This window comes from Triturus cristatus, chromosome 11 (genome assembly GCF_964204655.1).
Source record: "Triturus cristatus chromosome 11, aTriCri1.1, whole genome shotgun sequence".
In the NCBI taxonomy this organism is placed as follows: Eukaryota; Metazoa; Chordata; class Amphibia; order Caudata; family Salamandridae; genus Triturus; species Triturus cristatus.
The window spans coordinates 68,062,390-68,206,568 of NC_140594.1; the positions used below are offsets into that span (position 1 = coordinate 68,062,390).

At 47.8% G+C, this 144,179-nt stretch overlaps 1 protein-coding gene across 1 annotated transcript; it reads left to right on the plus strand.

Moving 5' to 3' along the window:
• The first annotated feature begins 17,442 nt into the window (after positions 1–17,442).
• LOC146783249 (uncharacterized) lies at positions 17,443–116,635 on the plus strand. Its single transcript, XM_085634218.1, has 5 exons — positions 17,443–17,999; positions 110,455–110,537; positions 110,642–110,712; positions 111,211–111,629; positions 115,483–116,635. The coding sequence occupies exons 1-5, from the start codon at positions 17,846–17,848 to the stop codon at positions 116,421–116,423; spliced, it is 1,668 nt and encodes a 555-aa protein (XP_085490344.1). The 5' UTR covers positions 17,443–17,845; the 3' UTR covers positions 116,424–116,635.
• Positions 116,636–144,179: the final 27,544 nt, after the last annotated feature.

The window sequence follows — 144,179 nt, forward strand, 5'->3', positions numbered from 1 at the left end:
GCATAGAGCATCCCCTGCCCTCCCAATTTTGCGTATCAATGTCCTGGTGTAATACGTCCAATAGACGAGTTTCAATTGAATCAGCCGGCAGCTGGCTTTAATGGCCACCGCTGCCTGGAAACTTAATGCTTCCTGCAAGTCCTCATCCTCCATCTCCCCAGTGTCCTGTTCCCAGTGGCCCTTGAGCTGTATCAGTGTCCCCTGCGTATTTCGCATTAATGTGACCTAAGTGAAGTATATCCATTTTATGTGGACTCGCCCATCCAGCAGTTTCCTTTGCGATGGGGGGTCCTCCTGGGTCTCTTTTTCCCTGTCCATACTCCTTTTGAGTGCATGTCTTAGCTGTCCACATTTGAATCATTGGGTGGTCGGCATTTGGTATTCCTTTTTTAGGTAATCAAAGGGGACCACTCTGTTAGCGTTCCATACTTCTGCAAGATTAGTGATGCCTATAGTGAGCCTCTTGTCCAATTGCATCTCTCGTAGCAGACTTATCCACATTGCCAGGACCATGCCTGTCACCAGACATGCCCGGTTACTCACTCTGCCCCCACATAATGCATGTAAATAGCTCTGGTCGCCCATGTCCCATCAGTCCGGCAGAAATGCCGGACACTCCCAGTCTGCATATGCCCAGTCATTCACTACACTGACCTGCGCTACCTCATAATATCTTTTGAAATTTGGGATCACTATACCTCCTTATAATTTGGAGCATCGCAAGGACTGCATCGCTATTCGTGGTTGACCTCCTGCCCCTAGGAGTGTCTTCACCAGGGCATCCAGCTGGGCAAATAACGTCATCGGTATTCTATATGAGAGCAAGCGAGGGAGTGCGATCATTTTAAATATGACCGCCTTGCCCAGTAAGGACAGTGGCGGCATGCACCAATGTTTTACATCCCTCTCCAGTCCCTGGAGCATGGGGGTCGTGGGGGAGGGTTCCTCGTGGCATCTCTGGTGATCCAAACGTACAAATATTTAAACTTGTGAGGCTCCACTCCTGGAGGCAGCCGAAAATCTTCTGTCTGTTCCATTCCCCCATCGGGAACAACAGGGATTTTTCCCAGTTGATCCCCAATCCTGAAAACTCACCAAACACCTGAAATATTTCATGAATGCTGGCCAGCGTTTGTTCCGTCTTAGTCAGGTATGGGAATATGTCATCCGCATATAGCGATACACTTTCTTCCCAACCTGAGTCTCCTATCCAAAACCCCAGATTTGGGCGTCTATTCTCATCAGCTCCTCTAGGGGTTCCACCGCCAATGCAAACAGCATTGGCAAGAGAGGACAGCCCTGCCTTGTTCCTCTCCTGATAGGAAACCTCTGGAGAGGCAGTCATTTATTTTTATTCTAGCATGTTGCTTTTTGTATAGTAGTTTGATCCATTTGATATGGTGGGCCCAAAACCCATTCTTTAAAGGAATGTGAACAGAAAGGGCCATTCTGGTCGGAGCGTGGCTAAGCCGCGGAGCGAGATGGCCACGACGTAGAGGAGCTCCGCCACAACCTGAGCTCTCCCTCGATATCCGTTACATCTATCTGTCACCCGAGGAGTGGGTGAAACACCTGAGCGTCTGGAGGGGCGGTGGCTGAGTGAAGACTCCGGCTCCCTTGGCCCCGCGGACCTACAGAGATCGCTGCAGCGCCATTGGGCCTGCCCAAAGCCCGTGGCCGGTGTTATGTGCTGGGGGGGGCCCAGCGAGTACAAGAAGTGCGGTAGGCGGGCAGCAAACTCTCCGGACTCGGGGAAGGAAAAACACACACCTACACCGTAGTTGTACTTCGGTGCACTGACCCGGATCATCCGGTCCAGCCCCCATTTATTTACTTGACCTCTTCCGGGTCACAGCCTAGACCACCCTCTCCGTGAGCAGGGGGGTGTTCCCCTTGAACATAACATTCCTCCTTTATTATGGCAAACAAAAACAAACACCAACACCGGGTGGAGAAAAACCTTCCAGTATAGAAGATGAGAGATAGAGAGAGAGAGAGAGAGAGAGAGAGAGAGAGAGAGAGAGAGAGAGAGAAGAAAAATGAGAAGAAGAAAAACACTGCATTTCTTTTCCTCAGTCCATCACAAAACCTTTCAGTCGAGACGACACCGCCGGATTGGCTCGTAGATGATATCTGTGTCCACCTCGACCTTCGCTCCCATCTCTACTGCCTTCAGCTCCAACTGCCCCTGGCGAATGTTCCACAGCTGCCTCGGGCATTGGGGGGGCTAACCCAGGTGAGACATTCTCCTCGTTGACAACGTCACCCATTGGTTCACCATCCTCAGACTCTGGCACCACCTCACTTGGTTGTGCCGGGCACTGGTACTTTTTGAACTGGGAGACGTTCCTGGTAACTGTCTCGCGACCCCTCTGGGCAGTGACCATCGTGCCCTTTACTGTCTGGATCACCCAGGGTTCGGGTTCAAAAGGAAGGGAGAACTTCCCTCGGGGATGTCGATTCTTCACCAACACCAAATCACCGGCCACCAACGCTCTGCTTCTGGCATGGCGCCTCTGGGACATTCGGTCATTCTTAGCCCGCCTCTGTCGGAGGCGTTTGGATACTTGACGATATGCAGGCGAGGATGGTGTCACCTGAGGAAACACATCATTCAGCACCCGTTGATTACACAAAGACCCAGGGCTGGCCATGGTGGTCGAGTGAGGTGTTAGTCTGTATTCTTTCACGAAATTGTACAGGGCACATTCCATGTTCTGTTCTCGAGATATTGCTATCCGGAGTACTTTGTTTAGGGTGCGCATGAAACGCTCCGCCTCACCATTAGCCTGTGGCCACCGGGGTGTGATTTTCACATGTCGGACACCTCTTGACCGGAGGTATTCAGAGAATTCGTGGCTGGCGAATGGCGGACCATTGTCTGTGCGTAGCTCCTTGATTAGCCCATGGCTGGCCATGATTTTCTCGAACCGAGGTATGGCGTTGCTCGCAGTAATGGAGTCCAGTATCTCAACCTCGTGGTATTTTGAAAAGTCATCAATGACGACAAGCATGTGTCGGCCATCCGGTAGGCTCCCAAAATCAGCACTCACCCGGTGCCACGGGTGAGGAGGTATGTCTTCCGTCAGGATTGGGGCCGGCGGATCAGCGGGGCCCACCGCTTGGCAGAGCGCACAGGACCGGACAGTCCTCTCCACCACACTGTCCAAATCCGGGAACCACACCTTGCTCCTCAGGCGTGATTTTGTCTTAACCACCCCTTGGTGCGCGATGTGAGCTAAATCCACCACTCGCTGCTGTAGTGACCTGGGGATAACCAGGCGCGTACCTCTCATCAGACATCCCTCGGGGGACACAGCCAATTTGGACCGGACGTTGTGAAGAGCTTTCAACGCCACTTGTGCATCAACTGTACGGTGTGTCAGGTTCTCCAGCAGGGAATGCCACCTTCCTGATCCAATCGCTGATATCACCATCTCCCAGCAGTCATCTCGTTTGGTCGCCTCCAGGATGTCTTCTAGCCTGATGGGCAGAGGCCGAGAGCGTTCCACCACCAGCCTGACGTACTCCTCCGTCTCCTGAGCTTCAGACTCCTCTTCTCGGGTAACCGGCCGGGCATGTCTGGATAGGAAGTCTGCCGGGTTTTGTGTCCCGGGGCGGTAGATTACGTTGAATTGATACTCTTGCAGCTGCAGGATCCACTTTTCAATTCTTGGAGGTGGTTTCGACGACACGCCCATGAAGAGAGGAATCAGCGGTTTGTGGTCAGTGTGAACCGTGAACGGCTGTCCATATAGATAGAGGTGGAAGTGGCGACACCCCCAATGTATCGCAATCGCCTCTTTTTCGATGTGTGAGTACCTTTGCTCTGTTTCCGTCAGAGCCCGGCTCGCGTAGGCTACCGGGGCCCACTCACCGTCCAGTTGCTTCTGGGACAATACGGCACCCAAACCAATGGGGCTGGCATCCACCGATAGTTCAGACTCCCGGGCGGGGTCAAAATACGCCAAGGTTGTTTCGGCGGACAAAGCGTGTTTGGTGGCCTGAAAAGCATTCTCTTGAGCGGGACCCCATTCCCAGGTGGCGGCGTTCTTCGTGAGGTCCCGTAGGGGTGCCGTTAGGTTCGTGAGGTTCCGGATGAACCGACCACAGTAGGTGACCATGCCCAGGAAGCTTCTCACTCCGGTAACTGTGGTCGGGGCAGGTGCCGTCTGGATGTCACGGACTTTCGCGGGGTCGGGCGACACTCCTTGTTGTGAGAAGTGATATCCAAAGAACGCTATTTCTTTTTTTAGGAATTCGCACTTTTCACGATGTAACGTAAGGCCACTGTCCTGGAGTCTCCGGAATACGCATCGTAGACGGTTCATGTGTTCCTCCAGAGTCGGTGCATGTACCAGGATGTCATCGCTGACGTTTATGACCCCACTGAGGCCAGCCAATACACTTCTGATGGTGTCCTGAAACACTTCCGCCGCGCTGGACACCCCGAAGCTGAGGCGCTTGTAGCGGCGCAGTCCCACATGGGTGGAGAAAGTGGTTATGGCCCTTGACTCGGGATCCAGCAGGAGTTGATGGTAACCTGCCCGGAGGTCCATCTTCGAGAACCAGTGTGATCCGCTGACCTCCGCAACGATGTCGTCGACCGTGGGTGTCAGATGGCGTTCCCGCTTGATGGCATGATTCGGCAAACGCATGTCCACGCATATTCTGACTTCACCAGGTTGCTTCGGTTTTCGGGCTATCACAATGGGGGAGACCCATGGTGTCGGTCCTTCCACTCTCTCAATGATGTCAGCGGCCTCCAACTTTCTTAGTTCTTCCTCGACCTTCGGCCGCAGATGAAACGCTACTCTCCGATGCTTGAGAGCAACAGGTTGTACTGATTGGTCTATGTGCAGCCGTACCAGGTGGTTCTTTAAACATCCGATTCCGTCAAACAGGTTTCGAAACTCGTCCACCAGTGACTCAACATCCTCCAGGTGCACAGCGAAGGCAAACACCACCAGTTGCAAATGTTCCGCCGTACGACAGCCCAGCAGCATTCCCGCACCTTCCTTGGTGACGTACACTTTTGTGCGAACGGAGTGAGCCTCATGGGCGATGTCGGTGGTGAAGACGCCTAGCACCGTGAGTGGTGTGCCGGAGCCATAGGCAAACACCTGTATGGACGTGGGCTTTAGGACAGGCTGTATCGGGAAGGATCTCAGCATGGACTGGGCCATTATGTTTATGGACGCACCTGTGTCAATCAGCACCGGCGTCAGATGTCCTGCAATCTTGACGTTACACTTTGGGGCCCTCCTTCTCGGGCATCCATCAGGTTGCAGGGCGTGAATTACATGGACCGTGCCTTCGTCCTCATCGTCGTCCATATCATCTTCCTCAGCCTCCTGTTGAGGGGCCTCCACCGCATTGATCTGCCGACTTTGTTGCCGTTGACGTCCCGCCGAGCGGCACACTTTGGCTAGATGGTTCAGACGACGACACGCCGAACACCTTTTCCCCTGTGCAGGGCACGGACCTTGGTGTGGGTACGGTCCTCCACACATGTAGCAGGAACGAGACGAGGGTGGTGGTTTGCTTTGCTCCGATTTCTTTGAAGTTGCTTTCTTCGAGGTCGTCGCCACCACCGCGTTCACTGGCTCCGTCTTCACTTGACGTTGAAGTGCGGTCTCCATATGTGCGGCGCGCACTTTGGACAACTCCTTAGACCGGCCCATGGTGAGAATGTCGGCCATGGAGATTCCAGGCGTTTCGAGGACCCTTTCTCTCAGCTTGACGGACGAACAGCCCTGGATAAACTGCGCCCGCAGCTCGTCATCTGTGTCCGGGAGGGTACAGGTACTTGCCAGCTCCTTCAACCGAGCATAGAAGGTGTCAACGGATTCCTCCGGTTGTTGCCTAGCTTGACGTAGGAGAAAACGTTCGTAATCTGGATTTGCTAGGGGTTCAAAATGCGCGGTCAGAGCTGCCTTGAGCGTGGCATAGGTGTGGGGAGGGCCGGCTTCCACCACGGATTTGGCCAGCCGGTGAATGGCAGAACCACCCAGATGCAGTAGCATGGGCCGATGTCGTTCAGGCTTGAGGCCGACTGCGGCATAATAGTTCTCCAGGCGCTCCAGCCACTCTTTCCACTTAGCCACCTGGGCGGATGGCGGGCCGTCCACTATGAACGCTTCAATCGGGGGCACCGTCGTCATCCTCACACCGGCTAGGCGGGAGGTCCGATACAGCAGGCGCAGGCGGACCTGGGCGTGACAGAGCACGTGCTACAGGGGTGGACGCAGTCAAGAAGAAACCAAACCCCTCACCTCCGGCACCGGCAGTGGTGAAATTGCGGCCTACAGGCACTCAACAACCAGGCCTCAGGGTCCGGGCGGTCAGCGTAGGAAGGCACGCCCCACGTGGCAATCAGAGGCCGCAGGATAGGCCCCCTGGGCGAGACGCAGCAGTCAGGAACACCCCGCCGACTCCCAGCAGCCCATAAGGTACACCAATGCCTCCACCACAGCCAGCAGGTCACTGCACAGGGCACACACACAGGAACTGACCAGGAAAAACAGGCTGCAGGTGGCGTCCTTCTTTCGTCCAAACAGCACCACTGGGACTCGATCTCCTGCGAGGAGGCAGCCAGGCAGCAGGCCGGTCGAAGATAGCGCTCCCACACGCGCTGTATGCGCGGCGCCAGGCACGTGCGCGTGCGTCGTCACCGCGACGACATCGGCCCCAATGCGGGCCTAGGATGAGGAGCAGAAACAGGGAGGCGGCAGGCACAGGCCGCGGAGGCGCACGCACGTGCGAAGATCAGCGCTCCGGGAGGCAGCCGCCACCAGAGCGGGTCAGGCAGCGCTCCGGCGCTCGGGAACACACCCGAGCCCCGGGGAAGCAGGCAGCGAGGATTCAGCCCGCGTGGATCGGGAGGTCATCAACATCCCACTCTCGTCGCCAGTTGTTATGTGCTGGGGGGGGCCCAGCGAGTACAAGAAGTGCGGTAGGCGGGCAGCAAACTCTCCGGACTCGGGGAAGGAAAAACACACACCTACACCGTAGTTGTACTTCGGTGCACTGACCCGGATCATCCGGTCCAGCCCCCATTTATTTACTTGACCTCTTCCGGGTCACAGCCTAGACCACCCTCTCCGTGAGCAGGGGGGTGTTCCCCTTGAACATAACAGCCGGGAACTGACGTGCTGAGAGTGTGGGCGTGACGCAGCACTAGATCTGGTCTCTGTCTGACTTAAGGCCGTGGCTTGGGCCTGCATCGGTGCCGGGGGGGTCGGAGATGCTGCGGTGACTGAGGCGGCCGACGCTGGCAGTGTGGTGGCTCGGCAGCTGCTGAAAAGGATCCTGGAAGCCCTGTGGTGCTGCTGTTAACATAGACCCTTGGTGGCCCAGGTGGTTTTGCCTCGGCTATTGGAGCACCCGTGTTGGCACCCCCAGCGGATGCAGAGTTGCCTCTACGATAATCCCCACCAATGTCCAGAAGTGGTGCTCAACGTGCAGACCCCCCCCCCCGACCTTGGGGTGAGCTTAACGGCTGCAGCGGCTGGGGAGTCGGTGACTGCCACTACAGGAGTGGTGGGGTGCCGCTGTGAACAGGTCATGGCCGAGGGGCTGGATGCCGCAGGCCCGTTGCTCTGGCTGGCGCGGTGCCGCTTGCTCCCACAATTGGTCCTGTGGCGGGGAGTCCTGAGGCTGTCCCTCACTGGCGGAGTGCTGGAGACACTGAACTGGCCACAAGCAAAGGTAACTTCCGGAATTAGAGGCGAGTGATGGAGAGTGGGCAGGCTCTGAGACTGCAAAGGACTCATACATATCAGACGGTGCTCGCCAGTGGTGAATCCAAGGGCCTGTAGGTGAGAAGGGGGCCTACTCTGGGCACCAGGTGCGAGATGGCATTAGAGGCGGCCCCTACACTGTGCACCTCTGACCTGGTACAGCTAGAAACCACGTGCGCCACGAGTAACCTGGCGCCTATCGGTGCACTGGTCCGATTCTGTGCCCTGTCCCACTCTAGGAACCTGTGTGCGGCTGCCGCCTGTTGTGTTGCTGAGGTGGATTACATGGGACACGCATCTGTTGTCGCGAGGGTCAGGCTGTATCCTGAGACCTCACTCAAGATGCCCTCCAGTCAACAGCAGTGGTACACTACCTTGGGAACATTCTAGGAGTGGTCCTAACGGTGGGAGTGATGTCGGGGCCAAAAGGTGCAAAGGTTGCTCAGCAAACGAAGCTTGATAAATTCACATTGCCAAAAACGATGGACTCTGAGCATTACTCCAAGGGTAAAATGGCAACAGGGCCAGAGAGCCAGCACTCTGAACTTACCCTTAAAGACATGATGGAGGCTTTTTCTGTGGTCTGGCCGTCATTAGAACATAGAATGGACACTATCAGGATGGAGGTCACCCTTATCAGGGCAGACATAACGAAGATCAGTGATAAAGTGAAGCAAATGTAGGTCGTTACCTCTAGTCTCCTGGGCGACACGTCGCAGCTGCAACAAGAAGTCAAGGAACTCCAGGACTTCTGTAAATTCGCAGAAGAGAAGCTTGACGATTATGACGGTCGCGCCAGGAGGAACAATATCTGAATCATTAGGGTGCCCGAAAAGGCGGAGGGGCCAGCAGCAGACCTATTTGTTGAAGACCTTCTCCTTAATCACCTGCAGCCAGAGGGAACTCTCCAAGGGGCATATCAACAACAACCGGCGATAATTATCTCTAAGCGCACTTAGCGCTAGGATAATTATCGCCGGCTAGCGTGAATTTTTATCACTGAGATAGCGTGCTATTAGCAACGCTTATCTCAATAGCGATAAAAATCCTCACGCTAACAGGCTAACATGAGATTATCGCTGGAAACCCAGCGATAATCTCACGTTACCTTGTTGATAGGGACAGGCAAACTTAGCCATGATATCCTCCTTCCATAGGATATCATGGCTAAGTCAGAAAAATACCAGACGTAAAAAAGCAGCGTTAACCGCGGTTAGCGCTGCTTTTTTTGTCTCTAACAGGGTTAGCGTCATTCTTGATAATAGGAGAAATGTCGCTTAGCGACATTTCTCCTATTATTTTACTCTGGAACGCCCCCTTTGCATCTCATTAGAGATGCCGGGGGAAGCGTAGAGTAAAAGGGTGCTAACATGCAAATTTGCATGTTAGCACCCTGTTGTTGATAGGGCGCTAGTTTTATATCACCTTTTTTGGCTTTTAAAGCCAAAAAAGCAGAGATAAAGCCCTTGTTGATATGCCCCCAAGTTCTTCGTGGTAGAAAAGGCACACAGAGTCCCCGGTGGGAGATTAAGACCCGGTGTGCCTCCGTGCCCCATACTGGCAAGATGTAGGAGAGTAGGGTCTGCTATCCTATGGTCACCCCAAATTTTTGCTTTTTGCTTCACTGGTTTTTGACATATTGAGGCTGTGGGCCTGCTAATCAGACCCCCAGCCTGCTGTTCTTTCTACTAAATTGACACTATGCACTATAGGTGCATAACCAATTGGAATTGGATCACCCTGTGAGCCCCTGTACCAGTGTACACTAGGTACCCAGGGCATTAGTGTATCTAAAGCCTACCAGGGGCTGAAGCATGTATTATGCCACCCCTGGCCTGGCCTAGTAATTTGACACAACTGGCTGATCACTCAGCTGGAGTAAGTTGGTGTAACCACCTCTTGTTTAGGTGTAGTATACCTATACCTAACCTTAAATGGGACACATGTTAACCTATAAGTCACTCCTATGGCAGGCCTTGACAATCCTGAAGGCAGAGTGCTTGGTTCCATGTGAGATGGTGCTCTGGCATGAGCTGAGCCTGTCTGCAGTGGTCGGAACAACTTCCTTCCACCGTTTCCAGATATTGTCATACCATATACTCTTAAGTGCATTATGAACCTTGCGGTTAAATGCTATCTTTGGTTTGGCTTTATCAAAACATGTCGAGTAAGGTGTCATACGAATTGGAATACTAACCCCTCGCCAATTCTGGCGACGGGGTTAGCATTCCACCCTTCTAGAGGGACACGACATGTGCAGTACCTGAAACCCGGGTAGAATCAGACATAGCCTCAGCTCCACAAAATGGACGCTGCCACCACCGACACAAGTCTGCCCTCCTGCTGCTGGGAGTCCTTCCAGGTTGGGAGACGTGGACAAAGGGTTTCCTGCCAGGGGGGGTGCGAGCACCACCCCAGACAGGATTTTGTGTATTGGTCAGGTAGGGCTTGAATGGAATCAGACATGCCTGAGGCTCACAAGGAGCCTCGGTGCATATGCCAGTTCAAACCGGTATTGGGGCACACCAGCCCCAGACCTGGGGCGAGCTGGACAAAGGATTGGGGGTGTAACCACCCCCCTTCCTGGTCCCACCCTTAGGGAGGGACCTAGCAGGTAGTCCGGCCCCTAGAATCCGCTTAAAGGTAGGAGCTGCGTCCTAAGACTTTAGACATCCTGGAATCAACTTACTACAAAGAAGAAGACGAGAACTTCGATGCTCTGCTGCACAGAGGACAGAAGGAAATCTCCCCTATGGTCAGGGAGTGACCATCTTGCTAACGCAAGCACCAACCAGCTACTCGACGTCTGCTTTGCCGCCGCCTCCTGCCGGAGCCCGAGCCCAGAGCCCAACAAGACCTGGACCTCCAGACCTCTCACAGCTCGATCCACAGTCCCTGCAAAGAAGGAACCCGTGGAGGCACCGAGACACGTGGAGCCAGCCATCTTGAAAGACCGACGACAAGCTGCAAGCGCGACAACAGAGGCTCCCTCCAAGTTGTGCTTTGGGTCCTGAGAAGCCCAATACCCGAGCAGCATCTGCACCAAAGGTGAGCCCTCCAGCGTCTCCACGATCTGCGTGGGGCCCCTCTGCACTTTGCATCTCGACGCGCCTGCCCGGTCCCTGGCCCGTTGGCTAGTGGCCATTTTGGCGACGAACCTTGAAAACTACGACACTGGTCTGGTTGCTCCAGACTGGCCCCTGCTGCCCTCCAAAGGAGCAGCCCCTCTGACCTTGCTGGTCAGAACCATCAGCTTTCTTCATTCTTCACAACTCCTGCTTTTGCCAAGGCTTGTTTGCTTCCTTCGAGTCGCCGACACCGCCGACAGCGAGAGCCTGCGTGGTACAGCTCGTGAACCGACTCCTGGACATCGTCGACCTTCAGCGACCACGTGGCTGCGGAGACAAGCTACCCCTCATCATGTTTGCACCCGACATCGCCTGGTACCTACCTGGTGCCACGCCGGTCACTGGCTAGTGACTGTGAACACTGTCCCTCTGCTTTCAGGTCTTCTACAACTCCGATCCACCCTTGGATCCACCGCATCTCTTCTGGACCGGCCGCCTGCAGCATCTTTGTCATCAGGCTCCATTGAACAGATAGACGAAACCCGACGCACTTCAAGACCTATGCACCCGCTTCCTGTGGGTGAGGTAAAGCTGGCACTCCGGTGCCCAAGTGTAGAGAAACATCTCTAGTGTCTGTGTTTTAAGTCTTAAGTTCGTAGTCCATCCAGAATACCCTTCTAGCAGTAACTTTTGAACTTTTACGCACCCATTGAAAACCTATGGGAGCCCGCGTGTAACTTTCCTCACTGCACACGCGACCCGTGGACCTCCTGGTCACTAACTAAAGTTAGCTCCTTGTAGGCCCAGCGATTCTAGAGGCCCTAGGCCTTTTCCCTTTCCTGTTCGTGGTACTTATACCACTATTTTAGTATATGGTTTGATCGGCCACCAGGGCCTATCCATATAAAGTGCAACTTCTGTATATTGTAATACTTTCTTGTTTAACGATTTGTGCTCCTGTGCTCATAAAGAGTCTAGGGGATACTTTGAGTAATAAATACATATATATTTTGAATATATATCTGTGTGGTGTCCTTTCATTGGTATAAAGGGGGGTTACATATGGTAAAACAGCTTGCTTAACACGCTTTAACGAGTTTAGCCTCAAAGACTGCTTAGCCTACGCTACCACTAGGGCAGCTAGTCCAAAAAGGTTGACTTACAACCACACCATAAGGGTTGCTTGGCATGGTACAAGGTGGTCACTTTAACTAGTGAACAGCATATACCAGGCCAACTTCCCACACAAGACTATGGAACTTCAGAGATAGGGACGTGATACTACAGAATGCCAAGGTGGCCCCCCTCTTCACTACCACAATGCAGAGATCTCCTTTTTCCTGGACTTCACCCTGAAGGTGCAAAAGCTGCGGAGATCCTTCCTGGAGGTGAAGAAAAAAATGCGTGACAAAGGCATGAAGTACGCCGTGCTGTTCCCTTCCTGGTTGAGGGTGGAGGCGGAGGGCAAAGCATGGTTCTTTGAGCACCCTGAAAAGTCTGCTGATTGGCTGAAGGGTTGGAGGGGGGCGAGTTGGCACAACGCCAGATGAGGGGACCCTGCCACCGGACTACACCATAATGTTTGCATTGTTGGTAACGTTTTTTTATTTCTATTTTGAAGTTTTTATAGAGCGTAAACCTGACCCATTAGGGTATCAGAGTGCTTTACAGGAATCAGTAATAATATACAACATACTTGAGGGGAGGCTGGGTACACAAGGGATAAAGGACAAACAATTAAATTTACATCTGCATTTTACGAGAAAATGTAGGTCCCTGGGTCCATGGAGGGATGCCCGGAAGTTCCGGGTGGATAGTGTCCGGGTACTCCAGGGGAATTCATTAGATAGAAGTAGGGCAAGGTCTCTGAATAAATAGGAGGCAAAGTTTAGGTGAGGAATTTGCCCATTAGGATGGTTTTGGCATCCTTTTTGAAGCGAGCCAGAGAAGGGATTCTTCTAATGGCGGGCGGGAGTTCCATATTCTCGGTGCGGCCCCAGAGAAGGCCCGATTGTAAGTTTTCTTTTTTCCGAAAACGTGCAGGTTGAAGCAAGAGGTCTCTGGTGGATCGGGTGTTTCTGGTTCCTCTGGATAACACGAGTTTCTGGGCAAGATATGCAGGGGAGTTTGAGTATAATGCCTTGTGCGTGTTACATGCCAACTTGAGTTGGATTCTGGCCTGTAGAGGAAGCCAATTCAGAGCTTTCAGATGTGGAGAAATATGGTCGAATTTCCTTGATCCAGTTAGTAGTCTGGTGGCCGCTTTGAGACAGGCTTTTAAAGGTGCCAGGGAGATCTTGGGTAGACCCCAGAGGGTAGAGCAGCCATATTCGAGTCTACAGATGACTAGAGACTGGACTTCCATTTTAAGGTCAGGAGTATCAAGGAAGGGTTTCAGTTTCCTTAGGTAGCTCAGGTGGAATCTGGCTGATTTGGCCATCAAATTGATGTGGTCCCGCATGCTCAAGTTGCAGTCCAGGGTAATTCCAAGCGATATGGCCAAGTCCACGATAGTCAGGGGGCAGTTTAAGACTGTGATGACCTGAGTCTCAGGGATTATATTGGGTGGGGAAATTAGAAGAAATTCTGTCTTCTTTGCGTTGAGTTTGAGTTGATTGGAGGAGAGCCATTGGACAGTCAGTTTCAAGGCTTCATTCAGGGAAAAAATCTCCTCGAGGGAGAAGATTTTGATGTAGATCTGGGTGTCATCAGCGTACATATGGTAGGAGATATTTGCGGTGTGCAATACTTTGGCAAGCAGTTCGAGGTAAAGGTTGAAGAGGGTGGGGGACAGGGTTGATCCTTGGGGGACTCCAACTGTGACCGGAGAAGGAGCAGACAGGTTACCATTAATTAGGAATCTCTGAGATCGGTTCTGGAGGAAGGACCTTAACCAATCCAGAACAGAGCCATCCATTCCCATCCTGAGTTTGAGGCGTTTGAGTAGTTTTTCATGGTTGACCATGTCGAAGACCGAGGATAGATCTAGGAGGATTAGGAGACAGGTTTTGCCTTGGTCAAGGGCTTGAAGGCCATCATCCACGATGTGGAGAATGGTGGTTTCCGTGCTGTGCCCAGGCTGAAACTGGATTGGAAGTCATCTAGAAGTGGGAAGTTAGTGATGTGTTGGCTCAGCTGCTGTTCACACACTTCTCCAGAACTTTGGCTAAGAGTGGGATGTTAGAAATAGATCTAAAATTTGTCAGGGGAGGAAGGGTCAAGCGCTGTTTTTTTTTTAAGATGGGTTGGAATTTTAGAGAGTCGGGTATCGATCCTTGAAGCAGGGAGGCGTTAATTATTGCAGTCCAGCTAGGGATGCTGGAATGGGTGGTGGCAGCTAGGCAGTTGGAGGGGAGTGGGTCATTAAAGTGGTTGTTCGGGTTTAAGGTGGATAGGATTTTCGCAATGGCGTGTTCGTCATAGATTTTGAAGTCGGTCCAGTGCGCTTGGTTTTTGGGGGAGGCCTGAGGAGGCAGCTCGGAGGGAGGAGGCAGATCTGGAAGGGGTTGAGAGTAGTTGGCGGATCTAAGCTCATTGCCTAAGGCTGTGATTTTATCAGAGAAAAAGGAGGAGAATTCCTCAGATGATATTAGTGACTTGGGGGTTTCTTTCGATGCTTTGGCCAGTTTGTTGGATTGGCATTTGACCAGTTCGAAGAGTTTGTGGGGTCTGTTCTTGGCGTTCCCCAGCTCAGACCTGAAGAATTATTTTTCTGAGTTGAGGATGTTCCTGTTGTAGGCATTTCTGGCCTGGTGGAGAAGTTTTAAATGCGCGGCTGAGGGGTGCTGTCTCCAGATTCTTACTGACTGCCGGAGGAACTTCCTCTCGCTGTTGAGGGACCCATTGAAACAGGGGTTTCTGTCTTTGATTTGGGTTCTTTTTAGTTTTAGCGGGGCAAGGTCATCAAGAATGTTAGTTATAGTCGCAGAGTAATGATCATTGAGGTCACTGACCGTTGTGATATAGGGGGGGGGGGGGGGGGGAGGGCAGACTTGCAACGAGCTGCCAGTTCCATGGGATCAAGGTTCTTGGTGTCTCTAAACCAGCATTTAGGGATCGCCTGTTGCGGTGCCCTAGTCTTGTGGGCGCCAGGTAATAAGAAAGAGATAGCGTGGTGGTCCGACCAGTCACAAGGGTCTGTAGCGATAAGCTTGACTTTTGATTCCTTAGCAATGATCTAGTCTAGAGTGGCACCTTTCGAGTGTGTAGGGAGTGAGCAGACTTGGGTTAGGGCTTGGTCGGCCAGGAAGTCTTTGATGGCGTTGACATGAGGATCCTTGGGGTCATTCCAATGCAGGTTAAAGTCACCAAGGAAAATGTCTTTAGAGTTGGAGGAAACCTTGGCTGTGAAGATTTCCATGAGGTGGTCGGTGAAGGCGTCATTCGTGCCTGGGGGTGGTAAAAGATGTGCAGATTACACAGTTGGGTAGGTGTTGCTGCATATGGAAATTGCGAGGTATTCACAGGAGTCAGTGGTATCTGCCAGGAGTTCCATGACGAGGAGCTTAGAGCGGAAAATGCAGGCAATGCCTCCCCCTTTTTTGCTAGATTGCCTGTCCAGCCTTGCAATGTTGTAGTTGGGAGGGACTAGGAGGTCCAGGCATGGAGATGAGGATTCGTTGAGCCACGATTCAGTCAGGATTGCTAAGTCAAAGTTTTGGCTCAGTATGAGATCTGCGATATCGGCTGCGTGCTTAGCTGCTGAGCGGCAGTTGATTAGGAGGCCAGACAGAGTGGGCGGACAGGGGTTCTGGCACTAGGTTGCTGTCAACCACATTTCTGTTGCGGAGGGTAGCTGATCTGTTGGGGTTGAATGCGACTGTGCAGATGGCATGTTCGACATTCACTTCTAGTAGACTGGGGGTTACTGGGGCGGAGTTGTAGGAAGGGAGGATGGCTAGAATTTCCTCTTCGGTAAGGTCTAGCGGATTAGGGGTGACAAGGGTAGAGTTGTAGGAGAGGAGGAGAGTTAGAATTTCCTCCTCCGAGAAGTGGCATGGTTGCTTGCGAGGGCAAATGTGTCTCAAGGGTAGCGGTAATGGGTGATTGGGGGGCTCTGTGATAAGGAGGGGGCGTGAACTTGGAGAAGGAAAGTTCAGTGAGGTGAAGGAGGTTCTTTAGATCCAGAATGGAATTATGGATGCTCTGCGTTAATGTGACTGCTCTGTAGTGCAGAGATTCAATATCAATATAAGAGGGAGGCGCTTGAGGGCAGGGAGACAGTGGTTTGGTAGCATTTCTATATGCATGCAGTGGGGGTAGGGTAGAGAGGCTGGGGCGACTTGTGTCATAGGCCAATGGAAGAAGGAGGAGCTGGTAGGGAGGAGACAAAAGGTCTGGGAGCGGTTCTGTTGGTAGGCGTAGGTGGCGTGATTGAGGGGTTAGGTTGAACTGGGTTATGAGCCCTTAGGGGGGTGGTATGAGGGTGCCTGGGCACGCTAGTTGGGGGGTCGTCGGTGATAGAGGGGTTAGGTTGAACTGAGTTGTGAGCTCTTAGGGGGTAGTATGAGGGTGCCTGGGCACGCTATTTGGGGGGGTCGTCGGGGTGGGTGTTTGTTACCCTGCAGGTGTCATGCACATGGTTTTTGAGGCAGGTAAAGAGTTCTGCAAATTTGTTTCGGTTTTTGGTTGTAGCTTGTATCAAGACGATGCCGTTTTTGTAGAGGGTGCTAGTGAGGTCAGCTCGCAAGATTGCGGAGGACACTATTGTGAGCTTGGCCCCATACGGTATGTTCCTGGTTCCGTGAACATTGAGGAGATGTGCAATGGTTTTGTGCCATGTGGATGTTCTTCTGGAGTAGAAAATAAGGTTGTTAATGACTGTGCTCTTGTCAGCGCTGTGACATAGATCAGGGACTCCGGGTGGGTTTTCAGGGTGGAATGCTTGAAAGATTTTGCAGCAGTTTTAGAGAGGTTGGGAGGATACAGAAGAGTATAATAGTTTTAACCAGTGGCGGTCAGGCCAGGTCCTGCCATGCTGGCTCGGGTAGGGCAGTGTAGGAAAGAGAATCAGTCACTAAACAGCCAGGCGGGTAATTCTCCCCCACACAGATGATGGGGAGCTATGGGATCGGAGTTGGTCAAATAGAGCTGAAAGGGTGAGTCTTCATCACGCGGAACTTTGTCGAATACAAGTACTGCAGCGGAGTCCGAAAGGCTGGGCCAGCCTCAACTCTTCAGGCCCAGGGCAGCACCAGGACAGGCCAGGATCCAGGTAGGAGGTGGCATGCACTGGACAACATAGGGGTGCCGTGGTCCCTATCAGGGCAGCACGGCAATGCACCAGGGGATCCCTCAGGAGTACATCTCCTCAGTCGTCGGGGTGGAACAGCATCTTGTTCGTTCGCTGATAGGATTCATAAGTTTCTGATAAGTGTAGCATTGGCTTAGATTGTTTTTTTGATAACCCCTCTTGTTTGTAGATACATTTATGTTTAGTGAATGAGGAAAAGAGGGGGTTGTCAGAGTTCATGGGAGCCAATCCACTTAGAAAGCATCAGTTCAAAATGGCCGCTCTGTTTACTCCATAGACCTGCCACTAAGATGAAGTCCTCTTTCGCTTTCCTTTGATTGGTCTTCAAGGGGTGTAGTCCTATTGCTCTGTTTAGTGCAACAGTGTGATAAGGTCTCCGATGAGTACTAGAGTATACTGTTTATGATAATCATCAACAGGCGAGCGTTTTGGGGAAGGGCAATGATACCATGTCCCGGCTGGAACAATGATCAAAAGCATTTACAGAAAGGTTTACGGCACCCAGACGCTCCTATCTGCTGCACACTGAGGGCCAACAGATGACATCTGCAGCGGCTACCACAGGAGAAATCTGTTGGTCACCTTCAGCGCACATACGTGCCTGTACACCACCACCTAACTGGGCATTTGGTGGCAGAGGGCAGCATCAGTCCCGATCTCTCCGGCGATACAAAGCGCAGAACAGAGTGCAGGGTGCAAATCCCCCAACCGGGCAGCACTGTCCTCAGCATCGCGACCTGCAGCATCGGAACCTTGCAGCGGATGTGCAGTAGCACTCACCCATGGGGTCGTCCTGCGATGTGTCCCTTGCTGCCGCACCCGGTCTCAGAGTGCACACCACAGCACCACAGCCAACGGAGGCGAAGGGGTTGCAGAAAGCAAAGTCGAGATCTCGCAGCTCCCGATCCCAGCGTGGTGCAGGAAATCCTCATGTAGGTAGGTGGAAAGTAGGAAGTACAAGAGGGAAAAGGGCAGATGGTGGGGCTAACCAGAGATATGCACCGAAACAGTTATCTCCAACCCAGGAGCTCCAACAGGGAACTCCTTCTCCTCGGTGGCCATTTTCTGAAAGTACTCTTGAACGGTCTTGCCCGATCCACTTGTATATGCTTTCTTGGTTGGAGAAGGATGGTGGAGTTGGTTGCCTGATGATTGTCCTGGACGCCGGCGCTGATTGCCCTTCGGCAGCCTATTGGTGGTGTGGGGCCCATCTCGGAGAGGGTTTATTGTAATGCATATGGGAGGGTCGGGGTGGCGGAGCTGTTCACCCCCACAGTTTACTTCTACCAGTTAAAAGTTGGGTGACAGGCACTCTGCATAGTTGTTGGATGGGCAGTTTTACGCCCAGAGTGCAGGGGAGCAGGGAGGGGGGAAGTTGGGTTGGGGGGGATTGTTCATTGTAAGTTCAGAGATGAAGGTACTATCTCTCCGTAGACAAAGGGAGGAATCAACGGTTCACATGTGCGTTGATGACTATGCAGTAGGATAAGAGCATATGACTCCTAAGCTTGAATGTCAATGTTTTGGGGGACAAAGTTAAGCGATGCATAGTACTGCAGCTCGTCAAGCGACACTCCCCTGACATAGTGTTCCTTCAGGAGTCCCATCTAGTTGGTAACTCGTGTCAGGCACTGAATAGATAGGGTTACAGACTGGTGGCGCACTCGGGTTTCACTGCGTGACCCAGGGGGTTAGGCATTATGCTAAAGAAGTCATTCCCGCTTTCAATACAACGCACTTGGATTGACAACATGCGTCGGTATTCAGCAATTACAGGGCAGTGGGAGGGGACAACACTGACATTGATGTCCGTATATGTTCCGCCGGGCCTGCAGGGCCATTCGTTTAAGGATCTTGGGGCTGTCATGCTTTCGTTTCCAGAGGGATATTTCATAGCGGGCGGAGACTTTAATGCAGTGGTATCGGGAACGCTAGACCGTCATCCCCCACGAAACAGCGGCCCTTCACAACAGTGGCTTCCCGAATCTGTGGAAGTAATGGGCCTGGTAGATGTATGGAGAGCACTACACCCACAGAGTCTCTAATACACTTTTCACTCAGGGGCACATAACAGTCTTTCCCGCATAGATTACCTTCTTATGCCGGCATCCCAGGTGAGCAGTGTACGCGATGTAAGACACTTAGCGAGGGGTATATCAGACCACTCTCCTATCTGGGTGGAGGCAGTCCTACATGAAAAAAGGGTAGGGAAGGTCGCGCCGATCAACCCCTGGTATCTTTGGAACCCAGTGGTAAAAAAGGCCCTGCTTCAGGCCATAGATTACTACTTTGCGGACAATTGAGGATCCGTGACCTCGCATCAAATCATACGGGAAGCGTCCAAGACAGTGCTGAGGGGGCAGCCGCTCTCACTCATTGCAGGGGTGCGAAAAGAGATGGTGAAAGACCTGCTCTGTCTGGAAACAGACATCCTCCGATTGGAGGACGAGAGTCAGGGACCAGCCACGGAAGAGATAACGCAGGAGCTCAAACTCAAGAGGGAAGAGTACAAGTTACTGGCTACTGATATGGCCAAAATGTTAGGCAGGGAAAAGGAGGGCAGGATATATGACTTGAGCGATAAGGCCGGGAAGCTCCTACCATGGCTGGACAAGAAGGAATTGGCTATTCGATTAGTGCCAGAACTCACGGATGCTAGCGGCGAGAAAATAACAGATCCACAGGTGATCGCCAACGAGTTTGCCGAGCATTACTGGCAGGTATACCGGGCGAGTTCCTCCTTGTCTGAGGAAGACTCACGATCAATGCTTTCAGACATCTGACTCCCAACCCTGTCACCGAAGGAAAAGCAGTCCCTAGATAGCACTTTTACTAATGATGAGATCGTGCAGGCAATCAGAAATCTCCAACCTGAGAAGGCGCTGGGTCCTAGCGGCATGCCGAGTGAATTGTACAAGCTCAAACTATACGCCATGGTGCCACATATGCGGGCGAGTGGGTTTGCTTCTTCGGGACCAAAGGGTAGCAATTCTAGTTACAATATACAAAGACGGCAAACCCAGAGATAGGTGTTTATCCTACAGACCCATTTCCCGACTGAACGCAGAGCCCAAGATCCAGGCCAAACTATTGGTGAGACGATTGACCCAGGTCATTAGTAAGCTGGTACACCCTGAGCAATCAGGCTTTATGCCCAATCAGAACAACGCATTGAACCTGAGGAGATTGCATGGGGTGTTGGGGAGACTCAGGACGATCCATGAGGATACAGTGGTGGTCTTGTTAGACGCCACCATGGCATTGGACACTATCGAGTGGTCATAGCTGTTCGCAGTCCTGGCCAAGATGGGTTTCGGGCTCAGGTTCATAGGTTGGGCGTGGCTATTGTATGCCGAACCCTTGGCGTAAATAGTGGTCAACAATAAGAAATCTGAGGTGTTTGCACTGAGTTAAGAAATTAATTAACAATACGCCCGATCCCCTTGTACTGATTAGGGAACGGTGGGTGAAGGATGGACTAGAGCTGGACGACGAAGAATGGCAGGAAGTCATCTCCTCCCCACGAGAGGTTGCGATTTCCTCTAGGCTGCATCTGGTACAGCTAAAGATTCTGCATAGAGTGTATGTGTCTGGGTCTCGGCTTGTCAACATGGGAAGGGTAAATGATGGGAGGTGCAGGAGGCAGTATGGGCAGGAGGGCACATTCATTCACTTCTTATGGGAATGTGGGTACATACAGAGTTACTGGCGGGGAATACATGAGTGCATGAAAGAGGTTTTTGGGGTAAGCATTCGACCTGAACCAAAGCGTTGTCTCTTAAATGTGTGGGAACCCACGGACTTAAATAGCAAGGACAAAACATGGGTCACGTTGGGCCTGATGCTGGCTAAGAGGAATATAGCCCAGCTCTGGGGGGCTGTGGTGCCGCCTCAACTCACTAAATGGAGGGTAGGCATGGACTGGTGCATGTTTAGAGAGAAGACAGTATACACAGCGCGTGGGTGCCCCAAAATGTTTTCTGCAATTTGGAATAAATTGAATGCATACCTGGGTGAAATTGGTGCTCCACCTGTGATCCCCTCCCTAGAGGAACCTGTAACGCCTTGAGTCCTGAATCAGTCGCCACCACCGGTATGATTCAATGTTCAGACGTTATTACACTGTAAAGATGCTTTATTCATCCTATTTCTATGCATGGTATCGATTCTCTTTGTTTAATAAAAAGAGTTTATAAAAAAAGAAAGGGCCATTCCATGGAATCAAATGACTTTACACAATGGCCCATGGCCCCCCATCCTCTCCCATCTGTGTTATGCTGTTGTGGAGGCACCTCAAATTCAGCCTGGTTGAGCAGTATGGCATAACTCCAGTCCGGTCTGAGTGGACTAGACCTGACACCACTGTGCGTAATCTATTTGCAAGCACTTTTGCAAGGATTTCCATGTTGGTTCATCGAATGTAGCCATATGTGCTGCGAATTCCTCTGCTATCTGTCTGCTACCTCGTACAGTCTTGCCCGTCTCCATCCTGAGTTCCCGAATATGCATGCCCTCCCGTTCCCTGCTACCTATCCATGCCAGCAGTTTTTTGGTTTGTTCCCCGCTTCGTAAATGTGCTTCTGTTTGGTGCGAAAGGATGTTATCACAACATGGCGTGCCACCTCTCGGTACTCTGTACGATTGAGCTCTAGGTTACAATTAAAGGGTGTTGTAGGGCAGGCACTATGGGGCATATGTACAAGCCCATATCGCCACCACTATCACTTTTATCGATGTTGTGCTGACGATAGGGGCTTAGCCTTATTTACAAGGCAGCGTTAAGCCACTTAATGTGGCTAAACGCTGCCTTGTAAATAAGGCCCCCTTCCAGGCTATGGTTAGCGTGAAAGGAGTGGACAGAGGGTGTTGCATGGACGTTCCACTGCAACACCCATTTATTTTGAGGCTGCTCCCTATGTACAAGGGCAGCGTACATGGGAGGCAGCGCCAAAATTAAGACCAGGGAAAAACTGGTCTTTAGTTGGCGAAACAAGGAGAAGTTCATTATTTCTCCTCGTTTTTGCTTTTTCCATGTGTGCTGTCTTGTGCAGCACACATGGAAAAAGCAAAATGCCATGCATTGTTTATGTACAGGAAGGTCCCCCTTCCTGTACATAAACAATCTTTTTAAAAAATGCCATTTTTGTGACTTTCATGTGTGCTGCATTAAGTAGCACACATGAAAGTGACAAGATGGCATTTTAGGATTGTTTATGTGCAGGGAGGGACACCTTCCTACACATAAACGATCCTCCCCTGCACGTAAACACCCTTGGGCTATGATGCAAGGGTGCCTGCGTTGGTGCTACACTGCTAAGTCTGTTGTATCGTTGTAAATATGGTGCAGCCTTGCATTTCATAAGTGGCGGAGTGAAGTGTTAGGCGATGACGGCTAACGCTTCCCTCTGCCACTTCCTTGTACATATCCCCCTATGTCAGCAGCTCTAAGTCATGTTCTTGCATCGTCAGGCGCTTGATTCGTTCCCTCTTGTCGCCACTTCCCCCAATTTGAGAACTCCCAGGCTGCTCTTTACCTTGTTACCAAGTCTATTAACATTCCATGATAGCAGTGTGAAGTTCTGCATATGTGTCAAGGTAGTTGGGTACATGTATTTTTGACTGCCGCTTCCATACCGGGTGGGCATGGTCTATCTCTTCATGCCTGATTTGCTGTGTGTGTCTGTAACATTCCTTTGAATTATCCCCCACCCTACCTTACCTTGCTGTGATCTGGAACCTGATCACCCCCCAATTCATTGAATGTGTGTACCCATACCCATTAATACATTCCAACGTTATGCAGTGCGCATGCAAGAGCACACCTCTCCGACACTAGAGCAATATCAACTATTCAACTTCACACTCATATCGCCCCAGACATCCCGGAACATGTCTGCCTTTTCATGCAGGCACAGGGCACACACCAGAAGTCCAGCAGCTCCCCACCCCCGTGACCATTCAAAGCCCATCATGTACTTACAGTCCCTGGATGTGGGAGAGGCAAATAGACTAATATTATGTGGTCTGAGTGATCACCGGTGCCTGCTCCCCTTTGAAATCAGGGTCAGACCCTGTGGAGCCCATCTCATCCCCCCCCCCCCCCACCCCCCATGGCGCCAGCTCTCCCCATTTATTATTGTCATGAATGCCACTGAAGTTCTTGATTTCCTCCACCATCTTTTCCTGCTTGGCTCTCATATGTGCTTTTGTCTGTGAGGCTCTACGGTTGATGACGTTCTGCATTCTGGTTTTCCAGGTCTTCCACTCTGTTTCTCTCTCTGTTGGGCCGCTGGACCTGACCTGATGCTCCAGCCAGTTCCATGCTACATGCAAGGAGAGCGGAAGTGGGCCTCTTCCTTGTATACAATTCGTAGCTATGCCGGAAAGATGAGTGCGTATTTGAGGCCCAGTTGACGTAGTACTTTCTTCAGTGGCTAAAGGCCCCTCTTTGTTTCTGGACCAAGGTTGTGTGGTCTGGGTGTATATTAACTTCCTGTCCCTCAGCAGTCCATGGGCCATATTTGTGAGATATCTGGAGGATGTTATTACGGTCTCTATAGTTAATTAACTGAACTATGATTGGTCGGGAAGGCTGTCTCGGGAGTGGGGCATGCACTGGTATTCTGTACGCTCTCTCTACTGAGAGAAAACACGAGGGTCAGCCCTGCAGCAGCATTTTGTCTAGCCATTCCTCCAGGAAAATCTCGCCGTTTGGTCCGTCTGCCTTCTCTCGGACCCCTTTCATCCTCACATTGTGCCTCCTGGTCCTCCTGTAGCATCCTCCAATCAGTCAGTGAGAGCTGCTACCCCCTTCTCCTGGTGTGTGCATCTTTGTATGAGTTTCTGCACTGCCAGATGGGTTGTGTCCAGTTTGAGTTCTTCCTCTCGAACTTGTGAAACCAGCTTTTTGTGGTCGGCATGCAGTATGCCTACTTTGTTTACTGCTGCAGCAATTTGGGCCTCCACTGTCAGCTTGGTGTCCTTAATGGCTTCTGGTAGCATTGCAATGTCTTTCAGACCTCCTATTAAATATGTTGACGCGTTTCGGCCTGTGTAAGAAGCAAAGAACACAGCCATATCTGTTTAAAACAACTGGAAGACTGAAGAAGAAAAAATTCTAGCTGGCACATTTATTGTTTTCATTTGATATATGGTTTGTGTATGTGCAACTCAGTGTGATTATTATCCTCTTTATATGTTTTTGCATTTTTTTTATCCATGTATGTTTAATATGTTTTACATCTTCTCTACACCACAGGTACCTTCTCCAAGAATGAACAATTGTAGGTCCAGACATTAAAGCTAAAATAAATTTGTTTAGACTTTGAATATATCTCCAGTAACTAATTCATGTATTCACTGAAAAACCTATGATGTAATAATTTGTTCCCGCATTTATACCATTGTTTGTTTACATATGGCACACTGAGTGAGTCACTGATTGAGAGGTTTTCGAAAGCATACCATTACCCAGAGGGTGTCCTGGCTCTAAACAGACAAAGAAAATTCAAACAAGAGGTCTGTCAACAGTCCCAAATGGAACAGACGAATTTTCAACTTTTCACTAAATTTGTAAAAGATACTCTCATTGTGGAGCCTGGAAGAAAGGCCATTCTATAATTTTGGGCTTCTATAAAGAAACAGAGCGAATCGAGATGTACCTCAGACTGTATACCTTACAGGCTTTTCTAGACAGCATCATGCAAGACAATGTGCATGTTTTATGTTTTTTATGTCTACTTGTTTAGTTTGGTGAGTTTCTGTTTTGTTTTATATGACAAAATCTCAATAAAATCTGATTGAAATAAAAAAAATTAAAAAAAGGTACAACACCCAATTGGTTTCCCACCCTAGTCTTCGGGATCTTGGGAAGGGACAAGAGGTTATCAATCATCTGGACCAGAGCCATCACACCGAAGGTCAAGATAAATGAGAGAGAAAAGGCAATTGTAGGAAGGTGGAATCTGACTATATGGTTGCCCCCAACTTTTTTCCTGGTATTTGAATGGTTTTTGACTAATCTGGCTGGGATCCTGCTATCCAGGACCCCAGCCTATCTGCTTCCTCTCTAAACTGATGTGAGTACCCTAGGTACATATCAATTGAATACTGAGGACACCCTATCAGCCCCTTGTAGCTGGTACCCTAGGTACCCAGGGCATGGGTCCCTCAGAGGCCTACCAGGGGCTGCAGCACTTGTTGTGCCACCCCTGGGACAGCTATACAAACTGACACCACCAGACCACTACTGTAGTCTGGGTAAGGTGGTGCTTGCACCCCTTACAGGGATATAGGTACCCTGTATCCCACTTAATATAACACATATATCCTCATAGGTCACCCCTAAGGCAGGCCTTGCTAATCCTGCAAGGCAGGGTGCTGAGATATGTGTGAGGGGGAACCCCTACCTGTGTAGGGCCCCTCTGCAACCTTCATAAAACTATTGCTGGGTTGTTTGTAGTGCAGCCATACCATATACTCTTAACCGCATTATAAGTAATCGCGATAGCGTGATAATTTGAGATTGGATGTCGTGTTTGGTGTCAAACATGTAGGAATCGTACCCCCAATCCAACCATGGGAGTGAGGAAATGATTTCCCCCCTGCTAGAGGGGCGATATGTTAAAAGCGGCAGATTTTAGACACCAATTTAAAAGTGCACACGTAGTACAAAATGGATGCTACCTGCCACCCACACGACTCTGGCTGCCTGTTGCTGGGCAGAACTCCAGCCACGGTAGCTGGACAATAGGGATCTTGTTGCAGGGAGGTGTTCCCACCTCCCCAGACAGACTATGTGGATTGGAACTGGGTGGGTGCACCATAGGATGTCTTTCAGACCTGCACGTAGGCTTCTCCAGTGCCTACTTCTGCATACACTGCCTCAAACCGGTTCAGGGGCATCCTGTCCCCTGCCCAGGCGGGAAAACACACAAAGGGGAGAGGGTGTAGCCACCCTTTCCCGCCTGAACTCTCATTGGTGGGCTCTGATTCAAACACTCTCCTAATCCTTGGATAAAGGTGGGTTCAGGGTCCCCAGAGGCTCAGATTAATCTTGGACTTCACAGACTTGAACCTTCGACTTGCTGCCGCACAGCTGAATGAAGAAATCTCCCTTGGGGTAAAGGAGTTACCCCCCTGCTTGGCAGGCACCTGAAACACTGCAAGTGACCCGGGTAGAACTTTGCTGCTCCTATGGACAACGAAGACTTCTGCCTACCTTGAGGTGGGTTTCCAAGCATCCCAGGGGCCAGTGAGTGTGCACAGCAAACCTCAGCACCATGGACCCCGTGGGTGTTGAGATCCCCAATACCCCAGGACACCAGCCACCTCTTGCACAGCACACGACCCCGACCAGTGGGGAAATTGGACTTTGGCCCATTATTGAGCTAACCTCTCAGCATCCTCTCTGCCAAAGATCAATGCCCTAGCCCACTCCGGCGACCCATGGGCGCATCTTTACGCACGCCAATTGCTGCCTTCTGCGGTCCCTTGTCTCTCGACTGGTGGGCCCTAGCAGAGGTCAATCTTCACTTTAAAGGGCTCCCCGGGTTGCTCCAGGCCTGCTCTACAGTCTCCTCACTGGAAACCTTGCTCAGACCTCGTGGGTCTGCACCGTAGCTGTTTTGTGATCCTTGCGTGGGTTGCGGTAGCCAAGGCTTAGTGGATCCAATCTGGACACTAACAACGCAGCGACCTTCATCCTTTGTGGGACAGTCGCCCTCCAGAAGCTGGCCTCCCTTGAAGCCTCCTGGACCCCGTGGAAGTGGAAGTGAAAGCCACTTTGGTACTAAAGGTACATATAAATTTAGCTTAGAATACAATAAGTTCTACTGAACTTGGAGTTGTGTGTAGATGGCTTAGCACACCTTGACTACAACTCAAGAAAGGGTTCAATAGGCCACACCTAGTGTAAGTATATACAACAATCCACTACACTAGAAATGTCTTCAGGAGCCCATAAGGCCCTGGAAGGACCTTCAAAGGTCCCAGTCGACCGGTATGACAATCTCACTTTTGCTGAGCTTAGGGAGATGTGCACTGCTAGACATTTGAAGACAACCAAAGGTGCCAACACTCAACGTCTCAGAGAAATTCTGCTCATTGCAAACTTCCAGCAGACTTTAGTGTCTGATGGGGTAGACAGGTTGGGTGGGCATCCCACAGAAGAGGACACCCAGGTGGTGGACTCTGATGAGGACCAGTAAGAGGATAATGAACTTGACCTGGATGAACCAGACCACTCATAACATGGAGGTGATAGCCCATGAGGCACTCCCTCCATCCCTAATGGGAGAGTGGTGGATCCAAACAGAAGGGACAGATCCCCTTCAGAGGAAACTAACCCTTCTAAGAGATCCACAAGGACCTCTGCCTCTTCTCAGAGAAGAGAGTCCTCCCAAGAGAGGAAAAGCAGACTGATCCAGTTTGAGCAAGCTAAGCTTCAGCTCAGGAGAGAACAGCTAGCATTAGACAGGGAGTCCCTGGAGCTTCAGAAAGCTTCAAGAAAGTGGGGTCTAGAGACCCCTGGTGACAGTAATAATACCCCTAGAGTTAGAGAGAAAGCTCCTGACCATAGGAACCTGCATAAGATTGTGCCCCCCTATCAGACAGGGGATGACATCCATAAATGGATCACTGCACTTGAAAGGGCCTGTAAAGTTCAGAGGGTCCCAGTAGATCAGTGGGCAGCAATCTTATGGTTCTCCTTTGCTGACAAAGGAAGAGACAAGCGCCTCTCTGTTAGGGAAGAGGATGCAGATGATTATTATATCTTGAAAAATGCTTTGATAGATGGGTTTGGTCTAACCACTGATCAATACAGATTAAAGTTCAGAGATACCCAGAAAGCACAAAATCAAGATTGGGTAGACTTTGTAGATTGTGCTACCAAGGCTCTGGAAGGTTGGTTAAAGGGCAGTAAAGTAAATGATTATCAAGGATTGTACAATCTCATCATGAGGGAGCAGATTCTTAATAACTGTCAGAACCAACTCTTACACCAGTACCTGGTGGACTCTGATCTGACTTCTCCCCAGGAATTGGGTAAGAAGGTAGACAAATGGGTCAGAACCAGAGTTAGGCCCAAGAACCAAGGTGGTGACCAGAAGAAAGAGAAAGGTGGGGATAATAAAACAGAACAGTCCTCTGAAGGGCACCAAAATCAAGTTCTGGGGGTGGGTCCCAAAATCCTTCCTCTTCCAATAAGAAACCATATTGCCATGTGTGCAAGCAACCTGGCCACTGGAAAACTGACTCCAGTTGTCCAAAGAATGGCAATAAAGAAAATGTTCCTCCCATTGCAGCTCCAACACCTCCTGTTACTACTAGTAGTAATCCCCCAGGTGGTGGGAGTGCACCCAAAAACTTAGTTGGGCTTTCTTGGGGAACTCAGGTGGACTCTGGCCTAACCAGGTCCCCTACACAAGCAACTCTAGTCTGTGATGGTGGCATGGGGTTTGCCAACTTTACCATGAGTCCCAATATCTTGGGCAGGTACAGACAAGAGCCCATGATCAATGGTCAGAAGGCTGTGGCCTACAGGGACACAGGGGCTAGTGTCACCATGGTGACAAGGAGGCTAGTGTCCCTAGAACAGCTTTTACCTGAGTTTAGATACCAGGTGACCAATATTGATGGCATTAGGACAGACCATCCCATGGCAGTGGTAAATTTCAGCGGGGAGGGGTCACTGGCCCAAAGAGAGTGGCAGTGTCCCCAACCTTACCTGTAGATTGTCTACTGGGGAATGACCTGGAAATCTCAGCCTGGGCTGAGGTAGACCACAATGCCCATTTAAGAATGTTAGGCATCCCTGAGAAAGTGGATGGGACCCTGAGGGCCTCACCTCCACCCCAGGATAAATTAAAGGGAGTGAAACCTGAAACAATGGATCACTCCACCCAAACAGAGAGCATAGGGGGTGAGGAACAGTCCTCCCCCACCAGACTAAAGGTAAGGGCCGGCTTTCTAAGGGAACTGATCCTGGCCCTTGTGAAGTACCTGCCCCAGAAGTGGTCAGGCCTGTCCTGGTCACAGCTCTAATGGCAGGGGATCCTTCCAAGGTGGTACCCAGTCTGGAGCAGGTATCCTGCCCCTCTCTACCCTGCCTCAGTCAGCCCAGGGCTGCAGAGGTCAGGGAGGTCAGTGGACCCCTAGTGGACCCCTGTCCAGAGGAACCCCCTCATCAGCAGATTAGGGACACCCAGCAGAGTAGTTCTAGCCAGGTGACCATTCCTCCACAAACTGAGGGATCCCCCTTGCCCCTAGGTACAGGTACCCCCCAGACAGACTTTGTTGGGCACAGGGAAACCTGGGGCATAGTTGCCCCACACCTTCCAGTGACCTCCACTATTCCAACCAGAGGGACCCAACCCCCAGCTGTAGGCAGCCAGAGGTTGTCCCTTAGGGCCAGATATGACACAGTCATGGACAGAAAGGCTTCCATGGTGACTAGTGACCTGAGGAGGTTGAGACCACCCCAAATAGGGCCTCACTTCCAGACTCAGACACCTCACCAGCCTGCATCTGTACCAAAACCCAATACAGGTAATTCCCCTAGACTTTGGACAAACTCTAGAACCCCTTGGGGTAGGATTTCCCAAGTGGACCATGAGACAGGGAGCAACCATGCTAGTGCAGCTTCTTCCTTATATGGCCACTCAGGAAATAAAGGCTTATCTGGACAAGGTTAGCCTTATCTCCTTTTGTTTGGGGGGGGATTATGTAGGAAGGTGGAATCTGACTATACGGTTGCCCCCAACTTTTTTCCTGGTATTTGAATGGTTTTTGACTAGTCTGGCTGGGATCCTGCTATCCAGGACCCCAGCCTATCTGCTTCCTCTCTAAACTGATGTGAGTACCCTAGGTACATACCAATTGGATACTGAGGGCACCCTATCAGCCCCTTGTAGATGGTACCCTAGGTACCCAGGGCATGGGTCCCTCAGAGGCCTACCAGGGGCTGCAGCACTTGTTGTGCCACCCCTGGGTCAGCCATACAAACTGACACCACCAGACCACTACTGTAGTCTGGGTAAGGTGGTGCTTGCACCCCTTACAGGGATATAGGTACCCTGTATCCCACTTAATACAACACATATATTCTCATAGGTCACCCCTAAGGCAGGCCTTGCTAATCCTGCAAGGGAGGGTGCTGAGATATGTGTGAGGGGGAACCCCTACCTGAGTAGGGCCCCTCTGCAACCTTCGTAAAACTATTGCTGGGTTGTTTGTAGTGTAGCCATACCATCTACTCTTAACCGTATTATAAGTAATCGCGATAGCGTGATAACTTGAGAGTGGCTGCACAGAACCATGTCGTGTTTGGTGTCAAACATGTAGGAATCATACCCCCAATCCAACCATGGGAGTGAGGGCATGATTCCCCCCTGCTAGAGGGGCGATATGGTAAAAGCGGCAGATTTTAGTCACCAATTTAAAAGTGCACATGTAGTACAAAATGGATGCTACCCGCCACCCACACGACTCTGGCTGCCTGTTGCTGGGCAGAACTCCAGCCACGGCAGCTGGACAATAGGGATCTTGTTGCAGGGAGGTGTTCCCACCTCCCCAGACAGACTATGTGGATTGGAACTGGGTGGGTGCACCATAAGATGTCTTTCAGACCTGCACGTAGGCTTCTCCAGTGCCTACTTCTGCATACACCGCCTCAAACCGGTTCAGGGGCATCCTGTCCCCTGCCCAGGTGGGAAAACACACAAAGGGGAGAGGGTGTAGCCACCCTTTCCCGCCTGAACTCTCATTGATGGGCTCTGATTCAGACACTCTCCTAATCCTTGGATAAAGGTGGGTGCAGGGTCCCCAGAGCCTCAGATTAATCTTGGACTTCACAGACTTGAACCTTCCACTTGCTGCCGCACAGCTGAATGAAGAAATCTCCCTTGGGGTAAAGGAGTTACCCCCCTGCTTGGCAGGCACCTGAAACACTGCAAGTGACCCAGTTGGAACTCCGCTGCTCCTACGGACAACGAAGACTTCTGCCTACCTTGAGGTGGGTTTCCAAGCATCCCAGAGGCCAGTGAGTGTACACAGCAAAGCTCAGCACTGTGGACCCGTGAGTGCCGAGATCCCCAATACCCCAGGACACCAACCACCTCTTGCACAGCACACGACCCCGACCAGTGGGGAAGTTGTGCTTTGGCCCACTATTGAGCCAACCTCTCAGCATCATCTGTGCCAAAGATCGATGCCCTATCCCGCTCTGGTGACCCGTGGGCGCATCTTTACGCATGCCAAATTGCTGCCTCCCGCGGTCCCTTGTCTCTTGACTGGTGTGCCCTAGCAGAGGTCAATCTTTACTTTAAAGGGCTCCCTGGGTTGCTCGAGGCTTGCTCTACAGTCTCCTTGCTGGAGACCTTGCTCAGACCTCGTGGGTCTGCACCGTAGCTGTTTTGTGATCCTTGCGTGGGTTGCGGTTGCCAAGGCTTAGTGGATCCAATCCGGACACTAACACTGCAGCTGCCTTCATCCTTTGTGGGACAGTTGCCCCCCAGAAGATGGCCTTCCTTGAAGCCTCCTGGACCCCGTGGCTGACGATCCAAGCTACCCATCTTCCACCTGGAAGCGCCCGACATTGAAGGGCTCATTCTCCTGAGCCCCCTGGTCACTGTGCCGTGACCCAGACTCTGTCCCCTCTGCTTTCAGGTCCCAACCCTCAAGATCTACATCTTCAATCTGCACGACATTGACGACGCTTCACGCCAGCAGTAGTTCTTCACCTTTTCCCATTGAAAACGAGATCGCGACCCGACATCGAAAACGACCTATGCACCCTGCTTCCCTGGGGCAGGTAACAGTGGTACCTCGGTACTCTCGTGGGTGTGGGCCCTCCAAGAGCTTAACTCTAAGCTGCTAAACTTGAACTCCTGCTAGAAGTGTTTCAATTCTTGCAATTTCCAACTGCAACATTCTCCATAGGGTTTAATAGAGATTCCGACAGTAGTTTATACCACTGCACGCATCTCCCGTGGGCCCCCTTCCTCACTACCCTGGGTGGTTTCTTAAGGGTAATATAAATTAACAACAGGAGAGAGAGGGAGTTTTTTGGAGCCACTCTTAGTCCCCCAGGGCTAGTATAGATCAACAACAGAAGAGTGTGTCCATCAGATGTGAACAAGTGCAGAGCGATATAGAAAAGTGAATCACTATGTTTTTAAAAGAACCCTCACTCACCAACCTAGTTGGTGACATGCTTCATCATTGGGTTCCCACCGGAGAGACCGAATGTCTCCCCGGTGTGCTGCGACGCCTGAATTACAGCGGAGCTGGTTTTTTGTGTGTGGATGCAGTGCAAAGGGTGATAGTGTAAGTTTAAAATATGCCACAGTTTCAACCAATAAGGAATTTTAATAGTGGTAAACCGGACACAATTAAAATGGTGTGGCGGACGATAGGAACTGGAGATAATTAGACCAGCTACGTCCTAAATCAAGTGCAAAGTGATAAAAGTGGTCAACATGTTTCTGCTTCTTGCGTCAATGCACGAAGCATTCGTCAGGACCTAATGTGAGACCACCACGGCGGTATACGCGCACTAAGGCGTACCCTAACCTGTGGGGTCAGATACCGCTTAAGACTTACGGTCGAGTTTACCCTTCAGCAATTTCTGAGAGCTTCAGTTCTGTTGAGGTAAAATAGAAAAAGACAACACAGAACAAACAAACAGTGATTCACATAATACATATATAGTTTCACAGGAAAACAAGCTTGGGCTAATCACACAAGTGTCGTGAAGATATTTCATGCACACACATGGTGGGAATTTCCCATTGCTCTGAACCTACGGGAAAACATTTTTTGCTAGTATTAACCCGTGTTCAAATTGTAAAGGCATGTGGTGCTCTTTAGCGCTATAACTAATTGTGCCGGAAAAGTGCTACACCCTATTTTTGGGGGTGATACGGCAAAGCGGCATAAGTGTATCGCCTTCACACTGATGGTCAGCACTGCACTATGGCCGACTTCTAGGAGGCGATAGGAAAATAAAATGCTTGGTTTGTAATGGAGATTCAAGGGTTATAGTATCATATGGATTTGTGAACATCAAGAGAGCCGATCACAGTGCTTACGTGATGTTCAATTCAGTTTCACTACATGAGTCCGGGTGGGAGGCGGGACTTATAGTCACACTCTGGACGGGGAGCGAAAAGAATAAAAAAGAGTTAAAAACTTACACGGTTGGAGTAAAGGTATAGAAATCCGTACTGCAGCACCTTTACTTACTACTCCAAAGTCACCAGCCCTCTGCAACACCTATTTGGCCCTCCTGCGGACTCGGATGTTGATGTCCGGCGCAGCCGAGAGGAAAAAATAGTGAGCGTTTACCAATCGTAAGGCGTCACGTCATCACGTATATCACGTGAGACGTTGACGCGGGGGAAAAAACAGCTAGACTGCTGCCTGTCAGGGGACAAAGTAACCCTAGGTAGACTTCCGGGAAGGTAGCTCGTTGCCTAGAGGTACGGTGCCAAAAGAGGGGGTATCTCAAGGGAGGCTATTTACATTATCCTTGTTATGCGTACCGCCTGCTAAGCAGGTGTACGTGACTACTCTGTCCGCAGAAAAGATTTTTTGTGGAATTCAGGGTTTTTGATATTCATTTCGCGTGTTACAATATTTAAATATGTTAATACTCTCGAAACAAGGCAACGGCAGTAGTATCAAAATCGTTGCCTAATACGTGTTCAGTAGAGCAAAGGCTTTGTTTAAGACATGTCCCAGTGCTCAGTTCCTATTGCTCTAAGCCCGTGGTATTGAAACACATTTGAATAAAGGCAATAGCGAGAGTGTAAGGAATATTGTCTAATGAGTGTTCAGTGGAGCCCAGATTTGTTCATTTGAAGGGCATCTGCAGCAAAGAACACAGTCTCGTGGTGTCATAAAAAAGGGGTGGTGGAAAAACACAGAGTAACTGGTTAGGAGTTTTGCCTGCCAATAAATTGTTTCATTGGCATATTATCTTTATGACTTATTATCTTTTTAGCACTGTGCCCCATGGGATGTTGTCGTTGAAACCCGTGGTATGACTGGACAGGCGATAAATCCAACGTTGTTCCTTTTCGAACAGGATGTTGGTCGCTCTGATCCCTGGATTAATTTGTTCAATTATAGTCCAGGTTAGGTCGTCAGGGGTGTGTTTGAGGGCTGCGTAGGACGACAACATCCCATGGGGCACAGTGCTAAAAAGATAATAAGTCATAAAGATAATATGCCAATGAAACAATTTATTGGCAGGCAAAACTCCTAACCAGTTACTCTGTGTTTTTCCACCACCCCTTTTTTATGACACCACGAGACTGTGTTCTTTGCTGCAGATGCCCTTCAAATGAACAAATCTGGGCTCCACTGAACACTCATTAGACAATATTCCTTACACTCTCGCTATTGCCTTTATTCAAATGTGTTTCAATACCACGGGCTTAGAGCAATAGGAACTGAGCACTGGGACATGTCTTAAACAAAGCCTTTGCTCTACTGAACACGTATTAGGCAACGATTTTGATACTACTGCCGTTGCCTTGTTTCGAGAGTATTAACATATTTAAATATTGTAACACGCGAAATGAATATCAAAAACCCTGAATTCCACAAAAAATCTTTTCCGCGGACAGAGTGGTCACGTACACCTGCTTAGCAGGCGGTACGCATAACAAGGATAATGTAAATAGCCTCCCTTGAGATACCCCCTCTTTTGGCACCGTACCTCTAGGCAACGAGCTACCTTCCCGGAAGTCTACCTAGGGTTACTTTGTCCCCTGACAGGCAGCAGTCTAGCTGTTTTTTCCCCCGCGTCAACGTCTCACGTGATATACGTGATGACGTGACGCCTTCCGATTGGTAAACGCTCACTATTTTTTCCTCTCGGCTGCGCCGGACATCAACATCCGAGTCCGCAGGAGGGCCAAATAGGTGTTGCAGAGGGCTGGTGACTTTGGAGTAGTAAGTAAAGGTGCTGCAGTACGGATTTCTATACCTTTACTCCAACCGTGTAAGTTTTTAACTCTTTTTTATTCTTTTCGCTCCCCGTCCAGAGTGTGACTATAAGTCCCGCCTCCCACCCGGACTCATGTAGTGAAACTGAATTGAACATCACGTAAGCACTGTGATCGGCTCTCTTGATGTTCACAAATCCATATGATACTATAACCCTTGAATCTCCATTACAAACCAAGCATTTTATTTTCCTATCGCCTCCTAGAAGTCAGCCATAGTGCAGTGCTGACCATCAGTGTGAAGGCGATACACTTATGCCGCTTTGCCGTATCACCCCCAAAAATAGGGTGTAGCACTTTTCCGGCACAATTAGTTATAGCGCTAAAGAGCACCACATGCCTTTACAATTTGAACACGGGTTAATACTAGCAAAAAAAATTTTCCCGTAGGTTCAGAGCAATGGGAAATTCCCACCATGTGTGTGCATGAAATATCTTCACGACACTTGTGTGATTAGCCCAAGCTTGTTTTCCTGTGAAACTATATATGTATTATGTGAATCACTGTTTGTTTGTTCTGTGTTGTCTTTTTCTATTTTACCTCAACAGAACTGAAGCTCTCAGAAATTGCTGAAGGGTAAACTCGACGTAAGTCTTAAGCGGTATCTGACCCCACAGGTTAGGGTACGCCTTAGTGCGCGTATACCGCCGTGGTGGTCTCACATTAGGTCCTGACGAATGCTTCGTGCATTGACGCAAGAAGCAGAAACATGTTGACCACTTTTATCACTTTGCACTTGATTTAGGACGTAGCTGGTCTAATTATCTCCAGTTCCTATCGTCCGCCACACCATTTTAATTGTGTCCGGTTTACCACTATTAAAATTCCTTATTGGTTGAAACTGTGGCATATTTTAAACTTACACTATCACCCTTTGCACTGCATCCACACACAAAAAACCAGCTCCGCTGTAATTCAGGCGTCGCAGCACACCGGGGAGACATTCGGTCTCTCCGGTGGGAACCCAATGATGAAGCATGTCACCAACTAGGTTGGTGAGTGAGGGTTCTTTTAAAAACATAGTGATTCACTTTTCTATATCGCTCTGCACTTGTTCACATCTGATGGACACACTCTTCTGTTGTTGATCTATGGTTTCTTAAGGGGCCAGCGACCCTAAGTGCCCTAGGCACTGTCTGTAGAATTGTCGTGGTTCTTATGCCACTTTTTTAATATATGGTTTGGACCCCCCTGGGGCCCTATGATTCCAGTGCTATTTATTGTAACTATCAATGCTTGTTTGAATTGTATCTTTACCTTCAGTTTCATAAAGAGACTAGTGGGATTATTCTTAGAATAAATACATATATTTTATATATATACCTGTGTGGACTACTCATTCATTTGGTTATTCAAGAGGTTATCTATGGTAAAACAATAAGCTTAACACTCCTTCAAGACTTAGCCTGAAGGCTGCTCTCCACAGCTACCACTAGGATAGCTTTCTTTAAAGGTTGTCTTTTAACCTATCACCATAAGAGTCGAATTGGACTGGTGCAAGGTGTCCCCTATAACTAGTGGACAGCATATGCCAGGCCACCTTCTCACGGCCATGAAAAGGAAAAAGGAGCAAAACTAAAGTGCAAAGAGGCCTCAGTGTTCTGAACAACTTGGAGCTGTTTCACAAGTGGAGATGAAACCCCAAAATAAAACTGAAGGACTTATAGGGCAAGTGCCTAGGATACGGAGTACTGCAATCAGAGAAGGTAAATACATTAGAAACAACGTGATGCGACTGTTTGAATATGAACAGAGAAAGAGATGACAGAGTTGAAGGAAACACCCACATTCTACACAGTGGGTGCTAGTAGGACTAGGAGTTAGAATTAAAGGCCACCGAGCTGAAGAAGACACAGAGGACAGGCCGCCCACCACACATACCAGTGGACAGGCCGCCCACCACATATACTAGAGGACAGGCCACTCACCACACATACCAGTGGACAGGCCGCCCACCACATATACTAGAGGACAGGCCACTCACCACACATACCAGTGGACAGGCCGCCCCCACACACACCAGAGGACAGGCCGCCCACCACACATACCAGCGGACAGGCACCCCCCTAGAATTAAAGGCCACCGAGCTGAAGAAGACATGGAGGGCAGGCCGCCCCCTCACATGCCAGTGGACAGGCCACCCACCACACATACCAGCGGACAGGCCGCCCACCACATATACTAGAGGACAGGCCACTCACCACACATACCAGCGGACATACCGCCCACCACACATACCAGCGGACAGGCCGCCCACCACATATACTAGAGGACAGGCCGCTCACCACACATACCAGCGGACAGGCCGCCCCCACACATACCAGAGAACAGGCCGCCGACCACACATACCAGCAGACAGGCCACCCCCCCACACATACCAGAGGACAGGCCGCCCACCACACATACCTCTGTTTCACCTCAATTCAGTTTCAGCCACTCGGACTCAGCCACAGGGAGGTGGCTTCCATTGGTCTAGGAGGTGGCCAGGGCCGGCTTTAGGGCGGTGCGAGCGGTGCCACCGCACCGGGTGCTGGCTTCCTGGGGGCGCCGTATTTGAAAGTTTATTATGCTTTTGAAGCACCTGCTGCAGCGTTTTTTTCCCCCGGCAATTACCAGGCCTCACATAAATGCCAAGATAACTTGTGTGATTAATTATCTTCCTGGAGAGAGATCAGCATTTTGTATAGTTGGGGTTTTGACTTCGGTGAAGTTAGTGCAGAGGGTTAATATGCCTGCTGCAAAGAACGTGTACCAAGTAGATTACAGAGTTGGTATGATGTAAACAGGTCAGCAGGTTACTGCTTTCAAAAGAGACATCCTTTTGTTACTTGCAATTTATAACTTAAAGTCCTAATATACAACAGTGAGCTATTAACTTTCATCCTAGAACTGCATACACACTGCAAAGTATACATTATTAGGACATTGATTAATGTTGCAAAAAGGGTTAATGTGGCTAGAAATCGATTATTATTAAAGAAAACTCCCAACTATGCTGTTTCTTTTTCGACTCAGAGTTTGTGCTTCTCCACACCAAGCACTCTTAAACTATACTGCCTACCAGTATGGATGACATGTAACGCCTACACTTTTAGTCCTTTGGCTTATGTAACATTTCCTATACACTGATTTACACTCGTATGATTGATTGTCTCTGTGTAACGTGTGTGTGATGCAAAGTGCTCTGACACCCTACACTGGTATGAGTGGCGCTATATAACTAATTCAATGCATCTGAGAGGGTGTGGTTATGGAGACTTGGTCACTGTTAAAGGGTGCTAGTGAGAGAATCCGTGGTGGAGGTGTTCATGGGGGGGGCGCCAACAAACATTGTCGCACAGGGCGCCACCAGCACTAAAGCCAGTCCTGTCTGTAGCCCCACTGTCTAGATGTCCACAGAAGCGTGATTTTGCTGTATTTGCCAGCTCAAAGAGCGGTCCAAGGGCCCCTTCCTTCCTTGCACGAGGGCCCGTGACACACTGGGTATGTCACAGTGTGGCGCGAGGGGGCCATGGGCGCCATGACAGGGCGCCCTCATCGGAGCCACGGATGGGCCCGCGAGGCCCGAGCCCTGAACCGCGACGCTCCCTCTCTGCGCCCTGGCTTTTACGGTGCACTAAAATGTTTTATGACTTGGCTCGACTCGTTAGCGGCCTGATTTTAAGTATTAAGAGTATTAAAGCGATACTTAATTAGCTGGCTGCATGTTCTCCTTCGCTCGGTGTTGACAAATCTTAATTATAGCAGCTCGCGGGCGCTGATGGAGGCACGGGGAAGGATGCCAGCCTGGCCGGGCGTGCCAGGCATACCAAGCGCCGCCTGCTGTCTTTGGATGCCAGCGCTCCGCCGCCTGGACTCGTTTCTAGGCAGAGCCTGGGTGGCCGGGGGTGTGGGTGATGGAGAGCAGCAGGAGGACCGCCCAGGGGTCGGCGACGAGGGCAGCCTTTGCTCCTGCATGGACGGTCAGGGCACTTCCGAGTCCAGAAGGAGATTCGAGTGCTTCGAGGCCTCGTCGGGGGTGTGAAGGTCTGTGCATATGCTGCAATAGAAGACAGTGCACGGCCGTTTCTCTGCCTAAATCATCGAGGAAATCTTTGGTCAGTGCACCTATTAACATTAATATAGCGCCTTACGACAACTGACGAGGTGCAGGTGATTGGTGAAGGCGTGGACTGGCTAGGGGACGCTGGAGCTTGGGGAAAAAAAGCTCTTAGCGCAGGACTACAGCAGTCTTTCATCATTTATAGAGGGGGGGAGGGGTGGTAATAACATAGATCTGGTCCACCAGCCCCTGCATGCACCACACATTCAGTTTAGTTTTCAGCCCTTGTGAATTTCAAGGAAAGGGTCATGTCAGGCATCCACAGACGGTTGACTATAGAGAGGCACAGCGTCGTACTAGACATGTGCAGTGACAAGCATGCACCCCATGCTGGTTAGGGGTTACCCCCTGCGTGACAGGCGCACACCAGTGACAGCTGGTTATCCTCTCGCTCCCTAACATGCTGTCTAGGGAGCCCTTCAGAGGCATCAGACATCCGGGTCACCACCCAGGGTGTCCAAAGGCCGCTTCTTCTCCGAATCTTTCCCTGCACAGTGCGCCTCTGAGAAGGTAGGTGTGGATTCTGGTCATGGCGAAGGGGGTGTAAAGCACAGTGAGTGTGGGCGGGACGTGGGTGTCATGGCCGATGGTTATATAAGCCTTATAGTGCCACAAGCTTGGCATCACTAGAGCTGCGATAACGGCCCCCTGTCCAGAGCGGCATCTGGGCGGGAAATGGCAATATTCACTTTTTTTTCTCAGGAGCCGAAAATTCTCACATAACTCTTAGATCCAGTGGCAATGTTGCTGGCTGTGAAATCAGGTTATCAATGGTGTATCGTGGCTCCTACAGTTGACCACACTGTGTGATTTTGGCCAACATAATTTATCTTGCTGTCCATCTAATTGTTGCTTAATTCATCAATGGAGTTTATGGGCAACCTGAAGCCGCGGGTTATAAGAAGCCAACTTTATGTGAGGATGATCGTCCAGACCCAATATTTTACTTTCAAAGCCCGGTAACTTATGGGTCCTCAGTTGAAAGTGTGGCGAACAGTTCAGCATTCAGTTATTGTCTAAAGCGCAGGTGGTTCATTTCTGCCCACAGCTCTGGGTTCAAGTCATTTTAACTCAGAGGTCTTCAAGCTTTCTTCTTCCAAGTCCCCTCTTCAACTAAATGTTTCCATGTCGGGGGACCGTCAGAAATGTAGTGGTTGAGGAGGGAGTGAGGCCTAATAAATTGCAAAAAATGAAGCACTCCGCAAAAGCCAGTGTTTTTCATCTTTGAAAAATAAATGCAAAACAGAAACTTCTGACATAATTTTTTCTTGTATTTCAATGCCATCTAGCCCATCTGTAAATGACTAATGAAGCAAACGCATGCAGTACTAACTCCTAAAAAGTACAACTTTTAACTGGTCAGGGATGATGCAAACCTCTCAATCTTTTGAATCTCCCATAACGGTGAAAGTCAGGTATTCTTCAAGAAATCTCATTAAAATCAATGTAAATGAAGTATTCTTTTTAGTAGGGTGGGGATGGGTTATTTAGGGGTTTCCGGAACTCATGGAGTTTCACTTTGCAAAATTTTGGGGAGTTACATGAAAACTCAGTGAGATTCCGTGGAGTTCTGCAAACAGGCTGAAATCCACCCGTCATCCTGCTCGCGTCACTTCAGGGGGCGCTGCTGCTCAAGCTGATTTTGCTGCCACTTGAGTAGATTTGGGAAAATCTCACCTGGTGCCTCCCTAGCGCCCGAAAATCACACCATGGGACGCCAATTCTCGCTCTCCAACTTACCATTGGAGTGCCACGAGTGAGAAAAAACAAGTGTAACGCGGAGTGGACGAAATTCTGCCAACTCGGCAAGGGGAGCAGAATTTAACACCCACCCCTAGTTTTTTTCAGAGCACATAAGCCCTGAAGTGAATGCAAGGTATGTCCCTGGTATGGAGGGTGGAGAGTCCAAGGAAACTGACACCCTCCATAAGAGTAAGCCTGGGCAGAGTTCGCAGTCGGAACTCCGCAAGGTGCAAAAAAAACTCTGTCGTGCTCCGCAGAGCTCCGCAATCAGCTGAGTGCATTGGCTTTCAGTGCAAGGTGCTTGTCCGCACTCTGCAATCACCGCAAACGGCACCGTGCACAGCGCAAGCGCGCGCTTCTTCCTTTCTGCCGCTTGAGTAGATTTTTACTGGAGTAGGAGCTTTCTCAACGCAAACGGATGGTTATCAAGTGAGTGGTCGCGAGCATACGCGACCACTCGCAATGAGTAATCTGACCACTCGCTTTGAAAAATCTTGCCGGGAGGTTGATTTTCCTCGCTCGCCAACTTGACGTTGATGAACGAGAGCGAGAAAAAACTCTGCTACGGTACGTGGAGCGGAGTTTTTCAGAACTCCGCCAGGTCCGTGTAAAGCGGAGAGCGGAAAACTCCTCAAACTCCGTGAGCGGAGCAGAGTTCACTGCCAAGACTTACATAAGAGGGTAAAATGAGATGCATGCATGATGCTCTCGGCCGCATTCTAACATATGGCATAATCTGCTGGAGGACAGAAAGAGCAGATCTCAGAGCCACATTTCTATACCAAGTGCTTTCTTATTGTAGGATCTTTAGTGTCTAAAATACCTCATTAAAGAAACTATTGTAAACAGAGCTCTTGATAAAGAAACACAGCTCAGATCTTCTACTCCTGTCCATTCATGCCCCAGCAGATTTGAGATGCGCTTCTTTTGTGTAGTTCAAAGCAAACAATCTGAGGTCTGTGGGTGCCCTTTTTATTAGAGCATTTGACACAGTAGGTTAGGTCTTTTTCTGCTACGGCATGCTGAAGCAGGCGGGAGCTCCCCTCTGCTCTTCTCCCCATGCCACTGGTCTGATGTCCCAGCAGTGTCACAATGAGGCCCCCTCCTCTGCACCATAGGACATTGCTATGAGTCCCCCAGCAGGCAGTCACCCCTCCCTATTTGTTAACCACATTGAACCCGCATGCTTTCCCCCCTCCCTTACACCTTGCTCTGCTCCCATCAGCCAACACGAATAGACCCCCAGGAGTCAGACCATTCAAAGGGTAGTGCCACTCTCCTTGGGTGCCATTGCCAGTCGGATGGGGCAGCGGGATCCTCCCCTCCCCTCCCATCTTTGAAAATGAGATGTGAAAGACAAGCTGGACAAGCTCCAAACAAACAAAGGTCCGGCTTCCAGGCTCTCTATCAAGCACTGGTGAAGTACCCTACAATCAGCCCCACACCTTGTGGCTCCTCTAACTGCTGAAGGATGTGTGCCCCCTGAAAAGAGAACCATGGACCCCAGAGAGGGTACGTCCTCCAGTTTGAAGACATCTGTTCTAAAGTCTGTTTTAGGAACCATCATGTACAGTGATTGACCAGATGTAAGGTGGCTGACCATACATTTCTGGCTGGCTGATAGTGGCGTGCCTGCTCATGCGTTCACTCCAAAACTTTGCACTGGGGGTGAGGTACTTATGTGCAGTGCAGAACAATCTAAGTGGGCTCCAGTAGTAATGGAGGGGGTTGAGAGTGTAACCTTTGCTTCTCGCATAGAGGCCATTCAAGTTTGACTGAGAGAGAGAGAGTGCGTGTGCATTTGTGCGTGGGTGTGTGTGTGTTTGCGTGGGTGTCTGTTTTTAGGTCTCGTGAGCCAAAGGCTCGAAGAGACATTTTATAACTGGGCATTTTCAAAGTGCTGCCGTGGCCTAAAGCTACAGTGCACGTGAACGTGCACGCGCGCAGCCGCCAATCACTGCTGCGCGCGCACCACTCGCGTGCTTGCCACACAGCGCTCCCGTCCAAGCGATCGCGATCACTTGCTTTGATCGCGATCGCTATTACTTTCGTTTTCGGCCGCGCGGCCGAATGCTTGTTTCCCTCTGTTGTGGTGGGATCCATCTCAGCACTAATGACTGGGACTTGGCGATTGGCCTTACAGAGATCCAAGAATAATGACTCTAAGGGAGGTGATGAGGAGGAGCAAGGGCATCAGTTGTTAGGTTATTGCATAGCTGATGCTGAGAGTGTTTGTGGTGGATGGCTGGGTGGAGGGAGAGAAATGCCCAGCATATTGCACTCAGGAAAGATCTCCTTTAAGCATCGAGCTCTGTATTTGTTACGATGATTTTTCTCTGTCGCTTCACATTTTAGTTACAATCTTCCTACGTCTGTTCTGTACTGTTGAAGCTTTTTTTGATAGATCAAGCAACGAACGCCAAGCAAAATCAGCCAAAAACGTTCAAAGCAGCTTCACGCTGGAGGAGGCCACGCCTAAAACCGGGCAAAGGGGGATTGCTTACATGTCCGGCAGCTCACCCAGCTCTGAGTGCAGCTCTGTACCCTGTCGCCCAGTGGGGAAATATCCACTACAACACCCCTGTCAACAATGACCGCAGCAACGGTACTTGACTCAAAGTAGACCAATTCGAGGGCTATTTTATTTTAAATATTCCTGGTTTAACTCCTTTCCCTGAAAATATTGCTGCTCGCTTCAGTGACAACACCCAAGTTTCAAAAATCTGCGCAGGCGCGGCTCTTCACATGTACCGTAAGGGCCAGCTCAAATGCCAATCCCTCTCAGGAACCTACTTATAAGTTAGTGTAGCAGGCAGGGCTTTAAGTGTGATGGAAAACTGTAGGGGCGTGGTCGATGTAATAAGGGCGTGGCTTAAAACACGTAAACTGAAAATCTGTTCTTAGCATCGTGTGCCGTCTGATTGGTATTTGGCTGCTTCTGTCATTGCATCGATGTATATATTTTACGTAAGTAACTTAACACTTAGCCAGGACCATTGGCTTTGTCAATGGTTGTTAGTTGCGTAAGATAAATAAGCAACAAATATGGCTTCTGTATAGCATATTGAGAATGCTTCGGTTCTGACATGGTGAGACTGTGAAAGAACTTAACGAGCCTCTTTGAAGTGACATCAAAGGCAATGAAGGGTGGCACTGCTGCAGAGTTAAGATTTATTTTTTTCACCGAGAGTGAGGGCAAAAATGGAGAGCCCGATATGGACCCGTCTCAGCACCATATTTTTAGAACTGCAGGTGCTCCGCACCGGCAGGACCCGGCCCACTTAAATCCCAGGTGCAGCTGAACGGAGGTCTCGGTGAGTGGGGGCCCTGTGCGCCTCAATTATGGACGTCTTTCTACAAAATATAGTCGAAGGGCAGTTGAGCTTATTTCCCTTACCTACTTTATGATACATTGCCCCCTTGTTACGGTGCTGAATTTTATATCATCGTGAGCTCCACGGAATCTGCCCTAATGTGCTCTTAATACCTCCCAGTCTCCTCCCGCCAACTCAGAACCTTCCAGTCTTACATAAGAGCGAAGACGCTAAACAGAATCTCAAGCATCCACTCTGCTTCCACTTTCTATTTAATCAGGTAAACCGTAAACGTGTCCTGGTCTGGGCAATTAAGACTTGCCTGGCACAACAGTTACTCCATCTCGTCCAGTCAAAGTCAACTAGAAATGCGCGCCGTCTAAATATGCCACCAAACCCTATTTAGCGTGCTCATTAACAGCTCTCTGTCCACGCTCCAGCACCAGATGCACATTAAAAGGAAGGCTCGTGTTGCCGCAGACTGAACGTTTCCTTAACTTTAGACTGCGAATTGTACATTTAAAAACAAATACATTTTATTGCATGCATTTAACAGTGGCCCTCTTTGTCTCACGTGACGAGGTAAATCAACAGTTGTGCAAAACCAAGGAAGGCACCAGTGCCAAGCAAGGTTATAGTGGGAGCACTCAGCTAATAGGTTGCATTCTGTACCTATTTGAGGAAAACGTATCCATTATTCTTGTCTTCGAATTTCCCTTGTGCTGCATGAGCTAAAAATATCCTGCTGCCACTAGAGACGCGCTGTAGGCAGGATCATTAAGAATCTACTGTGTGAAGAATGGCTGCACCTTGCATTGTGCAGTCGTCCCTGTATCTATTATGTGACACCAAGAGACAGAGAGAGAGAGAGAGAGAGAGAGATAGATAGAGATTTACAACATCTGACGTCTGCTTTTGGATAAGAGCTGCAATCATTAAAGAAAAGTAAGCGAGGCCTTTTTATCTTTACACGTGTTGCAAAGTCATGTTGAGACAACTGAAAACAAGCATTGGCATAGCCAATAGGTCTCGCTTTTGGGACCTTATAAGTGTTTAGCCATGCAACAGTTGATGTTGTTGCACCAAGGATTTTGTGCTGCATAACTAAATACTTATAAGGTTCCGAAAGCGAGACCTATTGGCTATGCCAATGCTTGTTTAGCATGTGCCAAAGCCTGAATATTTCAATATATCAGGGTTTCTGCCATAGAAGATGTTCCTGCTGCCATCTGGGAGGAATTATAAAGAGTTAAGCACATTTGTAACCTATAAATCTAACCTATAAATAGGCGCACATTACTCCTGAGCCGACTACCCTCATCTATCCATGTTGAGCACCTGAGGGCCTGTGGCCTTTTCCATAATTACAGAGTGCACAGCCTGCGCCTGATAAGGGATGAGAGCCACCCCTGCCAGAGGCTCAGCATCTCTGAAACTTATAAGCAAGTCTGCTTTGCTTCCAGAGTGCCGTCTTTTGTAGAGCGAGAGTATTTTCAACATTATGGGGCCTATGCACAAATGTAAATTTACATGTGGATAAATGTATACATGTACATTTACTTTTGCACTTTGTAATACGTTTACTACTTTTGGCTATTCACTATTTCAGAGTGTAAATTTACTACAAAGTGTAGAGTTACTTGTCTCCTCCCCTGACACAGGGAGTGGAGACAAATTTGCGAGCGTAAAATTACTACAGACAAAAAGGACCCAGTAGTAAGTCCTACACTACACATTGCCAACCCAATGTACTTCAACACACTCCCATGGAAAATAAAAGAAAAAGGAACTTAAAATAGAACCCTACAGCAAAAAATCCTTCAAAAATTATGTATTTTGACTTTTAAAAAATATTTATAATTTGAATTTATTGTCAAAACATTATATATATAAATGATTATTTTGTGCTAAAATGTTTTAATAGTTTTTTTTATTTACACATAAATGAAACCTTAATTAAAAAAAAAAATATATTACTATACATAATTTGTAAAGTTTTCAAGATTTTTTTTTATGGAGTTTTATATAGCACAAACTTCACCCGAAGGTATCGGGTATCAGAGCACTTTACACGACCACCAATTGCATTACATGAGGACACATTAATTTTTGTTATGCACAGAGTACATACAAACATTTTACTTTCTGATGGATTTTTTCAATAAATCTTTAGAAAATAATTGCAATTTAGTATATTCAAATTAACTACAAATTTAATTCAACATTAAGTTAATAGTGCTAATTAGGAAAGAGAGAGAGAAAAAAACAAGATGAGAGAAAATACAAAGAGAAAGAAAGCAGGATATATATCAAAAGAAAAGGAGAATGAGAAAAAGACAGGCAGGCAGGATAAGGAGAGACAGAGTCGCACAGATAGTGACAAGGAGGGAGAGAAAAAGACATGGTGATACAGAGAAACAGAGAGAGAAAGAAGAGAGAGTTAGAGAGAGACAAATATAGAGAGAGTACGAGCAAGATAAAAAAGGAGAAAGAAATACACAGGGAAGGAGGGTCAGGGAGTTGTCGAGAAAGGTAGGTGCACAGAGACAGAGACACTAAGAGAAAGAGAGTAGAACGGAATAACATGCAGCGAAAGAGAGACAGAGACGGATATGTGTGAGAGAGAGAGAGAAGCAGGCACAAAAAGAGTGATACAAATGGAGCAGGGGCGGCTCCTCCATTAGGGCGGAGGAGCGCCGCCCTACTGCTTTTTTAGCAGTGCGTGAAGCAGAAACATAAAATGGTATTTTAAATACCATTTTATGTTTCTGCTTCTCGCGCTGTGAGAAAGCAGAAGGCAGGGGTAAGCCTAGTTGGGGGCGGGTGGGAGGGTATGCCTGGTTGGGGGCGGGTGGGTGAGTCGGGGATGAGTGGCTTGCACCACTCTGAGAACCCTGACTGTTTGGTCGGCCATCTGAGGCCGACCAAACCAGTCATGCACACTCTACATTTTCTTGCAGCCTACATAGAGAAAAGGGCCTCCCTATAGGCGCCTGTCTGGGCACTGTCCGCACCAATCACAACGCTGCCATTGCAGCATTGTGATTGGGCTTACAGGAGGGGAGGGAGCATGCCTCTTCCTGTTCAGGAGCAGGAAAGCGCGGGACCTGGTAAGGTAAGTTTTATTTTTATTTTAACCCCCCCGCGAACCCCCGTGCGAACCTCACGCGACCACCCCCTATCCCCCCACCCGCAAGTATTGCGAGCCGCGACTGAAAATAAGTGAGACACAGGAAGGTAGCCTTTATTGTTGATATTTTTACTTAGGAATGTCTGAATTGCAATATTTGGGATTTTTCAATGCAGTTTGAAGACACGCACCTGTTCCCCTTGAATGTACCTGTGCTCACTTGTCCTCAAAGCAGTTGTGCTGGAACTGTCTCCAGAGTGGGGGGTGTGCCATCAGCGTAACATCACTGAAGTCACAGAAATTGTGAAAAATCTAAGTGTCACACAAAGAACAAGGGACGAAAATGAGCCAATGGCGCCCAGTCAGCAGTAGAGTGGTAAAGTTGTGGTATGTAGCCAGTGGTGCATTTTGGAGTACACTGTTGCGAAGATATTACTTAAACATGGTGTGGTAGCACACTGTCAGTCACCAAAAGTACATTTTCAGTTGAAATGGCCACAAAATTCGTACTGGCCTACGGTTTTACAGATATACAACTATATAGTGCACAAACAGTGGCGGCTGGCAGGGAATGGTGGCAGGGAGCAGGGGGGTTAAAAAAAAAGAAAAGAAAAAGAAGACTTACTGCTGGATGCTGGTCGCCAGCCGCACCCTTTCCTCAGTCCTCGCTGTTTTCCTGCCTCTCAGCACCATCCAGACTCCCAGACTCCCCTAGCCAATCACAATGCTGCTGTCACCTGTATGACAGCAGCGTCATGATTGGTCTGAGAGAGCTAGTTTTGCGCTCAGACAGGGAGTGGGAGCCTGTGCATGTTCCTCACCCAGGCTGTGCAATAGAGTCATGTGGAGAACATGCTAAGTGCGCATGACTGTTTGGCCAGCCCAAGGTGCACCAACCACTCCTCTTCTCTCCGACGCGAGTCCAGCCCCACCCCGCCCTAACCTGGCTCCATTATACTAAAAGTAAAATGATAATAACGTTCTGTTATTATCATTTTATTTTTCCTTTGCACTGCTCATAGAGCAGTGGGGCGACGCTCCTCCGCCTTAGCGAAGGAGCTGCCGCTGTGCACCAACATGAATGTGTGAAAATCAGGTTTCTGCAAATATTTATTGTTTTCACAACACTATGTAATGGTTCTTGACTTTTTTTAAAATCCTTGTACAGTCTTTGTTTTCTTCACACTTGGGAAATACAAAATATGTTCTTCATGCTTGCATTAACTACTGATATATTTTGAACTATTTGTAATGTTCATTTACAGATATTTATATATTTTTACTGTGTTAACTAAAAAAACTGACATTCTGTAGCCCATCCTTTCAAACTCCCTGTACTCTAAAAATATTCTCTCATAGTGATTTAACCCCAAATCTTCATGTTAAAAGAATAAGCAGCAGTTTGTTAGAAGACATAGCCTGATATTTGACCTCTGACTTTGCAGCGCAGCAAATGTGACAAAATAAAAACAAAATGTAAAGGTATACTTATCCCTCGTTTACAGCACCCCTGTTCCCCTACTTCCAGCGCCTGTGCCTCAAAGAGAATTCCTCATTGTTTTAAACTTCTTTCAACATGACTAGTTGTTTCAGAGTGGGAGGCCTCCCCATCTTGTTCAATCAAGCTTTCTTTTTTACATTGGACACATTCTGGAAGAAGAAAGTTTCTGTTGCAGTAAGGCTAACTCTTACACCAAGCTGTCTGCTGCCAACAGGATGTGCGAAGGGAGGGTGATGGTGGTTGTATTCAGTTGATGGTAGAGATTAAGTCTGGGAGGTGACCTCCGCTCCGCTCGCTGAGTTTGCGGAGATTTGTGCACTCCGTGGAGATCCGAAAAAGTCTGCTCTGTGTAGCGGAACTGAGTATTTTCCCTCGCTCGCGTTTGTCAACGTCAAGTTGTTGAGTGTGAGTGAGGAAAATCCACCACCTAGCAAAATCGTTCCTCTTTTGTGATCGTCAACATCAAGTTGGCGAGTGTGAGCGTGAGCGTGGAAAATCAACATCCCAGCAAGATTTCTCAACGCAGGCAGTCAGATTTCTCATTGCGAGTGGTCTCTTATGCTCGCATTGAGAACCAGCGCCCGCTTGCGCTGTACATGGTGCCGTTCGCAATAATTGCACAGTGCAGACAAGCACCTGGCACTGAAAATCACCGCGAACAGTATTTATCCAACGCCCTCCGCCGCTTGCGTAGCTCCGCATCTCACGGCAGAGGTTTTTTTTTGCACTTCGCGGAGGTCCGCAAGCTCCATCCAGGCTTAGTAGAGATATGGGTCACAGGGTAGGGTTGAATTCCAACTTCTTGGGCTCTTTTCACAAAGAACTTTGAATGCTCAAGTCTAATCAAAGGAGTAACGCCCCTTTTTTAATTCACAGAAGCCAGTTTAGCACTTGGAAATGGATTTACACTCACAAAGTGACAAACTCTTATCCTGTGGGTGGGGAGTGGATGTTGCCTGGAAGTTTAAGAACAGCCACAAATTAATGAATTTTCAATATTAACAGCCCTTTTTTCATACCTCTCACCCTATGGAAATGGTTGTTAAGGACAGGAGTAAACCACATTTTACAGTGGAAAAGTGACGGGAACACACCCAAAAAAGATGGGGTGTGAGAGAACGGGTTTCTCCACATGCAAAAAACCCATAAAAATGCCTGCAGCCAAAATGAATACAAAGTTAGCAAGTGTGGTTGCATTTGCTTTGTTTTCTTGGATGAGCAAAAATACATATTTGTATGTTCAGGTGTAAAATTCGCATTTCCCAAAATGTTCCAAAACTACAGCTGAATCCTGCGATTGTAGCAGCTTTCATGGCTTTATGAATATCTGAAATAATCATTTTTCAGCCATGCAGGGCAGGTAAGCTGCAGGTGCACATTTATGAGTTAGAGCGTCATGAAGAGTTTGGCGGACAGGATACTCCATCACAGACATGGCACATGTCCTGTCTATGGTACTTGTAATGTGGCGGACAGGATACCACCTGCGTTTTGGCGTAGTATCCTGCACACCACACTCTGGATAAGGCCCTTAGATGAAACAGCCCGAATTATGAAAAGGAGGGTCGCAAATAGTGGATGAAAATTGAGCACCAACATTTTTTAACCTGCATTTAATTTTGTGATGTGATCTATGTAAAAATAGGTCACATCGCAAAATGTCTGTTCACAGGTGGGTCACAGAATGACCTCCCAAATTAAAACTAATTAGCAGGTCCCTCTTTGGTTACAAAAACACAGATGATTATCACCAAGTAATAGTAGACCACCCTCTCTGTGCTCAGATTCCCAAATGGGGAACTTTTTTTTAAAGGAACTGGCATTATAGACTGCTCCTGGGTGAGAGAAAGTGTCCCTTGGACTACCTGTCCCCTCCCACAGTGGTCGACCCTGTCTTTGGGGATACACTGCCCTTTGTTAGTCTATTAACACTTCCAATTAGGCATGGATGCCCCTTTGAAGTCCATTCCAATTTGCAAATTGAAATGTGTTTTTAATGTACTTTTGTGATTTGGAAAGTTATTTTTGAAAAGATATGAATGTAATTTGTAAAGCGCAAACTCATGCCAGAGGGCGTCTTGGCGCTATAGCAGGTGGGAATGGATGCAGAGTTGTTGAAGGGAAGATTTCTTGCAGAAGGTCGGGTGCCTTCTAGTCTTGTGAGACGAGGCAGGTCTTCAAGGCCTTTCTGAAGGCGAGGAAGGAGAAGGCAGCTTTTAGTGTCAGCGGTAGGCTATTCCCGTGCATTTCCGTGGTCCTGAAAAAGCTCTTTCCACCCCAGGTGACCCTCCTAAATGGAGAGACAGTCAGGTTCTTGGCTGAACCCGAACGGAGAGTCCTCCCTGGGACATACCGTTTGAGTTGCTCCTTGAAACAGACTGGTCCCAGTCGTACAGTGATTTGTAGGCCAAACATAGGGCCTTGAACCTGCAGCGTTATCTGACTGGTAGCCAGTGGAGTTTCCTGATGGCTCCTTTAGCAGATTCATATTTAGGAATTTTAAAAAGGAAGTGTGCAGCTGCATTCTGCAGAGTCGGAAGTCTCTTCATGGGAACTACTGCCAGGTTAAGATGGAGACTATTGCAGCAGCCAATCCTTGAGGGTACCAAAGCAATAATCACAGTTTTCAAAAGCTAAGGAGGTAGGAATTTTTCAATCTTTCTTATCAACCACAGGTAACAAAATGAGGCGTAAGCAGTTTTGTTCACATGATCTTTGAGCTTTAACTCATCAGCTAACAAAAAAATCAAGCTTTTTTACTTTGTTTGTGGGTTCAGGGAGTTGGCCCAACTTGGGCAGCCACCAAACTGTCATCTAAAATGAGGGGTTGTTGCCAAAAATGATGACCTCAGTCTCTGTGGCATTCAAGTTAAGACCATTATTGTCCACCCAATTGCTCACATTGCTCATGCAGGTCATAAAGGCACAGCTTGAATTGATTTCGGATTTTGTTTTTTTGACACCACTATTTGAGTGTCGTCAGCGTATGATGCTAGGAAGAAGCTAGAAGTTTTGATGAGTGTCGCCAGTGGTGTAACATAAAGACTGAATAGTGTTGGGCTCAGGCCCGAGCCCTGAGGGACTCCGCAGGGCAGGGAGAAAGGCCTAGCTGTGAAATTACCCAGCGCCACACTTTGTTGTCTATTGGCCAAGAAGGATTGGAGAAGCTCTAATGCAGTAGCCTCGATCCCCAAGCTCCGTAGACGGTCAACCAGAATATCATGGTTGACCGTATCAAATGCCACAGAGAGATCTAGCAAGATCAGCGCATCCATCCCCCCATTATCCAGCGTTTCTCTGATATCTTCTGTGCCTACTATCAGAGCGGTTTATGTACTCCGGTTCTTCCTGAACCCATGGTGTGTGTTGTCCAGAAGAGAGTTTTCCTCTATGTACATTGAGAGTTGTTCACTCATCACTCTCTCTGCCAGCTTAGTGGTGAAGGTAGTCTTGATATGGGGCGATAGTTGTTTGGATCCGATGCATTCAGGGTGTCCTTTGTTAGCAGAGGCTGAACAGAGGCACGTTTCCATTGAGTAGGGAAAATTCCCGTGATCACTATGCCACTGGAGTCAAGCTATCCTGGCTGAAGAGGGGTGAATCCCCGAAACCGGTCCTAGGATGCTTGAGTCAGGTCCAGGGAAGACATGGCTTGGCAGTTCGGGCTGGACTGTTCCCATGAGGCACAGGGTCAAGACTGATTTGCATATGGCCATGTCTGAACTGGGGTGGTGTGGTGAGCAAAATAACGATGGATTAAACCCAGCTCTGTGACTGGGGTGAATGTTTTGCCAAAGTGCAACATGCCGTCCATCATCTTGTGTGTTTTGCTGAAATTTCCCTCGGCAAACATATTGTTAAAGATTGGCCCCAGGTTTTGTGCCACTTGTGCGGGGATTGAGTGCATTATTTTTGGGGAGCATGCGTCTTGCGGGGCGCCTGATTTAATTGATGGAATTAACTTTGCAGCCCTAAAGGTGGAGAATCTGGCTTGAACTGATGTGGTAATTGGGAGTTTCTCTTCCAATTAGATGGAAGTCCTGCCTGCAGTGAAATTGTTAAAGATTCTGGCGACCTTTTCTTGAAAAAAGGTGGCCAGAGCATCACAATTTTTTTATTAATTACTGCAGTGTTGGGGCTGGCCGGAGCCACCAATTATTTTATAACTAGAAAAAGAGTTCTGTTAGCGTCACAAGCTGATTTTATCTGCTCAGAGTAGTAGGAGGTTTTTGCAACAATGATACGTTTTTTGTGTTCAGCTAGTTTGTTTTTGTAGATAATTTTCTCCTCGAACTCATATTTCTTTCTCCATTTCTGTTCTTGCCTGCGTCAGTCCTGCCTTGATGTCACAAATCTTGATTTACAAATCACAAATAGGACTTAGTACAAATGCATTGTGATTGCAAACCCTGTTATTTTATGAATCACAAAGTTATCAACTCAAATCCTTTTGTACATCCGTCCTCAGGTCCTCGTGTAGAAACTAACGCACAAGGAGTATCAAAGTGGCACTGATTTCCATAACCTTCATCACCTCTCAGTTCACCATGGTTCCCAGTCATGACACATTTGAGCACTGCAGCCTGAGTCACAAAGGAAGTGGGAAATTAAATTAGCTGGAGTTTCTTCTCTTTCAAACATATTTCCAACATTATTGGAATTCACAGAGAATTCCAGGAGTACATTTTTGCACTATAAGACTTTTACATGTGCCAATGAGTACTCACATTTGTAAAGAGAGGCCTCTTTTTGAATGATAGCCCCCAAAGGTTTGCACTGATGCTGCTGGCTTTTCAACTCAGAGATCGCCCTGAGGCCTGTAACCAGAACCTCAGTGCCAGTTTTCGGACCTTTAAAAGTGTAATGTTAAATTGGTTACACCTATTTGGTATAGCTTTACTTAGTTATAAGCCCCTAGTACATGGTACCAGAGGTTCCCAGGGCCAGTAAGGTAAGGTGTCCCCCCGGATCTTGTGTCAACCTGGTTCTGACAGTGGGAAAACATGACTCCTGGCCTGCCATTGCAGACTGGTAGAGCAGTTACAAGTTGCTAACTCGACTTTGCCATTTATACTAACGGCAAGGCCCAAACTGCTGTTTTTAATATATATAAGTCCGCTTATAGAAAACCTATCAAGTTCTAAGGGAGGGTGCTGTATATAAAAATCAGGACATATATATTTATGTGCCCTAAAAGTGAAAATCCCAAATTGTAATTTCTACTCTGGAAAGGCTAGTAGAATCATTGGCGAGTGACCACTCAGCTGTGCTAACTTCTGAATGAGACTATTAAAGTTGGAACTTCAAGTTATCAAATTAATCATGGGGATACCAAAGGGGATGATGGACGGAGCGTTAGAGCAAATCAAACACTCACCCCCAGTCAACTGATCTGGGTTTAATCCATCATCATTCTTTAGCTCACTCCACCACCCCAGTTCAGACATGGCCATATGCAAATCAGTCTGACCCTGTGCCTCATGGGAACAGTCCAGCCCGAACTGCCAAGCCATGTCTTCCCTGGACCGGAAACAAGCATCCTGGGACCGGTTTCGGGTTTATAACCCTCGTCAGCCAGGCTATCTTGAATCCAGTGCAAAGTGAGCAAGGGACCCACGTCTGGGCATACCCTGCCAATTTAGGGCGAGCAAAGCGATACCAAAGGTGTCCCCTCTACCTGGCAGGAAGCCACACAGAGTGTGAGCCCAAAAGGTGAACTTCAAAGGAGAAGCTACAAATGGTAGACACACAGGAGAGGGGCTGCTCTTTTGTTGAGTTAGATGGATTGGTATCTTGGAACAGAGGAGAAGACCAATTGCCGAACTGTTTTTTATGAGGGCGTGGAGCCCTCAGTTAGCCACAGCTCTAGGGCGGGTTACCAAGCTGCATACAATGAGAGAGGGGTTCTGTCATCTTGGAAGTGGGCGGAATAATGCACACTTAAATAGCTAAATGCCAGACTTTCGAGGATGTCGTCATCAGGTGAAAATGTTCCTACCAGCTAGTGACTGCTACATCCCCAAGGGCATTTTCTGGGCATAAATATGGCAGCCCTGCCAACTAGACCACAGATAATATCTGGACTGAAGAGTGTACCATTGAAGGACTACCTTGTTGTTCCCTGGTCCTGGCAAGAGAGGCTGCACCAACCAGTGGACTGCACCTGCTGATCCTTTGGGCTAGAAAAGAGAGGACGTGGTCTGTCATGATTGCTCACAGAAAGGTCACTCCATAGCCCCAGACAGAGAAGGTGAACTCCAGGAGTAAGGTGGCTGACTTCTTGTTACAGCACCAGGGCCACAAAAGCTGAAGTAGCCCATTCTGGCAAGTTAGTATTTAAAATCATGTGAACGCTGCTGTCCGATGAAGTGCAGTCCAAACTAACAAGTCCTGACACTCAAAAAAGTGCACCTGAGTCTGCCGGACTCAGGAGAAATATCAAAGTGCAGTTTGGTCTCCCAAGCCAGACACTAGCCTTCACCAGAGGGAACTTCTGGTTTCGCTGTAGACAGAGACCAATAGTAAACTGGACTTTTGTTGGACCAAAGAGGACACCGAGTGACATCAAATCCTGTGTCCAATGTCTCCCCACCTACCTGGACCGTTGACCAAGAAATAACCCCAAAAAGACCCCCGTCAACCACACAGCATCATTATCATCTTACAACATTTTCAGAATCCTGTATCCCTTGCATCAGGACCACTCCATTGAAGTCTATGGCGGTTCACCCATAGATCCAAGAACTGGACTGGAGAGTGCTTTGGTGGCAGGGTAACTATCCTACTAGTCATTACTGCCCCCCCTGATATATCCCATCTCAGAGTCAGTCACCTAACACAGGCTGGCATAGCCAAACACAACTCCTTAAAAGTTTTACAAAGTTTCCAAATTCTGCAGTTACCATTGCTTGATGGTGCTTTTAAGTAAAAAGCTGAGATGTATGTTTTACTTAAATATTTATAACTCCAGAGCCCTTTTGTGGATTATATTCATTTTGGTGCCTATTTTTATAAGTTGGTCTCTGCTTTGTGTGACTCACTTATTCTGTTGTTTTGGCACTTCTAAATGTGTTACCCTTGTTTCTTTGCTTAAGCCTCCCTGCTCAAAGCCACAGCTACCCAGGGTTGAGCTGAGGTTTAGTAAAGATCCTACTCCACCCGATTAAACCACCAAAAGCAAAGGAAGAGGCAACAAAAAAGAGAGTAGTGTCTGACCCCCTGCGTTGTCTCTTGCTTAATGCCAGGTCCCTGGTTAAACACAGCACAGAGTGTGCACTCCTCATTGAGGAACATAATATTAAAATTGCATTTATTACTGAGACTTGGTCAGATAAGGCGGCAGGTCCAGATCTGGCCAAGGCAACACCTCCAGGGTTTTTATGCTACACTCAAGATAGACCCCTCAGGAGAGGGGGGATTGGCAGGCATATATCACAACTCCCTTCACGCCTCCTTCTTAACAGCTTCCAATTCAACTTGCGACACACTCTCCTTTAATTTCTACACCAGCGACCTCAATCCTTTCACGGGTGTCCTTCTTCATCGTCCTCCAGGCCCCAGAAGTGAATTTTTAACAGCAGCTGGGACTCTGTTAGAGGATGGGTTTTGGGCTGATTCCTACACGATCCTGGGGGATCTCAACTTCCATCTGGAAGCACTTTCTGATCCAGAAACAACTTGTTTGGAAGAGGTGATGAATTTTGGAGGTCTCAAGCAACTCGTAGACTACCCCACGCATGGTGCAGGGCACAACCTAGACGGGATTTTTTCTAACAACCCACAACTATCTTGTACCAAGGTGCAGCCTCTTGCTTGGTCAGATCATGCTGCTATCCAATTTGAACTGACCCACCCCCCCGACTCCATTCATGATGAGGATGGAGTAAAAATAAAAAGTAGAAACAAGAGCATGGTGGAAAATTAAGAGCCCTACGCTAGAAGCGCTCCTTACGGCCACGACCCCCGCCCCTCCTGTCGAAGTAAACGAGGCCACTGCCCGCTATACAGAGTGGGTGGACACAGCTAGTCATAACCTAGCCCCGGTAAAACTTTGGGCCCCTAAACTCTCTCAGCCTTCAGCCCTTTGGTTTACTGACGAACTAAGGAATCAAAAGCATGCCTGTAAGCGCCTAGAATGCTGCTGGAGGAGAGGCTACAACCTCGTAGATAAAGAGTCATATAAACAGAGCCTCATCCAATAAAAAAAACTACTGTTCAACACCTAAAAGATCTATTTTACAGATCAAATTCTACAAGCGGAATCATCCTCCAAAGAACTTTTTAGGACAGTAGCCAAATTGGCTACCCCTTGCACTCCACCTACTCAGAGTATCCCTGAACTTTGTGAGGAAATTGCCAACATTTTTCAACAAAAGGTGGAAGCTATCTTTGCTTTTAGCCTCCCCCAGACTGGAGCTACAGGAGAATCAGCTTCACTGGCAACCATTACAACCGATTCACAACCAACGTTTGACCTCTTTCTACCACTAGAGAAGCTTGACACAATGAGCCCCCTTGCTTCCACTACATCGGGATCCCCCTATGATCCCTGTGCAGTTCGGTGATCAAACTTGCTCCTGATATCATAGGTACAGCATTGACCCCCATGTTTAACACTATGTTTGAATACGGTCAGTTTCCTAAAAGATGGAAAACAGCGTCCATTCTCCCGCTGTTAAAAAAAATCTAATCTTGACCCTAAGGACCCAAACAAGGACCAACCAATTTCCCGTCTACCCCTGTCAGCAAAACTGGTAGAAAGAGCCATGAACACCCAACTCAGAGCATTGCTCCACGCAAATAACATACTAGACCCCACTGGGCATCGGGTTCAATTCTTGGCGTTGGCGCAACATCCTTCGATTCTGGGTAAATCACTTAATCTCCCCGTGCCCATGGACAGCGTCTGGATACCCTCGCGGGTGAAAAGCTGCGCTATATAAATCAACAAACTAGAGTCTGCTCCGAAGCCCATGTTCTGAATCAACTACAGTCTTCACTTACACAGTTTACATGACACCAGCATGAAACTGTGAGATTTTTATCATTATTATCATCGTCATCATCATTAATTATGTATTTGTAGAGTGCAACATTCACTCTGAGGAGTCTTTTGGTGCTTTCGTTCTGTAATAAATAATAAAAAATACACCGTGCACGTTTGAATCCAGAAGTGAGAGGTGGCGATTACATGACACGTAGGCTAGTTTATAATTCTGTTCGATAGACGTGAAGGGTCGGTTTGCAAGAGATGGATTTTAATAGAGAGACCCTGGTGCATGTGGGTCCCGGATATCCCCTGGCCATGACCGGGAGCTCCTTGTGATACGACCAGCTATGAACTCTTGCTCCCTGTGGCCGATCTATAATGCATGACCGCAGTCTAATTAGCCCGAAAAGCCATCCGACATCGACTTATCATAGATTATGAATGAACGTCCGCTCAACAGAGAGCAGGAACAAGATATAGACACAGAGACGTGGAAAAGCTTTCCACGGCCCTCAGGGAATCTAGGGCCATATGTATCAAACAGAATTGCGATCGCATAACGCCGTAATTCGCATAATTTCGGCATTTGCGATCTCAATTTAGCTAAGTGGGATGTAATAAGGTAAAACTGCCTCGCAAAATAAGGAATTGCAAATTTTGCGATTCCTTAAATGCAATGTAAGAGGCACAGAAATAGTGCAATTTGGGCTTAAGGAATCGAAAATTACCACCAACTTCAAGTTGGTGATAATTTGCGATTTCTCGAAAAATGCACTTTTTTGCATTTTTCAAAGTGCCATGTGACGCACATACATGCCCTCAGGGCATGTATGTGTGCCACATGTGCACACATGCACATTTCAGGGATGCAACAGGGTGTCCTTTTGACACCCTGGCACCCTTGAAATTGCATTCTCAATTTACGATTCTCTAATTGAGAATCGCAAATTGAGAATGTCTTCCCATTCATTCCTATGGGCCTGTAGGCCCATAGAAATGAATGGGGAGGTATTCCTTAATTGCGAATCGCAATTTGCAATTCGTAATTCAGGAACATGTAGGATTCGCAAAATTATTTGCAAATCCTACATACATAGCGTTTTGCGATTCTCAAATAGCGATTCCCAAAAAATCGCTATTTGAGAATCGCAAAACCAAACTTTCATACATATGGCCCCAAATGTTATGAAATTTTGTCCTGGAAAATTGACCAATAAGGTGAAAGAATGACTGGTGTATTTTTTCAGTGAGATATATGCAAACTTAGAGAAGTGAGATAGAGGTCAAGGATAGATCTAGATGGCCACTGTCGGGAGACTCCACTGGCCTGACCAACAGGTGATTGGAGTTTTAGTCCCATCCGCAGTTTCTGATTGGATGGGACATTAAAAACACCCACCGTGCATTGCAATGGAAGAATCAATACAGAGACTAGTAATTCACAATCATTGATTGGGGTGATGGATGGGCCATCCCTCACAAAAAGTGAGCCCTCGAGTAAGGTAATGTTACCCCCCTCAACCAACAGTGTTAATAATTAGCACATCACTACTGGCAAATTTGCATCTAAGGTTTATACCATGCTGCCTTTTCTAGAATCATTTGAAATGTTTTTTCCTAATACCTCTTCCCAAGACAACCTGTTTTTAGAGATTGGCCACATTGCCTGTAAAGTACAAAAACAGTTTAGAAAGGTAAATATATGGGTACCTTATATATTCAGTAGCTATACACTCCATAACTTCTTTTTAAACACCACGGACTGGGGTGGGATTTAACAATAAGAATGATATCAGTGTGGGAGATGATGACACCTTCCAAGTATTCTAGAGAGGTATACCTGTCTGAAGTTACTCTTGTCTAAGGATCTGTCGGGTACTCTGTTGCATGATTGTACTTTGGAACACTGGGTACAAGAATATCACAGCACCATAATGTTGTGGACTGTTGGAAGTGGAGGTCCCTGTCGCTTACCGCCACCACCAAATGCTGGAGGCGTGCGTCCCCGACCTCTCGCGTCAACATTAGGCTAAGAAAGGACACCGTCTGAGATAGCCCTGCTCACCCCCTTAGTAGCTTGGCACGAGCAGCCAGGCTTATCTCCAAGGCACGAGTGTTCAGGATGTGCAACCACGCTCACAGTAACCCAATGATGTCACCACAAATAGACTCCACACAAGTTTTGATAAAATGAGCATAATCTTTATATAAGCAATTATACGATACGACCACACGATACAAAAACAACATAGAAGAATGGGTAGTATTCTCTCCGGTGGGTTGGTAGGTTCTAATCAGAACCACCGCTTCTAACCAACAGTTAAGCTCACTTCTAACCGTTTCCCAAAAGTTTAGGCAAGTCGTATTGCTAGAATCACACACGTTGTAAAAGGAAAAAATACTGCAATGCGTAACGATATTCTCTTATAATGTGCAACAGAGAAACAATGCCATACGTAGCGCCGTAGTCATATACTTTGCAATTGAAGGAATAATACAATGCGTATCACTAGCAGCATGCCCTGTACCAGGAAGAAACAAAGCAATGCGTCGCGCTACAATCCTGTACTGTGCAATGAAGAAATAATGCACTGCGCAATGATATAATCAGATACTGTGCAATGGAGAAATAATGCAATGCACCACATTATAATCAGGTAATATGCAAGGGAGAAATAACGCAGTGCGTAGCACACCAAGCATATAACGCAGTTCGTCAGGCACAAATGAGGTCAGGTGTCATACGACAGTTTTAGTTCATTAGCAGCAATAATGCAAAGTGTAATACGACAGTTTTACATGCTCCGTCAACAGTGCCCCCGTTATGGATCAAATGATGACACAAAAAGTACTGCTTCCCACTCCCGTCCCAGACCTGCCCTGTCTTGGGTCAGCACGGGCTGGGATTCGAGCCGAAGCAATGGCTCACGCAGCTGACTGCAGCGGGAGGCCGAGAGAGTGTCCCTCTGGGCCCGCACCCCACCCCAGGTGTTGATCCACGTTACCTGGGAGGGGTGCGACCCCACTCTCCTTCCCGACCTCAGTGACTTGGGCCTTGATCCAGAATTCCATCACGGGGTGCGGCGGACTGGCGCCGGCGGCTCAGTTCTTCCGTGTCTTCCTCCCAGTTTCACCTCTTTCCCTTTGATACTGGGGGTCTGGATCCTTAATCACTCAGCAGGAGATGGGTCTATTGGTTTATAGCACCAGCCCAGGACTTTTCACCTCCCGGGCTTCTCCTCCCCGATCTCTCCAGATGCAGGGCAGCCTGTTGCCATCTCAACCCCTCCCTGGGTCAAGACCTCTCCCAGCTCCTCTCACCTTTTATTTCCAGACAGACAATCCACATTTCAGAGACACACAGAAATGCTCAGAGCACAAAACCCAGCCACTTTCTAAAAGAGTGGCTTATGAACACACAGTGACAAAACCACCTTCACAGAAAGATGTGTTATGACACTTGTGAGTTCATACATACTAAACTTCACCTCTCCATTATAAACTGACAGGAAACTACGCTAACAAACACAACACCCAGCCTCCCCCATTCTGTCCTATGGGCAGAATGGCCTTTCAGCAGTGAAAAAAGAAATGGAGAGTTTTTTACTGTCCGAACATAGCCCACACTTCAGTATATGTTCTGCCTTTTACCTACACTGCACCCTTCCCAGGGGTTTCCTGGGAGCTACCACAGGGGTGCCCCATGTGTATGTAAAAGAGAAAGTAAGGCCTGACAAGTGGTTAAACTTGCCAGGACAACATGCTAAATTAGCATTCTGCACGCAGGCCCTACACTGAAGGCCTAAGTTCCCTTCTCTGCGTGCCTGGCTTTACTAGCCCTTGCACACACAGTGCACATCATTAGGGACTTTTACTAGTAAGGCAAACATATCAATCTTGGCCAACCAATCACCATTTCATTTTAAACAGGGAACTCTTGTACTTTGACACTGATCAGCAGTGGCAAAGTACCACAAGCATCTAAATTGGCTATTCCATGTCAGGAAAACGGTCTAGGGGGAAAGCAAAAAGGTTCGGGAACTTTAGCCAAAAAGGCCAAGTCCTACATGGACTAAATAGTGAGGGACAATATATCGAAAGGTAAGTGCGTATAGGGAAGTACAAATTTACTATTCTTAACTCTGCATCTATGTACCTCGATGATATATAATTCTTGTGGGAACTAATATTGTAGACAGACTATCAAGGGACAAACTATCTACAGATAAGTATGTATTGTTTTTCTATACCTAACTCCACATCTATGTACCTTGATTTTATGTATATAAGACCAGGGCAAAGCTTGTGTGGGTGGTGGGCTTGTTAGAGGTGGAGAACCCCCTGAAAGCTCGAGCCAGCTTCGAGCGTGAAGCCTGACTCTGGCTCAGCGTAAGGTCCTGTTGGAACCTCAAGCCCATAACGAGCCGAGCTTCCACGTGGCTTCTGTCTGCCCGCCATCCTCCTTCAACCCTCATATACAAAGAGGTAAAAATAAAGTATTAATGTTTGAGGCAAAATGAGATACAAATAGATACACATTTAGAGGGTGATTTATACTAAATTGGGGCTTCCCTCTTAACCACATTGTGTGATCTTTTGCAAAACATCTTATTTTACGGATCCTCCTTTTTCTTCACTATCGCATATGAAAGCACCTTCAAATATGTGAGTTCAGAACACCATCTGTACAAAAACATATTGTGTTATATTTAATAGATCATAATGTTGCTCTGTCGGTAAGAATCCGGGCACATGCAGGGTTCAGGTGAAAACTGTCTTGTCTTATAGTTCACTAATGGCATTGTCGCCAGAATGGGGACAGAATGGTTCATCTTTTAAAAACAAACACTTTTAATAAGTACTTCCAAGTGTAGTGCTATAATGTGACGTATCAATATCAAAGATTCCATGTGTTAAAGAAATACACTTTTTGAATTTTGAAAAGACTTGATCATATTCGTGTGATGTTTGTTATATAATTTACAAGGCAAACATTTTCAGGGTTCATATGTGCACAGGCTCCAGGAGCCAAGCCAGCCCTTTTGGCTTGGCTCTGGATTGGCTTGTCCTGTTAATCCTCTGGGTCACTCATCTCTAGGGCTTGTTTCTGGGACTAAGGAAGATGCCCAGATGTAAGATCCCCAGAGTCACAAACACTGCAGCCTCTTTGCCTTAGCATGGTATCATTCTTCTAACCTTGAGTAGCTCTGTCTACCCACCAGTGCACCCAGTTTTAGAAATAATGCCCCTCTGAAGGATTTCATCTTTACCAGCACAGAACAATGACTAACTAGGACCATGGTTCTGGTGCCCCAAAGTTGGGAATGTGCTACACACTTTGAAGAAGAGTAAGTACGTGTGAAGTTTTTGGTGGCCCATGTTCAGGAGACCTAGACACAAGGTCTAGTGGAACAAAGCCTGCTTGGAGGTCACCATGAGGAAGTAAGCTGTCCAGGATTCATGAGGATGGAACTGAAGACACCCCCTTCCTAGGCAGGGGATGTACCATTAAGAGACAGCTCACAATGGCAGCTGATGTGAGCTTCTCTCTCTGACCTGGAATGAATCATCCTTGACTTTGTGGGAACCAATTTCACATCATTTCCAGTTGAAACTAGTCATCTATATGTTGGAATCACCTGAGCCGTGAGCCATTATTCTACCCTTTTACTCTTGGTATGATATGCTGACCAAGGTCCCGATCCTGAATTGCAGTGTTTTAGTGACTAGTGAGTCCGGTAGACTCCACGGGTGAAATATTCATCTCCAAAGTTTGACCAGAAAAGGCTGTTCATTATTTCAGAACCCTGATATAGTGAGTTCCAGCCCATTTTGAGCACTCCAAGCCTTCTATGTGGATATTGACTTTGGAGACAGGTTGTAGCAGTAACTGTTTTCTAGGCCTGGGCGGTAAATTCCGCTCCGCTTGCAGAATTTGCGGAATTTGGATAATTTTGCTTTCCGCGGAGAACGTGGAATTGCCCAAAATTCTGCGTTCCGCTGCCTCGCAGAATTTTTTGCTTGTTCACGTTTGCAAAATGCGTGTTCGCAAGATATGTCCCCCCGAGCACGCAAACAGCGTTCGCGAACAGGAAAAAAGCATTGCGAACAAGCAATTTTGCGTGTTCGCAGAATTTATGCGTGCTCGCGGAGATTTTTTACTGTTTTTTACTGTTTCGTGGAGCTTTGCGTAGCGTGACTGCGCAAATTCTGCCCGCCCCAATGTTTTCCTCAAAGAACGGTGTACATTGCGCCCACCCTTGTCAACAACCACCAAAGCATTGATAGGCTCATTATTCCACACCCTAAATCCATCCTTTCCTGTGGGCAAAAGCCAGGTTCACTTTCGACTGATGGTAATTTATGACAGATTCGCAGGTAACTTATTAATTTATTAAGACAATGAGAATTTATTGTGCGTGTTGATTACCCACAAATAGGGTGTCCTGGCACTTGAGAGGAGAGTATCATTCTGTAAAGTGGTGGATTTTCAAGAGTTTACGGAAAGTGGAATGGCGAGTGGTGCCACAAAGACTGGCGGAAACACATTACAGAAGAAGGCATGGATGCCAAGTGTAGAGCTGCAGAACCCAGGGACGGACAGAAGGTCAGCAATAGGGGTGGGCGGAATTTGCGAAATTCACTTTCGCAAATTATCGCGAAAATGTTAAAAAATCTCCGCAAACACGCGGAAATATCGCGAAGATGCGGAAGTTTTTTTCCCGCCCGTTCGCGGTATTTTCTGCGTGGTCGCGGCTCGCCAACTTACCCATGCGGTTGCTCGTGGGCGCGGCCATCTTGTTTTCACTTGTCTCGCGGTGCATGATCGCGAGAAGAAAGACGTGATCGCGCGACGCATGACTTTACTGCGGGCGCGAACTGTCGCGAGACACCGCAAATGGCTACCAACAATCCAACATTTCATGGAGAACGCGACCGGATCGGGAAAACTTGTCGGTGAACGCGGGGATTCAGGTAAGGCGATCGCGCGCATGTGAGAATGTATTATTTTACAGCGCGAGCAAGAAACAAATTATCGCTAAGCTGCGGAATGCGGAAATTTTGACATATCCGCGCTTTCCGCGGAATGCGAAAATGCAAAATTATCGCAATTTCCGCGAACGGAACGGAATTTTGGCCCAGGCCTAGTCAGCAATAGAGGTGGAAAAAGTTCCACCAGGTAAAATTAAACGAGGACATCTTGCCAATCTTTTTTCTCCTGTCCCCGCTGTGTAATTGGACCTGATCTGCTGCTTTGAGGGAAGACAAAAAACTAAAAGCCAAAGTAATTTTTCAAAGCACAGTGAGAGGCTAGGCAATGTATTTCCCCTAATGCTAAGTGCATTAAGGTAAATACAGTGACTCACTTGACCCCTTACAGAGTACCTTAAAGCACTTTCCAATGCAAGGAAATCTGTGTTGTGCCTTCTTGAAGGGTCCTCCTGGTAAGCAGGCTCCACACACAGGCTTTCCTGATGAGAAGGTTCCTTTGAAGAGCATTGTGAGCTGCCATTAAGTTCATTACCATGGCCTGCCTTGTCGGTGCCAGGCAGCACACGTATGCATGCCTCAGTGCCCAGAATGAGGAAGTCGAAAAACAAAATAAGGAAGGCTAATGTATGGAAATCTGCAGTAGTCCATATGACCTAAAAAGAAGAGTCTGAACTATGATATTAAGACAACTGTTTAGAAGTAAAAGACCTTCCTGACTATTGAGAGGATAGGAAGTCAAGACTGAGAGCAGCTCATTTACATGAACCTTGAGAGTGAGTTGATTTTCAAAAGTAACCTGAGGGTGAGCGCTGAGGACACCGGAAGGAGAGGGAGGTCATTGCTCTTGTACGGTTGAGAAACCATGACAAAGGGCAGACATGCCCTAGCGATCGTGATACTTTGTAGCATTCAGTCTAGAACCTTTGTTGCGATCACTGGATACTGTAAATAAAAGGGCAAAGGCCTTTGGTTTCCTCAGGAGAGATAAGGTCTTTCCCTCACAAGAGAACGTTGTCCACAGACCCTGTGTTACTTGAATCGCAGCGTTTAATGAGGTAAGACGATCGTACCTCACACCAGAAAGTGTTAGGATGTTCTATATTTTGTGTAATTTCTTATTATATGAATGTCAATAAATAATTGTTTTCTAAGTTATAGCTTTATCTGGACAATCAGTTTATTCTGTTACATTACTGCCTCTGAGTTCACTTTGTATTTGAGTAGCACCTTCTGCAGTAAGCCTTGACTCAACTCGACTAATATTAACTGAAGTTGTGGGTCGCTGCTGCTAAATGACAGTACACACCATGCACCCACTCGACTAAGTGATGATCTTTGGGGTGTGTGCAGTTTATAAACACCAGTCTACTGAGGGAAACAGCAATTACAATGAAGGCTGAACCATGCATTGCCTTTGCAACACGGTCGGAACAACGAATGTGTCTTAACCACGCATTCCTTTACCACGCATTTCGTTACAACAACATGCCTTAGATAAAGCAGTGTTGGACTTTAAAGTACTGTTACAATGACTGGAGTTGGAATAGTAAATGATACTGTTCCACAGCCCAGTGCTTTACCTAAGGCAAGTCGTAGTAAAGACTTGGGTGGTAAAGGAATGCGTGGTTAAGATGCACTTGTTGTTCCGACCTCGGTGTTAAGGAACATGTGGTTTAGGCATGCGTGGTTGTGTCATACAACCGTCAACTGACATCCAGTCCATTACCAGTGTCAGACAGGCAGAACATCTGCCAGCAACAAAACCCAATTCAAGCTCAGATCCTTGGCCATCACAGCCTTCCATGACCTATCCATGTCCTACCTCGCCAACTCTCTCTCTTGACATCTTTCTCCTCAAGTGCTGTAATTTGCTGACCTCAGCCTCCTACCAATACTCACGATCCCGGTGTGCTGTCCCATATCCATTCACTTCACCTTGTGGGCCCTCTGCAACAGAACACCCATCCATCTGATTGTAGGGCCCTCAGAGATGTTTTAAGGCATGGGCATAGTGGGCCCTGGCCGGGGGCCCCAGCCTTCCAGGGGGCCCTCTGATATACCTACCTCTATTCTACAGAAAGTCTTGTCCTGATGCCTTAAAAAAAATATTTGAAATGCCATTTTCCTTTAATTTATTTTTAGTGAGTGATGTCTGGGAGTCTATTACTGACATTGTGCAGAGAAATGTTCGTTTTTCAGAACCATGAAACATCCATAAAAAAAGCTTGTTTTAGATCGAAAAGGACCTAACATATGCGAAACGTTAAGGGGTCACAAAGATTATTTGCAATAATATTAGTGAGCTGCTGCTGCATTATATATTGAAAAAAAACACGTCACTATCCCTGAACATTAGATGTAAATAGGTTTATACCAGTGTGCCTGTGCAGTGGGCAAAGATGGCATGGAAGAGCTGAAACTGGATCATAAATTCAAAGCTGTTCAGAACAGGGCCCCCAAAATATGTTTGTTCCAGTGCCCCCGAAATCCTTTTTCCTGATGGACCCCATCCATTCCAGCTTTTGTGACTTGCAAATGTGTACACCATCAAACTCCCATTAATAATGCTCCATCCCAAAAATATGAATGCCGGCTTGATCAAAATTTGCTCTTCGTCTGCCTTCAAAATTCACCAACGTCATGGGCGGTGTCCTTTACCTGAGTACTTCACACCTGAGAGAAACTGTGCTTCCCTGGACACTGCCGTACTGTCTGCTTAATTCAATGCATTGCAAGTCCTAGCAATGTGCTGCACAGCTGTGGCCCTGCCATTAAAGGCATGCGTGTGTTGGGTAATGGTAGGCATGGGTGCTACCAACACACTGAAGGACAAGTATTTTGGGAAAGGGCAGATGGGGGCGTTGCCAAGACGCAGCCAGTCACAAAGATTGATGGCGTGCTTCGACAAGTGTCTGTCTAGCATTTCATCTCTCAGGATTTTTAATAAATGTTGACTCCTCAAACATGTCCCTGAGACATGGGAGGCTGCCTCTCTGATTGCCTGCCTCTTTAATGATATGATTGGCTTTGACCTTAAATGCCCTTCACTGTCAGACGTTCATGTTTCAGATTTTACAGAATGGATTGTGTCTATACAAAGAACCTTTCCTGTCTCCCCTTGCAGCCCATCCCAGGCCCCACAGGCGTCTGCGCCCACCAGATATCTGCAACAACAAAACACCTGGTTCCTAGAAGACAATGACACAATGCGGCATGAACAAAACTTGCCAAACAGCCCTGTGACACTTACATCACATTTACCAATACTTCTATTTTAGCATTGTTAGACATGGGATTTTTGGCAGGCTAGGGCATGGGGCAAAGCCAGGCAAAAAACCACCACTCTAGTCAGGATAAGGGAGTTACATGTCTAAAATAACCCCTGCTCACCCCCTTGGTATCTTGGCACAAGCAGCCAGGCTTATCCTAGAGGCAGTGTGCAAAGCATTTGCACATAACCAACAGTAATACAGTGTATGCACTACAAAAGGACACCACACCAGTATAGAAAAATATCCAATATTTATATATAATTAAAACAAGATCCAAAAACGATAAAAAAATCCACCATAGTATACTTAAAAGTTCACAGTTCAAAAATACGCTGATTAAAAAGAATTCCTTGTGTGGATAGCTCCGTCCGGGCTACCATGGCGTCGTGAGCACACAAATCCAAAACAGTTCTGGCTGGCTGCGGCGTCGCAGGCCAGCTACGGTGTCGGGAAGACCCTCAAACAGTACCTTTTAGAAATGCAGGGCGCTGGTGACCTCTGGGTCGAGTCTCTGAGGACACGGCGTCCGCAGGCGTCAGTTCCAGAGGTCGGTGCAGGAGTCGTCGGGGCCCTTTAAGTTACTCGCGTTGCAGGTCGAGCTCCTCTCTGATGGAATCAGGAGCACTGGCGCCGGCAGGCATCGGGTGCTGCAGTGTAAAGCACAGCGGTGCGGCGTGCAGTGCCCCAAGGTCGCGGTGCGAGCAGCGGCTCGGTGAAGGCGTCAGATGGCGTCGTCGGTGAGACCAGGGTCGCGGTGCGAGATGAAGGCAATGCTCGCCACAGTGCTAGCAGGTCACGGTGCAAGCAGCGGCATCGTCATTGCTGAAGCGCTGTCATCGGCGGACAAACGGGAGTCGATGGTGCCGGCGTCGGTGGGCCAAGGCTGCGGTGTGGCATGAGGGCGGTGCGTCATGTAACTTACGAGCGGTGCCCCCGAACCACGGTGCAAGCAGCGGCGTCTATCTCGGCGGGAAGTGGCAGCGTCAGGGAGGCCAAGGCATCCTCGTGAAGCAAGGCAGTGCGGAGTGCGGTGCCCACAGGTCGCGTTGTGAGCAGCAGCTCGGTGGTGGTGTCAACAGGCGTCATCGGTGAGACCAGGGTCGCGTTGCGGCGGTGCTCTCTGTGGTGCCAAAGCTTCGGCGTGAAGGGAGACAGTGTGGAATGCGGTGCCCACAGGTCACGGTGCAAGCAGCGGCTCAGTGGCGGTGTCAACAGGCATCGTCAGTGAGACCAGGGTTGCGGTGCGGCGTTGCGGCGGTGCCCTCTGCGGTGCCTTCAGGTCATGGAGTTGGCAGCGGCATCGTAGACGTCATCGAGTTGGTGTTCTTCGGGTTGCAGCACAAAACACACAGTCCCCAGTGCTGCGGGTCGAAGAACTTGAAGTCTTTGCTGTTCCTGAGACTTCGTGAACATGGGGCAAGTTCTACCTCAAGCCCTTGGAGAGACTCACAAATTAGGTTGCAGAAAGTCCAGTCCAGGCCTTTCACTGCCCAAGACAGAAGCAGCCACTGCAGGACAGCCCAGCAAAGCACCCAGCAAAGCAGTGGTTCCTTTTCGTAGCTTCTCCGGCTCTTCTTCTTGGCAGTCTTCTTGTTACAGATGAGTTCTAAAGTTCAGGGTCTGGGACCCAGTATTTATGTCCAAAAATCCTTTGATCTTTGATCTTTCAAGCTGAGGGTGTCTGTGCCCAGCCAGAACTAGTTTGGCCTTCTCTTGTGTGAACTCCTGGCAGGAGGTGGAGACGGCCTTGTCAGAGGCAGACCAGGCCCTTTGAGGTGCAAGGAAATCTCCTCCCCCTTCCCCCATTGCAGCCCAGGTCTATTCAGCCCTTTCCCGACCTACCTAGACCATCTGGAGCCCCTCTGGCCCCCCAGCCTTCTGCCATCCAAAACCCAGACAGGCAATCCACATTCCAGCAGAGGCACTCGGGATGACTGAGCAAGAAAATACCTATTTTCTAAAAGTGGTATTTTCAAACACATAATGTGAAAATCACCCTCACTAAAAGATGCATTCTGAGTTCAGGCATACTAAATTCTATTTTCTTACCGAATTCCCTGGTCCAGTTATGTTTATAAGATATTATAAACAAACCCCCCATTCTATCCTACGGGGAACTGGTAGCCTTGCAATAGTGAAAAACAAAATGGGCTGTAATTCACTATTAGGATATGCCACACACACCAGGGCATGTCCTACCTTTCACATACATTGCACCCTGCCCACAGGGGTACCTTGGGCCTATCGGAGGGATGTCTGCCATGTAAGAAAAGGGAAGGTTAGGAACCGGCCAGTGTGTGCAATGGCCAAGTCGACGTGGCAGTTACACTGCGCGCAGACTCTGCGCTGGCAGGTCTGAGTTACCGTTTTCAGGGCTACTCACGGGGGTGGCATAACCAGTCCTGCAGGCCCCCGAGTAGCATTTGATTCACCGGCTCTGGCACATGCAGTGCACTTCACTAGGGGCTAACAGGTAAATCAAATATCCATTCATGGAAACACCAATCCATAACACAATTTACACAGAGAGCATATGCACTTTAGCACTGATTAGCAGTGGTAAAGTGCCCAGAGTCCTAAAACCAACACAAACAGGTCAGGGAACAATAGGAGGAAAAAGCAAAAAGTTTGGGGATAACCCTGCAAAAAGGGCCATTTCCAACAAGCATATATCACTCGTAATTACAACTTTAAATTATAATTATATAGTGCTCACTAGCTCTTTCTAGGCATTAAAGCGCTTCGCAAAGAGTCACTGTTTTTTAGGTCTCGCCTGACCCAGCGCAAGCGCTGGTCTGGCGAGACTTTTTGAGAGGGCTCCAAAAAGTGCTACCAGGCCAGCCTAGAGCTACAGTGCATGTGTGCGGGCGCGCGCGCCGCGATTTTCGGCAATTACTTTCACTTTCGCGGCTGCTTTGATGTTTGATCGCGATCACTTTAGCGGCCGCACTGCCGCTTGGCATAGCCAATAGGTCTCGCTTTTGGGACCTTATAAGTATTTAATTATGCAACTGTTGCATGGCTAAACAATTATAAGGTCCAAAAGGCGAGACCTATTGGCTATGCCAATGCTTGTTTTGTTTCCTTGTGGATTACTGGTTGTAAATGTGAAACCTTGGTGCTCATTGAGATCTCATGCATTTACAGTAATTGTTTTGAAAGGGATACATGACTTCAAGTGGATTAGTAAAGGGAAGATGTGAGTTGTTATTGGGAGTGGTGGACATATGCGCGTTAGTTGGATGAATTGGATAAAGTGGACGGGGGGTGTTTGGAAAGAGTGTTAGGAGGTTCATAGTAGTCGGAGAGGTTTGGGATGAGTCAATGAGTACAGGAATGGGCAGAGGCTGAAGGAGGAATCTGCTTATATTTTAATATCCAAAATGCCTTGTTATAACCTTGCAGGTACCTTCCCTATGATCATATTTGCCTAATCGGACCTATATGTGTCATGATCGACTGTCTCAAAGGCAGCTGAAAGGTTCAACAGAAGAAGGGTAGCAACCCTATTCTGGTCTGCTGCGATTTTAGGTCATCGTAGATGGCGATTCAGGGCCTCTTCCTGGACAGAATCCTTCTTGGAAGTCGGAATGTAGGGAGTTATCTTCAATGTATTTTGACATCTGGGCCAACACTGCTTTTCTATAGGTTTGCCCAGGAATGGTCCATGTGCTTTGGGTCGGTATTTGTTGGGGTCTTGAGGGTTCTGGTTTATTTTCATTAATAATGGATATATGCATGCATTTTTTTAAGTCTTCTGGAAAACAGCTGTTGTTAAGGAGTTGTTGATCAGTGTTCTGACTAGGGTCATGACTGAAGTCGTTAAATTTTTGGGGGAGAATATGTGAAGGACAAGTGTCAGAGGGGAAGTTGCCTGGGTGCTCACCTTGACAAGATCCAGACATTCAGTTGGTTATAATTATTTGAAGGAGAGAAGAGAAGAGGCAGGGTTAACCTTCCTCTGGAGGTGTTTGTTCGAAATGGGTTGGTGCTGTTGGTTTTCTTGTGTGTTATATAGGAATCCAGCATGCTTGCTTTGGTTGTGTAAAGATTTGGTCGGTCGTCTGAACAATCTTGAGAAATGGGATGGGTTACCTCTGTGCATTCTGGTTTACAAAATTCTGTATTTTATAAAATTCTTTGTTGGAACGTTTTGCGTGTAGATTCTGTTTCAATTTCAGCACTTTTTAAGCATTTTTTGATAGTTGGCTTGTAAATTCTGGTATGTCTGTGTGTGAATGCAAAAAAGGCTTTTCCAATGTACCAACCTCTATTTTGCAAGTGTTACTGAATCGCAAAATGGGATATTTGGAAGGAGCGTGTTTATAGCTTCCCTTCCTAATACTGAATTGCAGCGGTATGTATGAATGTTTAGAAACTGAAATGCGGTCGCAAAACATTCGCATTTTACTACCTACTTCAAGTTGGTGGTAACCCATTCGCAAATGGGAAAGAGTCCCCAAGGGAGCTCTTCCCCTTTAAGAATGGTAGCAAAAACGTTTCTACAGAGCAAGCAGCTATCCCAAAGACCACTGCCTGCTCTTAAAAAATGTAAATAAAACTTTAAATTTTTCTTTTTTTAAACGCAACCTGTTTTCCTTTGAAGGAAAACGGGCTTCATTTTAAAAAAAATGATTGTTTTATTTAAAAGCAATCACAGACATGGTGGCCTGCTGACCCCAGCAGGCCACCATCCCCGTGATTTTAGTGATTTCCAATGGGTCGCTAATGGCGACCTACCTCATCAATATTCATTAGGTAGCTCAATTTGCGACCCCCAGCGAATCGCTAAATGAAACTCTTGCAGTTTCATACATTAGGAATAGCGAAGATCTAATTGCAGTTCACAGAAAATTGCAATTAGATAATCGCTATGTCTAATGTTGATACATGTGGCCTACAGGGAGCAAAAAACCAATGGTTGGATTAATTCAAGAAATTAGGCCATCACTTTTTTCTTTTGACTTTATGGATTTCATGCATTACACGTAAACCACATGCAAAACGTGAACTGCAATAAAACATGGCGTATTTCTGTTGTTTCTCTATGGTAGGTAAATAATGCAAACGGGATGGATTGAGAAGTGTTGAAGAAAAGGAATAACTACTTAGACTCTGAAGAAGGGAGCAATATCTGGGAAGATAGCAGCCTTGGATTAGACCACATGTGCCAGATGGGGCTATATCTAAAGGTAGTCAATGCATCATACTGGTGCACATGTATGTTGCTTACAATTTCATTTTAGCCATGGACTGTATTGAATCGTTTTACAGAGTTTTAATTTAGGTAAACCCTCTGGTCACCATTGATCGGGCAATCTTTTACAAATCACCTTGGTTTCTTCCACCCTATATTCTCTTGTGTGCAAGCACTACATAGCGCCTCATCACATCAGTATATGAACATCACTAATATTGAAGAATGTTTCCATCCTGTTGTATGTTTCCCGTGGCAAACCACATACGACGTGGCTCAGCCACGTCAGCAAGTGCAGGGGATGGTTCGAAGGACACTTTACATATCCGAAGTACGGTTAGCCTGCTAGACTCCCGGAATTATTTAATTAATGTGCAATGATTTATCACATGTGGAGGAACGGAAAGGTCACGTGCAGAGCCGCTCTGATCTGTATTGGACTGCTAGGAAGGTGCTGGTAAGTCTCTGCTCTGAACTGTGTCAGACTGCTAGGAAGGTGCTGGTAATTCTCAGCTCTGATCTGTGTCGGTCTGCTAGGATGGTGCTGGTAAGTCTCCGCTCTGATCTGTGTCAGACTGCTAGGAAGGTGCTGGTAATTCTCCGCTCTGATCTGTGTCGGACTGCTAGGAAGGTGCTGGTAAGTCTCTGCTCTGAACTGTGTCAGACTGCTAGGAAGGTGCTGGTAATTCTCAGCTCTGATCTGTGTCGGTCTGCTAGGATGGTGCTGGTAAGTCTCCGCTCTGATCTGTGTCAGACTGCTAGGAAGGTGCTGGTAATTCTCCTCTCTGATCTGTGTCGGACTGCTAGGAAGGTGCTGGTAAGTCTCCGCTCTGATCTGTGTCGGACTGCTAGGAAGGTGCTGGTAAGTCTCCGCTCTGATCTGTGTCAGACTGCTAGGAAGGTGCTGGTAATTCTCGGCGCTGATCTGTATCGGACTGCTAGGAAGATGCTGGTAAGTCTCCGCTCTGATCTGTGTCAGACTGCTATGGAGGAGCTGGTAATTCTCCGCTCTGATCTGTGTCGGAGTGCTAGGAAGGTGCTGGTAAGTCTCCGCTCTGATCTGTGTCAGACTGCTAGGAAGGTGCTGGTAATTCTTCGCACTGATCTGTGTCGGACTGCTAGGAAGTTGCTGGTAAGTCTCCGCTCTGATCTGTGTCAGACTGCTAGGAAGGTCATGGTAAGTCTCCACTCTGATCTGTGTCAGACTGCTAGGAAGGTGCTGGTAATGTTCCGCTCTGATCTGTGTTGGACTGCTAGGAAAGTGCTGGTAAGTCTCTGCTCTGATCTGTGTCAAACTGCTAGGAAGGTGCTGGTAAGTCTTTGCTCTGATATGTCTCCGCTCTGATCTGTGTTAGACTGCTAGGAAGGTGCTGGTAATTCTCCACTCTTATCTGTGTCAGACTGCTAGGAAGGTGCTGGTAAGTCTCCGCTCCGATCTGTGTCAGACTGCTAGGAAGGTGCTGGTAATCCTCCGCTCTGATCTGTGTCAGACTGCTAGGAAGGTCCTGGTAAGTCTCCGCTCTGATCTGTGTCAGACTGCTAGGAAGGTGCTGGTAATTCTTCGCACTGATCTGTGTCGGACTGCTAGGAAGTTGCTGGTAAGTCTCCGCTCTGATCTGTGTCAGACTGCTAGGAAGGTAATGGTAAGTCTCCACTCTGATCTGTGTCAGACTGCTAGGAAGGTGCTGGTAATGTTCCGCTCTGATCTGTGTTGGACTGCTAGGAAAGTGCTGGTAAGTCTCTGCTCTGATCTGTGTCAAACTGCTAGGAAGGTGCTGGTAAGTCTTTGCTCTGATATGTCTCCGCTCTGATCTGTGTCAGACTGCTAGGAAGGTGCTGGTAATTCTCCACTCTTATCTGTGTCAGACTGCTAGGAAGGTGCTGGTAAGTCTCCGCTCTGATCTGTGTCAGACTGCTAGGAAGGTGCTGGTAATCCTCCGCTCTGATCTGTGTCAGACTGTTAGGAAGGTCCTGGTAAGTCTCCGCTCTGATCTGTGTCAGACTGCTAGGAAGGTGCTGGTAAGTCTCTGCTCTGATCTGTGTCAGACTGCTAGGAAGGTGCTGGTAATGTTCCGCTCTGATCTGTGTTGGACTGCTAGGAAGGTGCTGGTAAGTCTCTGCTCTGATCTGTGTCAAACTGCTAGGAAGGTGCTGATAAGTCTTTGCTCTGATATGTCTCCGCTCTGATCTGTGTCAGACTGCTAGGAAGGTGCTGGTAATTCTCCACTTTATCTGTGTCAGACTGCTAGGAAGGTGCTGGTAAGTCTCCGCTCCAATCTGTGTCAGACTGCTAGGAAGGTGCTGGTAATCCTCCGCTCTGATCTGTGTCAGACTGTTAGGAAGGTCCTGGTAAGTCTCCGCTCTGATATGTGTCAGACTGCTAGGAAGGTGCTGGTAAGTCTCTGCTCTGATCTGTGTCAGACTGCTAGGAAGGTGCTGGTAAGTCTCCGCTCTGATCTGTGTCAGACTCCTAGGAAGGTGCTGGTAAGTCTCCGCTCTGATCTGTGCAGACTGCTAGGAAGGTCCTGGTACGTCTCTGCAGGCTTGTGATTCTCACTTCAGTGAACATGAAAGTCACACATGTCTAGTGGCAGCCTCCAGTGTGACGGCCTGGCTCCGAGGTCCAGAGCAGAAGCCAGACTGCATGAAAGTGACTTTGTCATCTCCCCAGCTGAGGGGCACTGCAGTGGAGGCAAGACTGAATGATAGGAGAAGGGACCTGCCCCACTTTGATGTCAGGGGTGAGGTGGGAGACAACTGGTATGAGAGTGCGAAATGCTTTAATTTCATTTTGCATAATTATGAGAAATTTGCGAAAAATGCAAATCAATCAGGGGCTTGTAAAGCGCGGCTATACAGCCGTGAGGGTCTCAAGGCGCTGCTGGCTGGTCTGGGTGGAGGATTATTAGAAGAGCCAGGTCTTGAGATCCTTCCTGAATTGGATTAGCGATGCTGATTGCCTGAGGTGCGGGGGGGGGAGTTCCAGATCTTGGTGGCGAGGAAGAAGAACGATCTTCCTCTGGTTCTGGTTTTGTGGGTGTCATGGAGTTGAGGCGGGTTAGGAGGATCTGAGTTGTTTGGTGGGTACGTGGAATGTCAGGCAGTGGTTCAGGTATGCTGGCCCTCCGTCGTATAGGACTTTGTAGGCGGGAGTGAGGAGCTTGAAGGTGACTCTCTTGTTGACTGGGAGCCAGTGAAGTTGTCGGCGGTGTTGCGTGATGTGGCTGCGGCGGTGAATGTCAGAGACCAGTCTGGCGGAAGCGTTTTGGACGTTGTGTATTTTTTTTAGCTGTTTCTGGGTGATGCCGGTGTAGAACGCGATGCCATAGTCAAGTCTGCTGGTGATGAGCCTGTGGGTGACCGACCTGCTTGAGTCTTTGGGGATCCATATGAAAGTCTTTCGGAGCAGGCAGAGTGTGTGAATGCAGGCTGGCATTTTACCCTTTTTAGTGTGAAATGCATCCTTGCGTCCATTTTGGATACACTGATCTAAAAATAGTGCAAAAACACAAGTCCGGTGAACAACAGCAGTTTGCGATCCGTTTGTTTGCATTGTTCCTGTGCTACAGGATAGGACTTTTACTCGAATTGACTTGAAATTATGCAGTAAGGAGCAATGGTATAATTTGGTGAATTTCATGTAACAAGTGTAACACTAATAAAAAAATTACACTGACACATTTCGCCGAAGCCTAGTGACTCCAGACCTCTTCTGTTAGAACCTCTGCTAGTCTCCCCTATCCAGGTCCTTTGTCCATCCGTGTGGGACATAGGTGGAGAAGACATGGTCACAGTGCATGTTGGCGGTAGGCCATGCATGCAGTGTGCCTGAGGTACTTTACCACAACAGGAAGGTATTTGGCGGTTCCTGCACGTGCCGATGGCCATACAGAATAAAGGGCTTCAGGAAGGCTGCCACGGTCCCTTTGTTTTAACCTCAAAGCAGAAATGGAAGCTTCTCCCAAGATGGCGACTGTAGCCAGGCTCTGGTGGCTGGTGGGTGGTGGCTGGGGGGGGGGAATATCCTTTCTGTTGTGTTCGTGGGAGAGAGCACTGTAAGATTCCCAGGCTTTCCCCACCAATTTATGAATAAATGAATAGATCTTCTAAGAATGATTTGAGGTAAGTCCGTGCACCGTATTTCACACCTAACACATGTAAGCGGAAAACAAGAACAGAGCCATAGATAGTGTCAAAAGCGATTGATAGATCATGGAGGACTGAAGCTGCGGATCCCCCTATCAATCATTAGCTGCATGTGATCTAATGCTGCCACCAGGCTGGATTCAGGAGCAGATTACTGAGAAAGCTGCTTGAACTGGATCAAGCCATGTCTTATGTTCTAGAAAAGCAGATTGTGGCCTCCAAGAAATTGTAGGGATAGGGAATAAATAACTGGAGCGTTAGTTCATCAGTACAGATTTGTCCACTTTAGGTTTCTGAAGGAGGGAAAAAACCACAGCTTTTAGGTGAGTTTTAGAAATACAACTAGAGGCCTTCGTAAGAGATTTATCTGGACTGCGATCCAAAGGTGATCCAAGAGACGCCGAATCTAACTTAGCGACTATAATATCTTCATTAGGATATTTCTCTCTGTGATAATAATTACTTTATCTGTTGTTTTTGTCAGGAAGCAGCTTCACAGCACAAACATAAGCAGAATACGATCACAAACCTCAGATACCTGGATACAAATGTTCACTTACGCGCCGGCAGCGCTCTCTTCGATGTACCGCAAGCACGAGCATTGGATATGAGGCATCTGCAATGACAGTGATCGGATGAGATCCTTATATAAAGAGCGGGTAGAATGCTAAAGCAATCTTTGCATTTCTTCATATTTCTTTTACTACATGACATGAGTGCCTGAATAGTTGTACATGCATACATTATGATTTAAACATAGGCTCTTGCATCACTTCAAACACTCTGCAGCTTGGCGGTGACAGTTTGCTAGAAACGAACCTCTGATTTATCAATTATATAATGCATATATCCAATATAAGGGAGATTATACACTATAATTTCACATGCAAGTACAATATACATGAAAATGTTTGCACTTTGACCTGGAAAACAGACACATCCCTACTGAACTGCAGGTTGTGGCAGCTCTTCATGAGATCATCTGATAACAAGGCACATAAACTGAACCATCCCCACTAAACTGAAGGATGTGGCAGCTCTTCATGATATCATCTGATTGATAACAAGGCACATAAACAGACCCATCCCCACTAAACTGCAGGTTGTGATAGCTCTTCATGAGATCATCTGATAAGAAGGCACAGAAACAGACCCATCCCCCTAAACTGAAGGTTGTGGCAGCACTTCATGAGATCATATGATTGATAACAAGGCACATAAACACAGCCATCCCCACTAAACTGAAGGCTGTGGCAGCTCTTCATGTGATCATCTGATAACAAGGTCAATCAGTCAAAGATAGCTTTATTTCGGCCGTAGGCCATAAAAGCATAGAAAAAAGTGCATAGCATTTTAGCAAAATACAGTACAGTATAATATTTCATTTCATCATACAAACTATGAACTAGCTTGCATTACACACAAGGTTTTATACTCAAACTCCCCTGCATATATTGCACGGAAACGTGTGATTTCTGGAGGAATCAGAAACTCCGGGTCCGCCAGAGACCTCCTGCTGCAACCTGCTCACTTTCAGAAAACAAAACTTACAATCGTGCTTTCTATGGGGCCACTCCTAGAATATGGAACCCTCTCCCACCTGACTTCAGAAGAATCCCTTCTCTGTCTCGTTTCAAAAAGGATACCAAAACCTTCCTTATGGGTAAATTCCTCGTTTAAATTTTGCCTTCAACCACCTCTATGACTATGATATACGTCTGGCTATTGCCTCCCTTCGGATTACCTAATCACCCCATCAAGAAACCTAACGGGTCAAGTTCGCGCTCTATACAACACAAAAATAAATAAATAAATATACATAGTTTCTGTAATTTAAAATTGCAACGTTTCAGGTAAGCAAGCTTTGACTTCTATCTCAAGTAAGCTCCCTGTGTCTACTCTAGGTCCTTTAGCAAGATATAATTTTATTTATTTATTTATTTTTGTGTTTTCTAGAGCGCAAACTTGACCCGTTAGGGTATTAGAGCGCTTTACAGGAATCATAGGATTGTACAAAAAGACTTAGAATCACCAGAGTAAAAAATCAATTAGGAGGTGGCGGGGTGCAGAATACATAAGAGATAGGACACGTATTTACAGATTACATTTACAATTACTCAAGACGACCACAGGTTTCTTGGTGGGGTGACTAGGTAATCCGAAGGGAGGCAATAGCCAGACGTATATCATGGCCATAGAGGTGATTGAAGGCAAAATTTAAACGAGGAATTTACCCATAAGGAAGGTTTTGGATCCTTTTTGAAACGAGACCGAGAAGGGATTCTTCTGATGGCGGGTGGGAGAGAGTTCCATGTTCGAGGAGCGGCCCCAGTGAAAGCACGATTGTAAGGGTTTTTTTTTTCCGAAAGCGAGCATGTTGCAGCAGGAGGTCTCTTGCGGACCCGGAGTTTCTGATTCCTCCAGAAATCACACATTTCCGTGCAAGTTATGCAGGGGAGTTTGAGTATAGAACCTTGTGTGTAATGCAAGCTAGTTTAAGCTGTATTCTTGCCTCAAGAGGAAGCCAGTTGAGAGCTTTCAGGTGTGGGGAAATGTGGTCAAATTCCCTTGTGCCGGTAAGTAGCCTGGCGGCCGCATTGAGGCAGGCTTTTAAAGGTGCCAGGGAGATCTTGGGTAAACCCGAGAGGGTAGAACAGCCATACTCCAGTCTACAGGTGACTAGCACTTGGACTGCCATTTTTAGGTCGGGAGCATCGAGAAGGGTTTTACATTTTTATAGGTAGCTCAGGTGGAATCTGGCTGATTTGGCCATCGAGTTGATGTGGTCCCGCATGTTTAAGTTGCTGTCCAGGGTGATTCCCAGGGATTTGGCCGAGTCCACGATGGTCGGTGGGCAATTTAAGGCTGAGATAGCCTTGATCCATATTTGCATCTCAGGGTTGGTTTTAGGAGGGGAAATTAGGAGAAATTCTGTTTTCTTTGCATTGAGTTTGAGTTGATCGGAGGCGAGCCATTGGACAGTCAGTAACAGGGCTTCGTTTAGGGAGAGGATCTCCTCGAGAGATGAGGTTTTGATGTAGATGTGAGTGTCGTCAGCATACATATGGTAGGAGATATTGGCAGTGCGTAGTACTTCGGCAAGCGGTTCTAGGTAAAGCTTAAAGAGGGTGGTGGACAGGGTCGATCCTTGGGGGACTCCAACCGTGACCGGGAAGGGAGCAGATAGGTTGCCGTTGATTAGGAATCTCTGTGATCGGATAGTGCAAGCTAAATAAATATATAATTTCCACATTAAGCGTAATAAAATATTATTGCAAGATAAAGTGCAATGTGCAATAAGGGAAACATATATATATATAACTTCTAGGGGGGAGGGGCAGATATTATAGCAGTTAATTATTACAATTAGATATTAAAACACATTTGTTACAAAAAAACGTTATAGATATAAAAAGTATTGTTAAAAGGATCTAGGTGAAAACCGCTGGAGTTGTTGACTTAAAAACCACTCGGTGGAGAGATAATTACAGCGGGGGTAAACATACAGTGCAATATGTACATACCACTTTGCTCTGGTCGGTGCCTAATGTAGCGTAGGTTCTGATCATTGCTAAACTAAGAATTTCCTTTTCGATTTTTCTTAATTATAGCCCTACGAGTGCACCACATGGAGTATAAAAACCTCGAGATGGAAAAAAGAGGTGTGACGGTTTCATACTTAAGAAGCCTAAATGCCTCTATACAGTGTCTACTCCACATGTTCCTTCACAATTGTAGTAACCATCGTGACCTTATCTTTCCATAGGAGGGACAGAAAACAATAACGTGCATTTCAGTTTCTCCGGCTCAGTCACACCCTGGACCTTCTGATGTGTGGGGGCCCTGCCACTTGTTAGTAAATGATCGAAGCGGGAGCACCCCGTGTCTGAATTGAAGAAAGAGTTTCTTCGCTAAGAGCGGTTGGATGTAATCTAGGGCAGTTTCATGCCTATATTGCTTCTTTAATTCCAAAAACTTGGAGGTTAGGCAGCCCTGCTTGGTCCCCCTCCATAATTGAACCAATTAAATTCTCTGTAGGACTCAAGCAGTGCCTTCCTAGATGTCATAGAGCAGATCTCTTCTGGGGATGTCCACATGTTCACCCTCCCTAGGGCGTGACAGGTGTTTCTAATGTAAGCTAGCCAGGGGAGTTTTCCTGCACCTTGGAGTCTCATAACGTCTTTCAACTCCTCTTTATATTCAGCTAATTCTGGAGTACTCCAAAGGCGTCGCCAATAAAGCAGGGGTCTAGAGAGAACTACATCTGCTATGGGGCTAATCCCTAGGCTAATCCCTAGGTCCATCCTAAGCGGTGTTAGTGGAGATCTAGTAGGAAGACCCAGCAATTGCCTAAGAAATAGGTTCTTGCCATTGAGAGGGAGGCAGATGGATGGTGGCCACGTAATTCTGCCCCAAACAGTGCCGAACCCCTAGCCTGGGTATTATAAATTTCTGCAACAGGTCCTATTACTTTGTGTGAGCAGTTCTTGTAGACTTTTGTAATGTCCCCCATTCAATATTTTCAGTGAGAGTGATTCCTAAAAGTCAAAAATGGACACCCTCTCTAGGGCCCTTCCATCTAATCGGGGATTTGGACAGTTCGTAGTGTTATCGTTAAAAACCATATATTTCGTTTTTTGAAGAGTCATTTCCAATCCTCGGTTTTTGCAGAAAGTGCTGAATACATCAAGCACCCTCTGCATGCCCATGGGAGATTTGGAAAGTAAAAGCGTGTCATCCTCAAACATAAGAGCTGGAATTTTGCGGTTTGCTAGCCTAGGTGAGTCAATATCTTTCCCCTCCAACAGAGATTCAATAAGGCCATTTAAAAAAAGGGAGAAGAGTGTCGGTGCAAGAACACATCCCTGTCGGACCCCTTTCTCCACAGGGAAAGAGGCAGAAAGTTCAGAATTTTTTCCATATCTTATTCGTGCATAGTTGTCTTGGTGAAGGCGTTTCAGCTGGTAGCAGAGATACTCTGGGGCTCCCAGGTCAAGAAGTATAGTCCACAGTTGATCCCGCTGAACTGAGTCAAAAGTGGATTTAAGATCCACGAAAGTAAGACAGAGGCTGCCACCCTCTAAAACCACAGTTCTCCAGTGGATGAGTTGCAATCTAAAAATCTGATCAATAGTGGAGGTCTTAGCCCTGAAACCTGCTTGTAGGGGTGTTAGTACATTATTCTCCTCTATTCAAGATTGCAGGTGCCCCAGGAGTACACTTGCGAAGATTTTTTGACAGACATCTAAGAGGCTTATTGATCGATAGTTTGCTGGGTTAAGTGGTGAGCCCTTTTTGTAGATGGGGATAATTTCTGCCCCTGCCCATGTGGAGGGCAGCGCCATACCTTGCAAAATGGCATTAAATAGTAACCACAGGTATGGTGCCCCTATCGAGGGCTAAGAATTAAATATATCGCCAGGGATCTTATCCAGCCCTGGCGCTTTTGCTGGTAACAACTTTCCCAGTGCCTCTGTAATCTCCTTCATTGTGCAGGGTGGTGCGTCTAGAATGAGCAACTCCCAATCTATAATGTTAGTTTCCACCCTCCCCTCTTCCTCTGTTGACCTTGTATATAAAGATTTGAAATGGGCTCTCCAAACTTCTTCCCCTAGGTTTGGTGCGATGGCCAATTTGCCTTCGGATTACCCTGTCTTAACTAGATTCCAAAAGGCTCTCATGTCGTGATTATCCAGCGCTATTTTTATTTCTTCCCATTTTTCACTTTCCCAGATCTTTTTGGCTTTGTCTATAGTATTTTTTATAATGCGCTCTAGATTCTTTAATACATGCCCTATCGTTCGTTCTAATGGAAGTTAAAAGGGCTTGCTTTGCTACCCTACAGTGTTTGTTTTACCATTGGTGCCTTAGTTTGGGGCTCGGCCTGAGCCTTTTGCAGTTATGGAAAAAAGGTGCTAGGACAAAGAGCATATCCTGGTGATTTTTTGTAATTCTCGTTTGGGAGGTTGAAGTGCCACTAGTCACAGAAAGTTGGAACGCCACTTCAAGAAAGGGGAGAATTTGTTGATATAGGGCGGCCACTTTGTCCTGTGATTGTACTAGTTCCCCCCCAACGTACTATCCTCCCTCCTTCAGCCAATTCTAAACCGGAGTCAGGTTTTGAGGATGCACTATAATGACTTTCAGCAAGTGGAGGTGATAATTCTAAAACCAAGGGATTGTGGTCACTTTCATGACAATGGGTAACCTTAAAGTCGAGGGCCCTATGCCAAAGTCTGACATCCACCAAAATGTAGTTAAAAATTGACGCCTGCTCAAGTCTGTTGAAGGTAAAGTTCCCAGGACTATCGGATGGCAATCGACCATTACAGGCCCTCAATGAATTGCTTAATGTAAGTGCATTCATTTGTAGGACCAGAGGAGTCCATGCCCGTATCGGTGCAATATTGGGCTCTGGGATGGCCCAGACTGAGTCCTCCTCACTTGTGATGCTTGTAGATAAACCATTCAGGGGCTCAAATTGACAATTAAAATCCCCGCCTAAGATGACCCGAAAATTCTCCGGTATAGTTGGGAGAAATGAAGTCAGGCAGTCAAGGGTATGCGAAGATTGCCCATAACTAACTGGTCGAGAGTAGACATTAATCAAAGCAATCCTAATAGAGTTAGGAAAGGAGAGAAGGACACACACGATGTGAAGAGAAGGAGTCTCTATCAGTTTAGCCTTGCATCCCAAGTGCACTCCAACGCAGGTGCACAGGCCCCCAGAAGGCTCTTCCCTAGGGATGAGTAAAATGAGCTCTTTAAATCAGCGAATAGGTTATCTGTTTTGCTTGGTGCCATCTTGGTAAGTCGCAGCGCCAGGATACCCATAGGGTGACAGTTTTTGCGCTATATAAGTCTGTGATACAATACAAGGCCTCCCCCTAGCTCTCTGGACTGCTGGGATACTAAACGACGCGTAGCCTACTCTGTGTGTGTCTGCCCTTGACCATGTTTCCTGGAGCATGCAGAGTTCATGTAGATCTATGAACGCCCCCCAGTCTGGGAGATCCAGTTTCGAGTTGAGTCCTTCTATATTCCAAGACAATATTTGCTTGCTTGGCAATCCTGCTTTAGTAGCTAGAAGAACCTGGGAGGAGGGACTTGCCCTTAGTGGAGCCTGATGTACGTCTGGCCCCTCCCCTCCCCTGGGACAGCATTCATTGACCAAATTTGAATTGCTAGGTAGAGTAGAGGTGGAAACTAACGGGCTGGCCTCAAAAATCTGATCCCTGTCACTAGGTTGCCTTCCATACCCCTCCTTTTGCACTGGCCCGCCTTGATACAAATGACTATTTCTGGTCTCAAGATTATCACTGGGCCTTTCATAGGAGGTGATAGCGGGCCTTAGTCAGTCTACCGAGTCTAGAGGGCTAAATCTGTTGGCGACGGGGAGGTTGTTTATTAGTGGTGTTGGACGGTCCCTGCCTATTCGCGGCTTGGGGCGGCCCTGGTCACTCATTCCCTAATCGCTGGCCATACTTCCTACATTATGTGACATTATCCTGGGGGAGTGGAAGCATCCCAAGGGCAGGGAAGAGATACCCCCAGCCTCCCTGGGGTAGCCCTGTCCAGAATGTATTGGACAGCCCCGGGGTCCCTGAAATTGATCACTATGCAGTCCCCGGCCATGTCCTTTCACTTCCACCCCAGCCAGCTTACCCTGCGTGTAAGTATGATTTTATTTAAATCTTGATAGGGGAAATGCCTATGTTTGGTTAACCAATGTATACATTTATTTTTTAGTTCAGATTGAGATTCCTCTTGCCCCCTTTCCAACTCGGGTACTCCGGCTAGCACGATGACATAGGGGGTAGAAGCTGGGGGCAAATTAATACATGGTAATGTAGGCTGAATTTCCCTAGATTTTATATGTGCAGAAGTCCTCTCACCGACCTCATTAGTTTTGCTAGCTTGTTGTGGATCAAGTAAACGTGATGTGGATGGTGGTAACCTATTTACAGGTTTGGGGGGCAGTTTGGAGGCCTCTGCTGTATATTGGCTGGATCCAAGCTCTGTGTGGGAAGCATTCTGGTTACCAGAGCTACATTCCCATGGGTACTAATGTTAGATCTAGCGGGGATGGACAATGTGTTTAGAGCGGTTGTAGCTGCCTTATTTGGGTGCAGGGCCAGCTCTGTAATAAGGGATTTGGTGGTCTCAGTTGTATTAAGAATAAGATATACTTTACCCACCCAGTGGTCCACCAATGTCAATAAATTGTCAATTCGAGCTGTTAGGGCATAAAGTTTGTCTTTTACCAAGGAACTAAAATGTGCTTTAAGGTCCGACACCAATTTAGACACCCACAGGAGTTGTTCTGAGGTCGCCTGTGACCGATCGCCTGTTCCTGGTTCCCCAAGAGTTTTGTTTAATACTGTATCAGGAGCTTGTTTGTTCCTCTTGGCTCCCTTATGCGTTGTGTTAGATTTCTGTTTCTGTGTCCCCCCTTTCTTCTTTCCTCCGCTCCGCAGGGGAGACTTGGGAGCATAGCCGGCTCCAGTCTGGGCTCGTGTCCTTGGGGGCTCTGGATCTGGGATCACGGTGGGTGATGGAGATGGAGACATCGACCCTAAATCAGAGGGGGAGGGGCTTGGAGCTAAAATAGGTGCTAGAGAGAGACGCCTCTCTGTGCGCTCAATTTTTGAGGAGACGGCTCCAATTGCCTGTTGGAGCATTTTGTCGATTGCAGTTGGTTGTGCTGGTGTAAATCTTTGCCGGGTGATAGATCCTTTAGCTGGGGGGGTATGCTGGCCCATGATTACAAAGGGGCCTTAGCAGTACATAAGTTCCTTATTAACTTTTGGAGGTCAGTCTCTGGTCTCTTATGGATACACTGACCTTGATTTCTCGGTGTCCCAACATGTCGACATCCGTATAAGTCAGGAAAGGGGGATGGCCCAGCCCAGTCTCCTCCGGTCTAGGACGGGCGCAGATGGGGACGCCCAAACGCGTCCCGCGCCGCAGGAGCCACAACCTCCTTTTGTGCGCCTCCTGGCGCCCTTGATGCCAGGAGGCGTCAGGCCCCACTGCTGCCCTGGAGGGAGTCACCGACGGCCGAGCCGCAGGTAGCAAGCCAGCTATTCATGAGATCATCTGAACGATAACAAGGCACAGAAAACTGACCCATCCCCACTAAACTGCATTTTGGGGCAGCTCTTCATGAGATCATCTGATAACAAGAAACTTAAACAGACCCATCCCCACTAAACTGAAGGTTGTGGCAGCTCTTCATGAGATCATCTGATAACAATGCACAGAGACTGACCCATCCCCACTAAATTGAAGGTTGTGGCAGCTCTTCATGATATCATCTAATTGATAACAAGGCACATAAACAGACCCATCTCCACTAAACAGAAGGTTGTGGCAGCTCTTCGTGAGATCATCTGATTGATAACAAAGCACATAAACAGACCCATCTGCACTAAACTGAAGGTTGTGGCAGCTCTTCATAAGATCATCTGATAACAAGGCACATAAACAGACCCATCCCCCTAAACTGAAGGTTGTGGCAGCTCTTCGTGAGATCATCTGATTGATAACAAAGCACATAAACAGACCCATCTGCACTAAACTGAAGGTTGTGGCAGCTCTTCATAAGATCATCTGATAACAAGGCACATAAACAGACCCATCCCCCTAAACTGAAGGTTGTGGCAGCACTTCATGAGATCATATGATTGATAACAAGGCACATAAACACAGCCATCCCCACTAAATTGAAGGTTGTGGCAGCTCTTCGTGAGATCATCTGATAACAAGACACAGAAACAGACCCATCCTCACTAAACTGAAGGTTGTGACAGCTCTTCATGAGATCATATGATATCAAGGCACAGAAACTGACCCATCCCCACTAAATTGAAGGTTGTGGCAGCTCTTCATGAGATCATCTGATTGATACCAAGGCACATAAACAGACCCATCTCTACTAAACTGAAGGTTGTGGCAGCTCTTCGTGAGATCATCTGATTTATAACAAGGCACAAAGAACAGACCCATCTGCACTAAACTGAAAGTTGTGGCAGCTCTTCATGAGATCATCTGATAACAAGGCACAGAAACTGACCCATCCCCACTAAACTGAAAACTGTGGCAGCTCTTCATGAGATCATCTGAGTAACAACAGGGCACATAAACAGACTCATCCCCATTGAATTGAAGGTTGTGGCAGCTCTTTAAGAGATCATCTGATTGATAACAAGGCACATAAACAGACCCGTCCCCACTAAATTGAAGGTTGTGGCACCTCTTCAGGAGCTCTTCTGATTGATAACAAGGCACATAAACAGACCCATCCCCATTAAACTGAAGGTTGTGACAGCTCTTCATGTGATCATCTGATAACAAGGCACATACACTGACCCATCCCCACTAAACTGAAGGCTGTGGCAGCTCTTCATGAGATCATCTGAGTGACAGCAAGGCATATAAACAAACCCATCCCCACTTAACCGAAGGTTGTGGCAGCTTTTCATGAGATCATCTGATTGACAACAAGACACATAAACAAACCCATCCCCACTAAACTGAAGGTTGTGACATCTCTTCAGGAGATCATCTGATTGATAACAAGGCACATAAACAGACCCATCCTCACTAAACTGAAGGTTATGACTGCTCTTCATGAGATCATTCGAGTGATAACATGGCACATAAACAGACCCGGCCCCACTAAACTGAAGGATGTGGCAGCTCTTCATGAGATCATCTGAGTGATAAGAAGGCACATAAACAGATCCAAGTGGCAGCTCTTCATGAGATCATCTAATAAAACGGCACATAAACAGAACCCTCTCCACTAAATTAAGGGTTGTGGCAGCTCTTCATGAGACCATGAGTGATAACAAGGCACATAAACAGACCCATCTCCACTAAAGTGAAGGTTGTTACAGCTCTTCATGAGATCATCTGCATGAAAACAAAGCACACAAACAGACCCGTCCCCACCAAACTGAAGGTTGTGGAATTCTTCATGTGAACATGTGAACATGTGATAAAAGACACATAAACAGACCCGTCCCCACTAAACTGAAGGTTGTGGCAGCTCTTCATGAGATCATGTAAGTGAGAACAAAACACATAAACAGTCCTGTCCCCACTAAACTGAAGGTTGAGGCAGCTCTTTCATGAGACCATTAGTAATAACAAGGCACATAAACAGACCCATCCCCACTAAACTGAAGGTTGTGGCAGCTCTTCGTGAGATTATCTGAATGAGAACAAGGCACATAAACAGACCCATCCGCACTAATCTGAAGGTTGTGGCAGCTCTTCAAGAGATCACTTGAGTGATAACAAGGCACCTAAACAGGCCCATCCCCACTAAACCAAAGGTTGGGGCAGCTATTCATGAGATCATCTGAATGATAACAAGGCACATAAACAGACCTGTCCCCACCAAACGTAAGGTTATGGCAGGTCTTCATGTGATCATCTGATAAAAGGTTCATAAACAGACCTGTCCCCACTAAACTGAAGGCTGTGGCAGCTCTTCATGAGATCATCTGAGTGAGAGCAAGGCACATAAACAGACCCATCCACACTAAACTGAAGGCTGTGGCAGCTCTTCATGAGATCATCCGAGTGATAACAAGGCACATAAACAGACCCATTCCCAGTATACTGAAGGTTGTGGCAGCTATTTATGAGCTGATCTGACCCCAAGGCATATTGTGTGTGCTGATTACTCCACTGCCTGTTTCAAGGGCTTGCTACCTTCTTTCAGGGTTTGAAGGAGGACGGCTTGGGGTTCCAGTGCCGGTTGGTTGGCACTATATCCACATTCATAAGTTAGTAGTTTATGCACGGCCTAAGGGTATGGTGCAGTGCACTGATGCTGGAACACGTTTTGGGGTGTAGGTGTGGTCACCAATGTTACAACGCTGAAGTCCAAGGGATTGTGAAAACGAAGCACATAAAATGCATTCAGCAAGAGAGATGTAACTACATAGAATGCAGCTGCAATGCACACAATCACTGGAATGCAAATATATCACTAAAGCACTGTACGTTAGTGCACAGTCATTTAAAGAAAGCCCCTGAAATAGCCACTCAATTTGTGCAAACATGCAGTGTTACTGATAAAACTATACAGCGCACAAACGATATTGTGGGGATAATGGGATTTAGCGACTATTTCAGGTTTCTTATTCACTGCTCTAGCACAGGCTCGCTGGACTACATCCCTCCGAGCACGGAAGTACAAAGAGGCCTGTTGAACATCGGATACATACAGGCTCATGGAGTGCCAACCCTGCAAGCTTGAATTAAGAGGGATGTCTCACTGCTACTGAAGGGAGCTTGTGGGACCCCATAATCAAGCACGGAACTAAAAAGTGGGTCGCTATTCCGCAAACTCATGGGTTCCGATAATATTTTTTAAACAAAACTTAAACGGAAACAGTCATCAAACAATTTACCCCAGAGATGCGCACATATGGCCTCGAGAAAAAGAAGCACATGCCCACAATATTGATAACTGACACCGACCTACCGTTGCTGACTGAGGATTTTAGAAAAGCACTCTCTCCTCCCCTGTCACAGTTCCCTGTGACATTCAAAACACTGTCTACTGCTTGAAAGGTCTATACTTACAAATCGTATTTGCCAGAGTTCTTTCAGTTCTTAATCCAAATCGGCAAGAAGCATCACCACCGCCATCTTCCCCTCTCTCTAGCCCTCACTCCTGCCTATTCAGCAAGCCCGTATGTTTGTGTTTTGTTGCACGTAATTTAGGGTCTGTAGGACCTGGGGTCTCCAGGCCCTATGGGGCGGTAACGTGACACGAGCGGTCGGGCCACCAAAGGTCTGTGTGTAAAGCAACCATACCACACGCACCTCACCTGGGACGAGGGACACACACAATAAGTGACGCCACACTGTAGGAGTTAGGTAAATACTCAAGTTTATCCAAGTAGATCACTTTAGATGCAGTTCATGAGGTAGCAGTACATTTCATAAGCTGATAACACAATTCCTAGCGATACACATATTAGGTAGGAGCTATAAAAGTTGGTCATACCCTAAATACAAGTCATGAAATATCAGTACTGCCTGCGGGACAACTACTATTCACGTAGGTGTCCAAGCGCGCTTCACTTGCCTGTAGCGCCTTAGGGGGGTGACTACAGCGCTGGGCGCGCTAACTGGTGATGACCTCAGAACGGGGCTTCTAGAACCGAGAGCTACTCGTAACAGATGCCATTTAGCACTTCAATATGGAACGTGAATAACAGTACGCTACTCGTAATCAATAGCATGTAGTACTTCAATATGGAACATGAATAACAGAACGCTACTCGTAATCAATAGCGTGTAGTACTTCAATATGGGCGTGAATAACAGTACGCTACTCGTAATTAATAGCATGTAGTACTTCAATATGGGCGTGAATAACAGTACGCTACTCGTAATTAATAGCATGTAGTACTTCAATGTGGAACCTGAATAACAGTACGCTACTCGTAATCAATAGCACGTAGCGCTTCAATATGGCACATAAATAACAGAACGCTACTCGTAATCAATGGCACGTAGCATTTCAATATGGCACATAAATAACAGAGCGCTACTCGTAAGCGTTGACATTTAGCACTTCGGAGCGGAGCAGGGAGATCAGAGCGCCACTCATGCTCAAGGACAGTCAATGCTTCACACGGGGCTGTTAGCAGGGAGCACACGGGACTTGCGGAGCGAGTCTCTCGGGCTCCGGTGCAGTTCGTAGGGCACCACGCTTCAGTACAGTCAAGGGGGGGCACCAGGAAAGGATCCCTCGGCGGGGTCTCTCTGTCGGGGTGATCAGGGGGACTCCCATGGAGAGGGAACCCGGGCTAAGGGTGCGGTGTGGATCCCAACCAGTAGGGGGCGCACCAGGGACAATCCCAGCCTCCGGGCTCACCTCGATCTCGGCGTCTGAAGGCGTCCGCTCCGGCGACGATGGGGGAACTCGGCCCAGGCCTCGCGCACCTTCTCACGCAGCTCCGACGGCAGCGGCGGGGCCCCGGGCTTCTCCACGGGCCTCGCGACATGGCAGGGCACTTCTTCCGGCCTCCGGGCCGTGGCGGTGAGCGCGCTGGCTTCCACGTCACAGGGGGGTGCTCAAGTTAAGGATGGGGGTTCCGCGCTCAGCGTAGCACGCTGCCGGGGGTCCCAGCCCAGGTCAGGGAGCGCAGGGGTCACAGCGCTAATACCTGGTCGATCCCCGGTGGTTCTTCAATCTGCTTTGCATACAGCGTCAGGGGTCAGACTGGACACGCAGTCTCGGCGCTTGGCATATAAGATTAGAGTCCAATCTGGACACGCAGTCTCAGTGCTTGGTATATAAGTTTTAGAGTTCAATCTGGACACGCAGTCTCAGTGCTTGGCATATAAGTCTCTGTTCTCAGATGTTAGATGAAGTCTTGTTGGCGCAGATGTATCTGGCGCCCTTAAGGGGTTTTGTTACAGGGGTAGGGATGGAGAAGGCGACTAGGTCCTTCCTAGTCAGGCTGGGCAGAGGTTCTCTGGGTCCTCCTACTGCTGGGCAAGATCAGTGGGTTTCACAGGGTCCCTCACTCACTTAAGAGGCAGCACCTAAATCCTGTCACTCTCAGAGGCATAAGTCCCTGGCTAGGCCCTACCGCCTACACTCCTGGTGGATCCTTCCAGCTCTGCTTCACCCCACTGGCCAACTCACCACAAAAAGTTCCCTCCCTCACTTAAGTAGCCCTAGGTCAGGTGACCTCTGGCCAAGGCGGCAAAAGAAAAACCACACCTCCCTTCTAGAAGGTTCCAGCACATTCCAGGAGCTTCCCCACTCTACCTATGGGACAAAAAGGCGAACTGGAGTCGCAACATTGTTGTGGGGTTCCAGCCAGCTCCTGGCAGCTAGGGTGCTACTTGAAAGACCACTCTGCAGTAGCAGGGGCCTGTGGCAGCCATCTTGGGAGAAGGGAGCACCTGCACCTTAACACTGATTGGCAATGAAAAGGCGCCCGGAGACCTAGTCCAACATAAAAATGAGGGCGGAAAAAATGAGGCACGATCAAAAATGGAAGGGGAGACCACCCTAGGGCTGACAGGTCCAACAGGGTCAGAGGAAAAAAGCGCCATGAACGGACTGCCGGGACAGGTAGGTTTCTGTCTCTAGGGCGCACTGCGCATGCCGGGTATGAAACGCCCTTTCAAAACAAAAGCAGGGATGGGCGGCAGGGGTAAACTCCACCACGCTGAGGAATCATAGATTTATTCAAACTCCATGCTCCCAGCGGAGCGCGGAGGTGAAAAAACTCGGTATACTCCGCCTTGCGGAGCGGAGTTCACCGTCCATCGCTAGTTTCTTTTTTCAAATCTTTGTTTCCATCACTCTGCAGAGTTACTAAAATTAAGAACTGATATATTCTGAAATATCTGTAGAGTTCACCGACCTCAAGAACTTCCGCCCCATCTCGCTCCTCCCTTTTCCTGCCAAAGTCATCAAGAAGACCGTCAACAAACAGCTTGCTGCCTTCCTCGAGACGAACGGATCCCTCGACCCCTCACAGTCCGGTTTCCGAGCCAACCACGGCACCGAGACCGCCCTCATCGCAGCCACCGACGACATCAGATCCCTGCTCGACAACGGGGAAACAGCTGCCCTCATCCTCCTGGACCTCTCTGCAGCGTTCGACACAGTTTGCCACCGCACACTAATACAGCGCCTCAGCAACACCAGAATCCAAGAGAAGGCACTGGAGTGGATCATCTCGTTCCTCGCCAGAAGAACCCAGAGAGTCCGCCTCCCCCCGTTCCGTTCCGCAGCCACCGAAGTCATCTGCGGCGTACCTCAAGGATCCTCGCTCAGCCCCACCCTCTTCAATGTCTACATGAGCCCCCTCGCGACCTTCGCAAGCCAACACAACCTTAACATCATTTCCTACGCCGATGACAACCAGCTGATCCTCTCCCTCACCAACAACACCGCCACCGCCAGAGCCAGCCTACACGAAGGAATGAAAGACGTCGCCGAGTGAATGGAGAACAGCCGCCTGAAACTGAACTCAGACAAGACGGAAGTCCTCATCCTGGGATCATCCCCCTCCGCCTGAGACGACTCCTGGTGGCCCCCTGCCCTGGGCACCACCCCTAAACCAACTGACCACGCACGAAACCTGGGCTTCATCCTGGACTCCTCCCTCTCGATGACCAAACAAGTCAACGCTGTCTCGTCATCCTGTTTCAACACCCTGCGCATGCTCCGAAAGATCTTTCAATGGATCCCCACCGAAACCAGGAAGACGGTCACCCAGGCACTCGTCACCAGCCGACAGGACTACGGGACACCCTCTATGCGGGATCCACAGCCAAACTACAGAAAAGACTCCAGCGCATACAGAACGCCGCCGCACAACTCGACCTGGACATCCCCCGCCACAACCACATCTCCGACCACCTGAGAGACCTGCACTGGCTCCCCGTCAGCAAGAGGATCACGTTCAGACTCCTCACCCACGCACACAAGGCTCTCCACGACCTGGGCCCCAAGTACCTCAACAACCACCTCACTTTCTACACGCCCACCCGCCAGCTGCGATCGGCCAGCCTCGCCCTCGCCACCGTTCCACGCATCCGCAGAGCCACCGCCGGAGGAAGATCCTTCTCCTACCTGGCGGCCAAGACATGGAACTCCCTCCCCATCCACCTACGGCTGACCCAGGACCATCTCTCCTTCCGGAAGCAACTCAAGACCTGGCTTTTCGAGCAGTAACGGACCCCTCCCCCCCAGCGCCTTGAGACCCTAGCGGGTGAGTAGCGCGCTTTATAAATTGTTTGATTGATAGATTGATTGATTTACAGATATTTCAATTTTGTGTCAGAAAAAATATATCCTATTCTTTTCAAACAACCTTTATTCCAGCTATATTGTCACAAAGCTCTAGCTTTACAAAATCCTGTCACTTTTCAATCAACTGGAAAACCGGTCCATGGTCAGGTAACATGGTATCTGGCCCTCAGCTGCTCATCTGAACCGAGCGGGCCTCACGAATAACTCAGTGAACCTGGATCCGATGGGCATAATTCAGACCCCCTGAGTCCATTCCGGGGCCCTCAATACTCCAGGGGCTCCATGCAACCCAAGGCTAATGAATATCTGTGAAATATGGGAGATTCAGGGGCCCCTCATCACATCCTGCAAAGGTGCCCCATCATTTTGCATTATGCCACTGCCTGGATCCTATAACCTCCTCCAAAAGAAGCAATTCTGGAATAATGTTATGTTATATACACTTGTAACGCGCACAGATACTCCGAAGAGTGTCCCGGCGCGAACCAGACAAGGATAACACAGCCAAAGATAAAAGGACTAGAACAGGAGGGTTTTCAAATGCTTTTTAAAAATCACAGGGTTTTTGATACCCCTCAGATTCAATGGCAGAGCATTCCAATAACAATAACAACTTGTTTAATAATAGATTTATAATGTATATTATCCACATTGTTCTACATTCTGGAGTTATCGGCTTCTCTTTGTGCTGTAAAGATCGGGTGTGATTATTATCCACTCTAATGGTACTCAGGGCCTAATTACAAGTTTTGTGGATGGGATGCTCCACCACAAACGCGACGGGTATCCCGTCTGCCATATTACAAGTTCCGTAGGATATAGTGGAATTGTAATACGGAGGACGGGATATCCATCATGTTTGTGATGGAGTAACTCTGTCTGCCAAACTTGGAATCAGGACCTCAGTTTGTTGACATCGGGAGGATGGAAGGCTAAGTTGGCCTAGACAGGACTTGAACTAGTGCCAGTTTCAGATCACATACAATGTTACTGTTAAAATCTTAATTCACTGAGCCACGCTGACAAGCTCAAGGAGATTCTAGAGATTCTATTCTGCAAAAATGTGCACCAGCCTTATTAAGAACTTTGTGCACACACTCTTCTAAAGACTCTCAGCTTCTCCCCCAATTCCTAGCCTCAGTGCCCCCCTCTCATTCTTGTAGGTCAATGCTGACTGAATCACCTCCCTCACATGACAATAATCAATCATAGCATTTAAGTAAAGCAAGGTAAGGCATCCGTGCTGGATGACCTATGGTGGCTAAGTGAGCTAATAGCTCTCTTATAACATATAGTGTGATTAGAATATAACAAGTCTCCACCATGCCATAGCCATCCGAGCTCACCAGCATCTCCACGTCAAATATCACAATAAAGATGCCAAATTAATTAAAAGTTCCCAAAATCACAATTTTTAGTTCAAGCCTGGGCAGCGTATGCGCTGCTCTGTGAGGCATGTTGTATTGGAGTATACACTTAAAGCCCCGCCCACTCTCCGTCCATATTTGTCATTGGCTTGTGTCATTGTCCTTCTTAAATGCTGGCTTCTGATTTGTAAACAGGCTAGGTAGTCCCTTCTTAGTACTGCCTTGTCTTCACTTGTACCCTCCCATGAGGACACCCCCTTTTACATGTGTTGTTGCTCAGTAGGCTTTAATGACAGGCTCCTAGCACTATTTTGTTTAATGCTTTTCGCATGCTTGCTGTTGCTGGCTGGACACGCTCTCTCGCAACAGCTTTATTTATATTTTTTTACATAGCACGGCATGCCACGCTGATAGTGGCGGACGTGCCTTTGCTTTACTTGCCGCGCCAGACGCAGCCGCATGTTTTAAAAAAAAATATTTATTCAATTTTTTCTTTTTCAATTGCCCCATGCCGCACTTAGACTTTGATGTCTGCCACACCCCTCTCCTTAAATGAGCCAAGTCTAAGAAAGGAGATTGGCCACCATTCAAGTGAAAGCACGGCATGGGGCACTTTTACAAAAACAAGCATTTGTTTGTCAACTTAACAAACAAATGCTTTTTTTTATAAAAGCGCTCCATACAGCGCATTCACTTTAATGGCGGCCACACCCGTTTCTTTAGACATGGCTTGCCTAAAGAAAGGGGCGCAGCCGATATTAAAGTTAAAGCGCTACATGAGTGTTTTTACAAAGTAGCATTTGTAATGCAAAAGGTGTCGTATTTACGAAACTCACGTAAATGCGCGACCTATTGCATTCCAAATGCTTGTTTAATTTATGGGGAGCACTCCAATAGAAAGCTTTTGATTTTACCTGGAGCACTGAAAATCTTTGTGTCATTATTTTTTAAAGATAATTTTGGTAGAGTTTAGTCCAAGGGACCACTAATAACTCTCAAGCAAACCCCCCAAAAAAGTATCTATCGTTTCACCTGAGACAGCACCTGCACTGTCGCTTACAAGCCATTTTGTGTACATACAGGGGGCCTAGAGCCCTCCCATTGCTTACCATTGGTTGACTTCATCATCACTCTCATTTTTTGCTTCTCTTCGCTCAGCGTGCGCTGACTTCACTTCCCTTAATGTGTTTATCCCTCCCCTGGAGCATGGTCCAAGTACCTCTTCCATGACCAATGTGCTTCTACTGCTCGCCTTTTCAAATCTACTTTATTACTTTAGCTGCAACACTTCATAAAGATGCATGGTTGAAGGTCATCTCTCCTCCATTACATTGTGGTGTTGCTTCACACATTCCCTTACCTGATTGTGTTGCTTGCCTCCGTTTTTGACTTGTCTTGTGGTCTGTATGTTGCTAATAATTTTCTGATTTCTTTGGTATTGCAATATATTACATGGGGATTGTGTAGTATTTTAAAAGAAGGTTAATATAGTGTTTTTATGACTCTGAACTTGAACCGTTACCTCCCATTGAAACTCTTCATTTGAATAATTTGCACGCCCTGTATTTGAATACTCACTCCTTATTGTCTGATGACTAATTATGGACATCTGACACATCACATGATCGATAGAGCTTCTTGATCCCTCTATGGCGGACATGTTTGATGTAGATAAATATTTATTCCTGGTGTTTAATAGGTCACTCGTGAATGATGTGCCCATTGTCGCTGTTTGTTTTCTGAGAGCAAACTTTTTCCAGTTCCTTCCACATTCTCGCTCTAGTCCTTGGTTGTAGGAGGAGCAGTAACTGCACAGAGTGTTTTTCTGGATGAATATTTGGGAGGTATGTGCAGTTCATGTGTTGGTTGGACTCCGAGCTCGTGCAGTGGGTGTACAGTGTCCTCATCTCCTCCCATGTTGTGTTGCTTACCCCATCCCCCTTGCATTGTGTTGTTTTCCACATCCTCCTCCCTGTGCTGCTTGCCCCGCCCCCTCCAAGGTTGTCTTGCTTACGCCAACCCCCTCCCTCGTGGTTTTGCTTGACCTGCCCCCTCCCGCATTTTGTTTCTCGATTTGTCACCCCCAGCCCCACCTGCGTTGTGTTGTTTGCTCTGTACCTCCCCTCCCATGTTGTACTGCTTGCCTGGTTCTCCTTCATTGTTTTGTTGCTTGCCCCTCCCCTCCCGTCAGAGAAAAGGGCCCTTCCTTAATTATCAATTTTGTGTCTCATATTTTCTTTCAAGATTAAAGCCTGACTGGATTGTTCTCTTCTATTGCACTTTAACTCTTTTTGTGTTTGTAATCTCCCGTTTTCTCTTTCCATCTCCCAGAATCCTCTGCCCCTCATCCCCAGCTGCTCCCTGACCCACCATATATGCCTGTCCCTTTGTATTTCAAGTACCTGGAGTCCTGACCCACGTCTGCCACCGATAGGATGTCTCTGTACAAACATCAGCCAGGCACTGTGATGTCCTCTGCTGAGCTCTCTTCCAATCCTTCCGAGGGACACGTGTGAGTGACATTTCGCCCCCTTGTCTGCTTTGAAGTGATTGATTTCCCATAAGGCTTGGGGCGACCTTTACATTTCTATCACTTGACACCCTGTGCAGCTCGACATCAAGCAAGCTTTCAAGTCCTGCTCTTTGTGGCCCGAGCCTTTGTGTGAGGGACTTCACTCAGCCTGTCATGTCACACCCCTGGAAGCTGCTCTCCTTGGGAGAGGTCAGAGGTGAGCCGTCCATGGACATCTTCTGATCTTCTACTGGGATGGCGCGCAGAAGGCTGCCTGTCAACAGTCGCCCTGAAAGCCAGTGCCAGCTCTGCCGCTCACAGGGGGCATGCGGTACTCCTTCGAGCTGGTGCCCATCTGGTCCAGCTAGAAGCGGGAGGCTGCACGGTTAATATTCAACAACCCTTGGCACGGCCCCTAGATCTGTCTTAACGCGCTGCACCTTGGACTCACAAGAGCCTGCAGCTCACTTGGCATCACATGGACTTATCTCTTATCCTGCACTGATACAGTCACACCGCTCATCCTGCGGTCACACAGGCACATCACTCACCCACCTCTCAACGGGCACCCACCCACTGCTCACCTTGCACCCACACACCGCGCACCTTGCAGCCACCCAATGCTCACCTTACGCTCACCCACTGCTCACCTTGCACCCACCCACCGCTCACCTTGCAGCCACCCAATGCTCACCTTACGCTCACCCACTGCTCACCTTGCACCCACACACAGCTCACCTTGCACCCACCCACTGCTCACCTTGCACCCACACACCGCGCACCTTGCAGCCAACCAATGCTCACCGTACGCTCACCCACTGCTCACCTTGTTCCCACCCACCGCTCACCTTACGCCCATCCACTGCTCACCTTGCAGCCACCCACTGCTCATTTTGAATCCAGCCACCACTCACCCCAACATACATCCAATGGACCTGATTCAGACAGGAGACTCGCGACATTTAGGGCCAAAAATTGCTTTATTTAGGTTTCTCCTTCCTGAAATTGCCCTCATTGCAAGTTAATGGGGAATATAAACCCCAAATTATTATTTTAAAATATCCCTCAGACATCACTCACCCTGTAATCATGCACTGCTCACCCACCTCACCACACACTGCTTATGCTGATCACTCACCCACCTATCACTCTGTTCTCACACTCTGCTCACCTTGCACAGTCACACATCACTCACAGTCTGCTCACACGCCACTCTTAGCACACTCACACACTGCTCACCCTGCACGCTCACACACTGCTCCCCGGCACACTTACATTCTCACTCCTTCTACTCACACAACACTCACTCCCCTCTCACCCTGCATTCACCCACCTGCTCAAATACCTCGCACCATGCACTCACACACAACTAACATGCCACTCATACTGACTACTCACCCTGACACAGACCACTGACCCTGCATACTCACACATCATTCACCCTGTACACAGGCACCTATCACTTTGCACTCAGACACTGCTCACTCACTCTGCACTGACAGCGCTCACCAGGCACTCATCCACTTCTCACTCTGCACACAACTCCACTCACCCTGCACTGAAGACAGCTCACCCTGCACAACACTGCTCATCCTGCAGTCAAGGCACCACTCACACATCTCCTACCTTGCACCCTCAAACTTCTCACCACCACTCACACTGGTCACCATGAACTAACACCCTTAAATACCACTCATTCTCCGCTCACATACTAACACACCACTCATGCTGATTGCTCCTTCTGTCCCCAAAACTGTGTGCTCTACACACACACACTTCTCATGCTGCACACTCATACACCACTCACCCTGCATACTCACTCCTGAACATGCACACACACCACTGACCCTACAGTCACACAGCTAACTCTGCACACACAATGCTCACCCGCACGCACACATGGCTCAACCTGCTTCTAGAGAAGTTCTTTAAATGACAAAAAAGAAGTACCGGTGCCCACCAAATTGATTGGGGTGGGCCTTGAGGCTCCAGTAGGGGTGCATCTGGGGGTGTGGCTGCGAGGCAGGCATTTAACAATATATGCATTCTCTTGGTGCCTTTGGGGGAGTGGTGATCCTTAAGACAAGTACTGTATTTTACAGCAACATTTTTATCCTAATTTGCCAATAAATGCTATCGTTTTTGAAAACGTACCATTCGAACATCTTCTAGCACTACAAAAGGATAGGGAGCATTGTGGTGAGGATGGAATCTCACGGTAAACTTGTCAACAGAAGACCCATGGGCATATGTACAAGCCCCTATCGCCACCACAACTTCACTTATATCGACGTTGTGGTGGCAATAGGGGCTGCGACTTATTTACAAGTCAGCATTAAGCCACGTTATAAGGCCCCCTTTCACGCTATGGTTAGTGTGAAAGGGGTGGGCGGTGGGTATTGCGGTGGGCGTTCCACCACAACACCCATTCATTTTGACGCTGCCCCCTATGTACACGGGTGGCATATATATGAGGCAGCACCAAAATTAAGAGTAGGTAAAGCCTGGTCTTAAGTTGGCAAAACGAGGAGAAATGCATTATCTCTCTTCGTTTTTGCTTTGTCCATGAGTGCTGCCATGTGCAGCACACAAATGAAAAAGCATATGGCCATGGTTTGTTTATGTACAGGAAGGTGTCCCTTCCTGTACATAATCAATCTTTTTTAAAAATGCCATTTTTCACTTTCATGTGTGCTGCAAGAAGCAACTCACAGGACAGTAACAGAATGGCATTAAGGATTGTTTATGTGCAGGAATCAGCACCTTCCTACACTTAAACAATGCACCGCGCACGCAGACACCCTTGCACCAAGGGTGCCTGCGTTGGTGCTAAGTTGCTAAACTTAGCGCCATCGCAGGGGGAACCGCAAGGCTGCACCACATTCTTGTAAGTATGGTGCAGCCTTGCGTTTCAGAAGTGGCGAGAGAGGCGTTCAGCCAGGAAGGCTAACGCCTCTCTCCGCCACTCCATTGTGCAAATGGCCCCCACATTCTTTATCTAGTTATCCAAAATGATCGTATCCCACGGTCTGCTAGTTCCCTTTCCTGCCCACATGACACTGGTACTGAGTAGCCTTATGTCCCCATCCACTCCTCTGGCCCTTAGACGGTGGCCCTCTACGTCACTAGGCTGCTGAGATAATGCAGCAGAAGGGGAGAAACCCCATTCGGAGATCTCTGTATGAGACAAAATTGAAGTTTCAGCCTTTCATCCACCTGAGGCCGACAAATTAATGGCTCACATTGTGTGCAATGGTAGCTACCATCTGTGTATTGATGGGTTCATATATATCACCTATTCTGTAGATAAAGGTGCACTGAAGAAATATTATCCGTACTCTGGAATTCGAGGTGCATGTGTGTCATGCACAGACTAGCTGCTCGCATCATTGTGATTTAGACTGAAAGATATCACCAATTATTTATTTGAATTGCATAGATCTATGTTTCTCCTACATGGGAACATTTTCCATGGCTGCAAAAATGTACACCAGGCAGAGTAAGTGAACAACGGAGCATATTAAAACAGCAATATCTCACCCACTTTTCAGAATGGCGCATTTTGTGATGGTCCGATGGTTTCTCGGTGCTCTAATGAGCAATGCATTTCACTACAAGCAATCTTAATGGTAAGGATGATGTCATCAGAGTGGGACAAATTAAAGGATTAAGCCATTTTGTCAGGATTTTATCCGAGTAGCTGGCAGCAGATCTCTTCAGCAGGCGCCAAATCAACAGAGCTTTCTTGCCGGCAAGAATGGAAACCGAACACCCGACCATACTCACTTTCGAACATGCGTGTATAAACAGTCTTTCTTTTATACAACTCCCCCGCCCCCCCCCCCCCCCTCCCCACCTTGGATTTGAACCACTTGCCCCAACCGAGACCCCGACACCTACTACCTGCAAGCAGTTTTGTTTAAAAATAGATTTCAAGGGTGGCAGGCAGCGAGTGACCCCACAGGGATGCCCAGCCTACTGAAGTGTATCGTGAGAGAGAAAGAGCTATGTGGGCCTGGGACAGCACGGGTGGGGACATACACACACATGCAGTAACACTCAATACTTTTTTTTCTACATGTGGATGGGTCCCCTTATATCAGATCACCGTCTCTTCATTCGCCCTGCCCACCGTATACAATACTCTCAACACACACAAATTGCAAATCTACATGATGGTAGCGGCCTACGCAGAGGGCCACCTAAAAGGGAGCCCCCCTCAGTGACACTTAGGCACACAAGCACCCCGTCTAGTCCCTAAGCCTGGCGCGCGGGCCGCGTCATTTCCGGCGCACAGAGGGTTGGGGAAAGGTACTTATACCTCCCCCTGCCTTTCTAGCTACTTCTTTGCGCCGGACACCTGAGTTGCTGCGGAAATCGTTATATGGTGGTCGGTCGAGTTGGAAGCGAGGTGAGTCTCATCCGGATCCACCACGCCCACCCCCCCTCCCACCATGCAGGCCGTGGTCCGTGAGTGTAAGTTCCCTGGCCTGGCCCCCGCAGGAAGCCCGGCTTGCAAGTACCTGCGGGTGGGGTCATGGCAGGGTAACGGGGAGGCACCTTCAGGAAATACATAAAAGCCGGAGCGCCTGGAAGTGAAAGGATCTAGCTTCTGAGTGTGGGGTACGAGGCACCCCCGGCTGATTTCGGGGGGCGTTGGGGGCCTGGTCCACCCGGGGGGGGGGAGGGTGGAGCGGCACAACACGAGGCAGCGCGAGCGGGGCACGAGCGACCGGTACCCTTGGGGGGAGTACCGGGCATGCCTGGGAGCTACGGTTGGTTGAGCACAGCAGACGTAGGGCGGTGAACTTTGGGGCGTGTAACACACAAGGATTGGCATGGGCAGGCGCGGGAATGTGTGCTCCCTCCAGGCCGGAGCTGTAGCCGCTGCGCGTGCTCCAGAAGGGAGAGGGCAGCCACGTTCACACGACTTAGGAACTTCAGATAATTTTCCATTATTCTTACTTCAATTGATGTTGTTCAAACTGATGGGGGAGACATTTGTGGGTGTTCTTGGCAGATCACCCCGATTGTACATTTTGATTGGGGTTGGCGTATGAGTCACGCAGGGCGGACATCGTGAGCCCACCGTGCTGGGACTGAAGGGAGGGGGAGGGGGGCAGTTTGGCTGCTTGCCGCTGGGCCTATCGCGCGTGGCGGGGGTACAGTTGTGTGGCTGCAGGGCATCCGCCAGGCAGTGGCGTAACGAAACCTGAGGGGGCCCCCCTGCAAAGTACATGGAGGGGGGCCCCCTGACCCACCGCCCACCACTTTGCCCTACCGCCAAAAAATCTCCAACATCTAATGAAATGCCTCTATATTTGCGTACTCAAAATTCGAATAAGAAAGTAAGAAACCCTTTTAACATATAAGCTACACCATTTGTAACATTAATGTCGAGCAGATTATGTAACTGAGACAGGAATAAGAGCAATGCCAAGGAGCGGTCGTATTGTTTGAGGAACCGCCTATCGCTGAAGAACAAGGAACAGCTACACAGGGTCTGAATTAGAATTGACATTGATGGAAAATAACTTGAAACTTTGAAAGACAAACCCAAATCTGCAATTTAACAGACTCGACTGACAATAACCATGAGCAGTACACAAGATATAACCCAGTATCCTGCCAGCACCAAGAGAAATAAACTGGTGTGAATTATCTGCATGCCACGCACTTGCGTCTGTCAGGGATTTTGTACGATATTATATTAACCACGCTATAGTATTTAAAATGAACTGAGGATGCACTCTCAATATCTACCATCAGGGCTTTATTAGTAAGAAGGGCATAAACAGGCAGGCACACAAGGCTGAGGATGAAAACTGCTTGGATGCTTCAGAACATTGATGCAGATGTGTGTCTGCATTTAACATTTCTGTATTGTACACAAAGCTAATTACACGATTTCAGGTGCACATATTATAGACAAGCGCAAACAACACCATCAATAACGCATCATGTAGGATAAAAACAAACCATATTAGCAAGTACCTAATGACAGAATCTACACTAACTGTAGCTGGTGAAGCAAAGGAAAAAGTGCAAACACTTTTAAAGTGCATAATAAAAGAATCAGCAATCCAGCAATATACAAAATTCAAGTGTGTTTTGTGAAGCAATCCCCCCTTCTTGCATCAAGGTGAAAACACTTTCAAGTGCTTGATAAAAACAAGTCCAGCAGTATGCAGACATGAAGCCAGGTTGGACAAACAATTCCCCCTTTGGTTTGTGTATGAAGGCACAAATACTTCAAAGTTACTGGTCAAACAATAACATGCACAGCAGCATACGAAAATCAAATCTAACCAGTTTAATCAGACTATGGCCCTATGGTTTGTGAATGAAGGCGCAAATATTTCACAATGACTTTTTAAACAATAACCAGTACAGCAGGCAGCAGCATACACAACTCAAACCAGTTTAGTCAACCAATGCCTCTTTGGTTTGTGCATGAAGGTGCAGATATTTCAAAGTCACTGTTAAAACAATAGTAAGTACAGCAGGCAGCAGTATATAAAAATCCCTGTACTGTACCCTTCCCAGGCACATACACATCTAGCGCAGAGTCACTGCTCCTGCGCAGCACTGCACATCTACCTGAAGTAGGCCAAGGGTGAGTCAAGCACACAGCAGCTGAACTTTTAAAAAAGTGAGTGAGCCTGTAGGCCTCACTCCAGTGACAGGGTAAAAAGGACCTGTTCACTACTGATCACCACACAGTATGCTGCCACCACCGCCCTCGTGCTGCTTAACACCTGGCCAAGGCTGTAGCCTTCCACCACTATAAGGATAGCACTTTGGGTGCCCCTCCTGGTCCAACAAGACCGCATACCGTGAGACAGACCTGTGCCATGGCGCACCCGCATGATATGTACTCACCTATGAGAAAAAAAATCAGCATTAGTGTCCAGTGCTTTAAATGGGCCGGTACTCACCGGTACTGAGTACCGGCACTTCTCAGTTTTCTCCCCCTGAGTACCGGAACTTGTTTTTGGGCAAGGAGAGCACTGTTACTCCCAGAAGCAGCAGGGCTCATGCCCTGAAGTACGGGTACGTGCAATGCAAAAACAATTGAAAATAACCCTTTCAGATGGAGCGTGTTTATGTGCTCTGGCAGGCAACGGCTAGTGTATTCCTGCGCAGGGGTGCTCCTGCAGTGTTAGGTTCTAATTAGCATCGCAATGAGGATGTGGCCAGAGGTGCCGACAGTGGAACTGGAGAACGAGGTTCGAATCCCGACGTCGGCTCATCATCCTGTGATTCTGGACAACTCCCTTAACCAGTGGTGCTTAAAGAAAGTAAGCTTTAATGCAAATGTTCTGACTGTCATGTAAAGCGCTTAAATGTCCATGGCCCAAATTTGCGCAATATCAAACTGCCAAATATTAGGCCCTGCACCTATGACATTGGAGCTGATGCTTGCCATGTCTCCTACGGAAGGAGGCAGTTTGATATTGTGCGAATTTTGCCCATGGGTGTTCAAGTGCTTTACATGACAATCAGAACATTTGCATTAAAGCTTACTTATGTGGCTATTGTTAAATTCCTGGCTCATAGCCACGCCCCTAACTAGTCTTTTAGTGAGTACCGTCACTTCTCATTTTCCATTTAAAGCACTGACTCCAATTGATTGCCTCCCTCTTCTCCTCTTGGGGTGGTGGCGGTTCAGTTTACTCCAAGTAGAATGCTGCATTTGGAACCCAGATGTGCCTTAATATAGAAGATGTGTATCTGCACGCAAAGGTCGGCCAGGGACCACGCTTAATCATTTGAGGAAGAGGGAGCCTCATGTAGAAACTCAGCATAAGCATTCCACGTTTCTAGAGTATAAAGAAGGTTATTTGGTTTGAATAACTTGGGGAAACGAGGAATCTACAACTAAGCATTTGAGGTGCTGAATCTGAAACGCCAATACTCTATGTAGCACGTCCCAATATAATGTTGTTAATATACTTATACATATATACAGTGCTTTAAATGGGTGGTACTCACCGGTACTAAGTACCGGCACTTCTAAATGTTCTGCTCTTGAGTACCGGAACTTCTCCGTGTCCAAAGAGAGTACCGGTACTCATGGGGTAGCATGCCAAGCTCAGTGCAATTTGGCATGTACAAAAAGAAGCACGCCAGACCTGACTAGTCAGTCCGTTTTCGTGAAGCACTCTGATAATCAAGCGCTAATCTGCCCTCAGTGTGCTAACTGCGGGCGGCCCGTATGCATTTATTTAGAGCTGGCAGGAAGTTTGGGAGGGCCCGAGTCACACTGACATATTTGACGCTCAGGCTCTGTGGCGTCAATAGCACTGTAGGTGTGCGAGGATGCCCTGTTAATAGGCATATTGTCACTGTGGGGAATCTAAGAAAGGATTCCTGCTGGCATAGCAGAGTACGGATGCACTTGTTTGAAGTCAGATTGAGGAGTAAGGTGTTGTTCTCAGCAGAGAAATAAATCAAATAAACTTAAACTTGAGGAGGAAGGTGCTGACAGTGAAATTGTAGCACAGCCAATGGGAATCAAGGTTAGTAATGTGGGCAGCAGCCAGGTATGGATTGACAAAGCGCATGGGCCCTGCATTAGTGTCACCTGTGGGCTGGTTTCCTGGAGGACAACCAACCACAATATCCTACTGGCCACCCAGCCCCCACTTTGGCCACCTGACTAGGCCACTATGCAGGGCCAGCTTTAGCGCTGGTGGCGCCCTGTGCGACAATGTCTGTTGCCCCCCCATGACCACCTCTGCCACGATTCCCTCACTAACACCCTTTAACAGTGCCATTTAGTTGTATAGCACCACTCATACCAGTGTAAGGTGTCAGAGCACTTTACACCTCACACACATTGCACAGAGACAATCATATGGATGTAAATCAGTGTATAGGAAATGTTACATCAGACAGGACTACAAGGTGCAGAGTAGGAGTGACATGTCATCTATACTGGTAGGCAATAAAGTTAATGTCCTTATTCTGGAAAAGCCCAAATTCAGAATTTAAACCGTAACATCATTGTTAGGGGTTCTCTTTCATAATAACAATTGTTTTCTACCCAAATGAACCCTTTTCGCAAGATTAGGATGATGAAAGACTGGGCAAAAAACCTATAGCTCTAACATATACCTTGTAGTTTGCATGCAGCTCTATGATGTTCTATATTAGGATTTTGCCTTAGAAACGACAAGTAACAAAAGGAGCTATCTTACAGAAGCAGTAACCCACTGACCTCTTTACATTATATGCACTTCGTTATCTGCATGGTACAGGTTCTAAGCAGCAGGCATTTTAACCCTCTTCACTACCTTAGGATGAGTCAAAACTTCCACTAGACAAACCTCCGGTCTCTTTCCAGGAAGACGGTAAATCACCTGAGTTATACCGACGTTTTAATTAATGTCTGAAAATTGCTGGCGGCCAGAAACATGCCAACAGGTGCTTTTAAAATGATAGTATACATTTTCTTTTTTAAATGACGCCCCCACCCCAAGTCAACGTCCGCTGTGGCTGCACCGATCGCACCGCCCTAGAGCCGGCCCTACCACTATGGAATGTGTAGGCGGGTCGCAGCACAAAAGGCTGTGCTAGGAGGTGGGGAGCCAAGACGGTGAGAGGCCAGTTTTGTGGCTGTAGTTTCGGGCTGTCTTCACCTTAGCCCAGACCCCAAAAGCAGTGCTATTCTACATTCCTTCCTGCCATTCCGTCACACTGTGCCTTAATAGATGTGTCCGGGCGGGGCAGGTGTTCCTCTGGTCATTAGGCCATTCACAACTCGGGCCCTGCGGGACACGGGGCTCGGTAGGTGGAACAACTAAACACAAAAGCAGTGTCTTTGCAGTAGTCCTCTGCCAAGAACCTCTTGCACTGAGGCCATGGCAGGCGTGGGAGAAGAGAGTGTGAGGAGGCTGAGCAGCCACACAGGGAGGCAAGGCCAGGTGTTGTGGCCCTACGGTCGTTCAGCAGCCTAAAGGTTGTGTTTTTCCAATGCTCCCTCCCAGGCAGGCGCTTCACATTCATCCCGTGGTGGGCTGGGAGTGCCAGTACTATTCAGAGGCCTTCCTGAAAGGCCATGTTTAGCTCTACCATTTGGGCCATTCCAGTGCTTGAAATGGAAAAATAGAAGTGCAGGTACTCTATGCCAGAGTACCTGCATGTTTCTGAGAAGTGGCGGTACTCTCCAATTAAAAGTTTAGCATTTCTCTTGAGAAGTGCCGGTACTCTCCCTCTCAAAATGAAAAAAGTGCCAGTACTCCGTACCGGACAGTACCGGCCCATTTAAAGCACTGGGCCGCTCCCATGTCAGACCTAAGGGGCTAGCCTAGTGCAGAAGCAATTTGTTTCAGCTGACCTCTCTGCCAGGCCATCACATTCAGGCCATGGTGGGTGTGTGAGTGTGCAAAAGCTCAAAGGCCTCGCTTGGAGGCCAGGTGAGCTGTTGGCGTCATTAGGACATTTTAAGCATGAACCCAATTTAAATAATTAGGTTACCTGCAAATGTTCCATTTTTCAAACGCCAACAAAAGTACTTGCCGAAAAGATCTGTGCTTTATGTGATAGTTTTGACTCGTAAGTTAACACAGAGGGTTTATGTGCTTGCTGCAAAACACATGCTGATCCCAGATTTGTATTTTATGTACATAGTCATGTGGGTTACTAGTTTTGCACACCAATTAAATCTCAACCAAATCAAATGTGTGCCCCTGGCTGGGTCCCTTAGCACTCCTTGTTGCCTCGCACCATAGCCCCCCTCCGCCCAAGCCCCCCCCCCCCTAATCACATCTTAATATGGTGACTACCTGCACTTATTTTTTTCCATTTAAAGCACTGCATATACATATGTACATCCATCTATATCAACAGTATGATTTTAATTATCTTGAAGCAATGGAAAGCTACAATGGCCAGAAAATACTTAGTAAGCCAAAACCCAACATTTTGTTGAATGTGGAAGCATAACACTGCTGCTTTAAATAGTATTTGTTTTATTCGAACCATTACTCATGCTGGCTTGTTTTTCAGCCCTTAGTAACATGCTCACTGAAAGCTGGCCTGGCTCAATATTTATTACCCTGGGCAGAGAAGAGGTTAAAGTCAGCAGCACATTTCAGAGTCCCTCCGTTACACATTTTGCACAAAAGCATAGTTATTCATCAGGCAACGCTTGCGAACCCACCGGCACATGGGCTCTTGTTTATTATGAGTTTGGCTAAGCATCATGCCCCAGACATACTGTATACCCGTATTGCAAACCACAATAAAGTTTCATCCCAGCACTTCTTCATATGCTCACCTCCACCCCACTCTCAGCTCAGCGCCCTCTTCGCTGCCTTCACCTTTTTCACCTCCGTTCCAAGAGTGCGTCCTGGGACTAGGCCTGGGCGGTAAATTCCGTTCCGTTCGCGGAATTTGGGTAATTTCGCGTTCCGCGGAGAACGCGAAATTGCCCAAAAATCTGCGTTCCGCGACTCCGCGAAATTTTTTGCTTGTTCGCGTTCTCAATATGCATGTTCGCGAGATATTTCACCCCGAGCACGCAAACAGCGATCGCGAACAGGAAAAAATTATCGCGAACAAGCAATTCCGCGCGTTCGCGGAATTTCTGCGTGTTCGCGGAGATTTGTTACCGTTTCGCGGAGATTTGCGTAACGCGATTACGCAAATTCCGCCCACCCCTACCTGGGACCTTGGCGCATAGAGAACTGGATAAGAGGAGTGAGGGTGTCCGCAGAGGGGCTCTTGAGCAACGGACTGCGAGTTCTCTGTACAGGAGAGACATTTGTCCGTCACCAAGCTCCTAGTGGTGCCCTTAGGACGTTAGAGGGGGGAGGAAGCGCAGTGCAACAGGAGGCAGGGAGCCGATAAACTCAAACTGCCAAAAATTACGCACTTCTCAGCATTAAATGTAAAAAGGACCGCGTGTGTTGGCTTTCTAATGTACCTGCCTGTTTTGTTGCTGGGGCACTTTGGGGCTCAACAGGCCACAATGCCAGCAAGGGAGGTGTGCCTTCAAACCCCTAATGTTAATAAAACACAAACAGTACTGGGGAACAACTGCCCCATTACACTTGTGTAGTGTCTGTTCTCCTGAAGGGGCCCCCTGGTGCTTGGGGGCCCCCCCCCCGCGCTGCGGGGGCCTGTGTTACACCCCTGCCGCCAGGAGGTCCCCCCTCCCAGCCCGGCGGGGCTCTGCTCTCCTAGGTGATGCGCCTGCAAGTACAGTACAGCTTGCACGTGCCGGTAAGAGGGCTGCTCTACTGTAAAAGTGCTTTGCAGATGCACAAACTGTATTGTCGTTTTCATCCCCAGATTATCCACCAAGTTGCCAATTACCACCACGAACGACTGGGATCGACCTGCGGCTACCGGCCACGAAGGCATTCCTGAAGGCAGTAAGTAGGGCAGCGCAGTTCTCAGACTCAGCTGGGCGTAGGAGGTTGGAGGGTGTGGGTGCTGCGTTGCCTCTGTATGGCGTGCCAACCATTGTCTTTTCCAGAAGGCTGCACGGACGACAGGTAGATGGTCGCTTCAGGGACGAACAGCTCCCGGTCTTTATCAAGGAAAGAGGTAACCCCCCCCCCCCCCCCCCCCTCTACCGTGGGTGGGTGCCTCGGGCGTGGCGCACTCTGGGGCTACCAAGACCCTTAATCTCCCGCATTTATATTACAGCAGAGTAGGGAGTCCCCTCGGCTACAAGCACGGACCCCTGCCCCCCCCCCCCTTCCTACACCTATACCCAGTGACAAGGACACGCAGGGTAAGTCGGGTTGCTTGCAGGGGGGGGGGTGACGTTGCGGGGTGGATCCAGGCATGGTCCCTGGTCAGAGCGCGTAAACATGTCATATTTGTAACACATGCTTATCTTTCACAGTCCCGAATCACCCCAGGCATCCCTGGAATTCACGTCAGTAGGCAAGGTTGGCCTTGAATCAAGGGATAAAGTAAGTACTGGTGAACGCTGGGGTGTAGGTGCACGCGCTGGGGCTATGAGGGTAAGCGGATCCCTTCGGATGAGTGGCGTAGCGGCGGTGGGGATCATATATTCACGTTTCTCTATCCCTGCAGGACTTGCAAAGAGGTTTTTGCACGACTCGCCAAAGGCATGGCTAGCCAAAGATCCCCCCCTTTGTTTTCAAAAGTCACCACAGTGGAGGAGTCCCAACCCGGCACGTCGCAGGAGGCAGTCTGGGCGAAGTTAATGGAAATGGCAAAGGCCAAAGGAGTGGAATGGGTAAAAGGAATCCTCCAATCATGTGGTCAAGAAGACTCCAAGGTAGTAGCGGACCTACCTCGGGCTTCCCAGGCAGGAACAGTGGTATTGGTACCTGGGAGGCCAAAACGGGCACGCCGGCCCACAAACAAAGAGTTCCCTGCAGACCCCCCTGCACCGAAAGTCAGAGTTACTTCCCCACCCCAAGAAGCGGGGCTCGTGGCGATTCCGGCAAGCATGGTGACCCCTACAGCGGCCAGCGTTGATAAGATGGGTAAGATAATAGACTCTTTTTGAGTGTTTTGGCAGACTTCCAAACATGTTTTGCTAACCCTGGGCCATCATCGTGGTCTGTGGCCCCGACGCCTGTAGGGGTGGGGGAAACATCGATTTCTCAGGTTTGGGGTGATCAGGTCAGTGGTGCGGGTCCTCAGAGACCAGTTGTTTAAGCTGCTAACGTAGTAGTTCCAGGGGCACAGCCTGAAAAACAGCCGCAGCTAACACCAGCGCAGGGCACCAGTAGCGCCGCAGCGAGCAGCGGTTCCCTGCGAGCGGGCAACTGGTGGCTGCGCCCAGGCACTCCTGGTTCTGGTGGGTTAGCGGTCCCGCTGGTCAACTCCCAAGAAGTCCGTACTGTGGAAGCTGCAAAAGCTGCAGTGCTGGCTACAGCGCCGCCGCCACTGATCATAGTGGCGCCCCTAGTATTGGGACGCTGCTCCTTGGCGTGGCAGGTGTCACTTGCCGCCTAGAAGGGGATCTGGAGGCGAGAGTTTGTGGCCATTTTCACTCTGCCAATGCATGGTTTGGATGGGCTGGATGCGAGGAAGATGGGGGGGAGGGAGTAAGGATGAGGAGAAAAAAGTTAAATTCCACGCCTGGCCAGAGACAACGATTGAGAATTGGCGGGAGGCATTCTAGATTCATTCAGCAGTACTAATGGAAAAATATCCAGAGCAGGGGCCTGCGTTTTCAATATTCTCTCTCTATCCACAATGAGGCCATAAAGTCAGGCGGGATTGGGTGGTGCAATTAGGACCGAGAATTCCGGAAGAAAATGGCCATGTGTCCAGAGCTGGGTTGGGACCAAAAAGAAGTCCATCTCTGGATGGAACACATGGGTAAGATTACCCTGCACCTTTAGGACAACCCGACCAAGAGTCAGAAAGGACAGGCCTCTTTCAAGGGGCAGGAACAGACAGGAAAGCGCCCCTTGAGACATCCCTTTCGGGGGGCACAGGGAGGCAGTGGCCAGAAACAGAGGGGAAAAGATTCAACACTGGCACATGCAGGTTGTTTAACAGAGGTTCTTGCACCTGGGGGGAAGGCCTGCAAGTTTGCCCACAGCAGCAAGTGCAAGTTGGCCCACAGCAGCAAGTGCGGGGCTTTCCACCCAGCAGTGTCCTGTGGTGTCAAGCGAGAGAGTAGTCCCAGGCCTTGCAGTAGACAGATCAGTTAGCTTTTGGGGACTGTATGCAGAATATATGGGCAGACGGGAGACAGAGGCGGGAAGCCCCGCGGGGAGCTCTGGCTTGGAGGTAGCTGAGAGGGAGGCCCCCGGGGAGGATGGTCGAGATGGGGAGGCACACTAACTACAATGCAGCGTCTAGATTAGAGGTGATCGACGGTGTTAGGAATGATACAATGTACCGAGGGGCAGGTGGAAACTGAGTGCCGACTGCAGAAGCGGTGGCGACCGACAGAAGACCTCAACTGTTCTAGCTCAGGCGGGGGGTTAGGGGAGGCTGGGTGGGATCCCAGGGAGGGATGCGGGGGTCTAGAATTGTCAAAAACGTGACTGCGAACTACAAAATGCGGGTGAAACATGCTCGGGCCTTACTACGGGCGGGGGGCACCCCAGGGACACGGCGCATAAGTGAGAGACACTTGGAATGCAGAGGGATCTGAGCCAGTGAAGCACGGCGATGCCCGGCCTCCGGGATGTGGGATAGACGATGCTGTTGGCATGACAATTGTGATGTGGTAGCCGACCCCCGGGGTGTAGGCGCAGAGTTCTGTATATGAAGGTGCTCGAGGTCAATAAAAAAAAAAAAAAAAAAAAAAAGACAGATCAGTTAGCCAGCTACACGTAGTAAAGCCACGCCTGCCCACACCACTTCCCCCCCCCTCCTGGCGCAGCACCGTCTGTCATCCCTGGCCCATCTCCATGTCCTCTCCCTGTTACCCCCTCAGTCAGGAATTTCACTGCCAAAGGCCCCTCGCCAATCATCATGACAACCTCCTTCCCTTGCTCAGGGCATACCTCCATTCAAAAGACTGCATGCTCCTGGCTGAAGGATTCATGGAGGGCTTCAAGATCCCTTATTTAGGCCCGCTGGGTTGCAGGGATGCCGATAACCTGAAGTCAGCAAAGGAACTGCCCCAAGTAGTTCACGACAAGATCAGGAAGGAAGCCGCCTCGGGGAGGGTGGCGGGGCCATTTGACCAGCCCCTACTTGAAAACTTTTTTGTCTCTCCCTTTGGGGTGGTCCCCAAGAAAGAGCCGGGGTCCTTCCGTTTGATCCACCACCTGTCATACCCAGAAGGCGTTTCTGTGAACCATGGGTTGGAGGACGGAACATGTTCTGTTTCTTACTGTTCATTTGATGCGGCCGTTGACATGGTTAGGAGAGCAGGGAAGGGGGCCTGGTTGGCCAAGGCGGACATGGAGTCGGCCTTCTGCCGGTCCACCTGGAGAGTCACCGTCAGTTGGGTTTCAAGTGGCGGGATGTTTTTTCTTTGACAGATGCATGCCAATGGGTTGCGCTGTGCCCTGCGCCTACTTTGAGGCCTTTAGCTGCTTTCTTCAATGGGCACTCTCTTGGTTACACAGAATAGAGGGAGTAACACTACCTGGACAACTTCTCTTTCATTGGGGAAGCAGGGACTTACGACTGCAGCAAGGCACTATGGTGCTTTCAAGAGCTAGCGGGGCACCTAGGGGTTCCTTTGTTGCCAGGGAAGACTAAGGGTCCGGTGCAGGTTCTCACTTTTCTGGACATTGAACTTGACACGGTCGAGGGCGTGTGCAGGCTTCCGTTGGAAAAGGATGTATGTCGTTACAACGCACACTTTTACAACGCATGTAGTTACAACGCATTTTTTACAACGCAACATCCACTACAACGCATTCCATTACATAGCATGACACTACAACGCATGTTTAAAAACTACCTTTACAACGCATTCCATTACATCGCATACTACCTTTACAACGCATACCATTACAATGCATAGTATAGGGGTAAAAATTACTATTCTAACTCCAGGGGGTGCAACAGTAGGGTAAGTGTTGGATTGCGTTGTAATGGTATGCGTTGTAAAGGTAGTATGCGATGTAATGGAATGCGTTGTAAAGGTAGTTTTTAAACATGCGTTGTAGTGTCATGCTATGTAATGGAATGCGTTGTAGTGGATGTTGCGTTGTAAAAATTTCGTTGTAAGTGTAGTGCGTTGTAACAGTTGCGTTGTAAAGGTTGTTCACTGTCGGAAAAGGTGCGGGCCTTGTGTCAGGCTATTCAGGCTGTCTTGGGCAAGGACAGAGCCACCCTGGGGCTCATCCAGAGCCTCTTGGGTAAACTAAATTTCACAGCAAGGGTGATCCCAGCGGGCAGAGTATTCCCAAGAAGACGAGCCAGGGCCATGGCCAAGGTAAAAAAAAAACACCACTTGGTCAGTCTAAACAAAGGTTTGAGAGAGGATCTACTGATGTGGAGCGAGTTTTTGCTAACATTCAATGGTAGTCATTTGGAGAGCCCCCTGGGCGGGTAGTCTAGAACCTTGCCTATAAACGGATGCATCAAGCAGGGAGGGCTATGGAGAAATAATGGGCTGTGAATGGTGTGTCCAAAAATGGCTACAACACCACAGCGAATGTCACTGTACTTAAGTTCCCGATAGTGGTTGCCCTGAATTTATGGCTGGAGGCACTAACCGCTAGAAAAGTCCTTTTTTGGTCGGATAACATGGCAGTGGTGCAGGCCATCAATGGGCAGATTGCGAAGTGCCCCCTGGTGTTGTGCCAATTAAGAGAACTAGTCGGGGCTGGTCTGCGCTGCAATGTGGAATTTAGGTTGATACACATTGAGGGGGACAAGAATGTGGCAGCTGACGCTCTTTCTTGTTTTCAGTGGCTCCTTTTCCGAGACGCCTGGCCGCGAGCGGGAGTGGAGGTGACACCCTTCCCAGCACACCTCTGGCATGTTCTGCGGTGGAACAGCGCCTAAGAACAATGGCTGAACTTTCCCTCACACCAGAAACCAGGGAGCAGTACAAGGCTTATCTCTCCACCTTTTTGAACATCACAGGGGAGCAGGGGCGGGACTTGCCCCCCATGGAACACAGAGTTCAATCGTTCGTACTATGGGCTATGGAGCAAGGGAAGAGCCACTCGTGGATCTGTGGCCACTTGGCAGCTGTAAGTTTCGATGCAAAATTTAGGGGGCTGCAGGATCCAACTAAGGCCTTTATCATTCAGGCCGCTCTCAAGGGGTTGGCCAGGAAGGAAAACAGGGCACTAAAAAACATGGCTCTAGAAAACAGGGCTCTCATCGACTTCAACATACTGCAGTGCCTGCTAGAGGCTGTCGATAAGGTCACCAATTCTCGCTTCGAGGCCAGCCTCTTCGCTGCAGCATTTTGCCTGATATATTTTGGGGAGTTTCGGACAAGTGAACTAGTGGCCAGATCCAAAAAAGATGTGTCAGGCAACGCCTTATGCAGCCAGGATGTGCAGCTGACGAGTGACTCCTTAGAAATACGTATCAGGAAGTCCAAGACTGACCAGGTTAGGCAAAGAGGAGATGTAGTTTTATTGCCACTGGGGGACACAAGGTACTGCCCGGTAGCTCGGGTTAGAGAGTACGTGGCCGTCCGCCCTGCAGCAGAAGGATACTTTTTGATACACGCCGATCTGGTGCCATTGACAAAATTTCAGGTAGACCGGATCATGATTGCTTGTATAGATTGGTCCGGCAAGGCCCACCCAGACAAAAAGTATTCCAGTCATTCATTCAGAATTGGGGAGGCCACCGCGGCTTCCAAGGTGGACCTTTCACCAGAGCGCATTTAAAAGGTGGGACGCTGGGAGCCTCGTTGCTATGAGTGCTAAATCTGCCCATGAGGGGTTTCAGCAGGTGCAAGGGATGGATCAGGCACCAGTAGGATAGGCTTCACAGCACCGTGAGGCAATGATGTGTATTGTATAAGTTCATTGCAGTATTTGTTATGGTTTTATGATGTGTGCAGTGTGTATTTGTATCCACATTAAAACAGTGTGTGAAACTTCGCATTCATTTATTTTGCCAGGGTTCAAGGTGTGGGTAATCGGCCACTCGTGCGTCGCCAGGTTGGCACAATGGGCGGAACACAGAAATTGGAAGCATGGGTTCTACCAAACACAGATTATCTGGTTGGGGTACCCTGGCATGAGATGGTGCAGCCTACTTAACAAACTTCAGCAGAGACTGGCAGTGGGGGGGACGGGGGACGGGGTGGTTCCCCTATCTTCTTGGTCACACCTTGGAGGCAATGAATGCAGATTTGGGAGAGATCAGCAAGTACATTGGGCAATGTGAACTTTTGTTGTCTGAAATAGTTCTGCTGAGGGTTTGGCATGGGGCCAGGTCAGATGTGGCAGTGTAACATTCCCGAAGAAGGATAAACGGCTCCATGCGCAAGTTCGCAGAGCAAAGGGGCTTTGGCTTCATCAGGCATGGGTTAATACAGGCGAATACCCAAGGTTATTTTGACCAAGATGGGGTGCACTTGTCATAGGTGGGCATGGATCTGTTCCTACTGGACATGAAGGAGGCCCTGGAAATAGCTGATTGCAGGTTAGGAAAGTAGCCGTGTTGGTGGGGGGCCCTGTAGGCGATGTAGGCCGCCCCCAGACCTGTGGCAGAGTTACAGGGCGATGTGGAGGCAGAAGGGTACCTCTGCAGGAGCACAATAGGGGTGCCAGTGCCAAATCCCAGAAGTCCTCAAGGCCGGTCCCTGGAAGAGAATTGTCTGCACCCCGCTAGTCCTGAGGGTGGTTGTAAGCCTGAGCAACTGGGGGCTTGCCTAGAAATGCTCCGTCCTGAAAGGGGCGTGAGTAAGATGGTGGTCCCGTGATCCACGCGAAACTAGCGAGGGGGTCACATCATAATTGGTAGCACTAATTGGGTTGACCACAGTGCCATTTGGCTCATCAGGTTGGCAGGACAGCGTAGGTTGGGCACCGCTGCCTGACTGTGGATCGCCCGTAAGATAACCCACCATGTTGCATACTTTGGTATGGAATGAATCTGCAGCAATATTTTCCCAAAACAAAAAATGTTGTTGTGTATTTATTCCACCATGCATGCTATGCCGCATTGGGTGGGTAGTGTTGCCTGTAGAGACACAATGTGGCCAGCCATGTAAAGTGCCCCAATGCCCGGCAAGTTTGGCTCATATGCACGTAGTAGGTATTTTTTTTTCTCAGTTTTACACAGCGCAATCTTGACTCCAGGGCACTAAAGCGCTTTACATGAAAAGCAGAAGTTTTACAAGAAAACATACTTTTTTTTTTTTTCATTTTATGGCACGGGGAAATTAAGTGATTTGCCCAGAATTACCGAAATGTTGAGCCGTCGCTGGGATTTGAGCTCTCCATGCCTTTAAGACAAAGGTTTGCTTTAATGTTGCACTTGTGCAGAAGTACGTTAGACGCTTGACTGTCCGTGGCAAGTGTATCTATCCCGTCCCTAGTTTGCTGCTGCAGGCTTGTATTCTAACGGACAGTGCAAGAGTTCCAATGTCGGGGGCTCTAGCTGCCAGGCAACATTTCATGCCTGTCGCTGGTCAGAGTAGAAGGCTGCAACAGACACCTAGTGCTGGAAAACACTCGCCATTGACTGTCGAGATGCCTCTTGGACACGCCCCACTCAAAGGCTGGCCCCAGCTGCCACTAGGAGTACCGGTACTCACTGATCACTCTACACTCACACAACACCATGCACTCACACACTACACCCTGTGTCACACATTACACTCGTCGCATCCAGGCACATCATTCACCCTGCACATATACACACACCAATACTCCTACACAGACACATCCTTCTCTGCACATAGACACACTCCTAACCCTGCACACCCAGACATCCCTCACCCTGTACACACATACAGCTCACCTGCACACTCAAACACAGCTTACCTCACACAACACCCACCCTGAACACCCATCACCCTGCACTCAGACATCACCCACACTGCAATCCGACCCCGCCCACTCAGCATACTCACCTTGCATACACGACGCACACCTAGCACTTCAACACTGCTCATTCTGCACACAGGCACCACTTGCCTTTCGCACGCCGGTCACCCTGCACTAACACTGCTGACACCACACTGATGCCGCTCTCGTACCCCTCAACCAGCACTTGTACACAACTAAAACATCACTCCTCTTCACTGCTCAGCCTGCACTCACACACCTCTCACCCTTTACACATGCACCTCTCACTCTGCATTTTCACACACCTCTCACCATGCACATTAAATGCTCTCGCTGCACAGTTGCACACCACTCTGCACACTCATCTGGCGCCAACATCGCTCACTCTGCACTGACACTTTATTCTCTACAAAGACACTGCTCATGCTTCACTAAAACACAGCTCACTGCTCACTCACACACCTCTCACACTTCACTGACACTGCTAACTGCACTGACACTGCTCACATGCCTCTCACTCTGCACTCGCACAGACTCCTGCTGACTTCGTACCCTGCACTTCACCTTTCACCATGCACACTCGCACATCTTTCCCTGCACACTTTGTGCCCCTCATATCATGTAAATGCATACACTGCTCACATTACAGACTCACATACCACTCACCATGAACCAAAACAATTTCACCATGCACTCAGTTTTTATCCTACATACTCGCACTGCACTCTGACATCACTCACCCAGCTCTCATGCACTGCACAAACAGCACTCACACTGCTCACCCTACACTCGCACGTCTGTTCATCCTCGACTCGCATACCTCAGACCCTGCACCCACACACTTCATTCCTTGTACACATGTACATTGCCCCTTGCATCACACACCCTGCACTCATCCACCTCTCAAACTTCACTCACCCACTGCTCACACTGCACTCACAAGCCACTCACAAATGAATCACTATGCTGTCATACACAACTCAAATAGCTCTTATTGTGCTCTCACACCCATCACTCTGCGCGCACACACACCACACCCTGCACTCATAGCCCATACTCTGCATTCTCACACACCAGTCCTCCTGTACACAAAGATCTCACTCACCCTGCGCACACGATCAGCCTGCACCCAAACTGCCTCACCCTGCAAAGACACACACACAGCTCACACTGACATACTTTCCACCCTGCATACTCATGCACCACTCATTCTGCACACTAACCTTTTACCCTGCACTTGTACACGACTAACATTCACACTGAACACTCACCCTGTACACATGCACACACCTCTCATCCTGCACACACTCACTGCTCGTCCTGTACACTTAAACACCACTCACCCTGCAGCAAGACACTTTTGCTTTGCACTCAGACACCTCTCATCCTGCACAGTACCACTGCACAGACATCGGTCACCCCAAACTCACACACCTCACCTGCACAAACTGCTTTCATGTTGCACTCATCCTACACTACTCACACTTCTCTCAGCTTGCATTCACACTGCTCACCCTGTATTCGCTCATTTTTTTGCCCTGCACTCACATGCCTCTCACCTTGCATTCACACACATCTTACCTTTCTCATTCACTGCTCACCCTGCAGTCGCACACCACCACTCACCCATCAGTCACTCACACCTGGTCCATCGTGCTCTCATTTTTCACTCAAAACTCACTCACACTTCACCCTGCACTCACAGGTCTTTATAATTAGCCGCGCCTGTTGCACTTGAACGTCCAGGCAACGTGTCATATCAGATTTAATACCAGCAATCAAATAAAGTGATGTGTTCTGAGAAGAAAAACCACAATTCTGTCAAGGGATACCATGTTGAGATATGCACACATGCATGCAGATTAGCGTTGTAACCTCAATACACACAGCTGCACTGAAGCTGATGACAGAAAGGGGATGGGGAGGGCACTTCTGACTGCCCCTCTCTTCTCTGCTGCTGCCAGAGAAGAACAAACACTGTGATTATCTAATTGTTATGGGGATATTGTTTAAAAGCATTGCAGTATGATGTGTGTGAGCTACAATCCACAATGATCACAGCTGCACTCTCTTGAAGCACACGGCTTTAGTCCAATCTGAGCTCGAGTAAACCAACATCTGGAAGAGCCACAGCCCCTCTCTGTAGTACTCATGGAAGAGCCTCAGCCCCTCTCTGTAGTACTCATGGAAGAGCCTCAGCCCCTCTCTGTAGTGCTCGTGGAAGAGCCTCAGCCCCTCTCTGTAGTGCTCGTGGAAGAGCCTCAGCCCCTCTCTGTAGTACTCGTGGAAGAGCCACCGCCCCTCTCTGTAGTACTCCTGGAAGAGCCACCGCCCCTCTCTGTAGTACTCATGGAAGAGCCACCGCCCCTCTCTTGAGAACCAAGGCCTGGGTCTGGTTAGTGTCCATTCCCTCCCTGAGGTTGTAGAGGACCGAGAGGACTACATACTCCGTAGAGTGTGCAGGGCGGAATCCGGCCTGGCGGGGGGCAAGAACCCCGTACTTCTCTACAAAAGAGCTCAGAGCGCAGGTGACATGGCGCTCGAGCACTTTCGCCAAGAAAGGCAGGAGAGAGATGGTGCGAAAATTGGCAGGGACTGAGGGGTCTGCGCCCGGCTTCTTCAGGATGGGAACAATGACTGCTGTTTTGAGTGGATTGGGTAACACGCCCTGGGAGAGAGAACTATTGAGGAGGTGAAGGGGGGGGTCTGGACAAATAGTAAAGATGTGACGGAGGATGTGGGCAGGGCAGGGATCTAACGGAGAGCCGGATTTGACAAGGGGAATTATGGAGGTCAGGGATTCCTTGGTCAAGGAAGGGAGAGTAGTGAGTTGTCCCTTGGGGGGAGGACACTGGGGATCCACAAAGGTAGGAGAGGGGAGAGGGATATTGGCTTTAATAGTGGCTATTTTCTGAAAGAAGAAATTGTTTAGGGAGTGACAGAGTTCCTGGGAAGGGGTGGGCTTCAGAGTGGTTCTGTCTGAGAATGCCAGGTTATGCACAATCGAGAAGATTTCCCTCGATTGGTTCTCAGCTGCGAGGATTTTTGAAGAAAAATAGGTTGTTTTGGCCGCCAAGATAGCCTTTTTATATTGAGTCAGGATGTTAATGAACTCCAATCGCAGTGAGGGGCAGTAGTTTCTCCTCCAGGCCCGCTCCGCTCGACGTACCGCTAGTTTGGTGGCCTTAAGATCTTCATTAAACCACAGGTTGGCATCCTTCTCCCGCTTTGAGGTGACCCGTTTCAAAGGGGCAATAGAGTCGCAGCCTGAGGAGAGCCACTGTTCAATGGCCGTGAACTGGGAAAGGGTGGATAGACCTTGTAGGGAGGGGTAGGAGGTGGTGAGTAGGGTGGATACATTTTCAGGGTCTACTCGCCCCCAAGCGCGGACCCAGATGTTCTTAGGAAGTGGGGGCTTGGCCGGAGGATGTGTGGGAAGGGCAAATGAGATCAAATGATGGTCTGACCACGTACAAGGTGAGATGGATAGGGACTCTACGGGACAGTTCAAGGACCAAATCTGGTCTAGGATATGACCCTTGACATGGGTAGGAGAGTGAATATGAGATGTGAAGTTAAGAGATTGAAGGGTGTCTGAAAATTCTTTTGAGGATGGGCATTCTGCGGGGTCTGAGGGCCAAAAATTAAAGTCACCCAGGAGCAAAATGGAGGAGTTGTTAACTGTGATCGTGGCCAAAACTTCCAGAAAATCAGGGAGAAACAATAAAGGGGATTGAGGGGGACGATAGGTAAGTATGCAAGTGAGGGGAGGTGTAATAGAGGTGGTACGGATAGCCAGGTACTCCGTAGTGGCAATATCTGGCAAGGAAAGAGTTTGAAAGGGGAGGTCAGTTCGGGCGATGACCGCAACGCCGCCCCCAGCTCTACCATTATAGCGATCCGCACGTAGAGCGTAATATGGGGCTGGGAGAGTGGCCAATAGAACGGGGAGGGAGTTATCGCAAAACCATGTTTCTGTTAAAAAAAGAAGATCTGGTGCATGAAGGTCTAGCAGCACCGATAGTTCATGCGAGTGGGCTACTGCAGACCGGGTGTTTAAGTAGTATACCGAGAGGGTTTTAGAGGATCCAGGGTTAACATCACATCAAGATGTTGCTGTAGCATCATCCTAGTACTTAATAACTCTTTCTGGACAGGTCTCCTCGAACACGAAGCAGCACAAAGGCCACATAAAGCAGGAGCACACTGTACACAAAGACAGAACAGAAAAAGGATAGCTAATATCATCCCAATGACCATCAGAATCTTCCATCCCCAGGTGGATAACAATCCCCAGAACCATCCCATTAACGACCAATCTCCTTCGTCCACAGGTACAGACTCTGAGATCTTATGTAGCTTGGAAATGGCTTGGAAAACTGTCGGAGCGTTGTCTGGAATGAAAACGCAGCAGCTCGATTGAATCAATTTACATACCCCTCCTCTATCTGCAAGTAGAACATCTAACGCAACTCTGTTCTGAAGAATCATAAGGCGATCCGACTGGAGCTCAGCAGTCAAGTTACTAAGGGCACCGGCAGTTTCGACTATGGTGGACTCAACCACTCTTGTCAATTGCCGTATGTTCCTGCTGTTAACCATAGGTCCCCAAAACGGTAGAAAACCCTTCAAAAAATCTCCCCAATTCTTGTCCTGCGGTATCTTCCTTACTGAAGACACCTCGAACAACTCTCATCTTGTGGTAATCTGCCGCAGCTGTAAATGTAGGAGGCAACAGAAACGAGACAAAACATGTGCCCGAAAAAACAGGGGGCAACCATGTATACGCTCTGTAATGGCAAATGAAGTAGGTACCCTTAGCTGCTAGAAACGATGGGGAAGTCTGGGACGCAAAAACATATGTCTCAATGCAAACACTCTTCCCTAACTGAGCTCTAGGATTCTTGCCATTACCTTGCAGACAGTAATGACCCTGATGGGGTACTATCCAAATTGGAGAGGATCTTTTCGCTCGCTGGTTCCCACTCAGACTAACTCCATATCCAGTGACGTTCCATCCAATATACGCTAGCGTCTCATCTCTCGGGATAGTCTCATAAGAATCTATTCCTCTAATCATGTCGACTATTCCCTTGACCAGAGCACTATTCTTCGGATTATCCTTCACAGAACGTAGGGGGTTAACTTCACGGGCATAAATGAACATTGTTCTGTATGCCCACACAGAACCATTGTAGCTAAATGGCAAGACCAGGTAAGGAATACCTTTATCGGTAGTATGGGGCATAAGGCCACACACCCAACAATTGGTTGTGTTCACTACTATCTGGTGCTGGTGCAGAAGCTGAACAAAGGAATTATTAGCGAATTCCATTCTCCTAATGGACTCATGTTCGGGCAGAGGGCGAAAAGAATGCGAAGAAACAGTAGGAAGAGGCATTGGTTGCGTGGTGGGCATAAATGTCACTTGAAAAGAGAATGTCACATATCCAATTAAAACCATCATTACACTAAACAGCATAAACAGACATAATATTAAAACACGTTTTCCACTTATTACTATACACATTTTGCTCTTGAAGCTCATTCTTTTAGCAGGTCTCTCCATCCCGAAAAACTCCATCCTCTAATCGTGCTGCTCGCGGCGGATGGGTGTTCCGTGCTAAGGAATGCGCCTGTCGGTCCAGGGAACACCCGTAGACCAACCAGAACCGTCGACCTAACGTCTTCGGCTTGCACTTCCAAAGACTTGGCACCGCGACCCTACAGCTGAACCCGGGTGGCGGTCCGAAAAACAAAAATCAAAATAGTTTCTCGGAGGAGAGCTAACCTTAAAAATAGCAAAGAAAGAACTTAATTTTTTATTTGTCCCGTGACTTTTGGTCGCAAATTATAACGCTCTTTGCCAGGCAATGTCTGTTCTCGGAAAAGTAGCTCAGGTTCAACAGTGTTCAAACGGTTCAATGGAGGCACAGCTTCTTGAAGATCGTCACTTTCTTGCTCCGTGTTTGTTCCAATCAAACGGGCATCGCTGAAAGGCAGAAAACGAGGCACGGTCTCAGTCTCAGAATTAGGAAGTCCTTTTTGGACCCACCTATTGTACGGCAGAGGCAAAGGGGCCCTCTTACAATGTACGCCGTGAATCCAGTTCTTTTTACCGTGCACTCGTACTGCAGAACGGGTAGATAACAACACCAGGTAAGGTCCTGTCCAGCGGGGCTGCTCGTTCTTGGTTCGCTGAAAATTCTTCACGAGCACCCACGCGCCAGGTTCAATGGCGTGCCCTGGATCTTCAGAAGCCTGTGGCAAGGTATCATGAACCTGTTGATGCAAACCACGCAATTTAGCCGTCAATTCGTTCAGGTAGTCAAGCAATACAGGGTGCTCTATCTCACTAAATTTTGTCGCCCGCGGCACTCCCCAAATATTTGCCGGGCGACCAAACACAACCTCATAAGGACTCAGACCCATTCGCGAATGCACAGTCATTCTTGTGGACAGAAGGGCTAACGGCAAAGCATCAGGCCATTGTAGACCAGAGCTCGCTTGAATTTTGACCAATTTCAATTTTAACGTGCCATTGTAGCACTCAACTAGACCAGCTGACTGGGGATGATTTGCAGCGTGGAACTTCTGCCGGATTCCTAACCCATCACACACTCTCTTCATCACTTGACCCACAAATTCACTCCCCTTGTCACTCCAGACCATTCTCGGCAAACCATACCTTGGAAAAAATTCCTTAATAAGGGCTTTAGCTGTGGACAAGTCAGTATTGTCCTTCAAAGGGTAGGCTTCCACCCATCTAGAAAAAGAGCAAACGACCACTAAGGCATATTTCAGGTTGTTGCACCTCTCCATGTGGATGAAATCTAGCTGCAAAGCCTCAAACGGATATGTTGGAGGAGCAAAATGACCAGCTGGATTTGGAGTTCCCTTACCAGGATTGTACATCAAACAAACCATACAGTTCTTGACCAAATTCTCTGCACACTTAAGAATTCCAGCATTTTGCCATGCTGGAGCCAACAACTTACAAATCCCTTTCACACTGATATGAGCCATTCCATGTGCCATCGTAACCACTGGAAGTACATACGCATCAGGCAACAACCATCGCTGATGCTCTGACAACTCAACCCAACAACCATTCGAGTCCAATTTACCCTTGCTTTCTCTCCATTCATTCAACTCTTTCTCTGTAGCTTCGGCTTGGATGGATTTCACACTCTCAATCGTATCTTCACACATACTTCTATCTGGAACCCATCTTGCCGGACCCGCAACATACATTCGACTCATCACATCTCTCGCAGTCTCTTTCGCGACTTCATCTGCAAACGCATTACCACGACCAACATCATCCGTGACTCTTCTGCGCACTGCATTTCACGATCGTAACTTGCAACGGCAAAGTAAGAGATTCAAGAAGTTCATTCACCAATTGACCATGTTGGATCTTTGTCCCATGCGAAGTCAGAAACCCACGTTCTCTCCACAATCGTCCAAAGCTATGAGCAACACCGAACGCATACTGGCTGTCAGTGTACACAGTCACTCTTTTCCCTTTTGACAACACACACGCTCTTGTCAATACAATCAACTCTGCCGCTTGCGCTGAATTATGTGGGATACGTGCGGCTTCAACAATCGTATGCAAAGTCGTAACAGCATATGCCGCAGTCGTATCACCATTCGGAAGCTTGAAGCACGAACCATCAACCCATAAAGTACCATCACATTCTGCAAGAGGAGTGTCCCTAAGATCTATCCTCCCTTTCGTTTCTTCCTCAGTCCTAAGGAAACAATTATGCTGTTCGGTATCATCTGTCTCATTTGAAATCGGCAACAACGTGGCTGGATTCAACGTGTTACATCTCTTTATATGCACATGACTTGCTAACAAGGTCAATTCGTAACCTGACAACCGAGCACTAGTTAAGTGCTGTGTCTTGGTTCGGTTCAACAAGGTATCCACTGCATGTGGAACCATCACAGTCAGTGTATTGTCCATCACCAAACCAGCAGACTGTCGGATTGAAACAGCCGCTGCCGCTGTAGCTCTCAAACAACTCGGCAACGCTCTAGCTACCGGATCCAAAGTCGACGAAAAATAAGCACATGGACGTTGCTTATCGCCAAACTGTTGAGTCAAAACTGACAATGCACATCCCTCTCTCTCGTGGACATACTGTGGAAATGTGGATTTTCCTGATCAGTTATGTCCCCTATCTTGGACCCCAACGGTTCTATGTGCATGTCACAAGTACATGTATGTTCCTTCCAGTTTCCAAAACGCAAACATATGTGCGTCCACCGTCAACATATTCTCTGTCAGATCCGCCATCAATGGGCTGGATATTCGATTCCTAAGTATGAAAGGCCACCGACTTTATATGGCTAAATTACTACATTTTTACAGTTCAGGCAAGTAGGCCCGATTCTGTCCTCAAAGCCTTCCCTGCTCTCTGTCTCTGACAGCTTCAGCTTGAGCTCGCATCTGTATCCATGAACTTTGTCCTACTCCCTGTGCAGCTAACAGTGCCTGGCTCGGCCAGTTTTGCCTGCCTGCCAAGAAGCTGTATTTCACCTTCGAATTATCTACTTTGCTCTTCAGCCGATGCATTCCTGTCTAGTGATTTGGGTAAACATCTCCTTTAGCTCACAAGCAAAGGACTCGGCCTTTCCATCCTCCTGCACGTAATTCATAGCCCTGTTGCCATGGAAAGTTTTCTGCCCCTCGCTTCTCATATAGACACTTAGACGCTTGTACACGCACACATAGTCAGTATAGAATAGATTCTGTCCGAGAGTCTTTTTCTTGTGGATAACATAGTTCTCTAAACATAGGATGTTAGATATGATTTGGGATTAGGTTGACTTGACCCCCCAGACTTCTCGTCTCCACATGTAGAGCTAAATGTCAAGTCCTCTTCACCCCCTAGTTGCACGTCAATCACACGTCATACTGCTGCGCGCGCATCTATGTTAAGTATTATCTTATAGATCCACCTATGCATGATAATCAGAGCCAATCATGTTTCTTTCTGCTCCTTATTACGCCTAGTTTCGATTACGTATGTCTATGTCATTTCTCTTATCGATTGTTACGCCTTTTGCATTCGTTTCATTGTAAATGTATGACCTATAAAAGTTACTTCTTGTCAATAAAGTATTGTACTTCACTTCCTGAACCCTCGTGGTGACGGAACCTGAAGGCCGCCACTCGAGTCGGCCATTTTGGAATAAAGCCCGTTCAGAAAATCTCTTATACCACGGATTCTGCCTCTTGTTATTCTGAGCTATTCTACTTTATTTTAGATTCCGTATGAAATTCAGTCAAGGTAAAAAGAATATTTACCACATAATGGCGCCCGAATAGGGACACTTTCTCATCTCACGCGCCGGCGGTGCGTTGCAGGCCCGGTCTCCTGCCACAGCTGGACGGACCATAAACGCGTACCAGCAGGATTTCCTGTAAGCTCCCTCCGGTCAAGCGGGGGCGACTGAGGCTGCGATCAACCCAGACGAGGCGGTGAGAAGTGCGAAGTATCCCGACCAGAGCCTAGCTGAGAGAGCAAGATCCGAGGTATACAGAGGCCCACCAGGTTTTCGAAATCCCGATGTCCAGAGGGTCCGCTGTCCGCAGTCATCGAGTCCCGTTCATTCTCTGAGGCCTTCCGTTTCAAGGAGCTACTCGGTGAGTACCATCGCCAGGGAGGCGTGTTGACGCGCACATAGGTTGTGCCGGTCAAGACGGATTTGGGTACACAAATCCGGTCTGCACTGTTTAGCAGTGTATATGTACCGTTTAGCAGTATATCAAGTATTCCGAAGTATTCAGTTATTGTCAAGAATTCAGCTTGGTGATTAGTAATGCAGACTGTCATCATTTCCGGTCATTTTTTTAAAAATGTTTAATGTTTAATGTTTAAAGTGTTCAAATGTCTTGCATATTGTGGTATGAATGATTGTTCATTGTTCACCGTTCATTATTGTGTTTTTCGTATTAAGTAAATTTAAGAGTAAGTATCAGATCAGTTGTCAAGATGCCGCTCTTCTCGAAGTTAAGACAGATTACTACCAGAAAAGGGGTGCTTGAAGAAGCAGTTCCTATTCCTCCTAGGGACACTCCAGGGCATTTTATGTATCACAAGCATGGCTTAGATGCCATATTGTTTCTTGATCTATGGGTAGATTATACCAAGGGATTGCCGGAAAGTCAAAGGTGGCCCGCAGCGGGAACCTGGGATGCAGAGTGCATCATGAAAGTGGAGGAAGAGTTATGGAAAAGAAAAGTCAGACAGTCACAGAAAGACGCTGTTGAGTTATGGCGTAAAGAATCTCATAGACGTACAGAAAAAGCACGTAGACAAGAAGAGAGGAGTAAAGAGAGTTCAAAGGAAGTTCAAGAAAATATATTAATTAAGGAAGGTATCCGAGTGAAATCAGAACAAGTAGATAGACAAAGAAACGCTCTTGTGAGTGGTATGTATCCCCTCCTAGCCGAAGGACTACCTAAGGCTGTTCCAGAGATGCCAAAAGACTTGCCACCCCCATTATTTCCAATTAAGGTACATCCAAAAGGGCATCCCAGAACCGCAGAAGATGTTTTTCTTTCCTCATATCTAGATGACGCAGCTCCCGAGTATGCTAACCCCACACCACATAGACCGTCTGGCGGAGGGGTTCAACGTCAGGATCAGGTATCTGTCCCCGTGCAACAGCAAGTCCCGACACGAGCTCCGGCAAGCACATCTGTTTCCGCATCTGTCCCCGCAATCGATTCTACAGTGGTATCGACACCTATAGTTGCTGTATCACGTTCGACGAATCCATTCACACCCGACGCCCCTGAAGGGGCCACGGGAGGTGCAAGCAATACTTTTACGCCACCTAGAATAAATAAACTTGTTTTTCAAGAATCAGCGCATTCACGTACACCCAAATTCGTAAGTGAACGTACGCTTAAGGAACTCCTTATAGATTGTAGATATGACCCGGTGGTCGGTAAAGAGGACGAAATGGTCCTGGCATCATTACGTATCAGACGAGCCGCAGAGTATTTAGCGAGGTTACCAGGAATGACTACGCATCTAGATAACATATATCATTTTGTCCAAACAGGGCGAGACCCAGAATGTATTAACAGAGCTATGGAATTCCAGAAAGTAGAGATACAGGGGGAACTGTTACGTTTCCTCATAAACTGCGTGATCAGAAATCAAGACCGTCCGGGGGTAGACCCGAATACAATGCTTATTCTTACAAGATGGAGCCAGAATATATCAGAAGGGAGACACGATAAGAAAAACTGTATAATAGCCATGTGCCGAAAAATCCGTAGAGAAATAGAACGTATTCACGAAGAAAGATTGGAAACAGACGAGTTCGAGCAAGATGAAGTATCCGAATCAGGGAATTCCGCAAGACAGTCAGAAACCATAGCATACGTAGGCAGAGGAAGATCCTGTGATAATACTAGATGCTTTTCTGATCCCATACACTCAGAATGTCCAAATAATAGCAGAACATATCCGACGCCTGTAATAAATTTAAAGTCTCCTGAACATTTGTTCCAAGCCGCAGATAAACTACTACGAGAACGAAGGGGTTACCACCTCCTCGATTCCATGGATGAGCAAGAATTGGCCAGATCAGCCGTTCACTGGATTGACAGTCCTGAAAAATACGGTGATGAGACCGTAGCACACACGTTTTTTAACCTTAGTGCAGATGAACAACGTTTAGCTGGAATCTATATGATTCAGCAACTCCTTATACTATATAAGAGCCAACATGCTGACCCTGGTCCTTTACCTGATATATTAACGGAACTACTCACGAACAGATGGAGAGGTTCTAGTAACAAGTTAATTAAAGAAATATTAGTGTCACGTAAACAGTATGTCCTTTTTGTAAGTCCGGATTCTTTCTCGCTGCACCGCAGAGAAAGAACGCCGTATTATATGGATAGACAAAATCCCTTACGAGAAGTGCACCCAATAAAAGGCGAAGACAATGAGTTTCACCGTGTATTTGTATACACACCCATATCAAAAATTGAATTGTTAGAAATGAAGAAAGTAGTACCAAGTCATGACAAAGACCCAGCGGGTTTCCACCGAGAAATTAAAGACATGTTGCTGATGGGAGAGTATACCTATCCTGATATTATGACGATATTAAAGGTGCTCTTACCTGCTGGCATTTATGAAAAACTGAAAGAAAAAGAGTGGGAAGTGGGAGACCAAAAGATAGATTGGACAGCATTAGAAACGGAAGAAAAGGCCCGAGCCGCAGGTTCAGGGCTCGGGGATAAAGTCAAAGCATTACCAGGTTTACTAGTACAAGTACTGCCACGTTTATTAACTACGAAAAAGGAAGATTGGGGTGCAATCACGGCCTGTAAACAAAAGCATGATGAAGACACAAGTGACTATTATGCCCGATTTGAAAAATGTTTTGGAATAAATAGTGGTATAAAAACAAGTAGTGAGTCGTATCCACATTTATTTGTGACAAAATTAGTAGAAAATGCTTTACCTCCAGTAAAGAATAGAATATTGAAATTCGAGAGTACCTGGCAAAGTAACACTCCGTCACAAATGCTACAAATGTTACAGTATCATCACAATAGAATTAGAGATGAACAAGAACACGAACAAAGACGTATGAAAGATACAAAAATGAAAATGCTAGTGTCTCAGACAGTACCGGCTGAAGGACATAAAAAGGGTATGACACAGTCCGATTCAGCAGGACCGGTAAAAGGGACATGCAATTATTGCAAAAAGCCAGGTCATTACGTACACGATTGTCCAGTTTTAAAACATAATATCGCCATAGGTAAAACACAAGAAAGATCACGGCCACTCAGACAAGATCAGAATGAACAAGGAGCTATGCCGCATTCCCAGGCCATGCCAGCCGCACAACAGCCAATACAGTTTGTGCCAGCTGCACCACCGTTGCCTGTTACTGCCACACAAACCACAACACGACAAATGTATCAGACTGCACAGTATGAATATCCTGAGTATCAGCGTTACGCATGAACCAGCCTAGAGAGGGAAGTTGACTTACCCCTTATCGAGATTCCTGTAGATCAAGAAGGACCTTATGTACATAGTGAATTATTAGGTCAAGATAGAAAATTCTTACTCGATACAGGGGCAAGTCGAACAACTATAAAACGTAGTGAAGTTCCAGGGGCACCCCTCTCAGGCTCTAAAAATGTTTCCCTTGGTTTTTCAGGAAAACCTATTGTTAATGAAGTATCACAGCCTCTTCCACTTACGATAGGACCTTTGACACGAACTACAGACTTATTGCTTACTAAATCATGCCCAGAAAATCTGTTAGGAATTAAAACTCTGAAAGCCCTAGGAGCCATAATATGTTGTTCTCCGGAAGGAGTAAGGTTGTTTTTACATGATTTTAAAGGTCACTATGTAGCTAGAGACATGGATCCCCGACTACAGACTTTACCAGCACATCTATGGGCACAAGGCCCTACTGATGTTGGTTGCATGAACATTACACCATACCGAGTTACACTCAAGGCAGGAGTGGTATTACCACGATTGCGACAATACAAGTTACCGCAAGATGCTGTAGTGGCTTTGCTGAAAATCATTGATGAGTTAATTGCCCAAGGAGTAGTTGTAGAAACAGACTCCAATGTATGTAATTCGCCGATAATTCCGATTCTTAAACGAACTGATCCTACTGCTCCGCCAGTATACCGATTGGTTATTGATTTGCGTGAACTAAACAAGTGCATTGTGCCACAATTTCCTGTGGTCCCCGATATATCATCATTATTGACAGCAATTGATTCCGAAGCAACATTCTTTACTGTAATTGATCTCAAGAATGCCTTTTTCAGCGTCCCAATAGATCCGGAAAGCCAATATTTGTTCGGATTCAGTTTAAATGGGCGCAGCTTTAAATTCTCACGCGCTCCCCAAGGATTCACAGAAAGCCCCAGCATCTACAGCCAAGCACTGAAACGAGAACTTGACAGTATCCACATGCCAGTCAACACTGCACTGCTTCAATATGTCGATGATCTGCTGATCACCGCGAGAAGCGAACCTGAATGTGAAAAGGCTTCTCTGACAGTTTTACATTTTCTAGCCGACAAGGGGCACAAGGTGTCTCCTTCTAAGCTGCAATTCTGTGTCCAGCGAGTTATTTATCTTGGTCACTCGCTGTCCAAGGAGGGAAGGCAGCTTACACCAGATCGCATCCAGTTAATTGCTAACATGTCAATACCCCAGACACAAAAGGAGGTGCGGGCTTTCATAGGCCTCACTTCATATTGTAGGCAGTGGATCCCTCAGTACGCATTTCTAGCAAAACCACTCATTCAGTTAACCACACAGGAGGCAGCCACATCGACTGTTCTCCCTTGGACTCAGGAACATACACAAGCTTTTGAAAGCCTAAAGGAAGCTTTATGCCAAGCACCTGTTTTAGCAACACCATGTTATAGCAAACATTTTACACTCTTTGTTACAGAACGCGAAGGTACTGCTTTGTCAGTACTCACTCAGGATCAAGCAGGATCACGCAAGCCATGTGCTTATTTTTCCAGTACATTAGATCCCGTAGCTCAGGCTTTGCCCGCGTGCCTGAAATCAGTGGCAGCAACAGCTTTAGCAATCAGACAAAGCGATGCCATAGTGTTAGGACATCCATTGACAGTACAAGTACCACATGCAGTAGAAGTTCTTGTGAACCGAACACAAACACAACACTTGACCATAGCAAGACTTACCGGTTATGAACTGACATTGTTTCAGCCACACATAGAGATCCGACGGTGTAATACATTGAATCCTGCTACACTTTTACCTGTAATTGGAACAGACCCACTAGCTCATGATTGTGTAGAAATTATTGAAATAAAGACGAAACCTAGACAAGACTTGACAGACGTTCCATTGTTAGATCCAGACCTGACGTTGTATGTAGACGGATCGTGCATGAGAACAAGTACAGGAGATTTAGTGGCCGCGTATGCAGTCACAACAGACACTGAAGTTATTGAGACAAACTGTATAGATACTTTGTCAGCCCAAGCAGCAGAACTTATTGCTCTAACACAAGCCTGTATTCAAGCTACAAACAAGAAAGTTAATGTATACACTGACTCACGTTATGCATTCGGAGTTGTACACGACTTCGGCGTGCTGTGGCGAGAGAGAGGTTATTTAACCTCCCATGGTGCCCACATTCAGCACGGAACCCTCATTCATGCCTTGTTAGACGCAATACATCTACCAACTGCTATATCGATTATGAAATGTAAAGCACACACGAAGGTTACTGATATCATTTCTCAAGGCAATGATTTAGCTGACAGAGCAGCTAAACAGACTGCTCAGAATCGCTCATTAGACATGACAAAGCCAATAGTTCAGACACCAACACAGTGTATGACAATTAAGGATCCCGCACTTGACGTAATTGACATACAGACACATGCTACTGCAGAAGAATTAAAGAAATGGACTGAACTAGGAGGGATCCAGACAGATCAGGGATGGATGACGAAGGAGAAATCTGTATGGTTTCTTCCTGACTCTATGGTCCAAGCCATTATAGCTACAATTCACAGCCCAGCGCATTTAGGAGAGAAAGCTATGCTAGATAGCATTCAACACATTTGGTTCAACAAACATTTACGAGCAGCAGCTAAACAAAAAGTCCGTACCTGTATGATATGTTGTCAGTTCAACCCAGGAAAAAGTGTTCCCGTAGAACAGGGTGGATTCCAGACTCCTGATCATCCTTTTGAAGTGCTCCAAATGGATTATATCCAGATGGAACGATGTCGAGGATTCAAATATGTTCTTGTAGTTGTCTGCGCTCTCTCCCGATGGACTGAGGCGTACCCAGTATCAGATTACACGGCCCCGACTACTGCCAAACAGTTAGTCCGAGAATTCTTCCCACGGTATGGTTTACCACGTGTTGTATATTCAGATAACGGCCAGCCTTTCTCATCCGAATTAATGAAACATGTCTCACTTTTGTTGGGATATCAGTGGAAATTCCACTGTGTCCGACACCCCGAGGCAGCAGGTCTCGTGGAACGACATAATCAAATTTTGAAAATCAGATTGTCTAAAATATGTAAGGAGAAAGGTGTTGACTGGATAGTAGCATTACCAGTTGCACTATTTTACATAAGAATGGTAGCACACTCTCGAACAGGGCTATCCCCGTATGAGGTGATCTTCGGAAGGCCACCAAATATGTGGGGGACGCCTATACCACGTAAAATAACTGATGTTAATTGTAATATGCTGACAGATTACTTGGCTTCCTTGATGTCTGCACTACAATCTTGTCGTTCACAGGTAGCTGCAGCTTTTCCTGACAACACTGAGGTGAAACCCCATGACGTTGCTCCGGGGGATCTGGTGTTTGTAAGAAATTTTGATCGGAAGACCCAGTTGGAGCCCAGGTGGAAAGCACCGAAGCTAGTCCTGCTGACCACAAGAACAGCCGTGAAAGTTGAGGGCCGCAAGGGATGGATACATTCCAGCCATATTAAGAAATTTCATGGACTATCCTCGGATATAGACACTGTGCCCTGCACTCCCTCACAGACTGATTCAAAACTTCCTTTTGTTGAACAGAATGACTCTCAGTGCTATAAATTAAAGCTTAGGCCCAAACAGTCGAGCAATTTGATTGTTTAAGTCCTCTCCAAGGTGAAGCGGTTGAATTGTCTCCGACATGTATCCCTTGGACCTGAGTAGAGAAAATACCCGAGAAATGTCGAAACGACAGGCGTATTGTAAATCACTGCGTAGCTACTGTATGAGGACATTATTAATTTTGTTTTTATTGAGTGTTTTAATAATTATTACGAGTGTGATTTTGCACATATATCATCCTATTTCTAGACATGTTTATAATGTTGCTGCTGAACATTCTTTTAGTGACCTACCGCCACATGAATTATCTTATAGACTTGCGCTGCGCAATAACACCTTCATTAGTATGTTACATCATTCCCATCAGACTAGTAATGCCACCAATTGTTGGGTGTGTGGCCGACTCCCTCCCTATCAGAATAACAAAGGAGTTCTGCCTTTCTTTCCACATCCGTTCACACACAATGGCTCCTGTGGAGCATGGTTTAGTTTACTAAATTCCATAGACCCAGACACAGCAGTTTATCAACAACATTGGATATGGGGAAATCTGAATCTAGTTTTATTCAAAGTCTGTCATCCTAATAAGGAGGGTCACCCCAGTAGAACAGGAACTGATCTAGAAAATGAAGTGTATAAATTAGGTAATTTTACACCTAATCTTATGATTCTGAATGTCAAATCCGAAGTTGAACTAATTCTGCCCACTATGTCAGTATTTCCAGTTAAGGGTGAATTATGTGTAAGAAAAGTTGGTTCCATACATATGGGCCATAGCCAATGCGTTACTACAGTAGAATATAGTGATCAAGGTAAATCGTCATTTAGAGCTTCTCGCCATTCTTACTTTATATGTGGTCAGACGGCATATATGCGTCTGCCTCTAGATTGGGATGGTACCTGTTACATAGCATTCCTTCTGCCACCTGTTTTCCTAGCTCCCCCTGATTATTATCGGAATGTTCATTTAGTACACAATAGAGAGCGAAGAGATCTCCCAGTTGTCGATTATACTGAGACGGCATGGGACAAGTATGTAGATTTCAATAAAGGTATCTTTCCCTATATAGGTACAATATCAAATAGTAAGCTGATACGTAGACTAACCAAGACCCTTGAAGCTGTAGTAAACGAGACTATAGCCGCCCTAGGCAATCTGACAGAGGAACAATCAGTGATGAGAATTGTTGTTCTCCAGAATCGTCTTGTCCTTGACGTCATCCTGGCCGATAGGGGCGGAGCTTGCAGGGTCATCGGATCCAGCTGCTGCATATTCATACCAGAAAACTCGCCATCTGTATATAAAGCTATAACACGCCTTCATAAGATTGTGAGCCAGATACACGAGAATCCAGGCACTTGGACGTGGTCCGGGTGGTTTTGGAGTGTGATATCAGCCTGGGGATGGAGAGTTCTATCCTTCCTAGGTATTGGCCTTCTTATGCTCTTCAGTTGTTGTTTATGCCTGCAATGTGGACCAGCGATTTGTGGTCTGTGTGCCACATCATGCATTCCATATCAAAGTTCTCGTTCAGAATGCCGGAAGAAGAAGGAAGAAGAAATGATGCTCCATGAGCAAATCGATGGAATGATGAAGATTGATATCTCTTGAAGGGCAAGTAGGGGACAAGGAGGGAATGTGGAAATGTGGATTTTCCTGATCAGTTATGTCCCCTATCTTGGACCCCAACGGTTCTATGTGCATGTCACAAGTACATGTATGTTCCCTCCAGTTCCAGTTTCCAAAACGCAAACATATGTGCGTCCACCGTCAACATATTCTCTGTCAGATCCGCCATCAATGGGCTGGATATTCGATTCCTAAGTATGAAAGGCCACCGACTTTATATGGCTAAATTACTACATTTTTACAGTTCAGGCAAGTAGGCCCGATTCTGTCCTCAAAGCCTTCCCTGCTCTCTGTCTCTGACAGCTTCAGCTTGAGCTCGCATCTGTATCCATGAACTTTGTCCTACTCCCTGTGCAGCTAACAGTGCCTGGCTCGGCCAGTTTTGCCTGCCTGCCAAGAAGCTGTATTTCACCTTCGAATTATCTACTTTGCTCTTCAGCCGATGCATTCCTGTCTAGTGATTTGGGTAAACATCTCCTTTAGCTCACAAGCAAAGGACTCGGCCTTTCCATCCTCCTGCACGTAATTCATAGCCCTGTTGCCATGGAAAGTTTTCTGCCCCTCGCTTCTCATATAGACACTTAGACGCTTGTACACGCACACACAGTCAGTATAGAATAGATTCTGTCCGAGAGTCTTTTTCTTGTGGATAACATAGTTCTCTAAACATAGGATGTTAGATATGATTTGGGATTAGGTTGACTTGACCCCCCAGACTTCTCGTCTCCACATGTAGAGCTAAATGTCAAGTCCTCTTCACCCCCTAGTTGCACGTCAATCACACGTCATACTGCTGCGCGCGCATCTATGTTAAGTATTATCTTATAGATCCACCTATGCATGATAATCAGAGCCAATCATGTTTCTTTCTGCTCCTTATTACGCCTAGTTTCGATTACGTATGTCTATGTCATTTCTCTTATCGATTGTTACGCCTTTTGCATTCGTTTCATTGTAAATGTATGACCTATAAAAGTTACTTCTTGTCAATAAAGTATTGTACTTCACTTCCTGAACCCTCGTGGTGACGGAACCTGAAGGCCGCCACTCGAGTCGGCCATTTTGGAATAAAGCCCATTCAGAAAATCTCTTATACCACGGATTCTGCCTCTTGTTATTCTGAGCTATTCTACTTTATTTTAGATTCCGTATGAAATTCAGTCAAGGTAAAAAGAATATTTACTGTAATCGGGAGTACCCAACACAGGAGCCGAACACAGCGCATCACGCAATTCTGAAAAACTCTTCTGACATTCGTCAGTCCAAGGAATAGGATTCGGAGTATCTTTAACAGTAAGAGCTATCAAAGGCTTCGCAAGCAACGAAAAATTAGGAATCCACTGTCTACAGTATGATGTAATACCCAGAAACGCACGCACTTCTCTCTGTGTCGTAGGCACACTCATTTTCGCAATCGCTTGAATTCTTTCTGGGGTCAATCTTCTTCCCTCCTTCGATAAGAGGTGACCTAAGTAGGTAACTTCTTGTCGACAATACTGCAACTTCGAAAGAGAAACCTTATGATGGAAATCAGACAAGTGACGTAACAACGACAGAGTAACCTCTCTACAAATCTCTTCATTGTCAGCAGCAACTAACAGATCGTCAACATACTGAATAAGAGCAGCACCATCAGGTAAAACCAACAAATCAAGTTGTGTCTTCAAAGCTTGACTATAGATCGATGGACTCTCACAATAGCCTTGAGGAGCGCGTTTAAACCGGAAACTTCAGCCTCCTAAAGAGAAGCCAAAGATATCTCTACTCTACACGGCAATCGGAATGCTGAAGAAAGCATTCTTCAAATCAACCACCGAAAACCACGTGGCTGTAGCCGGAATCAAAGTCAGTAAAGCGGTGATATCAGGCACAACAGGAAATTGTGGAACAACGATCTTATTCACCTCACGAAGATCGATCACAAACCTATATACAGGAGGCTGTGAAGAATCGGTTCTTTTCAGAAAAGGCAAAACCGGACTATTGCACACATTACCTCTCGTTTCCTCAATCACACCTTTCTCAATCAGATCATAGATGATCGCCAAAAGTACTCTTTCACCATCACTTGAGATACGATACTGTGGAATGCGTGGCAATGTAGCATTCGCCTTCAACGTCACAACATATGGCGGAATCTCCAAAAGACCCACATCATTAGGACCAGTAGCCCAAAGAGAATCAGGGAGAGAAGACAATTCAACTGGAAGTCGATCTTTAGACAAATACATCGGAGAGATCACTCTCTTTCCCAATGTAAGCTGTACTCCTGAAGGAGAAAAATAAAGCGTCGCATACAATCTCTTCAACAAGTCCAATCCCAACAAGTTCTCACCACAACCTGTCGTCAGAATGAGGGGTGCTTCAAATTCACAAAGGTCCAACAGAAAGAGACAAAGGACTAGAAATCGGATTACTAACCGGGGCGCCAGAAAAACCTACTGAAACATTCGTTAAGCCAGACAAAGGTGCGCCAGGGAGTTTAGAGTGCATGATAGAACTCTTTGCAGCACCAGTATCCAACAGAAAAGACTCTGACACACCTGATGCAATCACTTCAACATAAGGTCCACTCTGATCTACTGGAACTGAAACAACTCCCTCTCTTTGTCTGTGGCTGTCCTAACAATCATTACCTTCCATATTGTCATGATTCCCCCGTGGCAAGCGCTAGCAGCGACCCACGGACTTCCGCAGTCAGAGACGCCCGGAACTACAGTCCCCAGAGGGCATAGCGCGTCTCTCGAGAAGACGCGCTAGACGCTTAAAACAGGAAGTCTCCAACCTCCAGTTGTCGGAAATTCCCGTGGTGTGATTACGTCCTCGTCCGATTCTTGGTCTATAGTCCGTGGCTTCTGTGTACGGTAAGGGTGCTTGCACCAAACGTTAGCTTGAACCTTCCGTAGTCGAGCGGCTGCTCCTACGAAGGTCTACGTTCGGAGTCCTGAGGATTTGTCCGGCCTGCGTTTTCGGCAGGCGGAGTGAGAGAGAGAGCCTCTCCCCGGATCTTTGTTCCGCCAGCTTTGTCGGCCGGCGGGGTGGTGACTTCAAGACTGACCTTACAGGGTCCATTGGCGATCATAGAGCTCCGAGGAAGCTCGCAAGTGCGGGGCCCTATCTTCGATACTGGTCCTGCTCATCTACATAAAGATTACAGTGTGGAGTGAACACGAAGGGAGAGTGTGGTGACTGCGTGCAGAGGCTTACAGTGATGGGTGCAGTACTGTGGTGTATTGTCTAACTGTTGGTTTCTGTGGCTCTATCTTAACAGGGGTTATCGCGAGTGGTAGAGGGCTGCACTCTACCCCTGTGAAGTGCGGTGGAGTCAATAGGAGGGTAGGTGCCAGATCACGCTACAGAGCCTCACAGTTCAGAGTAGGTGGTTAGCATAGGGGCTGATCCTTGTTCGTTTTGTCATTGTTACAGCCCAACCTCCCGCCTCAAGCGCTGTCAGCCCACCTCTCAACCAGCCTTCAATCTTACGTTACCTTCGTCATGTTATGAATGGATGTTCTTTTCCTTTACAGGTATAAGGGCCATGGGCAATACCACTTGCGGTACACAGTCTTAAGTGTTGTATATGTTGAGGTGATTCTTACTGATGTGTGCTCTGTTCTTTTCTCGTTACAGATCTCCCTCCCCGGTGTTCCCTTCCTTTCCTTCCCTTACTTGATCCTTCCGCTGACCTGCGCTGTAACAGCATTCAGGTTTGGTTAGATCAAGAGGTGGACCCCTCATTCTTCAACCCGCTCCTGAGGACCGGTCGGCACAACACATATTCTCACCTTCAACGTAATAATCATCTGCATAGTACTGAGCCGTCCTACCAGACGCACCATTCTGCTGATCAAAACAATTCATCAAATTCTGTGGAGGCAAGGAACGCGCAATCTGAGACATACCACGTCCTCTACCTCGCAGAGCTTGTTGAACACCTCGACCTCTCACACCTGAAGCACCATTCGTACGCTGTAACAAAATAGGACAACTATTCTTGAAGTGACCCTCTTCTTTGCAATACGCACACTGATTAGGGCCTACAGGAAAACGCTGTTGAGAAGACTCAAACCTTTGCGAGTTTCTCTGATATTGTTGGGGTTGCTGGTAATCACGCTGGGTATTGCGAGGCGGATATGCTTGCTGCAAAAGAACCTTAGTCTTCAATTCTTTAGTCTTTTTAACCGCTTTCTCTATCTCATCCTTATTTCTATTCTCATAGTACTGGGCAGTAGCCAATATCTGTGCTGACGAAGAAACAGCCCAAGCACTCTCAGAATCCTTCAACCTATGGCACAACTTGGGAAGCAAATTATGCACAAACTTGTCAACGAACAACCGTTGACCACCTTCTGTACTCATGTCTTGACCACTGTGGTCTACAAATGTCTCTTCAAATCTAGTGAAAAAGTCGGACACAGTTTCGTCTTTCTTCTGCTTGCATGCAGACAACTTGTCCCAATTGACACGCATAGTAGGCATCAAGGTCTTCATATAATCAATAATTCTACCAGGGAGGTAAGCAATCACATCCTCTGGTTTAGCACCACCTACTTGTCTTTCATCTGCAGTTCTAAGGTTATTCCATGTATCACCTAATTCCTGCACATGATCCGTATGACGAATCTTACCCCATATAGGCTGTGGAACAACATTTCCAAACAACATATCTATATCAGCCAGATTCATAATACATGAACCCGCAGTTTGAGATAGCTCCTTTTAAAACCCCGCAGGATTTTTACGTGGATCAGGCAGAGTCTGCTTTAGAGCTAAGACTTCGGCACGCTTCCATGGAACATGTACCCAAACTCGCTGGAAATGTGCCAGAACAGGTGGATTAGCATTCGCATCACCAGGTCTCCAAACGGGAGGAACCTCACGCATCGGATATTGACGTGCCTTTCTCCTAACTGAAGAATCATGCTCAAATAATGACCTAGAAGGAGACTCACTCCTAAACGACAACAATGTCGCAACAGCTCTTTCAACATCAAAACCCACTATAGTTCCTTTCGCAAACTCGGACTGCACACGGAACAACTCAAGCGGAGTCTGCCCTACCTCACTATCTTCCCACTGTTCACGAAGGAAAGAACACATCATATCAAATACGTATCTCTGTTTCGGTGCTTCCCATTGATAGAAAACATCCATAACACCCTTAAGATCATAGTGCGAAGGAAGAGTAACCCATTTACGCGCCAAGTGATCCAACACTGTCCGTTCATCAGGACCAGGCAATAAACTACGCAATTGCTTACGCTCTACAACAGGAGACATACCCAATGAACCCATTAGAGGAGAAAAAAGACTAGCAACCGCATCAGTCATTCTCCGTCGAGCAGAAGGAGAAGGTGACAAAAGAACAGGGGACCAAGCAGAATGAGAAGGAACCGAAGTCGTAACAGTAACAGAAGGAACAGACAACACAGGTATAGGAGTAGCAGACGGAGGAGGTAGCAAAGACGGCAGCCCTTGAGAAGGCTGCGCCAAAGCAGTAGTAGCCAGTAGAGGGAGAGCTGGCTGTTGAGGAACCACTAGAGGTAAAACAACCGGGGGTTGCGCAACTACAAGTGGCGGAGGTGCGGTAGCACTCTGAGCATAAGGGGTGGTGAACTTAATAGATGCGACATTAAAAGATCTTTCGCAAGATCTTTCTTTTCTTCTTGCTGTTGAGGCGGCAAAGCTGGATAACATTTGTCTACCGCTAATTTACGTTGCCTAAACATCTGTTCGCTTTCTTGTTCTTCTTCATTATCCCTAAACTGTATAGCAGCGTGCACCATTGACATACCTCGTTCACGCTTATTTCGTTTCGCTAGCTTAATTTCCTTCTGTTTGGCTTCCGTTCACCAAAGGCGGAAAGAGTCAAACATTGCCGGCCGGGCTTTCTTTTTGAAGAGTCTAACTTCTAAATTATCTAAAATCTCTGTCATAACTACCATATTGGGGCCATTTTAGGACAACATCCTTCCTAGTATACCCAATCCATACATCATTATACGTGATGGGGCCCACGCCATGTTTTAAATAGAGCTCGTAAGTCGGAGTTCCAATCGGAGGCACCGGACACGAGTCCTCCAATCGGTAATCCCTATTACAACCATAACAAAATATCTTTCCAAGTCTGCTAAGACCAGGCATCTTCGCTCACTAGTCTAGCTGCAAACTTCAAGGGAATATCAAAACGATAGCCTCGTGAATACACGAGTCCCTCGGCTTTGGGGCCTGCAGGTACCAAATCAAAGCGATCCCGAAGGATACCAAAACAAACTAAGGACTGGGAGACGCTCCACTCATACTTAACTGAAATATCGATGACGTCGCCAGAAGACCCGTCTATCGTCTCGCTTTGCAAATCATCAAAGGGCTCCAAGACAGGGCGACAGTCAGGTCAGCAGTCCTTCGTAGCCGTCGGAAAGCGGGGAACTTCGCAGCAAAGACTTTCGGACCACAACAACATACAGGGGTCGATGAAGTGGTAGGCCTCCCTGCAGAATTTTCACACGAAGCTCCTCACGATCTTCAGGCTTGGACCGGTACCGCTGAAGTCGCCCCACGAGTTGGGCGCCAACTGAAGAACCGGGATTTAAACCCAGCGGCGCAGGGGGGCACGCCCAAAGTCTTCGGGTCCACCTGTCTTAGAGTACAGAGACACGGGATTCTTCTTGGTGACGTCAAAGATCAAATTTAATAGCTGCAGCCAGTAACAGAGGTCCTAGAAGTACAACACAGTGTATGTTCTCAGGAGACTGCTCAAATTCATAGAGCGGAGCATCGTATTTTATGTCAAAAATCACATTCCTGGCTAGCATCAATTACTTACAAACTGACCAATCAGATGATGACGTTACAGAGATATCACATAACGACAAACCCACTTTCAGTTGTCCAGCCCACCAAAAATGACAAGGCGAAATCCAGCGTTTTTGCTCGAACAAGCCGGACGGGCCCATCATAAAAGACCTCAACCCAAGTCGATAATTAGGCCATAAAGGAAGGAACAGAAGCAGATGAAAAGCAAGATAGAGGGGTGTGTGCGTGTGTCATAAAATCAGCAATGTCCTGCTCTTTGATCTCTATCTGACCAGCTGCCTAACAAGGAACTGGCTCAACAAGTTTAGCCTCAGGCAACAGGGTCAGTTCACTCAGGTCAAACAGGAGCCAACACGAACTCAAGCTAAAGTGTATGTGTCCCTAGAGACTTGTTTGGCCACAGTCATCCTGTAGTCATCAGCCTATGTGAGGGCAACCACAAAATGGCTGCTATGCACAAAATGAAACCCAAGGGTTCAGACTAGATCGTCAAATACACAGTGAATCCATCGGTGTAACATGATGAAAACACTCATGCAT

Bases quoted from the DNA above. Each gene is read 5' to 3' on its own strand.
- LOC146783249 (XM_085634218.1), top strand. From the start codon at position 17,846: ATGGGGTCGTCCTGCGATGTGTCCCTTGCTGCCGCACCCGGTCTCAGA. The intron at 18,000-110,454 runs GTAGGTGGAAAG...TTTCATCCCCAG, and splicing joins TGCAGGAAATCCTCATGTAG to ATTATCCACCAAGTTGCCAA. The intron at 110,713-111,210 runs GTAACCCCCCCC...CTATCCCTGCAG, and splicing joins GGTCTTTATCAAGGAAAGAG to GACTTGCAAAGAGGTTTTTG.